The 142859-nt window shown below is 34.6% G+C and overlaps 12 protein-coding genes across 21 annotated transcripts; 4 read left to right on the top strand and 8 right to left on the bottom strand.

Annotated features, from left to right (window-relative positions):
- The first annotated feature begins 9294 nt into the window (after positions 1–9294).
- On the top strand, positions 9295–15809 carry LOC132055586 (auxin response factor 2A). The gene is made up of 15 exons (XM_059447488.1): positions 9295–9780; positions 9858–9973; positions 10477–10572; positions 10802–10858; positions 11011–11166; positions 11252–11336; positions 12077–12167; positions 12244–12408; positions 12912–13031; positions 13250–13325; positions 13410–13581; positions 13685–14634; positions 14711–14901; positions 15053–15249; positions 15388–15809. Exons 1-14 carry the CDS (start codon positions 9681–9683, stop codon positions 15228–15230), a joined length of 2553 nt encoding a protein of 850 aa, XP_059303471.1. The 5' UTR covers positions 9295–9680; the 3' UTR covers positions 15231–15249; positions 15388–15809.
- A 910-nt stretch (positions 15810–16719) lies between these two features.
- Positions 16720–20465, bottom strand: LOC132055587 (transcription factor ICE1-like). Its single transcript, XM_059447489.1, has 4 exons — positions 19081–20465; positions 17581–17817; positions 17244–17414; positions 16720–17026 (listed from the first exon to the last, which is right to left on the bottom strand). Exons 1-4 carry the CDS (start codon positions 20125–20127, stop codon positions 16943–16945), a joined length of 1539 nt encoding a protein of 512 aa, XP_059303472.1. The 5' UTR covers positions 20128–20465; the 3' UTR covers positions 16720–16942.
- A 27969-nt stretch (positions 20466–48434) lies between these two features.
- LOC132055585 (uncharacterized) lies at positions 48435–53171 on the top strand. Of its 3 annotated transcripts, none has more exons than XM_059447485.1 (2): positions 48435–50426; positions 52013–53171. In XM_059447485.1, exon 1 carries the CDS (start codon positions 48658–48660, stop codon positions 50374–50376), a length of 1719 nt encoding a protein of 572 aa, XP_059303468.1. In that variant the 5' UTR covers positions 48435–48657; the 3' UTR covers positions 50377–50426; positions 52013–53171. The 3 variants fall into 3 exon arrangements, with proteins under 3 accessions (XP_059303468.1, XP_059303469.1, XP_059303470.1); XM_059447486.1 differs by having other exon boundaries at positions 51998–53171; XM_059447487.1 differs by lacking the exon at positions 52013–53171 and having other exon boundaries at positions 48435–48964; positions 49007–50835.
- A 739-nt stretch (positions 53172–53910) lies between these two features.
- LOC132055584 (ATP-dependent Clp protease ATP-binding subunit ClpA homolog CD4A, chloroplastic) lies at positions 53911–58888 on the bottom strand. Its single transcript, XM_059447484.1, has 9 exons — positions 58288–58888; positions 57966–58081; positions 57717–57839; positions 57452–57637; positions 56492–56707; positions 56093–56310; positions 55720–55795; positions 55542–55631; positions 53911–55343 (listed from the first exon to the last, which is right to left on the bottom strand). The coding sequence occupies exons 1-9, from the start codon at positions 58868–58870 to the stop codon at positions 54162–54164; spliced, it is 2790 nt and encodes a 929-aa protein (XP_059303467.1). The 5' UTR covers positions 58871–58888; the 3' UTR covers positions 53911–54161.
- A 2998-nt stretch (positions 58889–61886) lies between these two features.
- LOC132055582 (dual specificity protein phosphatase PHS1) lies at positions 61887–71127 on the bottom strand. 5 transcript variants are annotated; one of them, XM_059447479.1, is made up of 11 exons: positions 70489–70806; positions 70100–70233; positions 68714–69065; positions 68387–68591; positions 67803–67979; positions 67548–67708; positions 65560–66646; positions 64102–64248; positions 63780–64007; positions 63160–63317; positions 61887–62863 (listed from the first exon to the last, which is right to left on the bottom strand). In XM_059447479.1, exons 4-11 carry the CDS (start codon positions 68462–68464, stop codon positions 62503–62505), a joined length of 2397 nt encoding a protein of 798 aa, XP_059303462.1. In that variant the 5' UTR covers positions 68465–68591; positions 68714–69065; positions 70100–70233; positions 70489–70806; the 3' UTR covers positions 61887–62502. The 5 variants fall into 5 exon arrangements, with proteins under 5 accessions (XP_059303462.1, XP_059303461.1, XP_059303460.1 ...); XM_059447478.1 differs by lacking the exons at positions 68714–69065; positions 70489–70806 and adding an exon at positions 70840–71127; XM_059447477.1 differs by lacking the exon at positions 68714–69065 and having other exon boundaries at positions 70489–70807.
- An 853-nt stretch (positions 71128–71980) lies between these two features.
- Positions 71981–75993, bottom strand: LOC132055583 (serine carboxypeptidase-like 45). The gene is made up of 10 exons (XM_059447482.1): positions 75528–75993; positions 75337–75438; positions 75133–75228; positions 74729–74821; positions 74540–74619; positions 74101–74382; positions 73888–74012; positions 73178–73270; positions 72955–73072; positions 71981–72705 (listed from the first exon to the last, which is right to left on the bottom strand). Exons 1-10 carry the CDS (start codon positions 75778–75780, stop codon positions 72556–72558), a joined length of 1392 nt encoding a protein of 463 aa, XP_059303465.1. The 5' UTR covers positions 75781–75993; the 3' UTR covers positions 71981–72555.
- Positions 75994–83363: 7370 nt separating this feature from the next.
- LOC132055581 (coiled-coil domain-containing protein SCD2-like) lies at positions 83364–94713 on the bottom strand. 2 transcript variants are annotated; one of them, XM_059447475.1, is made up of 17 exons: positions 94103–94713; positions 92783–92976; positions 91875–91950; positions 91668–91709; positions 91507–91569; positions 91129–91178; positions 91024–91051; positions 90718–90792; positions 90458–90568; positions 90287–90347; positions 87561–87674; positions 87320–87438; positions 87172–87238; positions 86600–86641; positions 85874–85914; positions 85376–85502; positions 83364–83719 (listed from the first exon to the last, which is right to left on the bottom strand). In XM_059447475.1, the coding sequence occupies exons 1-17, from the start codon at positions 94460–94462 to the stop codon at positions 83595–83597; spliced, it is 1695 nt and encodes a 564-aa protein (XP_059303458.1). In that variant the 5' UTR covers positions 94463–94713; the 3' UTR covers positions 83364–83594. The 2 variants fall into 2 exon arrangements, with proteins under 2 accessions (XP_059303458.1, XP_059303459.1); XM_059447476.1 differs by having other exon boundaries at positions 92783–92972; positions 94103–94241.
- A 2504-nt stretch (positions 94714–97217) lies between these two features.
- Positions 97218–99215, bottom strand: LOC132055580 (acyl carrier protein 1, chloroplastic-like). Its single transcript, XM_059447473.1, has 4 exons — positions 98996–99215; positions 98448–98537; positions 97628–97753; positions 97218–97485 (listed from the first exon to the last, which is right to left on the bottom strand). The coding sequence occupies exons 1-4, from the start codon at positions 99062–99064 to the stop codon at positions 97363–97365; spliced, it is 408 nt and encodes a 135-aa protein (XP_059303456.1). The 5' UTR covers positions 99065–99215; the 3' UTR covers positions 97218–97362.
- Positions 99216–104810: 5595 nt separating this feature from the next.
- Positions 104811–110976, bottom strand: LOC132055579 (uncharacterized). Of its 2 annotated transcripts, none has more exons than XM_059447471.1 (10): positions 110825–110976; positions 108349–108493; positions 108135–108243; positions 107966–108047; positions 107767–107852; positions 106419–106522; positions 106210–106340; positions 106014–106107; positions 105684–105739; positions 104811–105139 (listed from the first exon to the last, which is right to left on the bottom strand). In XM_059447471.1, exons 2-10 carry the CDS (start codon positions 108391–108393, stop codon positions 105043–105045), a joined length of 804 nt encoding a protein of 267 aa, XP_059303454.1. In that variant the 5' UTR covers positions 108394–108493; positions 110825–110976; the 3' UTR covers positions 104811–105042. The 2 variants fall into 2 exon arrangements, with proteins under 2 accessions (XP_059303454.1, XP_059303455.1); XM_059447472.1 differs by having other exon boundaries at positions 108349–108444.
- Positions 108884–109246, top strand: LOC132055201 (uncharacterized). The gene has a single exon (XM_059446909.1). The coding sequence runs from the start codon at positions 108884–108886 to the stop codon at positions 109244–109246; it is 363 nt and encodes a 120-aa protein (XP_059302892.1).
- Positions 110977–113065: 2089 nt separating the features above from the next.
- LOC132055578 (NF-X1-type zinc finger protein NFXL1) lies at positions 113066–117709 on the top strand. 2 transcript variants are annotated; one of them, XM_059447469.1, is made up of 2 exons: positions 113066–113197; positions 113468–117709. In XM_059447469.1, the coding sequence occupies exon 2, from the start codon at positions 113536–113538 to the stop codon at positions 117289–117291; it is 3756 nt and encodes a 1251-aa protein (XP_059303452.1). In that variant the 5' UTR covers positions 113066–113197; positions 113468–113535; the 3' UTR covers positions 117292–117709. The 2 variants fall into 2 exon arrangements, with proteins under 2 accessions (XP_059303452.1, XP_059303453.1); XM_059447470.1 differs by having other exon boundaries at positions 113069–113197; positions 113502–117709.
- Positions 117710–119627: 1918 nt separating this feature from the next.
- On the bottom strand, positions 119628–136197 carry LOC132055577 (stromal processing peptidase, chloroplastic). Its single transcript, XM_059447468.1, is given in 27 exon segments — positions 119628–120116; positions 120704–120827; positions 121145–121295; positions 121451–121552; positions 121789–121869; positions 121948–122068; positions 122722–122824; positions 123883–124009; positions 124224–124376; positions 124512–124739; positions 125126–125174; positions 125176–125261; positions 125397–125546; positions 125850–126020; positions 126286–126489; positions 126822–127046; positions 127653–127787; positions 129128–129229; positions 129896–130195; positions 130284–130472; positions 130590–130697; positions 130891–130938; positions 131472–131670; positions 132575–132816; positions 133477–133668; positions 135805–136049; positions 136080–136197. Coding segments are annotated over 25 exon segments (3747 nt in total). The 5' UTR covers positions 135994–136049; positions 136080–136197; the 3' UTR covers positions 119628–120116; positions 120704–120735.
- Positions 136198–142859: the final 6662 nt, after the last annotated feature.

Raw genomic sequence — 142859 nt, 5'->3', positions numbered from 1 at the left:
GAATCTAGCAAAAAAAAAATGATAGTTCACATAAGTTTTTGACAATTAACTCTTGAAATAAACAAACTTATATACAAGAAGCTTATATAATCTTTTCTTTTCAAGTAAACAAACTTATACTACAAGAAATTAACCATAGGAATATCAGACACAAGCCATTGTCTCAACATATTGGTGATTGTCATGCCATCTTCCCACATGACTGGTATCTTTCCATTTTCTACACTCGTATAAGGCATAATTCTCAATTTTTGAGCTAGCTTTTACATTGAATTAGATCCAATATCGATTTTTCTAAATAAGAAGGAAATACTACTCCATTATAATGGATCACATGATGTCAGGTACCCTATAAAATAAAGCCCCGTTACGATCTTTTTACCTAAGTGGTCACACGAGCTCCGTGAAAAGACGTAACAATTTTTTATTCCTTAAGGACCATCTTCAACTGCTTGGCGCAATATGATTCGTACACGTGTTCACAAGACGACATCAAGACACGTGGCTCATTCTTATTGCAGCCTATAAAGCAGGGTTCGTTTCTTTGCCGCTGTCATATCATATCTCTACAATTTCCTTTTCTGTCTTTTTCCTAAATAAATAAGCTGTAACGCAATCCCGTTCCAAGTCCGTAACCGTTACTTCGGTAAAAAAAAAAAAAAAACGTATTTTGTAAATGTCCCCTTACAAACGATGCCAATATGAGAGATGATGGGTTGTGCATTTAAATTTTGAGTTATATTATAGGGGAAAGGCGAAAGCATTGTCTTACATTTGGAATATATAATTACTTGAAAATTATAGTTCAAAGCTCTAAAAATAACATGCTAATGGGAATAGAAAACAAAATATTTCCTCAACGTCAAAGCACACTGCATAGTAGAAGACTAACTAGACCGACAATCCATTCAAATTCATTTTTAAGAAAATAACCCTGCTCTTTATTTGTTGTAAATAATAGTTGGGCGAGCTTGTTTGCAACAATTTGTCAAGTTACGAAAATAAATTGCAACCATAAATAAAATATGAAAATAATAATAATTTTATTTGGTCGGCTTTTTTGCAAGTTTGAGTTGAAGTCTATCAGAAACATCTTCTAGACCTCATAAAGGTAGGATAAAGGTCTGCGAACATTCTACCCTATCCAGACCCATTTATACATTTGTGAGATTATACTGATTATGTTGTTGAAAATAAATTACAACAAAAAATAGAACATATAGGAACAAAGATAGATTTTGTTGATGTATGTTTATGAGTATAATTCTGTTTATCTATTTGATCTTCTAGAATGTTATCGCTATTTTGAAACGTCTTTGATCACTTCAGCTTTGAAAAAAGACAATATTCGATATCTTGATCTCTTTGGGAATATTCTACGAGTTATGCCTCCAACAAGATCCGGCCACTATCAAATATATAATTAGAAAGAGGAACCTAATTTACTAGTAAAATCTAAAGAGAAAATGACCTCCTATGCTCAGTTATAATTTGGACGAAATAAAATGATTCACCAAAGATTTACTGTGTTGTTTTAATAAATTTTTTGTGTAATAAGACTTTTCCTAGATTTTCTTATATATGACCCATGGCCATTTAATTCATTTCCCACACTCTCCACAACTCTCGCATGATCAATGTCATGACTCTCTACATGTACGAAATAATATATAATTAAAGTAATATTAATAAGTAAAGAAAAATGACCTTAAAAGATGTGTAACTTCTACGCATACACCGTACGAAATAATATATAATTAAAGTAATATTAATAAGTAAAGAAAAATTAAAAGTGGCCAAATCTCCCAATATCAAACGCCTATTTACGTCTCTTCGGTAATCTTAAATTTTTGGTCATTTTGAGGAATTATTTGTCATCATTATTTTTTATTGTCTTTGTCTCAATTTATGCAACACACTTTTATTTTTGATTTGTCTAAAAAAGAATATCATCTTTTTTGTTTAGAAATATATTAACTTCATAATTCACCTTTTACTTTTAATGAAGTGATTTACAATCATAAAAAAATATTTAAGGTTTGTTTTAGATCACAAGTTTTAAATTTCTTTTTTCTTACTTAAACTTTATGCCTAGTTAAAAAGTGTCACGTCAATTTAGACAAAGAGACTGGTACATATTACTGTACCAAACATTTACATAAATTCCAGAAATGAAAAAGAAGCATAAAAGGATATTTTAAGGTGTAGGAAAAGTGAGGGGAGATTGGAATAAAGAAATAGTATGAAATTGGTCTGCAGGTTAGGGGCCAAAAGCTGGGAAGATTATGAAATTATGCAATTGTCCCAAATGCTTAGCGCAGAGGACACAAAGGGTTTATTTGTGGACCCCGTACAACTTCGATTATTGTTGGCTCCACAGGGGACACACAATGCGAGACCCACACGCTCTCTCTTTTTCCCGCCGGCGTATTTTCAGTCAAGACTGGAAAATCTTTTTCCGATTCGATCTCCTCCACCGACACCTTCATGCCATCACAGCTGTAAAACTGAGGTAACGCATGTATTAGTAATATATACGTAATTAATTATGAAAAAATTTATATACTCCTTTCACTTCAAAATAAGTGTCCATTTATTTTTTGTGTTCACTTACCAAATCAAGAAGGAATCAACTTTATCTTTTGAAATTTGTCCCTATTTACTCAAGACAATAAATAAGCAATTGTATTATTAATCATGGGTAATTTAGTTAAAATACTTATTTTTTTCAGAATAAGTTAATGTTTACTAAAGGGGTGTGGAAATAACTAAGTGAACATTTATTTGGAACAGAAGAGAGTATTATTTTATGCAGAGTTTAGTTATGTATTAATGTTTATCTGATATCTTCAACCAAGAGAGTATAAATTTTGTATCAAACTTAATTTTGAATACGTCATCTTATCCTATCAAACTAGATATTATTTTATCTCACATTTCAGCTGAAATAAATTAATCTAGAATTAATATCTCACAATTCAGATCTTTTTATTTTATTTTATTTTAATTAAAGAGTTAGTATGTCTAGACAGTTAACTTTGTACTCCTACTGTTTTGCTTTTTTATTTATTTAGTGCAAATGTAATGCATGTTTTATAATAAGTTTTATTTATTCTTAAAAAATGTATTTAACAAGTATTTGCTGCACTTATGTGTCGTTCCTTACAGGTGTCATTAATTTGATTATGACAATCAGACTAGTGGTCTCAAATATTTCGCTGACGAATGCCCTATTAATTGTGGCCAAGTTATGTGGATGTTTAGCACTATTTCTTAAGATATTTTCGGCACGATAACACATAAGTTATTTTCGGCACGATAACACAAAAGTTATTGATGAAAGCGAGAGAGGATAGCCTCCGTTCTTTAACTAAATCAAACAAGCCACAAAATTAAATTGATTAAGACTCAACAATCATAGAATCAACTATTTTTATGTGGGTATTTTTGTTGGTGTTCAGTATTCGCTTTAGGATTTGATTAATTCAGTTTTGCGCTGGAAAATCTCACTTAGTGTAAGACGCTTTCTACTAAAGTCCACGCAAATCCAGAACCTCTAGTTAAGAATGATTGTATATTTATTTTCACTGAAGACACTCTTTTTATTACATCATGTTATTTATTCCTTTATACTATAGTATTTAGGTAATTACGACCTATTCCAAAAAATAAGAGAAAAAGACAAAGAAGAAGAAAGAAATATCTGATATAATGATCTTGTCACTTACTTAACAAAACTCGTTGGAAAAAGATAGAAAAAGCGTTATGTTACTTGCTTTTTTTATCATTTCAGAGAGAAAGAAATGCCATACAATTTCCTTAAAAATCCGTATTCTCTCTTTAACAAACTCAAAGCACAAACGCAATGCAATATTTAATTAGTTAATGAAGTTAATCAAGTATAATTGTGTAAAGTCAAGTAAATAACAAAATAACAATAAAAGCAAATGTATTTATTAACGCTTCAATGAAGTGGAAGTACTATTTGGACTGAAAACTGCATAGTATTTGCTTTTCTTCCAGTCGATTAGTTCCATCAAATTCTGTTTTTGAAAATATGGCAAACAGGGAAGTTCAAAAGGATACAAAACCTAATAGTATAATTCCTTAAAAAGATGTACTACTAAAGTGTAAATTTACCTTGTAAATAGGGGCACATTGATTACCCTAATTTATGATTACAACTTTTATATGTTTTCCCCGAAATAGCTTCAATACACCTTGAACATACGACCACTAACATGCACACATTTTTCACCTTTTTTTCGTTTTATAGCAGCCAGATTAAAGATATCAAACTCAGTGGTATATCAATATAAATATAAATGTATGTTAAGCTTGCATATCCTGACAATATTTGACAAGCTTGCATTACTATTTTTATTGAGCTATTAATAACTCTTATCAATCGTATTTGTAATTACTTTTTTAAGTTATTGAGTTAAGTAAAAGTTAGGCTAATTAAACTCCATACATATAGGCATCCAAAAGTGTGGCTAAGTAGATAATGGAGTTGGTTGAGCATTCCTAGGTCTCGACTTCTAATTTTATTAGAGGCAAAAATAAGTGATCTCTTCTCATCTGCTCAAGTGTTATCCGCTACCTATTATGGTGGGAGATAGTAGATACCTCACGAAATTAATCGCAAAGTGGTGACGAGCCAATATATTTCTTAAAAATATAATGAAGTGACAGAGTCAATATTTTCTTAAAGCGTATTCAAAATATAAACGATGAAGTACTAAATGGGAACGAAACATGAATGCAATATTTTTCCGTAAGAAAGAGTAAAGATTTTTTTTTTCTTTTTCATCTACTATATAAGCTACACAAAAAATAAATAGAATAATTTTTTCGTGGAATCGCATTTTACCCTATTTGTATTCCCGTATTTCTGGCACTAAATTTAAGGATTGGGAAATATGCATAACTCACACTCCTTCTCAAAAACCTAAGCCATTTTGGAAGCTAGATTTTAATTTGAAAAGCGAACGATAATAATTAAAGTATTCCATATCAATATTTTGTATTTGAATTTTCAATGTAAACATTATTTGAGTAAAGATTTTTTTTTCTTTTTCTTTCTAGAATTAAAAGCTACCACAAAAAAATAAAAAGTTAGAATAATTTTTTCGTTGGAGGTAATACTTTTGGCGCTATTTGTTTTCCTGTATTTCTGGCACTATGTTAATTTGGTTTGCACAAATCATTTAGGGAAATATGCAAAACTTTCACTTAAAAATAAACTCTCGTGGGCGCAAGCCTACCTGGACCCGTTTGACCAATAGAAATATTCACTTTTTTTTTACGAAAATTTTATTAACTTTATTTGAAAATTCACGTTTGGCCATGAAAGTTCGAAATACAACATGAAGTTATATTTAGAATTTAAAAAACACCTAAAAATCCTGTTTACCCTTTTAGTATATTTAAACAACCAAATAATTTTTTGTAAAAACTATAACCAAATATAACTTCATCAACTCCAACTCCAAAATTTCAAATAAAGTGAAAAAAATTGGTTTCTATAGCCAAACGCTAACAAAAGTTAACCAAGTGAGATGTATTAATTACCCACGACCACCTATTCACTAGCTAGTGTGGATGTGGCAAGGCTATTTGCTTGATTTGTTTCCTAATTAGGATAAGCCCTTCAACCAAACGCCAAAGCATCATGCATTGTTTGGGACAATTTGGCACCCTATAACATCTATATCATTATTATATGGAAAATTAAAGATTCCGAGAATTCTAGGGGCAGTACCTTTTTGATGTGGCAAAGTTTAAAGGACTAAAGATTTAAAAATAAAAAAGTAATGACAAAAAGAAATTTCCATTGAAAAGTGAGGTCAAAGCTGAATGGAAAATTTCCACCAAATTGTGCTTTATTTTGTACTTTGCTTGTGAACGAGCGGAAATTACAGTAACACAAAAGATGATAGAGACATCGCAGTGTTTGGGTTCGGGTCAAGTAAACGAAACAAATATTTATTCACATTTATTATTTATGCTAAATTATTTAAAATTAGTTAAATAACGTGAGTACACATTATTAACATTAAATATATAAATATATTCGTTAATTGCTACTCTATAACACTAAATCGGAATTCTGTTTCTTTTTTTTTTATTTTTTTTTAGGAGACGTTTGGTTAAAATCACCCAAAATAAAGCTATTTCCGGGATAAAGTTGCACCATTTGTAGCTTTTAGACCACACACAGTTACTAATAGACAAAATCAGCTGGGTCCCGTTCTAAAGGATGTTCTTACTGATTTTTTATATATATTCGTAATCGCTGTTATTTGGGTGCAATCTGCTTAAGTTCCGCTCCTAGTGGCAAGCCCACAAATCACACAGGAAATATAAAGCACACTGAGCCACCATTACGGGTATATTATTTAACTAATCACACACCTCTCACGTAAGGAACCACTCGTTGACCAACTCGGCCACCCTTACGGGTATATTATTTAATTGAAAATAAGATATATAATTTTTTTCACTTTCTGATCCAACACGAGCTATATAAGTTTGAGTTTATGCCTCTATATCTTATATTTTAAAATATAATTATTTATAAATATAAAACAATTTTTTTTTTTTTTTTTTTTTGTTAAACTACACTAGAAAATGCGTTATGAGATATAGAAATATAGCAGGCATTTGGCTATAGAAATCAAATACTGATTTCACTTTATTTGAAATTTTTGATGTTGAAGTTGGAGATGGAGTTGTGTTTCATTATACTTTTTGCAAGGGAGATAAGAGAGCATTTCATTTGCCACTACTAAGATATAGTTAGAAAACATGTTATAAGTTGTTTTTTAAATTTCGGAATTCAACTTCAAGTTGAATTTAAAAATTTCATGGCCAGACACTGATTTGCAAATAAAGTGTGAAAAATTATTCTAGAAAAGGATGAATAATGTAATGACGCCTTTTGAATTTCTCCCCAATCCGTGTACGTTTTCCCTTCTTGTTCTTACGTACAATTAATTAACCAAGTTAAATGAACCAACCGTTCGTTATCAGATGTGCAGGTACAATGCATGTATTATCTTAAACATAACCGTTTTGGCATTGAACTTGGCCATAATTTAACAGTTCTATCACATTCTATTTGATAGCGATAAAGAGTTAAAGAGTTATGTTACGTATTTGAATCAAATCTGTCGCTGCTAGAGCAATCGAGCTTATTAATAGTAGTAGTAAAGTTATCAGAGCATATCATGTATTGCAATTTTAACTTGATTGTAATTTTACTGGTACTAGTATTAGATTCAACTCAATAGGTGGCTTCAAATATATTTGACAAACAAATTTTTTAAAAACAAAAGTAAGTATATTTTCTTCCGTGATTTTTTCCCGTGGATTGCCTGAGGTGGGAAAAATGGAAGAATTAGAGTTTGCTTAAGGGGTCGTTTGGTTTAGAAGCAAATTATGTCGGGATTGTAATATGATGGTTAATTAATAACGCAGGATTTTAATGCAGAAATTAGTAAAAATTATAATGTATTGTTTATTACGAATGTTTGATTTGTTTTAATAAGTTTTATTATACAATATGTATTTTTATTTTTCACCGACAATGATTTTTTTGGTTAACAAGGGAATCCGCAACCGCTAACTTTCTGATACGCACGGGGTAAATTCCGCTTAGTGTAATAGCGCAAACCACACAGGGACACTGGCAGAGCCCCTCTTTGCCCAGGGGGGTGTCAACCCCTTCATGACTCTTGTCTTTTTAATATGTTTACTTCTTTATAATTTTACATTATTTGGTAAAAATACTGGCTTCGCATGACACAGAAAATGTAAATCGCACTAGACAAGCCCATGCGATGAGCTTAATCAAAAAATCATGCAGGGAGTTTTGAACTCTGATCCCCGCAAACGTGATTCCCTTGTTTACCAAAAAAATCACTGTCGGTGAAAAATAAAAATATATATTGTAAAAAAAAAAAAAAGCACCACTAAATAAGAGTGGAGCTAAAGTTATACCAATTTAGCAGAATTTAGTAGCCTTATTAAAAAAAAAATTATATTTATATTAAAAAATGTACTTAATATATTCAACATATTTATCTAGAACTCATGTTTTTTCTCATTAAAATTCAAAATCTATAAACTCAAAATTTTAAATTCATTTTAACCTACAGTAATACTCAGTTTTTGTATAGTTATTAATTAATCTTCTAGTTAAAGTTTTTAACTATTCATTTGATAAAAAAAGAAGAAGATGGAAACCACGCTTTCCTTGCTGGCATGGTGTGTTGCAGGTGTCTTGGAGGCACGAGTAATACGCTGAGACGTCTTGTAAATTGTAATCATATCATCCGCGCGCACAAATAGTATACTGACTACTCTACATTTAATTGTAAAGTAACCACGGTTAACGTGCGAATGGATGGTGTGTACTTAACCCCATCCTACTTTGCCCGTTAATAGCACGACAAGGCAGCTTCCCCATAAAAATAATATAATACCCGGCTCAATTAACGTAACACAATTTACCTGCCTTAAAATCTAACAAAACAATGTAATTAAAATAAATTTTAGACGTTTGTAGGATTGTAGGTTATTTTATTAAAGATAAAAGGAGAATTTGAACTTATGTTGCTTTTTTATTATTAAAAAATACTCCGTCTATCTCATTTTAAGTGTCTTAATTTGATTACGCACAGAGTTTAATGAATAGAAAGAGACTTTTAAATATTGTATTCCTTAATTAAAAATGTTTGTAATGTACTAAAATGTCATTTAAATCTTGTGATTTTAAACCTCATTGTATACAGATTTGAATTGTAACTTATTAAATATAGGAAGAACACTCTCTTTGGAATTGACCAAAAATAAGACATTTAAATTGAGACGGAGGGAGTAGCATTCTTTTCGTCGGACTAAACAAGAAATTGAATCACGTAAGTTAGAACGGAACAAATAAAAAATACATAATTTATTAAGTTGTGTATATTTACTAAAAGTAGATTAATTATTCTGTTTAAATACTAGAGTAGTATTCCATAAGAGTGTAATAAAAAATAATTGTCAAATTTAATTTAATTCTCAAAGTAGCAATTAATTTTGAGCTAAACTAACTACATTAAGGGAAGTAGAGCCCAATGAGAATTTATTAAAACAAACGGCAAAAGCAGACGTCGTCAGTCACGAGCCCAATGAGAATGCGACAGAACCAAAGGGCTAACCGTACACGCCGTTAATATCTTCTTTATGAATTGTCCCCCCAGACAGTGTCTTGACCACCGTCTATACCCAGTTGAAAAGACAGAGACCAACTGGCTATAGCAAGTTCCCCTAACTCGGGTTAGAATTTAACCGCGGTTGAAATGATTGCTGCAACCGTTTTGACCCCTTTGCTTATCGAAAGGCTCTCACCTCTTTCCCTCAATATACTTTTTTTTTTTTCCTCCATCCTTTTGCTGATATACAAAATTTTAGCTGATATATATAGAGAGAGAAACTAGAGTGAGAAAGTTGTTGAACATGTATTAAGAGTGTTTGATTTGCTGTTCTTTAGGGCCTGTTTGGTTACCAAGTTTTGCATGGTCAGTGCTTTTGTCTGGTGAATTTTGCGGTTGTGTTTGTTTAGAATTGATTATGTGTGAGAGGTAATTGGAGATGAGAGATCTGTGTTGAGAAAATTAGTGTGTACTGAAATGGCTACTTCGGAGGTATCGATTAAAGGTTACAACGAGCCAAATGATGGCTCAAGGCAAGTTTTAGAGACTGTTAAGAGTAATTCCGGTGCCGGAAAAGGTAATTAAACCGGATTCTTTTTGTAACTGAGTTTTTTTTCTTTTTTCTTATTTGTTTTTTATTTTTGTTTTTTGAAGTTGATGCTGAGACGGCGTTGTATACGGAGCTATGGCGGTCATGTGCGGGTCCATTAGTGACGGTTCCTCGTGAGGATGAGCTGGTGTATTATTTCCCTCAAGGTCATATCGAGCAGGTTTGTTTGTTACTGAAAAACCCTTTAATTCTGTTTTTAACCTCTGCGTTATTGGAATCCCTTGTCTAATTTGAGTTTAAAATATACTGTTGATCATGCATCATCGGGATACTCTGTTTTTTCTGGTATTAGTATGCGTTTGGCCATAGAAAATCAAATATTTCCACTTTTTTTTTTTTTTTTTTTTTTGGGGGGTCGGGGGTGGGGGGAGGTGGAATTTTTGAAGCTGGAATTGGGAGATGGAGTTGTTTGGTTATAGTTTTTGCAAAGAATATTTTATTGTTTGAATGTAAAGTGAAAACAGGGTTTTGGGTGTTTTCCAAAGTTACTATTTGGATTTTTTATGGCTAAACGCTGATTTTCAAATAAAGTTTAAAAAAATCTGGAAAAATGTGAATAATTCTAGTGGCCAAACGGGCGAGGGTAAGGGGTTGAAGGAATTTAGTTCTCGCTATTACTAATGTACATAGAGCTTTCTGTAATCAAATGTGTTTGTATGATAGGTTGAAGCATCAACTAATCAACTGGCTGACCAGCAGATGCCTTTGTATAATCTTCCTTCTAAGATCCTATGCCGTGTCGTTAATGTCCTGTTGAAGGTAATGATTTTGTTAATGCTGTTGGGTTAATGTCTTCCAAAGGGTTTTGGGAATTATGTAATCATTTTTTTAAAAAAAAAAAAAAAAAAAGGGGTTTTGGGAATTTCTTAAAAAAAGATCTTCCAGAGGGTTCTTTGGCTTACAGCCCTTTTTTTTTTTATGGACATTCTTATTTATATAGTTTGTCCTAAGTTGGTGTTTATGTATTGACTTTTGAGTGCGTTTTCAGGCTGAACCAGATACTGATGAGGTGTATGCACAAGTGACTTTGATGCCGGAGCCAAATGTAGGTTTACCATTATGTTTATATTTTAACTTTTTTCGTTTGTTTTTCAATTTTCAGTTTTTGATGTCATGTTGAATAAAGTATGTCCAGCTATTTGAGTCTTGAATTTCTAGTTGAAAATCTCATCTAATATTCTAAAATGACTGTTGTAGCAAGATGAGAATACAGTGAAGAAGGAAACTATGCGCCCTCCTCCACCACGATTTCATGTACACTCATTTTGTAAGACACTAACAGCCTCTGATACAAGCACTCATGGTGGATTTTCAGTCTTGAGAAGGCATGCTGATGAATGCCTTCCCCCACTGGTTAGAAGAATATGTATATTTTTTTTAATGTGTTCATCCCGTATTGGGGAAATGGAGTAGCTAATTTAAATTGCATCTTTAACAGGATATGTCTCGGCAGCCTCCAACGCAGGAGTTGGTGGCCAAAGATTTACATAGGAATGAGTGGCGCTTCAGGCATATATTCCGGGGTATGATGCATAGCATAGTCTTAATCACCTTATGTCTGTAAAGCTTACCACCTCCAACTGTTTGGCCAATTTATGCCCTTTGTGAGCTTAGGTGCAAGGCGAAGAAGGCCTCCTTTGGGGTGGGCTGGGGGGTGGGGGGTGTGGGAGGTGACATAAGATGCACCATCACACAGCACATTCCGCCCTATTAAGTGCTATTGTTGGTGTAGCATACCAGTTGCATTCTTGTAATCACACGGCTAAATGAAGATTGCTATAAAGCTGATTTGGCACTTGTAAAAATATTATTATTTGTGATTTTGCAAAAGGGAAATCTGAACGAAGAGGGATGCAGAGGGAATTTCATTTGAACGATACTTTTGCTGTTCAGGGAGTTCCACTGTCCTTGTGTTTCATATCATGTTGGTTACTTATATAATTAAATCAACTAAAAAATATGATAACATAGGTCACAACTCAAAACAAGAAAATAATGTTGGGAACAGACATTGATTTTCTTTTTCCTTCTTCGGACGGTGCTTTGGTGGGGGGTGGAAGTCGGTTAACAAAATTTTTGCTACTGTAGACACCGAGTTTGTAGGTTTTATCTTCTCCTTTTCTTCGTCTGAGGAATTGTCTTTGGAAGTCTGGTAGCATGCTTCTTTATATCGTGCACTTTATATACCATTATTGGAGGGGTGGGTTTGTTTTTCTGCTATGTAACCTCTTCTTTGTTTCTCACCCAAGCATTTGAATTCCAGGCCAACCAAGGAGGCATCTTCTACAGAGTGGTTGGAGTGTCTTCGTTAGTTCGAAGAGGCTTGTCGCTGGGGATGCATTCATCTTTCTTAGGTTTGAATAGTGAAACCCTCTCTGATTTTATTTGTTCCATAATTAGAGTCTGACCTGTAGCTATGTGCTACTTTAGAGGTGAGAATGGGGAGCTTCGTGTTGGAGTTAGACGTGCCATGAGACAGCAAGGGAATGCCCCATCATCGGTGATATCCAGTCATAGCATGCATCTCGGTGTACTTGCGACAGCTTGGCATGCCATTCAGACAAAAACAATGTTCACTGTGTATTACAAACCAAGGTAACTGGTCTGAAATGACCGAATGAAGCACTGACTTAAAGGGCATAAAGAGATCTTTGATTATAAGTTAAAGAATTAAATGGTACATTTAGACTTTCTCCAGAGGTTGGAATCAATATCTCATGTTGTTATGCATTTGGGAAACATTTTATGGTCTTTCGTCAGAGGTTGGAATTAGTAGTGCAAGTTGTTTCATTGCTTGTCCTCTATGCATTTGGGATACATTTTATTTAAGTCGATTGCCCTCTAGAATAACTGGCTGCTTCATATGTTTGATGGCTCCTAATATCAATAACGTGCAGTATTTTATAAGTCCATTTATTTTTTGATTGGGCATCGGACCCTGCAAATGCTGTTTGCTTTATGCATCAGGCTGCCCTTTTTCTGTCTTTTATGTTCGTTTACGGGGGAAAGCAGGGTGAGAAGTAGGTTCTTGAGTTATTGTTGATTTAACACTGACAAAAGGATTAGCCTCCCTTACCAAGTTACTGTTTGTGTTACAGGACAAGCCCTGCTGAGTTTATAGTTCCCTATGATCAGTATATGGAATCCGTGAAAAACAATTACTCTATTGGAATGAGGTTTAAGATGAGGTTTGAAGGTGAAGAAGCTCCAGAGCAGAGGTATGCTGCAGTTTAGTTTATAAAAGTCATCTTTTTACTATTTAATAAATGTGTGTTGCTGGTTGTAATCTTGACCTGTGTTATGGACCTTTAAATTGACAGGAAAAATGACAGCATTTGGTGACTCGCTGTCAAATTTTTAGACTGTTTGATTTAATTTTCTGTAACAGGGTATGTTCTACTCAATTCTCTAATTTAATTAACTTACAATGTTATAGGTTTACTGGAACTATAGTTGGCATTGAAGATGCTGATCCCAAAAGGTGGCTTGAATCTAAGTGGAGATGTCTGAAGGTAGTTTCTACTTTACTTTTCTTGTTTGACTATTTCTTTTACCTCATATTATATTGAAAAATCATTCATTTATGGTTTTTAAAGGTTCGGTGGGATGAAAATTCTACCATTCCAAGGCCAGACCGAGTTTCACCCTGGAAAATAGAACCAGCTCTTAGCCCTCCTGCACTTAATGCACCTCCAATCGCAAGGCCAAAAAGGCCTAGATCCAGTATTTTGCCCTCATCTCCCGATTCATCTGTCCTGAGTAGGGAAGGTGAATATCTCATCCTGATCTTTTCTATACAGTATCTTGCACTGCTTTTAAATCTTGTGTTCTAGCAAAGTAATTGTCATGTACTTTCTGATTTTCGTTAAAGGTTCATCCAGAGTAACTGCAGACCATTCCCAACCCAGTGGGTTTTCGAGGGTCTTGCAAGGTCAAGAGTTATCGACCTTTAGAGGTGGTTTTGCAGAAAGTAATGAGTCAGACTTGTCTGAGAAATCGATGATATGGCAACCATCAGTGGATGATGAAAAGAATGCTATTCATTCCGCATCTAAGAGATATCTTTCAGATAAATGGTTACCTTTGGGGAGGCCTGAGTCATCTCTCACGGATCTATTATCAGGTTTTGGAGTGCAAAATAACTCCTCCCATGGGTTCTGTTTACCGTCTGCGGACCAAGCAGCATTTGGTGCTGGCTTGGTGAAGCGACAAGCACAAGACCAGGAAAAAGATTTTAGCTTACTGGGAAAACCATGGTCTCTATTGTCTTCGGGTCTCTCTCTTAATCTGATGGATTCAGGCTCAAAAGCTCCTGGCCAAGGGGGTGATACTCCCTATCAAATGCGGGGAGATGCTAGGTACAGTGGTTTTGGCGAGTTCTCAGTCTTTCCTGGTCATAGAGCTGAGAATCAGCAGGGAAGCTGGATTATGCCTCAATCAGTGTCGCCTTACATTCAGCTCTCCTCTCATTCAAGAGATATGATGCATAAACCCACTGTAGCAAAGCAGCCTGAGGCTGTGAAACCCAAGGAGGGGAACTGCAAATTATTTGGCATTCCCCTTACAAGTAACGTTTGCACGGATCCTGTTACGATGCGAAAAAGTTCATTGATCAATTCAGCAAGTGACATGAATATTGGTATACACACCCATCAATCCCCTGCCACTGATTCTGATCAAAGGCCTGAGCAATCAAAGGGATCAAAGGTGGATGATGGAATTGCAGCTAATGATAATGACAAACAATTTCATACCTTTCATCTTGCTGCTAGAGATAGGGATGGCAAAGGTCATAGTAGTTCAACAAGGAGCTGCACAAAGGTTTAAATCTCATCTTTTGTCACAACTTTGGCTGTTGGCTCTAATGAAATTTCTAATGATTTATTTTTGCCTACAGGTTCATAAACAGGGTACAGCACTCGGAAGGTCAGTGGATCTTGCAAAGTTCAACAATTATGACGAATTGATTGCTGAACTGGATCAGCTTTTTGATTTTAATGGTGAACTCAAGGCTGGAAGTAAGAGTTGGCTGGTTGTATACACTGATGATGAGGGTGACATGATGCTTGTTGGAGATGATCCATGGCAGTGAGTACATACCCATATTGCTTTTATAAATCAAAGTGATGATTTTGTTTCTTCCTGTTGCGCTGCTTCTCTGTGTAGTCTTTCTAGATCAGTGCTGTGTGTTTTTGGTGTTCGTTACATTCTTTACCGGCTTAACACTGGTTTGGAACAGGGAATTTTGTGGTATGGTTCGCAAGATTTTTATCTATACAAAAGAGGAGGTGCAGCGTATGAATCCGGGGACTCTTAATTCAAAAGGTGAAGACACGTCTTCTGTCGCAGAGGGCTCAGAAGCTAAAGAAGTGAAGAATCTGCAACTTCCTTCTGAATCTGGTCAAGAAGAGTCTTAGGTTTTCCTCCGAAATTGAGGTACTCAAAAGAAATCTACTTGAAGAGCAATTGATTCCTTTCTTCTTCAGTTTTTGAATTCTCCCTGAAAATTAGGGTGGGAGATGACTCCAGCTGCTTTTTCTAGTTGCTTAACTACCGTTACTTTCTATTTAACAGGTTTATAAGATAGCCGAGGAGACGGCTTGTATCCACCTAGGTGTTGGCTTTTTGGGGATTTTTGAGTATAACCTACAATATCAGCTCCCTTTGACTTCTGGATGGGATGGTCTCTCTCCAGATAGATGCAGCTTTAGTATTTGCAATTTTGGACCCCTTTTTGGAGCCAATATCTGGCCCTTATCTATCTATACATAGTATATGTAAATTATCAGCGTGGTCATTAGCCTTGCTTTTCCCCCACTGTACATACCCCGTTGACCAATTTCTCTAGCTCTAGATGTAAGTAAGATGTCGATTCACTACCTTGCTTTGCTGTTGATTTTTAGGTGGAAGTGGTATCCACCTGCGTCGGTTAGACAAACATATTTTGTATCAGCATTTATGGTTATGCGTTAGAAAAGAAGTTTTTTCTTGGTGAACATCTCTTTGTTCTGCAATTTTGGTCGTAAGAATTGACTACAGGACATAAGTTTTGGTCATTGACCCATCTATTCGTTCCTTGCCCATTGAAGACAACCATATTGCCGTCTCTTTCAGAAAGTGGGGCAACTCAAGTAGTTATATTAATGTTTCAAAACACGGATATTTGGATCATAGGATAGTGGGATTAATCAAGATTTGATAGAGCAGCAGGACATTGTAACTTATTGTTTCAGTTGTTCCCTCTGCCAATTGGTTTTTCTCTACACATGCCTTACGTAAGCAAGGTTAACCAGATCGTGTAAAATGTGAATCATTTCAATTTGACTTGTTGCTTGTTTGGCATTTCTAAACACATTTACTGATGCTCGCGGTGGGTTAAAGTTTTCTTCTTCGTCTTCATTGTAGGATTTAGGGTCCAGACATGATTGAAGATGCATGTCCTGCTGCTTTTTTCTTTTAGGTGATAGGGTTTTGTTAGAAGATGGAATTCTCAAGCTTAACAAAACTCATTTGTATACCACGTGAAAGAACATGAAAATTGAACTTAATAACCTCATGAGTAGCGTGACTTTAGACCATTATTAACCCCCCTTGGATTAGATCCTTGCATTATCATTGTGGAACGAAGTATATTCTTTCAACAAATTTTCATGGTAAGAACTCAAATGGTGCTCAACTACATGTTTTCTATCGTGATTCAATTAAATACAGTTCCTAGTATTTGTCGGACAAAAATTAATGCTGCAAATGTTATTCCATTAATCGGGTTTTGATTAAGCAGAATTTAAATTCAATCGAGGGGTCATTCATTCATATCGAAAGAATTCTCAGCTGAAGTGAAAAGCAGCTGCAACTAAGGGGATCAATCAATTGCTTGGTATGTAAAAAATGTCTGAATAAAGAGGGTTATGATGAGCTAAGAACTTATGACTGGAAAATCATAGCATTCAAGTTTTGGAGCTTCTAAGCATACGCTCAATGTTTCTCCTTAAGAAAACACAAATACAATTGGCTAATAGATTGAAAATATCAGTAAACTACAAAGGAGCATAGAAAGTCTTGAGGTTTGAAAGCTAGAGCCTGAGGTCCAAAATCTTGGATAGAACCTCTCTTTGTAAACCACAAAAGCTTACATCATCCCATGGAAGCCAGCAGAGTCCAGCAACATTGCTTTGATTTGTTCTGGATGGATGTCTTGACCTTCTTTAGATTGCTGCAATTAAACACAATCTAAAATTAATACTACAAGTCAAAGAACTGTATCCACAACTCAATATAGTAATATTTTGAAGGCTTGTTATAGTAATAGGTTGGACATTCCAGAAAGATATTGCACAGAGCTGATGGGACTTCAATTCTCCACCTACAAACCTTTTTGCTCACATGAAGCATTTTCTAAAATAAGATGGAAGTTTAGAGAAAGAAGGTACCTCAGCTCGGAAGATATCCAACGCAAACCCATTGAAGCAGCTGATAACAGCCTGTTGAATATCCAGTCCAAGATTGTCCAGAGCCCTCATTGTTGAGAGTAAAAGGCCTGGTCTGCGGCTGCAAAACATATGGATATTCACCGCTCTTCCTTCTCTTGCCCTTACTTCAACCTACAAGTACAAAAAGAGCTGCATGCATCATCTCAAACCAATAACATACTAACGAATGGAAAAGAAAAAAAGAGCAAAAAGTTCCGAATATCAACATTTATGCACATCTAATGGGAAAGAGATGCCAGTATTAGGTTTCTTTAGGGTAAAAGGAAGAACATTTTACCCTTGCAGGTTGTCCAGTAGGGCTAGACAGTGGGCTTGCAAATGAACTTGGACAAAGTTCTTCCTTGATACGACCAGGTAGAGCTGTTGCAGTTGGCGTTAAAGGATAGAAGCTTGTTGTCGGAGTCAATGAAGAGTTCGGTGGAGTGGACTCCAGCTCATTATGCAGGTCATTGATTTTCTGTAGAAGCTCCTTTAAGTACTCAATCGCATCTCCTAAGATTGAAGCCCTGTCCATCTGCCAACATGCAAACAAAATCACAAACCGATTCAATGCACAGAAATTGCTTAAGGTTCTCCACCAATTCAATTTGAACCAAAGATGAAGCTTCCAGTATTAGGCATTCAAGAAGACGAGATATCTCGTTTCATTCAACAAGCTTAAAACAAGTACCAAGATTCTGTAGGACTGATATCAGATTAAAGTTGAGAAAGATGTCCGAGAAAATCAGGACTAACCAGCAGGAGTTAACTATTTGATTTTAATCACCATAAGTTTCTCCTAGACAAATTTTCCTCTCTACATTTGCATGAACCTTTGAGGCATTTTAATAATTTCCTATACACGGGTTTAGTTTAGGGGCTCTACAACTATTTCGTCATGACTAGTAAATCATCCACAAATGTTGGCATCAACAATAGCTAATCAAACTATATGACTATCTAGGATATTTGAGTGCGGGAACGAATGGTAGGAACTCAGAACAGATCCCAGCCCCTCTCCTGGTGGATAAGGTAGTGAGGGGGCTGCCAAAGAAACTAGTCGTCTCTGTAAACACTAATTCAAGGCCTAGTTGAATTACGGCTATTCTCACTAATCTTTATTTCCCTTCTCATCCAGCTTGAGATCGGTTTATGTCAGTCAGGATTCAGGCTTTAAGACAGCACTACTGGGCCCGCAGCTTCGAGAAGCTGAGAGGCTAAAGAAAAAGTCAAGACCATCAACCTCGTTAAGAGTCATTCCAACCCAGTGGGTGAAGAGGTTGATGTCGGGCGAGCAATCAATATTATCTTGGTTGGACAAGGGCGGTTTCCATTCCCTCGCCAAGGGGTAAAGAGTGATTTCTCGTCCCAATAGCCATTTATTAAAACAAACAATCAAAACAACATGCAAAAAAAAAAAAAAAAAAATCATGTTAAAACAAGTGAGTGAACTAGATAACACTCTTAATGAGTTACTGTAAGGGAGGTACCTTTCAAGAATAGTTCCATTCCCTATGTGGTCCAAAATTAAGATGCTTTTTAAAAAATCAGCTCATAGAGTCCATGTGAGTGAATTAAATGCTATACTATCAATTGTACTTAACTGACAAACCTTTTGAACTATGCAAAACTCAAAACTTGCAAATCATAAACAAACAAAACTAACCTTAATAAAAGCTAAGTAAACAACAAATAAATAAAGATACATAAAACTTACAGTCTTTTTTTTCCCTGATGATTGTAAATGGCTAAAAACATGTTAAATTCATATAATAAAAATTCACGAGAATTATGTTACCTTACTAATCTTTGGAACAACAGATCTCAACATGTAAAGCCTATCATTGAGTTTCTTTCTACGACGTCGTTCAGCCATCAGATTCTTAGCCGGAAGACCTTTTTTCTTGCCTTTCTGATCAACACCAGTAACAGTACTTGTTGCATTTGAACTATTTCCACCATTTTTATTACTAACACCACTATCCTCAACCTTGCTATTAGTATTCTCAACAAAATCATCAGAATCATAATTCAAAGTAGACCCATCAATACTAACATCTTCAAATTCATCTCCATTACTGTATTTCCTCTTCCTTTCATCATTCACTTCTTTATTGCTTGAAGACTGACCAATTTCATTACCCCCATTAGCCAAGTTTTTCCTAAGTGCAGCTCTTTTTTGGAATAAAGTTGGTTGTGCACCAATTGAAGCAAAATTATCAAGGGGTTTTAATAACTTAGACCTATTAGTAAGAAACAAAGAGTTGTTTTCATTCACTGAATTATTGGAATCTCCAAATGTTGGGTTTAAACCAAACCCAACAGTTGTTTGAGGTATTTGAAGCAGATTTGAAGAACATGGAAACTGAGTAAAAGAACTCAAATTATTAGTCCCCATTTGATTTTGAGAATTAAAATCATGAAACCCACCACTTAAATCAAAACTGTTATCCAATGGGTTGTTTGATAAAGAACCAGGCAAAGGTGGAATGGTTGTTTTTTGGGTTAAAAAGAAATGGTTGTTAAAAGCAGATGAAGGTGAACATGAAGATGAAGAATCAACTGGCTGAAGAAGTAAATTGTTTGTCTCATGGGCTACTTCATTGAAATTTGAAGTGAAAGAAATATGGTTTTGCATGTTGTTGTTGTTGTTGTTGTACCAGTCAACATCTTCAACATCAAGCATAGATTTGAAAGTTGAAAGTGCACCCATTTCTATATCATCTTTGTTGTTATGATGGTGATGATTTTGGTTATTTTCATTGTTGTTTTGATGAACCCATGTACCATTTTCTTCATCTTCTTTTTGGTCCATCCAACCCATACCATTCACTCCGGATAACATTTTTTTGTTTGTTAAAGAAAATAAAAAAACAAAGAAGTTTACAGAAAGAACAATAAAAAGGGGGAGTTAAAGAGAAGCAGAAAAAAAGGAAAGACGTAAGCAAAATGGCAGAGAAGAAAGGGAAATGGCTTTATATGTGACAATAGCTAAGAACGTTACAGAGAGAGACTCTTGTTATGTTATGATTATTTATACTAGTAATTATTACTACTACACTTTCTGTTTCTGCAAATCCACAATATTAGTGTTTTCATATTAAGCTTTTGTTTTGTCATGAAAATTTTGCCAACTGTTTTGAGTTTGGAATTATTAGTTTTTTTGGCTGGTTGTTTGATCTTTGAAGGAAACTACAAATGGAAGGGGAGGAGATAAAGTTTGGCATAAATCTAGGCTTTATTATATAATGAGCTATACATAACTAATTATGACTAAACTGCCAAATCTTCGATTAAGATGACATCAATTTGTCTTTTTTCCACTCAACTTTTATTTTATTGTGGTTTCCCATCCTTCGATAGTTGCATTGGGAGCAGATTAAAATTTTAAAAAAAGTGTCAAAAACAGTAATATTTCACTAAGGGGCCGTTTGGTAATTAGTTAGGATTATGTAGGCATTAGTTATGCAGATATTAGTAATGCAGGTATTAGTTATACAAGTATTAGTAATGCGGGTATTAGTTATGTAGGGTTTAGTTATGCATAAATTATTTCTTTAGATGTTAGTTTGTTATATTAGAAGTTAATAATATGTACTTCTTAAAATTAAAATATTATTTATTTAAAAAATATTAAATATTATATTAAAAATTATATAAAAATATGATTTAGAAAAGGAAAGTGTTTAAGTGGGGGTTGATAGGGGTAATATTGTCATTTCAACTTTTTATTCGTGTATTAGTTATTCCATTTTCTACCCGTATAAAATAATACATAGATTCCCTCATAACATATACATGTATTAGTTATGCAGGTTTCTAAATTGCAAACCAAACGTCGTACTAATTTTATACATGAATAACTTACTTCCTAACTAGCTACCAAACACAGTATAAGTATGCAGAATTTAATACATGAATAAGGTATCTCTTTACTAGCTACCAAACATGGTATAAGTTAATGCAAAAATTAATTCATAAATAACATGTCTCTTGTCCAGCTACCAAACGACCCCTAGGAGGATTTTCAACATATAACGAAGTAAATATAGGAAGAAGGGAATCAACATCCATTATATATACACAAAAAGTAAGTTTGAAATTAAAACACAAAAAATCTTTGTAGCCATGTTTTTATTTGAACTAATTTCTTGGCACGTGCGTTGCACGTGAAACCGAGTCATGTAGTATATATTTGTGTAAAATAATACTAATATCATTACAAAAATTAAATAAATAATCATACGTGAAAGAATAATGTAAGTTCCGATCAACATGATCGACGTATAGTAACTTGTTTGTTGTATTAAAATGATTAAATATCGTCTGAACTTACAAAAATGGACAATACAAGTTTAATTAGGTCCATTTTTTTTTCTTCTTATATTTGTTTTATGAGGTACAACCATGTGATTGAACATATCCTACATAATACTCCTGTATAGGTGATATTCCCGGTGTATGTTCATTACGGTCTTTTTAATAGCTAGGTTGGCCTAATGGCTTTATAAATTAAGACTCTAACTTCACAAAAGCCGATTGTTTTTTCATCTTTTTTTAAATCCACCTTTATTTTCAGTTAATCTCCCCATAAAGTAACAATTCTATGATCACATATATGTTTTAAAATCATAAATTGCACGTGTGTTGCACGCACGTATATGCCTATTCACGTCGTATAAGATTTTGTAAAATAGTTCATTAAAGATAACAACAATTTGTCTTCTTCAACTCTACTTTTATTTTAATTTTTCGTGGAGTTTCTGATATACGTATTGGAGCTCGATTAAATGTGAATACGAGTCAAGATCCTCACTAAGAAGATTCAAAATATAACGAACACACTAATTATGAAGAAACTGTCAAATCTTCAATAAAGATGACAACAATTTGTCCTGGTCCACTCTACTTCTTTTATTTTATTGTTGTTTTTCATTCAGTGTTTGATCTATGCATTGGAGGCAGATTAAATTTAAATACGTGTAAAAAATAGTAGTAGAATCAAAATTTTCACTAAGAGGATTTTCAACGTATAACGAAGTAAATACAGGAAGAAGTGGAGTCAACATCCATTATATATACATCAAAAGTAATTTTGACCTTGTATATATACAATAATTTTTTGACGAACCCCCTTGTGTTGTCCTAAGTCTGCCCATGATCGAGAAGCCCCATATTGAGGGTAAAATGCTCAATAAAAATAATTTCATACTCAGAATTCGAGCCCAAAATTTTTAATAAAAATAAACGAGTACTTATCAATCCATCACAACCTTGTTTAATCCACTTCTAATTTTTGCTTACCCCCTCAAAACCTCTTCCATTTTGAATGCCCTTTTCTGTTTTTTTTTTTCTCTTCTTTCTTTATTTCTACTTTTGATGATAATATTATTTCTTGTAAAAAAAAATTTGTTTTGTAACTTTAGTGTTTGATTATGCTTATGCGCACCAAAATACTTCATTAAATATCTACTAACTCTCATCAATTACATGTATCGAATAATTCTACCTATCATATTTAGACAAATAAGAAAGAATCACGTGACATTCATTAAACCTCATACTAACGAGTACTTTAAAAATTTCCTGTATGTTAGAAATTTAGAAAGCAAATACTCTTCGTAAGCACTCTATATAAGAACAACGGAAAAATAGAAGATTGCATAATGAATTTTTTTCCCCTTAGATTATTTATAAGAGAGCTGCAGTAAAATGCATTGACAACCAATGAAATTGCCTCATTATCTTCCAATTACAAAATAACCTTTCCAACGTGGCAGTTTTTGTGCAAATTATACGGGCCCACACAGTAAACACACACAAAATTACTAAATGAAAGACTGGGTTAAATCATACTGGGGAACCAATGAAAAAGCTCAACATGGAGCAGCGTGACTGAAAGTAAACGGTCATTTTATGTATATATACGGGAAGCTCCTGCATTCCCCTTTGTTAATAGTAGTAAAATTTCTACTTTTGAAGAAAATATTATTTCGTGTAAAAAGTATTTTTATTTTGTAACTTTAGTGTTTGATTCTGCTTACGGGCACTAAAATACTCTATCAAATATCTACCAATTTTTATCAGCACATGTATCGAATAATTCTACCTATCATATTTAGACAGATAAGAAAGAATCACGTGACATTCATTAACCTCATACTAATAGGCAGGATTAAATGGTCAGATAATTTTGTAATCTTTTACAAATTATTTTTATATGTCTTTTTCGTAAAAGATCTTTATTGTCATGTATATGAAATTTGAATTTAACACACAACAAAGCTTTGTAAAGTCATTTGTCTATTTGAACTAATTTCTCGGCACGTGCGTTGCACGTGATACCGAGTCATGTAGTATATGTTTGTGTAAAATAACATTAATATCATTAAAAAAAATTATACATGAAAGGATAATGTAAGTTCCTATAGACGTGGATCATCGTATAATTTGAATCTTTCATCAACGTAACAAAAGGTATAAAAGTTACGACCAAATAATGTGATGCAACGGATAGAGCTGTTCTTCCCTTAACCTTCAAGGAGGATCAATTCCTAACTAGTTTTTTACACAACAAAAAACAGTGCTTACTAACACTTTAAATTGAAATTGACTTTTTTGATATATTTTTCATGCAACACCAATCAACAATTGAAAAAAAAAAAAAATCCTTTCAAATTATCGTCAAAATTCAGTCCTTTTTGTTGTAATCCTCGTTATTTCTCTGTGGCACGCTAAGCTCAACTTGGTATTTTCGATCACTTCACGCAATTGCTTTTTCTATATCCGCTTTTTCTTCTTCATTGGTCGTGAATACTTCAACTTGACTTCTTCCATATCTTCATCCAATTGCTTTTTCCACATCTCTTTTTTCCTCTCCACTTGTTGTTCATCAAATTCTTCTTCACCAATCAGCAACAAAATTTTGTTTGCTCTCTCATGCAAAGACTTCGCCTTTTCTATTTCTCCAACCATTTGCTTTTCCCCAGGTCCCTTTTTCTTCTTGCAATAACTAGTCATCTTGCTTGAACAAATATAATAAATAAAAACCTAAAATTTTTGTCTGATAACAAAGTATAATACTAACTAAAAATCTAATGAAAACATGTAAAAGATAAAATTACGGTGAGTACAAAACTAAGGACATTAAGAAAAATATATAGCAAAAATTAAGCCAATTCTCCATCTCCTATATGAAAAGTAAATTATTTTCCTAAACTAAATACATGCAACGTAAAGTTTCCTAAAAACCATTTTAGTTTCCTAAACTATTAAAGTTGTGCAATCAAATATGGAAATTTGCTAGATGAAGAGAACCACGTACATTAATTGTGACGTTGGTTTCTTGATCACAGAGGTAGTAATCAACTAGTTATACGTGTTAATACCATTTGACCATGTTTTAACTAAGCGTCTTAAACAGATGGGTTATCCTGAATTTGAGCCGGTCGAAATGTGCTTAGTTAATAAATGTGCAGGTTAACGACCACCCAAAAGTTACTTGGATTAAAATGATCTAAGTTAAGTCCATAACAAGCATATGATAGTAATATTAAGTTAAGTCCACAACAAGCATGTATCGAATAATTCTACCTATCATATTTAGACATATAAGAAAGAATCACGTGACATTCATTAACCTCATACTAATAGGTAGGATTAAATGGCCAGATAATTTTGTAATCCTTTACAAATTATTTTTAATTTTATGTCTTTTTTGTAAGAGATCTTTATTGTTATGTATATGAAATTTGAATTTAACACACAAAAAATCTTTGTAAAGTCATTTGTCTATTCGAACTAATTTCTCGGCATGTGTATTGCACGTGATATCGAGTCATGTAGTATATGTTTGTGTAAAATAACATTAATATCATTAAAAAAAAATTATACATGAAAGGATAATGTAAGTTCCTATAGACGTGGATCATCGTATAATGACTTGCTTGTTGTATCAAAATGATTGAATATCACCTGAACCTACAAAAATAACGATAAAAAATTGATTAATTAGGTCCATTTTTTTCTTATATTTGTTTTATGAAGTACAAACCAATGTTTTAGAAGGCGGGGCATTTTAAAAAATAAGCCTCGTGGGACTTTAATGTTTAGTATTTCACAAAAGGATATAATTATAATAAATACTTTTAGATAGGTAAAAATAGCGTAAAAATTTGAAGAAAACTATAAATATATGCTCCATCCCCACAAAAAAACTAATCGAACAATCTATTATATGCTACTTACAAGCACAAGTAGTTCCGTTACTTTTTTTGAGATAGTAGAAGACAAGATAAATAATTGGAAAAGAACATATATTAGGCATTCTAGCAATAAAAAAGCTCGTGACTTTTAAATTTAATGTTTCGGTTCCTTTTTAAAATATTTGAGTAATTACTAGTTGACTTTTGAGAATTTGGGCATTATATTGAGGACTTATTTAACAAATTTTGTTTTAATTTGAAGAAGTTTTCTGGGCTTACGCCCCAACAAAAAAAACTCGCCCCAAACGCCCAGACGTACGCCCCGAATTGCTGGGCGTACGCCATTTGAGACTTTCGCCTCGAAGCATCGCCCCGGGGCATTTTTGATATGCCATGCCCCGAGGCTTGCCTCGAAAACGCCTTTTAAAACACTGGTACCATGTGATTGAATGTATCCTACATAATAGTTCCATATAGGCGATATTCCTGGTGTATGTTCATTTCAGTCTTGTTAATTGCTAGGTTGGCATAATGACTTTATAAATTAAGACTCTAAACTCACAAAAGCCGAGGATTGATTCATAATCTTTCAGTTTTTCAAAAAATCCACCTTTATGTTTAGTAAATCTCTATCACTCCCTTGTAGTAACAAAGATTTTAAGGTCAAATTAGTAAAGAACCATGGTATATAACAAGCAAGGGCGTGGCCTAGTGGTCAATGAAGTGGGTTGAGAACATGTTTCAAATTAAGTAGGTGTTTTGCCATAAACCAAATATTTTTTACTTTCTTTGGAATTTTTGAAGTTGTAGTTATGTTTGGTTATAGTTTTTGCAGAAGAATATTTGGTTGGTTGAGTGTACTGAAAGTGAAAAAAGTCAAAATAAGGTTTTAGGTGTTTTCCAAATTCCAAATACAATTTCATTGCCAAATGCCGATTTTCAAACAAAGTGAATAAATTTTTCGGAAAAAAGTGAATAATTCTCATGGCCAAACGGGTCCTTCAATGGAGGCAAAAACACGTGATTTCTTCCTATCTATCAAAGTTAGTAGGCAGAGGTAGCAAATGCCCCGTGAATCTCGTGAAATTAAGTTGAGGTGTGTGCAAGAATAGTTTTCTCAAGTACCACATTTGTTTTTTATAACCACATTCCTATCTGTCAAAGTCTTTGTAGACAGAGGTAGTGAATACCTCATGAAACTCGTGAAATTTAATTGAAATGCGCACAAGGCTAGTTATCCCAAGTACCACATTTATTTTTTGAAACCACCTCCCTATTTTGCTGAAATAAATTCTTCCTAATAATTGTATGATCACATCTATGTTTTAAAATCATAAATTGCACGTGTGTTGCACACAATGTCATTTCACCTAGTATAAGATTTTGTAAAATAGTTCATTAAAAATGACAAGAATTTGTCCTCTTCCACTATACTTTAATTTTGGTTTTCCACGGATTTTCTGATAGCTGTATTAGAGCTTAATTAAATGTGAATACGAGTCAAGAATAGAAGCAAAGTCAAGATTTTCACTAAGAAAATTCAAAATATAATGATGTAGATATAGGAAGAAGGAAGTCAACGTCTATATATATATATATATATATATATATATATATATATATATATATATATATATATATGTTTTCTTGTAAATTTTTGGTCCAATACTCACTCGTAAATGATTGGTGTCAGAGTTTCTCACTAATCAGGTGTGATCAGTCTCATCCGCGTAAGAATTAGGAATTCCTCTTCCAACTTGTGCCAGAATGGGCGTTACGGCAAAGAACAAGAAGAAAACTAAAAGAGAAATTTGTCCAATAGTAACAAAGGGTGCCTCCACAAGTTGACATCCGATCCAACCTAGTAGTAAGCAATCCGCGGAACGCAACCAAAATATTCCTTGGTGAATCGGGTGAAAAGTTGAACTACGTGCATACATACTTTTAAAAAAGGGTAAAGCTAACAGACATATAAAAATTGGTGCTATTGCGGCTACACCTCCCCATTTGTCAGGTATACTACGAAGAATGACCTGGATCGGTAGAAAATACCGTTTTGGCACAATATGAGGCGGGGTGGAAATCGAATTAGTAGGGGTGTGTGTGTGTGTATTCCATATTGAGGGTAAAACACTCTCTGATCTAGAATTTTAAGATTATTGATGCTCTATCACTATTAAATTAAATGCAAAAGTAATACAACAAAAAATTATCCGCACACAATATTTCATATCAAATGGATGTACTTTCTTCTGATCAAGTACTTAATTAAGGTTAAAATACAATTAACGGAAAAGGGTCAAAAATACCCTCAACGTATAGGAAAAAAGATCACAAATACCCTACATCTACCAATTTGTCTAAATATACCCCTGTCCTATTTTTTTGGCTCAAGAATACCCCTCAAACTAAGACCTTAAACTTGATGGGTTATTTCCAATTTAAAAAAAGCCACATGACTTGTTATGATAGACCGCATATATTATTTAGTTTAAAAAGTTAACCCGCTCCTTTTAAATCTAAACCCCTGACTCGTTTAATCTTATCCCGTTTCTTTTAATGTAAACCCACATTATATGCATCACATGAATTAATGAATCTGCAGAAGAACATTGTGTACGTTAAACTACTAATATCAAATTAAAGCAATGCCCATTTGATTGAACAATAATACACTAAGAACAACAAATAATAGGAGCCATGCATCTCATATAAAATTCATTAGTTCTGAAGCATAAAGTGCAACACAACTCATCGTTCCTAACTCATTGAGAATCAAAGAAAAAAGAACTAGTTGAGAATGGCACTTAACCAGCTAGTTCCTTTTGCCTATTTCCCCTGTTAATTCTAGCATGAGTGACCCTTAAGGATGCTGGAGGAATTGCAATTTATTGGGGTCAAAATGAAAATGGAGGCACCTTAGCATAAACTTGTGCCACTGGGAAATTACTAAATTGTTAGTTTCATGATCAATCGTGTTAAGATCTGACAAAATCAATTGGGTTTAAAAGTGGGTGGATTTAATTCTTAAATTAAATAATATAATATATATGTGGTCAATCATAATAAGCCATGTGGTTTTTAAAATTGGAAATAACCCATCAAGTTTAAGGTGTTAGTTTGAGAGGTATTCTTGAGCCAAAAAAATAGGTTGGGGTGCAATTTTTAGACCAATAGGTGGATGAAGGGTATTTGTGAGCCATTTCCCATACGTTAGGGGTATTCTTGGCCCTTTTTCGTACAAATAATAATTGGTGTTCAAGCACACCACAAGTTACTACGTGGGTTCGTATCTGACTAGACCCTCACCAATAACGTGAACATACATGTAGGCAATCAACTGAATTATTAAGATTTATCATTACTTTCCTCAATTTCGAAAAGTGATTTTAATAAATTTCCTCCACATTCTGTTTTCTTTTTTCGTTTTGCGAACTTGAAAATAGTGATCTTGCATATATTCCATATTGAGTGTGAAACACTCCTTGATAAAGGCAGTATTTATCTAAGATTTGAATTTGACATCTCTAATTAAAAATGAAGGAATATTTATGACTCCACTACAATGATAAGTATACTTCTAATACTTGTTTTTACCTCGCTCAAAACCTCTTCCATTTTGAATGCCTTTTTATGTTTTCTTTTCTTCCTCTCTCCTAATTTATGTCTTTGAAGAATATACTTATTTATTGTAAAAATATTTTAATGTAATTGTAGTGTTTGTTTTAGTTTGCACACATCTAGAACTAACTCTCATCATCATAGATATCAAATGGAGTGAATTCCCTAAATGGCCACTCATGTTTTAGGAATTACCTCCTAAAATTATTTTGTTTTTTTAAGAATTGTATCCTCCTAAATTTTTTACAAAATCCTCCTTCTCTTAATTTATGTTTTGAAGAATATACTTATTTATTGTAAAAATATTTTAATGTAATTGTCACACATCTAGAACTAACTCTCATCATCATAGATATCAAATGGAGTGAATTAGAATATTTTTGTTTTTTTTTTTGACTAAAGTATCTAAATACTAAATACAAAATCCTCCTTCTCTCCTAAGTGCCATGTCATGTCACATTAAAATTCTAATTTTTTAACAATAAACTTATTTAACTCATAGAAACCCATTTAACCCAACCCAACTCATGTCACCAATTTAGATCCGATTAAAAAAAATTCAAAGAGACGATTTTATATCCGATAAAAAGACAATACTTTTCTGAAATATTAATACCTATCAATAACGATAAAGCATAAACAAAAAGCCTAAACTTTCTGTATAAATTTGAGTAAAAGTATGTTTATCCATTTTCTGGTCTAAAAGTGTGAGTTCTTGGACCTAATGCTACGAACCAATGAATCGTATATATGTTTAGCATAATATATTTTGGTGTAAAACGCATAAGTATTAGATATACTTTTCCAAAAAATATATAAAGAAAAAGAGCTAAAGTTTGGAATCAACATCAAATAAAGGTAAGTGAGAGTTCAAACTTTAGTAGATAAAATTATTTAATTTGTATTGGTAATGACTGAACACAAAGTTCAATAGTGTTGAACGATTACAACTGTTATTAGACCCGGTTATTAAAATATTATGCCTTCATATTTTGGAGTGTTGAAATATGGTGGACAAATTTTTTATTTTTATTTTTATTCAATATTAAGATGTTTAAGATTTTTGTATGTTACGAGTTGTCCTACCAATTTTTTTTTCGGGAAGTTGGACAAATATTAATTATAATTTGTTGATTTTGTGCTAGCTAGTTTGGTTGTTCAAGTTTGCAAGAATTTTTAGAGAAGTCGCGGATACTTCTGTTCGTTGTCTAAAATCCCCCAGCTACCGCAAAATAACGGGTATAAAATCAGGTATCAAACCTTTGTGTCTTCCCATTGTTTCATCCGATATAAAATCAGGTATAACATCGCTTCTTTGGATATATTTTTGTCTAAATCGGATATAAGACATGGGTTGGGTTGGGTTAAATGGGTAAACCTATGAGTTAAATGAGTTTATTGTTAAAAAAATAGAATTTTAATGTGACATGGCATGCCACTTAGGAGAGAAGGAAGGTTTTGTGGTGTTTAGTATATTCTAATGTAACATGGCATAGGAGATAGTTGGGTGATATATTCTAAGGAAAATAGGGATAGAAAAACAAAAGTGATTTTAGGAGGCAATTCCTGAAACATGGGAAACTTAATTCTTGAATAATTCTACCTACCAAACTTAGACATATAAGAAAGAATCATGTGAAATTCATTAACCTCATACCAGGTAGAATTTAACAGTCAGATAATTTTGTAATTTTTTACAAATTATTATTGATTTCATGTCTTTTTTTATAAGAGATCTTTATTTCTATGTATAAGAAATTTGAATTTAACACACAAAAAATCCTTGTAAAGTCCTTTTTGTATTCAAATTATACGAAGTTATGCTTGCTTATTTCCTCTATTTTTAACCCATCTTTTCTTGTAAATCATTTCAAAGTAAATGGGGATGGGCGTACATTTCAGAAAATGTCATTTAATCTTGTGGTCTTAGACATGTGGAAATGTTGAAATTAAAAGTTGCCGAATTAAGAAAGAGACAATTTTTTTGACATAGACTAAAAAAAGAGTAAGGGAAAAAATTGAAACAGGGGGAATAGTACTCTATATTTTATTCTTATTTCACTATAGTTAAGTCAAAGATGGAACACCAGTATAGCAATTGATGACCAAATATAAAACCTTGGAAACATAGTTTCCCAAATTTTGGATAGATTTTTTAGAGCATTTATTATGCGTCTGCGCTATTATAGTAATAATATCATTATATATCTTGTCCTGGATATCTTATGTTTTCATTTCTTTACATTTAAATTCAAAAGTTTTAGCACCTTAACTCTGAAAATTGTAGTGCATATCTCATGACCTACTGATATTGTTGATTAAATGAATTATACGTGTGTGTACGTGTCTGTGTATATTAAACTGACTTTAAATTATATAGTATAACGTAAAGAATTTTATATCATTGATACGATTTAACTATTAATATCAAGTGATTTTCTTATTCTTCGTATTATTATATCATGTTTGATATGAACAGTCACTTGTTATTATAAATAAAATTTATCCAAATGATATAAATACATAAAACTTAAACTCTTAAATATGCATTGGATTATCCAGATGTTTGCTATGCGCGAGGTCCAGAAACTTTTGAGTTGTTTGCTCAACAATAATAATAATATACCTAATAAAATCTCACTAAATGGGGTCTGAAGAGGTGAGTGAGTAAGGTCATCTTTAGTAAAGAGTGTTATACCTTCGTAATGAAACTTTTCGATGTGAATCAAAATTGATAGAGTTCCAAATTGAACATTTGGTGAAAAATTAAAAAAGAATGACGTTACATTTTATTGAAACTTTGAAATGTGATGTGACTAGCTCCCTCGATTTGAAGTTTTATGGGAACTTCATCTTACTGCATAAAATTAAATGCACCAAATACTTTTGAACTCACTTTGCGCAGTTAACTCTAAACAACGCAATAGAAGCCTTTTTTTACTATATAAATTGCCTCTTATCCATGCAAGCCCACCTTCATTACTTGTTTCATTTCTCTTTGAATTTCCTCAAGCCTACTTAGGAGTTATCTTGTTCTCATTTTGTTATTTTAGTTTCATCACCTATTTAATTTTAAAAATAAAAGAAAAGAGAATCTAGATTTCCTTCTCATCCTATTTTTACAATTTCTTTCAAAATTCTTTTTATTATACATCGGAAAAGGGATGAGAAAAAGATGAGAGAATAATAAGCGGGATTCAAATCTAGGGGAGGATCTAGAATTTTAAGGTTATTGATGCTCTACTACTATTAAATAAATGCAAAGGTACTACAACAAAAACGTTATCCGCACTCAATATTTCATATCAAATTAATGTACTTTATCCTGATCAAGTACTTAATTAAGGTTAAAATACAATTAATAATGGGTGTTCAAGCACCCACAAGTTACTACATGGATCCCTCCCTGACAAGATCCTCACCAACAACGTGAACAAACATATAATCAACTGAATCATTAAGATTTATCATTACTTTTCTCAATTTCGCAAAGTAATTTGGATCAAAATAACAGGGAGCAAGTGTATTCACCCCCTACCCCCACCCCAAGAATGGAAGCTATACTCCTTGAATAAATGTTTTCGAATTAACTTAGAATGAATTAGCATATGTATAAGCTTTTAGCTCTTTTTATAATACTAAAATATTTGCATCGATTTAATTAGTTTGAATTGTTATAGCATTACACTTCAAGCTTATCGTTCTTTAGATGTTTGGTTTTTATGCTGAGACTCGCTGAGCATTGATCGAACCTCTTAATTTCTCTACAATTTTTTTTTTTTTGTACCGTATAGTATCTCTTCCTATCATTATCAAAATATTAAGGAATGCACTTTTAGAAATAACAAAAAACAACAACAATTACAATAAACTAATTATTACCATCATTCCTATTATTAGTAAGTTCTTGGAGTTTTTTCTTTTCTTTTCCATATCTTCTCACAAAGTTTGAGTACATCCCATTTAGACTAATATGTTGCGTCTTGCTTATTTCAAAAACAAATTTACTATCCATTTTTCTTCCTATTATCAAACATATTATATTCAATAGTCTAATGGTAAAAACTTATTTGTATCGAGTATTTATCTCGTATCAATAAACGCAAGATATGTGACTTCTGTAAACATATTCAACAATTAATCATGTATAAGATATATATTTTAATTTTTAATTTTTAATAAATATTTTTTAACATGATTTTTTTTCAGTAGGAAGAGGGGAAAGAACAATGAAAAAACTAGTCAAAAAAATGAGGAGGCGTTGGGGAAAATAATTAAAGGGGCAGAGCCAAGAAACCCGTGAGGCCTTAAATTTTACCGCACCAAATTCCCAATTATAGACGTTAAATTCTGAGGGGCCCCCAATAAAAGAGCCCAATTTATATCCAGCAATGCTTTGCTCACTCCTCATCTTTTTCATTGTCAGGATTTGGTTGCTCAACCCTAAATGTCCACTTGTCCATTTTCACCTCCACACCCTTCCTTTCATTGTTTCTTTTTTCCACTTTTGTTTTCTATTTTCTTGCTATTATTGTTATTTGCTTTGCGCGGGTTTAGTAACGCAGAGATTAGTATTGTAAAATTATACATACAGTCGGATCTCTTTATAACATGCATTCTTTATAATAATATTTTACTATAATTGTTAAGTTATCTTTGGAATCTGTTTTTAATGTTATGTTATACTTATATATTCTCTATAACAAGAAAGTATTCGGACAAATGATGCGTTATAGAGAAGTTTGATTGTATAATGCGGGAGTAATTTCTTGTTGGATCTTCAATTTGACTGTTAATATATTCGGACAAATGACACCTTAGGGAGAAGTTTGACCGTATAATGAAAATCTCTTGCACCACTTAAAATAAAATAAGAATCTGCTTCCCGTTATGAGATTAATTCTCCATTTTAATATTATTAATTCATATACATTATTATTAACACCCTCATTCTTATTCCACATTTTATTTCGCATAAAATAATAGATATATTTTTGTATAAGCTATGCATATATTAATTATGAGAAAAGTAAAGTAACAAGTATGTAGAAATTACACTTCCATAATACCAACCAACCGACCCCTAATAAGGGTATAATAAGCATTTAGTGTTCTTTAATGAACTAGTATGTTTTGAGATGATGGACATATGATATGAGGAGGGGTACATCATACATGATTCGATACAATAACTCAACTAGACAACGATATCTTGAGTTACATTATTGGAGACTTTTACTCTTTAAAAAGGCAAAATATTCATTAATTGGTAGATCTAATGATCTTGTAATTTTCTCTTGAAGTCATGATTGTTTGACGTTCCCTATGGACCCTATCAAAAGAGCAATAACAATACAATATTAGAATCACATAATCAGAATTGTTGTTTATGAATTCTGGTGATCTTCACTTGACACTGAACTCCTAACTCATTTATGCTATTGGGTTTGTAACTTATTATAATATATATTTATTAAATTTTTCAATATATACAAAGGATTTGAACTAAAGCTATTAAATATTGCCGAACTCGACAATGAACTATTGCATCCGCCCCTTAATAGAGAGTCTATTTACAAAGACAAGAGGTCTTCTTTACGTATATGGTTATGCATAATCATAGTTAATACACATACATATTTCAAAAATGAAAATGTTAGAAACATTTTTTTTTGACATTAGTGACACACAATAAATAGTGACAGCAACAAGTTGACAACATACTACAATTGAGTGGGGTTGTGGGTTGGGTGAGAGCGACAATTGGGAACAATTAATGAGAGCTACAATTCAGATGCTAAGTTTGTCTGTGTTTGATGAGATATCAGCAGCTTTTACAATTTCTTCCTTTTCCTCGTGAATTGGGACATTGTATTACTGCTTCTATTGCCACTATCCGTTTTTTTTTTTTTTTTTAAATAATTATTATTTTAGTTTTTTGCTATTGTCCTCAATTTGTTCAATTTCCCAAACAAATGGAGGAAACTATCATCAAAGAGGAAAAATTCAAGAAAAAAAAAAACATGCAAGGTTTGCTTATTCCGTATGATTTGTAGACAATATAATAAGATAGGTAAAATAAAAATTGTGCTAAAAAAATTTCCAATTCAATAAAATTTGTGAACAATTAGCACAAGGTTTATCAATATGTCAAGACTTCTAAACAATTTAATAACATAAGTAGAATGAAAATTATACTAAAATTATGTCTGCCCTACATAACTTGTGAACAAGACAAAATTGGCTAACCCGACATGACTTCTGAACAATTTAACAAGATAGACAGAATGAAGATTGTCTTGGAGTTATGTCCTATGAACAATATAATATTTGCTAATCCGATAAAAATTTACGAACAATTTAATAAAATAGGGAGAATAAAAATTGTACCAAAATTATAGCTCGTTCTACATGACTTGTGAAAACTTAATTTCCCATTTTACACACCTAAAGCGTTAGAGTAAATTCAGAAATAGAAGGGTGGTTAGCACAATGAGTGGACATCTTCCAACACTAAGCGGGTGTGTGGTTAAATTTTTCTTATTTTACTTAAGACAACTACAATTTTAATAGTATAGATGGTTAGGTTACTCCATGGATTCTAAGGTGGATTCTTAATTTTGCTACATTTTGTTTTGTCTAAGACAATAGTTACAGCTCAAGTGTGGCATTTACATTTTGGTTTCTTATAAGTGTATCTGCATGTTTAACTTGGAAAAAAGAAGTTTTTTTTCATGACTGGCAAAGCAAAAGCTGGACTGAGAGAAAAATTACCAACAAAGTTTATTTTTGGTCAAGTAAATGCATAATATGCTTTGCATCGTACCACAAAAGAAACAAAAAAATCCGAAAAATCCGAGAAAAATCGAGATTGAAAAATTCAACTTTTGTTGATTTAATATGGTTTATAGATTTAAATATCCGACACAACTGATTTGATTTGGTAAAATCGGAAAATTTAAATCAATCCGGTCTATGTACATCCCTAAGAGCAGTACAATCATTTGAATTTGAATCTTTCATCAACGCAACAAAGGGTGTAAACGTTACCACCAAAGGATATGGTGCAGCGAATGGGGCTGCTCCTCCCTTAAACAGAGGTCTCGGGGTCGAGCCCTAGTATGGAAAATCCTTCTTAGGGAAAGCTTCCCCCGAATAGGCCCTACGCGACGCGAATCCGAATATAGTCGTAATCTAATGTGGGTACCAAATATCGAATGGAAAAAAAAAAAAGAGTATAAAAGTTGTTTTTTGTTGTTTCGCAATAGAATCACCATCTTGATTACAAGTTGTCTATGTGCTCCTACCAGGGGCGAATCCATTCATGAAAAATGGGTCACGTGAACATATGGTCACCCGATTAAATTCGATATATTATGTATATAATCCTTAAAATATATCTAATATTAACTAAAGGAACACATGGTCAAACTTGACTGAATGGAGCATTGGTTAAGTGTTGCCTTTAATGCCTCAAGGTTGTGGGATCTAACCCTACAAAATTCACTTTTGTATCCATTTAAAAAAAAAAAAAATCTAAGATGAACTTATCCTCTTGAAATCCTGGATTCGCCACTGATTCCTACTAATTAAACCTTTAAGGAGGATCAAGCCTTAACTAGTTTTTTTCCACAACCAAAAACAGTGCTTACTGATACTTTAAATTGAAATTGACTTTTTTGATATATTTTTCATGCAACACCAACCAACAATTGAAAAGAAAAATCCTTTCAAATTATCGTCAAAATTCCGTACTTTTGTCATTTCTATAGCAATCCTCACTACTTCTCCCTACTTCTCCTTGGCACACTAAGTTCAACTTGGTGTTTTCAATCTCTTCTTGCTTTTTCTATATTTGATTTTTTCTTCTTCATTTGTTGTGAATACTTCAACTTGGCTTCTTCCATCCTTCACCCAATTGCGTTTTTCACATTTCTTTTTTCTTCTTCATTTGTTGTTCATCAAATTCTTGTTCACCAATCAGTAATAAAATTTTGTTTGCTCTCGTGCAAATACTTCACCTTTTCGATTTCTTCAAGCAATTATTTGCCTCTTTTCCATTTTCTTCTTGCAACAATTACTCATCTTGCTTGAACAAATATAATAAGTAAAAACCTAATTTTTTGACTGATAGCAAAGTATTATACTAACTAAAAATCTAATGAAAACATGTAAAAGATAAAATTACGGTGAGTACAAAATTAGGGGCATTAGGAAGAATAATTAGGAAATATTATTCTACACCTCCAATATGAAAAATGAATTCCTTTCCTACATTAAATACATATAAAGTAAAGTTTCCTAAACTATTGAAGTTGTGCAATCAAATATGGAAATTTGCTAGACGAGGAGAATCACGTACGTTAATTGTGACGTTCGTTTCTTGATCACAAAGGTAGTAGTCATATATGTGTTAATACGGTTTGACCACGTTTTAACTATGTGTGTTAAACAGACGGATGGCGCTGAATTTGAGCGGGTCGAAATGTGCTTAGTTAATAAATGTGCAGGTTAATGAACCGCCCAAAAGTTACTTGGACTAAAATGAGCTAATTTCACAACAAGCATATGATAGTAATATTATTATTTAAATTAATAAGATTCAATTTCAAGTTAATAAGATGTTTGCCATGTGTTTGCAATGTATTCCATTAGATCTTGTTGTAGAAAATTTTATTTTCTAACATGAAAATTTGAGTAGTTTAGTTTAAAGTCTTAAAATATTTCTACGGTTAAAAAGTAGGTTGCTTTCTTTAATGCAAATTTAGTTATTTTTTTATACACTTCAACATTTTCTTACCAAAAACCGACAACATACCCAGTGTAATAACACAAATGAGATCTAAATTTCACTATGAAATATTTTTGGGGCCCGAAAATTCTGGAGGCTATAGCAAAGGCATTACTGGCTTTTCCTTTGAGCCGCCTAAACTTGTGACCCAGATGCGGAGCTATGATTTTTAGTCTATGAGTTCTCGATTATAAAAATAAAATTACTGGGTTCTTGATTGATTATCTATACATATTAAGTGCATATCTTAACATAAATACATGGCTTGCACTAAAGTTAATGGGATTTGTCGTACCCCTAATCGACATGCTAGCTCCACCCCTTTTGTGACTGTCTTTTAATATTTTTTTTTTTTTTTTTTTTTTGCATATACCTACTTTGGACAACTTCATATACGATCTCTGAAGTTAGTCTTGATAAAATCTAACTTCGGACACATTCTTCGAAATTTTGTATGGCTGAAGTTTAGGCACATCTATCTGAAGATTTTTTGCCTCACTTCAACTATTCCTGCTTGAACTTCAGTCATATATGACTAAAGTTCAGTAATTTTACCTTACCTCAGGTACATATATCTGAAATTTAGTTATTTTTGCCTGAACTTCAGTCGTGTTCGATCATATTTGCCTGACTTTAATTATTTTTTGCTGGAATTTCAGCTATATGTGGCTGAATATGGCTGAAAGGATAAAGGTGCAAATATACTCCTCGTTTAAAAAAGTGGTGCATATATACTCTTTCCATTACACAAATGGTGCATATATACTCCTGTTGTTACACAAATGGTGCAAATATGCCTTTTGGCTGCCAATTTTTTTTTTTTCAAATTCATTTGGCTTATCCTTTAATTAAGAAAAACGCCACGTGGCTTTAAAATAAGTCTAAATGGTTTTTTTTAATAAAAAATTTGTCAGCAAAAAGGGTATATTTGCACTACTTTTTTAACGAGGGGTATATCTGCTCTAAATCGTAAAGTTGAGGGATATATTTGCACATTTTTTGTGGCTGAAATTCAGTCATTTTTTCTTGATTTCAACCAGTTATATTCGAAGTTCATGCATATTTAGATGAAGTTCAAGTAAAAATGATCAAAGTCAGGCAAAAATGAATGAGCTCTATTCAGGCAAAAATCTGAAGTCCAACCTTTTCTGCCTGAATAGTATCAAATTCATTTTTTTGCGCAAATTGTCCTTCTTTTGGGGTGGTCTTTAATTTTTACCCCTCAAATTGGTGGTCTTTAATATTTGCCCTTCGCTTAACACCCAGAGGTCCTGGGTTCGAACCCAGGCTCAGTTAAAAAAAAAAAAAATCGCAAGCCATAAGTTGGGATTCGCAAGGCATAAGTTCGACCCAACTTATGCTCTAAGGTAAACTTTTACCCAAAATTAGGCCTTAAGGCAAACCTTTGCCTTGAGGCCTAACTTTTGCCCAAAGTTAGGACTTAAGGCAGAGTTTGAAACCCAACTTATGCCCTGTGAATCCCAACTTATGCCTTGCGACGGTTCGAACTTGGAACCAAGAGACTTGTTGCGAAGGATAAAAATTAAAGACCACTGATTTGAAGGCCAAAATTAAAGACCACCCCAGCGAAGGACAATCCTGCAAATTGCCCAATCAAATTCGGGTTGCAAAAGCGGTTATCTGGGCTTCAGCCCAAGTTATCCAAGTACTATAGTTGGTCCTTTCACTCAAACAGAACGACATAAATAGAGGCCCAACAACATTTTTTTTTTCCTGGAGTTAGGTTCACAGTGATAGATTCTTTTATTTATTAAGTTGATGTGTTAGCGTAGAATGCTAGGCAGTTCTAGATGAGTGAACATCTATTTTTTTTGGGTTACATTAAACATCTAGTTTGTAGGAATTCAGAAGATCGATAGGTTCTTCCAACCAGGGATTACTAGTTTATATAGGTTTATTTTTGTGTATATCATTTTGATTTTTTCCACTTGCCCTATAGGAATGTGAAATTCATTATTTAACGTATTTCCTAATGTCTCTTCAGATTCAAAATAAATAGTCAGAAGTTATTAGTTGATATGATTCTTCGTCTGTCTGGATCTCAAAATTGCATATGGTCATTTTCTTATCCATTTTGTGTTTGGACATGAAAGGGGTATCCTTAAAAATGGAAAAATATTTAAGTACAAACAAGTCATACTTGTAGAACAATCTCCCGTAAAAGTTACTCCTACCAAAATAGCCTCACAATCAAATTACTCAACCTAAAACAGTACACAACCTAGTCATTATGCGATAATAATTACAAAGACCTGTTTGTTGTCATGATATTATTATAGTGTAATCATGACGTATTGTTTAGTTTCACAAGTATAATACATATTTAGATACTTTAACCTACAAATAAAAATTACTTTAACCTAAAAATAAAAATTAATTGTCAACAACTAATCGTTAATGTTTAACAACTATGTCTCTTAATAAGAAATATTGTTAAATTTTGTCTATCAAAAGGTATTTAAGATACATATTATTTCTTTTAAAATATAATTTTAAAAATTATAAATTTGTAACTAATACCATGAGAAATAATTAATATATGATTTTTAAATTAAATTAATTAATTAAAATCCTAAATAATCACAAATTTTATAAGTGCATCATAGATTGCGTGTTTGACAAAAAATCAATAATTACAATCATAACTCAAAACATTGTTCAAATGTTCGATAAAACTAAAGTAATTTAGCAATTCTGACATCACTTAGTACACGACGATTCGTCTATAACCTCACTCAATAACGAAATTAACTTCAGTGTCATTGTCATTATAAGTCAAGTTTGTATATTACTCATTAATTTTAAGATTAGGAGGTATAGTATTTTAAAAGACAGAATAATAACACAGGGGTGTCGTATTTTCATATTCAAATCTGCTACTACTCAGAGAGAAATGACGTGTTTCATCAGTGACCCAAGGAACACGGTGTCATCTTTCTCTAATTAACCGCTATATAATTTTTGCATAGTGTTTATATATATACATTTAATAAAATTTACCGAGGAGCCGGGGTCATCCATTGAGGAAATCACGTGAAACTTTCATTTGTTTATTAGTTTTGACTTAATAGAAAGATGAAACTTATTAATTTTGAGAAAAAATACAGATATTTTTTTCACAATAATACTTTAAGAATTTAGCTTAAGTTATACGGTATAATCAAAGAATGCTTTTGGCCAAACTCAATCAATATTTATGTAAAAGATGTGTACAATCAATATTTATGTAAAAGATGTGTATCTGAAACTTTTGTATCTGAAATTTTGTTGCTCGTATATAAATTTACCCATGTCATTGTTTGATACATCGGATTTACGTTTTTGAATACACCCGAATATATTCAAATACAATCAAAATAAAAGGATAGATCAATATATAAATCACTGAAATACACAACTCCGTGTCGTGTATTTAAATTCACTGGAATACAATAATTTTGAATACACGTGTATTCAAATAATTTAAGGCTGCATGTATTCAAATACATTCAAATACATGCGACATCAAATAAGGATGGATACAACTGAACAATGTATTCAAATACACTAGCCAATTGCCCTAAAACTAGCTACGAAATGTAAATATATAAAAGGGAAAAGGGTCAAAAATACCCCTCTACTCTGGGAAAATGGCTAAAAATATCCTCCGAACTTATTTTTGATAAAAAATACCTCTCCCGTCCTTAAAGTTTTCAAATATACCCCTGTCTTGATGGAAATTATCCCCCAAAATAACCCGAAATCATTTTTTAAACCCGCTCCATCATTTAAACCCGATCCAACTAAATAATAACCCATAAGATCCCCTTATTCCCTCAATAAATATGTTTGAAATTTGAGGGAATTGGGGAATAAGGGATCTTATGGGTTATTATTTAGTTAGGGTCGGGTTTAAATGATGGAGCGGTTTAAAAAAATGATTTGCTATTTTGGGGATAATTTTCACAAGACATGGATATATTTGAAAACTTTAAGAATGAGAGAGGTATTTTTAACCCAAAATAAGTTTGGAGGACATTTTTAGCCTTTTTTCCAAAGTAGAGGGGTATTTTTGACCCTTTTCTCTTTATGTAGCTACGAATTTATGTAGCTACGAATTGTTAAAAATCTTAAAACGCAGTGGTTTCCGTAAGTTGCGCTTGAAGCTATGTGTTTGCCACTTGAGATAGATAAACAAAACTGTGCAAGTCTTTCCTCTTTCCTTATTAAACAAGTATTTCCATTTCCTAATGCTCCAAGTAGTCCTTTTTTTGTCATTTTGTATAATCTACTCTAATTAATTATCTTGTTGTGTGTTGAATAAGGTAGTATATTGTTTTTCTAATATCAACTTTAGCTTATTTTCTATTTGAGAATTATTAAGAGCATCTCTAAATAAAGATTGAGAGCTGTACCTTGATTTGCTATGTTATAACTAGGTCATAGGTCTAATGGGTGAGCGTACTTCGTGTATTTGGATATTTCGAATTCATTTACTTTAACTCGATCTAATAGAGAAAGAGTTCATACGCATATATGTCTTCGAGCTTAATGAGTAATGATTAAATTCCTTCTTAATTAAGCTCGCATCAACTTATATCAAAACATCTTTGTTATTTTTCCTCTTCTTTTCCTTCTACTATTATTATTTGGAAAAAAGTTCAAATTTATTCTGTACTATCTGAAATTATTTAATTTTGCTCTCTGTTAGACTTTTGTTCCATTTATATTCTTGTTGTTAGCTTTCATTTACTATTAGTGAAACTCCAACATAATATAGATGAATTTCACGTGTCTAAATTTTTCGAAGAAAAAGTTTCAAATTTAATTCGACTGTTTACTGTGATTTAAATTTTTCTCAAGTTGAAATTTAGCAATAATAAGATTTTTATAGGTCAATATTAGATCAAAAGTTTAACCACCAAAAACGTTAGACAATTTTGAGTAGTACATGGTAAAATGGACTCAATTTCGGATGATACAGGGACAAATACAGTTTGCTTGTCAATCTCGATTAGTGAAATCGTTTATACATTTATCATCAACAAACTAGCAATATATGCCCATGCACCGTACATGTTTATTCACTTTAATTAGCCGCCTTTTTAAGGTTTGTATTTTGAAAATAACTTTTAAAAATATTCTAATTGTTATTATATATAGCAACATATATAAAATGTATTTTATGTACCATCACTTTAGTTATAAGTAGAAAATGGAGTTTAAAAATTAAAAACATATGATGGAATTAAGTTTTTGAGATGGAAAGAGTCGGATTTTTTTCTCATTGTCATGACAATGAAAGTTGTTCATCGATGTGAAAAATAAAATTAGTAAGAATATGAGGAAAAAATAATATTTTGATTCTAGATTTTTTCTTTTTAAATTCTTTAATATATTATATGTATACCAACAGATTGATATCCATCTCAATTAACTAATTGTTCAGATCTAAACATAAAAACCATTGTTGTATATATTGAATTTTTTAAAAGCAAAGAATAAAATATTTTTACTAAATTAATTAAAAAATATATTATAATTTTTTATATTAACAATTATAGATAAAAAGAATTGTTACAAAGAAGTCAAAATTAGAAAGATATATGTTATATCGTAAATCACCAAATTTTAATTCCGAAATGAAAATATAAAGTAATACATTTTATAAATGTAAAGAAACAATAATGAGATATTGCAAAGGAGAGTAAAATAAGTAAAGTATTGACAAAGAAGAAAAATCGGGATAAAAGTCACTCCCTCCCTTTATTTTTACTTGTCCACACTGACATATCAGGAGAAAGAATTTTTTCTTCTTATTATTTTACCCTTCACATTGATTACTCATTTTCAAATCATTTTCTATGGTTATTGAGACTATACACCAATAAATATGGATATTATGATAAAATATATACTTCATTTATTAATTCTTAGAGAACGTAAAAAGTCAAAAGTGGACAAGTAAAAGTGCACGGAGAGAATAAATATGTGTAGGAGAATTAAAATTGAAGTGCATATGTGTATACATGAGAAGAGAATAAATACTCTGTACTATGACATATGTCCAAGTGAGATTAAAAAGTAGGTGATTAAAGTGTACAATGTATATAACTTTTGGTACAATTTTCATTGCTATTGTTCGTCCTCTCCTCACGTTTAAAGTATTGACAAAGAAGAAAAACGGGGATAAAAGTCACTCATTCCATTCACTTTTACTTGTTCATGTTAACATATCGAGAGAAAGAAATTTTTGTTCTTATTATTAATTTTACTCTTCACATTAATTACTCATTTTCAAATCATTTTCCAAGGCTATCGAGATTTACACCAATAAATATGAATATTATGGTAAAATATATACTCCCTCCGTCCCATATTACTTGTCCCTTTCCCTTTTGGACGCCCCTTAAGAAATCATAAATAAAAGATATATTTTACTATCTTACTCCTATCTCTCTCTAATAAATACATTCTAATCAAAATTGACTATTTTCAAGAACATTTATTACTAAGGGTAAAATTGAAAAGAATTAATTAATGTTATCTTGATTTTGTAAATGAACAAGTAATTTGGACATATATTTTTAATAATGTGGCCAAGTAATATGGGACGGAGAGGATAAGATGGGAAAGATTTAATTAATTTTATCTTGATTTGAAAAATGAACAAGTAATTTGGATAGATATTTTTAGTAATGTAGCCAAGTAATATGGGACGGACGGAGTACTTCATTTATTAATTCTTAAAGAATGTGAAAAGTCAAAACTCAAAAGTGAACATGTAAAAGCGCCCGGAGGAAATAAATATGTATCGAAGAATTAAAATTGAAGTGCATACGTGTATACATGAGAAGAGAATAAATATTCAGTACTATGACATATGTTCACGTGGAATAAAAAAATATTTTAGTAATGTGGCCAAGTAATATGGGACGGAGGGAGTACTTCATTTATATATTCTTAAAGAACTTGAAAAGTCAAAGGTGAACAAGTAGAAGTGCACGAAGGAAATAAATATGTCGAAAAATTAAAATTGAAGTGCATATGTGTATGCATGAGAAGAAATAAATATTCAGTATTATGACATATATCCACGTGAGATAAAAAAAATAGTTGATTTAAGTGTACAATTTATATAGCTTTTGGTATAAGCATTCATTGCTGTGTTCGTCCCTCTTGGACAGTTATATACTCCTATAATAGAAGAAAAGAAAACCTAATAACAAAGCAAAGAAGGAGCAATGGAAAAATGAAGTGAAGCAAATAGGCCATCCACAAGGGAACACGTGTACCGAAAAGGCAATGATGAATTGGAAAGTATGCTTCAAACAGCAAATTGTACAATTTTGTATGCATTGTTCGTCCCTCCACAGAGGAAATAAATATGTGTCGGAGAATTAAAATTGAAGTGCATGCGTGTATACATGAAAAGAGAATAAATATTCAGTATTATGACATATGTCCACGTGGAATAAAAAAATATTTTAGAAGTGTGACCAAGTAATATAGGACGGAGGGAGTACTTCATTTATATATTCTTAAAGAACTTGAAAAGTAAAAGGTGAACAAGTAAAAGTGTATGAAGAAAATAAATATGTCGGAAAATTAAAATTGAAGTGCATACGTGTATACATGGGAAAGAATAAATATTTAGTAATATGACATATATCCATGCGAGATAAAAAAATAGTTGATTAAAATATATAATTTATATAACTTTTGATATAAGCATTTATTGCTGTGTTCGTCCCTCTTGGACAGTTAAAAAAAAGAAAACCTAGTAACAAAGCAAAGAAGGAGCAATGGAAAAATGAAGTGAAGCAAATAGGCCATCCACAAGGGAACACGTGTACCAAAAAGGCAATGATGAATTGGAAAGTATGCTTAAGAGTTAAGACAGCAAATTGTACAATTTTGTATGCAGTGTTCGTCCCTCCGTCGCACTTATATATCTATATATAATATAAAGCTAGATATAGACAAGGTGATGTGACACCTTTCTATGGCCTAGAATCATATTTATCTTTTTTCTCCTTTTTTTGAATTTTTCCCTCATTTTAAATTAATATGTTTTACGTTTAAAAAATAATAAAAGTTACTCTATTAATTCTCTTAATTACACCTCTTAATTACATCTTTTTCTCCTCTTCCATAACCGTTCAAGGAGAAATCCTTATAGATCTAAATAACTCAGAATTGAGAGCATTGACATGTGATAATCTTATGCCAATTCCCTTACTAACTCTTGTGCTTGTATAGAGATTTGTTTCAGAAGTTCCGCAAGTGCTGTTATTATAAGGTGACACTTTGAACATTTTGATTTACCGGAATGCAAAAGTATATCTTTTTCTTATAATTTAGATACTTATACCGCTTGAGAATTTCTTTTTCTTTATTTTTTTTGGATGGTCATGAGGATGATAAATTGTCCACAACTAGAAATGTTAAAGAGAAAATTCTATCATCATGTAAATATTTGTTGATGCATTAATTAAGGTTATGTTCATATTTGCAAATTCCTATCTAGATATACTTTTTGTAATATGTTTAGATTTAATCTGTAATAAATTATTACAGGTTGTATTGAAATTGGGTCAAAAATTATAACAAGAAGCATGTAATTATTCCAAGCATCTACTCTTGGTGGTTAATGTTAGGGAATTGAAAAGCTCCTTGCTAAAGTATTTCTTAATATGCGGTGTTTTTTCTTTCCCTTATTTTTTTTTTTGGTCCAACGGTGTTTTTTTTAAATATTGATCCGGTTTCATTGCTTAAGAAGACTTTTTCTTGTTAATTTTTATATAAAACTTATCTTCTCAATGTAGAATTAATAATATTTCTTATTATTTATGTTGCAGTTAAGAGTTTCAATTTTTACAAATATTGACCCGGTTTCATTGCTTAAGAAGACTTTTTATTGTCAACCAAATTCTTTTATATAAAATTTTATCTTCACAATGTACAACTAATAATTTTTTTTATTTATATAGCAAATTAAGAGTTTCAAGATGAAATTTTTATACAATTTCAAATTTAATTTTAGTTTTACTTTTTATTCTTTAGTATTTATTCAACCATCGTTAACTACCTAAAATTTGAATACGTTTCCTTGGTAATATATACAGGGCATACTACGTAAATTTCAACCATATAATCTATATGTATCTCTATATAAGCTAGACATTAGAAATCTATCTCATTTTCTTTTTTCGCATTTTTTTTTCATTTTTCTATTAAATATATGTTTAATTATTTCTTCCTTTTAAAATGAATAATATAACAGCTTCAACAATCATAATAGTGCAATTACAGTTTAATAAATAGTCTCCTTAAATTTTAGGTTCACCCAATTAATGAAATAAATGATCTCTTTAAATTGTAGCTAATGAACCGGTTGGTAAGGAATTATTCATATTCCTTTTTGTCCATAGTTTTTAGACTTGATCTAACTATACCTATTCACCTTTTCTACACGAGTATATATAAACTTGTAATTTATTTTTTATGTAATTACTTATTTCCAAGCTCCTCTTTCCTAGGTTCTTCCATAAAGGTCTCAAAATTCATTTCTGGCCTATATTACGACACTTATGTTGTCATGTAATTGCTTTTTAAAAAAATAAATAAAAAATTATGGACTAAAAGACACACACACACACACACACACATATATATATATATATATATATATATATATATATATATTAAATGTGATCAAGTAATATAGGACGGAGGGAGTACTTCATTTATATTCTTAAAGAACTTGAAAAGTCAAAGGTGAACAAATAAAAATATATGGAGAAAATAAATATATCGGAGAATTAAAATTAAAGTGCATACGTGTATATATGAGAAAGAATAAATATTTAGTAATATGACATATATCCATGCGAGATAAAAAAATAATTGATTAAAATGTACAATTTATATAGCTTTTGATATAAGCATTCATTGCGAGAAAACGCCATAAATAGTCCCTGAACTATGGGAGTAGGTCTAAAATGGTCCCTGAACTATACACTTACCGGATTTAGTCCTTTAACTATTCAAAAACTTATCAAATTTGGTCTCCGTCTATTTTTTTATACAAACAACGTACAAACTCATAAACCATCATGAGATTAATCGTTAAACCATTTCTCAGACCTATATTTCTCTCTCCCTGCTTCTTTTCCTCAAGTTCGTTATCTAATCTCAACTTTTTCCTCAAGATCTCTCTCGCGTTTCGTAGCAGAGCGATTGCGTCGGTTAAAATCGACGAAAACCGATAGATCGGTTTTGTTAAAAAAAAAAATTTAAAAACCGATGGTGTCATTTTAAAAAACGACGGTCTCATAAACTCATGAAGGTTTATGAGTTTGTCTGTTGTTGTATAAAAAAATAGACGGAGACCAAATTTGATAAGTTTTTAAATAGTTAAAGGACTAAATCCGGTAAGTGTATAGTTCAGGGACCATTTTAGACCTACTCCCATGGTTCAGGGACTAGTTCGTCCCTGTTGGACAGTTAAAGAAAAGAAAACCTAATAACAAAGCAAAGAATGAGCAATGAAAAAATGAAGTGAAGCAAATAGGCCATCCACAAGGGGACACGTGTAGCACAAAGGCAATGATGAATTGGAAAGTATGCTTATGCTTAAGAGTTAAGAGAGCAAATTGTACAATTTTGTATGCAGTGTTCGTCCCTCCATCCCACTTATATATAATAGAGAAAAAAAGCGCCAAGAGGAAACTGGGAAGCGGGAAAGAGAAGCACCATGGCAGAAGAGCAACTTGTAAGCATGGGCTTTCCGGAAGAAATCGCCGCCGAAGCACTGACGGCTACCGGCGGCGATATCATCAAAGCCACCGAGTGGATTCTCAGTAACAGCCACAACAACAAAGATTCCCAAGATTCTTGCAATTCTAGCCCAATTTCACCATTCCAGCCCAAAATTGATCGATTTTTTACATTTCAATCCAAACCCCTCACACCCACTTCCGTTAAACCCATTGTTACTAATAAGGAGGTGGCAACCCATGAAGAAGATGTGGAATCTCCTTTCCTTCGTTTAACAAAGCGTCCTAAAGTATCTGATTCTGAACAAGGAAGAAACGAACAGCCACAAATAGTATTTGATACTGAACAAGGAAGAAATAAACAGCCAAAGAAACGACCCCCACATGAACCTTTATCTGAACGAATGAGACCTCGTACACTTGACGATGTTGTTGGTCAAGACCATATTTTAGCACCAAAATCACTTCTTCGATCAGCCATTGATTGTGGTCGTTTGCCTTCAATAATTCTGTGGGGACCACCAGGTACTGGTAAAACTTCCATAGCTAGAGCTATAGTTAACACTTGTTCTTGTTCTTCTGAAGGTGGTGTTAATACTTATCGGTTTGTTTCTTTATCGGCTGTTACTTCGGGTGTTAAGGATGTTAGAGATGCTGTTGAAGAAGCAAGAAGAATGAAAAAGAAGGGGAATAAAAGGACTATTTTGTTTATTGATGAAGTTCATAGGTTCAATAAGGCTCAGCAAGATTCCTTTTTGCCTGTAATTGAAGATGGTAGTGTTATTTTCATGGGAGCAACTACTGAAAACCCATCATTTCATTTGATTACTCCTTTATTGTCTAGGTGTAGAGTTTTGACTTTAAACCCCTTAAAACCTCACCATATTGCTGTGTTACTTAGGCGAGCCACGAATGATTCTGATAAGGGGTTGTCTTGTTGTATGGGAGAGATGATGAAGATTGAAGTTAATGATGAATGCATAGAGTTTCTTTCAACAAATTGTGATGGAGATGCAAGGGTTGCATTAAATGCCTTGGAAATTTCAGCTACCACTGCTGCTGCACGAACGCGAATGGCAAGAAATGATGATGTGTCTTCTTTCGCTGCCGTTATAACTCTGGATGATGTAAAAGAAGCAATGCAATGTAAGCATTTGGCTTACGATAAAGCAGGAGATGAACATTATAATCTAATCAGTGCGCTTCACAAATCTATGAGAGGAAGTGATGCTAATGCTTCCATTTATTGGCTGGCGAGAATGTTGGAAGGGGGTGAAGAGCCTCTTTACATAGCACGTAGGTTGGTTAGGTTTGCTAGTGAAGATGTGGGGTTAGCTGATCCATCGGCTCTTTGCCAGGCCGTTGCTTGTTACCAAGCTTGCCATTTCATCGGCATGCCCGAGTGCAATGTTATCCTTGCTCAGTGTGTTGCTTATTTGGCCTTGGCTCCGAAGTCTATTGCCGTGTATAGAGCATTAGGGGAAGCTCAAAAAGTGGTAAGGGAATCAGTTGGACAAAATGAAGGAGTGCCCCTTCATCTTAGGAATGCACCAACTAAGCTAATGAAGGATCTTGGTTATGGAAGGGAATATATTTATCCTCCTGACAATCCAAACTCATCCCAGACCTACTTGCCACGGTCTCTTCAAGGTTATAAGTTTCTTGATTGGCCAAATGTTGCAGCAAATGATCGATGATGAGGTTACATGACAATGTTATGGCTTCATGAAAATAGCTTCTTTTTCTGGTTAGCACAGTTTCTTCTCCCTTTTTATCTCGATTTCTCTGGTTTGTGGAATTGTTAGTGATCAGAGAAATCTTTAGTAATTGTGAGCCACATTGTAGTTATTTTGTCGGGCCTTCGATTTAGTTGTGAGCTGAGGAGGTGGGAAAAACTTACTGGTTTGGAGGGATTGAATGATTCCATTTATGGTTGTAGTTTTGTCAGAATCTATGCATTCCCTTTTTTTTTGTTTTTTTGTTTTTGGGCTACATCTGGAAACAATACATATTTGCTTGATGACATCTTGTGAGGACATTTGAGGTTTACTTTTGCCACTTCTATCTCCAATTTTACAGGGATTGTTCACTTGTTATCTCAAAAACTTAATTTGAAATTTGGCCTAGATGGAGATGAATAATTTCTTCATATTGGATCTATATGTCCAATGGTTGAGCTTTGCTTCCACGCTAAACGAATGGAATAATAGTTACGATGTGATTGTTTTGGGTGATGCTCAAATTCAGAGTTCCTCTTTTTTGATGTCATATGATTTAGGATGTTTTCGAAGACTGATTACTTGGTAACCTATATCTTTCTTAACTGCTGTCTTAACCATCAATCTATACGGCTTAAATATCACGTCGTTCTGAGCAAGTAATGTGGAGTAGCAGTTGCTGATTGAAGACATAAGCCAATTGATAACTAACGACTCAATCAAGCTTTTCTCTGAGCGGTCTTGTAGAGACTGCTTAGTAGTGTGTTCCTGTTACTTTAGAAACCTGTCTCTGATATTCCCTGTAAACCTACTCCATGTTAATTCTCTCTTGTGGTGTTTCTGCTGAACATGCTAGCCCAAGTTGGAAACTAGAAACCAAGCACTTGATCTGTTCACTACTTATATTCTTGTTTGCATCCCTCCTGCCATTTCTCCACAAAGAGAGGAACCTTCAATAGTATCCATCATTTGATCTGGTAATGCCATCTTGACAAAAAAAGTGGACATTCACATTGTATTCAAATAGTTTGTCTGTGGACCTTTTTCTAGTGAAAATCTCCAGCAATAGGATCCCATAACTATACAAATCTCCTGTTATGGCGACCTCAGCACCCATGCTGTACTCTGCAGTATTGATCCATATTAGTCAATCATATCTCTGTCTAAAATGTACATATTGAACCTGATAAAAATTGTGCATATTAAAATTAACCAAGTTTAATTAGAGGATTAGAAAACGAGAGGATATTTACCTGGTGGGCGTAACCAATAGTTCCCTGTATTCCGAGTGAGCTGAATTGGTTAAGGTTGTCTTCCCCAGAAAAACTAGGTATGAGCCTCGCCAATCCAAAATCACTTACATGTGCTATCATGTTATCGTCGAGAGGAATGTTACTTGGCTTGAGATCACAGTGGACCACAGGGATTTCACATTGATGATGAAGTTAATATAATGCAGAAGCCACGTCTATTGCCATATTTATTCTATGAAAAATGTTTAAGCTATTTCATTGTATTTGTCTTTCTGATTCTTGATGTAACCACTCCTCCAATATACTATATACTATTTTCCATAAACTGATGCACTATGGTTTTAAAGTTATTTCCTTTGAAGTCAATGCTGGAGCATGCAGTTATGACTTTCACCAGGTCTCTATGCCGAATATTTCTCAAGGCTTGGTATTCATCCACGGATACCTCTTGGACGGGAACCTCATCCTCTAAATTGTTGCCTGAAAGATTCAGAGTCCAAGGTGGAATTTCTCCTCATAACTTATTTGTTGAAAGGTCTAGCTCCCGTAGGTTTGTCAATCAGCTAAATTCAGGATGTACTCTTCAAATGAATTGTCTTGCATGTAAAGTGTTTCCAAGGGCCAAACATTTTCCTATGGTGCTTTGAATCCTGAGAAATTGTTGTAGGAAAGGTCAAAACCAGCAAGGTTTGTTAAATCTCCAATCTCCATTGGCAGGGAGGGAGCCCATAAAAGAGTTGTAAGAGATATTAACATGTGCCAGGAATTGTGCCACTGAGATCGTCTTCACCTATATAAAGCCTCAACAGCTGTTTGCAATTTCCAAGGGATGGAGGAATGGTTCTGTTTAAAGTATTTCCAGACAAATAAAGATAGAGCAGTCTCGTGATGTTGCCTATTGAAGATGAATCTCGCCTGTCAATCTGATTGAATCCAAGTCGAGAGTTCCCGAGTTTGAAAGGATACCTATAGATGCTGTATGCTATCAGTTAGATGATTTTCTTGCAAGTAAAGTATATTTAGGTTCACCGGCTTTGTAATTTCTCCTTGAGAGTTGTCCGAAAGATCCAAGAGAGTTCAGAAGGAAAGAATTCCAATATGAGGCGAGATGCTTCCTGCTTAACCTCTTGCCTTTCAGATTCAAGTGAGATGACCCTTTGGTGTTTGAGGCTACATGTAACTCCAGGCCAGTGGCATAAACGTGAAGAACCATCCCCAGAATCCAAGACTGCTAAAGAGTCTTCAGTTATATAGGATTTGACCTCTAGCAACGCTCACATGTCCGTCTAATTTCTTCGAGTGGCTGCTGAAATGCATCTTGAGTTGCACCAACATTTGAAATTGATAGTAGAAAGAGTGAGCATGAAGAGTAGATTTACACTTATACTATGAACCTTCATCGCTTTCTCAGTTTTATTTGATAGACTTGCGGTTATATTACAAAGTCTTGGTTTAGCACTCATTTCAAACATGAAATTTGGTTGTTCCTTCTTTATGCTAAACCATGGGGTTGAAATTTTGTTTTATTGGTCATTATAATTTATTTAAAGTTTTCATTCTAAAAGTTTGCAATTTATTCCTAATGGCTTAATTGGCAAGGCATTTGTAATCAACGAGGTCCCTTAATTAAATTCATTTGTCTACTAAATCATGGAAATGAAAACAACAATTTGGGAAAAGGAAATGATTTTGGTCAAAGTCTGTACAGAGAAGAATATAGTACTGCATTTAAGAGTTGATTAACTGCCATATTATATAGTATTAAGCTAGGCTAAGAACAGGAAATTTTCTATACTACACCTTCAATTTCAAAAGATAAAAACTAGTGTTGATTCATTCAAGCTCACAAATGCTGTCGACTCATGCTAAAGTCAGTGAGGTAGCTCTATTAAATCAGTTAGTCCACTACATGTGTAAATAAAAAATAAAACCAATCTGACTTGTGACTGGTGTAAACATGTCAGTTTTGTGTTTTTTCCACTTAATAATCATCCGACCTGTTACTCGGATTCAATGGCTTCAACGTTTTCAAATCTGGAAATAACTTAGTGATGCAGTGCGCAATATTGTTATAAGGGGTCGTTTGGTTACAAGGATTAGGGGGTTATCCCAGCATAAAATTTGGAATTAAATTTGTCGAATGCTTATCGTGGACATTAGCTAAAACCAGTAGGTAGATAAACACATGTTTATAACCTAATCCTTAGCTGTGATTTGAGCCAAACAATGTAACAAGACAGCATGAAAAAAGTGCTGGAAATGATGACAAATTCAACTATCACCTACCATAAATTAGAAGAAATGCTTCTACATAATCTGTCACTACAATTTCAATGAAATCCAGTAAGTATAGTGTGCAATCCTGGATGCTGCTTTCCCAAATTGGCAGAATATCATCACCCGTCACCCCAAAAAATTACTCACAAGTTGCTTCATAAGCGCAGGAGGCCAAGACAAACGAAAGCAACATTACACAAACAACAAATTTGCAGAGCTAAATGTAGAATTAATCTACACAGGGATAGGCTCAGGAGCTGGATCTGAGGGAGCACCACTACTGCCATTTAGGACGGTCACATTTCCATCTGAATCCACGTCCACAATTACTGAATCACCCTCTTTGATCTCACCTGCAAGCATCTTCTCAGCCATGCTATCCTCCAGCAGTCTCATAATAGCTCTCCTCAACGGCCTTGCTCCATAGCTTGGGTTGTATCCTTCCTCAACCACCCTGTCTCTAAACCTCTCTGTCACTTGAAGTTCTATCTCCTTATTTTTCAATCTCTCAAAAACCTCCTTAAGCATGATATCAGCTATTTCCTTCACCTCTAACTTAGTGAGCTGACGGAACACAATCATCTCATCCAATCTGTTCAAGAACTCCGGCCTGAAGTACTGTTTCAACTCTTCAGTCACCAAGCTCTTGATGCGATTGTAACTACTATCCTTCTCATCATAATCTAGATCAAAACCTATACGACGTCCTCCTTTCTCTATCACACTGCTTCCAACATTAGATGTCATGATGAGGAGTGTATTCTTGAAGTCGACAGTTCTGCCCTTGCTGTCCGTCAATCTTCCATCTTCAAGAATTTGAAGCATCATGTTGAAGACATCAGGATGAGCCTTCTCAATCTCATCAAAGAGCACAACAGTGTAAGGTCGACGCCTGACAGCTTCAGTTAATTGACCACCTTCAGTGTAACCAACATACCCAGGGGGTGAACCAATGAGTTTAGAGACTGTGTGTCTCTCCATAAACTCACTCATATCAAGCCGAATCATTGCTTCTTCAGAACCAAAGTAGTAAGTTGCTAAAGTCTTGGCCAGCTCTGATTTCCCAACACCAGTTGGACCAGAAAAGATGAAACTGGCAATAGGTCGGTTGGGATTCTTCAGTCCAACACGAGCACGTCTGATAGCACGACTAATGGATTTTACAGCTTCATCCTGGCCAATGACTCGGTTATGAAGAGTTTCTTCCATTTTTAGGAGGCGATCGGATTCATCAGTTGAGACCTTCTCTACAGGGATGCCAGTCCAGGAAGAGACAATGTGCTGAATATCTGCCTCTGTCACTACGGGACCTGCATCTCCAGCCTCAGATTCAGCCTTGCTCATCTCTTTGTTTTTGTCTATCAAGGCTGAGATCTGTGCCTTAAGATCCATTTCTCTATCACGCAACTCCCCGGCCTGTCCAATGCATAGAGAGGTAAGAGATTAATTTTCCTCATATGTGTAGTGTGCTAGTTGAATTGGCTGACAAATTACAATTCAAAATCATATAGGAGGACTAAAAAATTGCATATCTTGAACATCTCAATGCTTTCAATAAGAAATTAACCAGTTCGGTAGAATTTTATGCACAGGATTGAGAGCAAAACGAGGTACCTTTTCAAAATCTTGACCGCGGACAGCTTCATTTTTCTCCTTCGTAATCTGGCGAAGATCTTTCTCCAGCTCTCTTGCTTCCTCGGGGAGCTAGATGGGTATCAGGAAAACGGGTCATGACTCCATTAGCAAAAAAAAAAAAGACAGGACAGGGTAAGATAAAGAGAGTACTCTATACCTGTGCATGCTGAAGTCGAACACGGGAACCAGCTTCATCAATCAAGTCAATTGCTTTATCAGGCAGAAAGCGGTCACTGGCCAAAAAAGGTTCAACTTAAAACATATTCATGCTTTAATTGAGATAAATTATGGAATTCAGAGAATTCTTTTTGGAGTGTAGATAAATTTGCAAATTTTCAGGAGATAAAATATGCATAGGCGTATTCAGACACCGATACAAAAAAAAATCAGCTTCTACTAGTTTTTTCTTTGGAAAGGATATATCAATCATCCGAGAAAAATAAATTAGTTGGTTATGAAATCCCAAAGTCAAAATGTACCAACTACTCAAGGCTGGAAGAGAATTTGGAAAAGGAGAATATGATTAATACCTGATGTACTGGTGAGAAAGTTGGGCAGCAGCGACTACTGCCTCATCAGTGTAACGGAGCTTGTGATGAATCTCATACCTCTCCCGAAGCCCTCTCAAGATCTGTATGGTTTCGTCCACAGAAGGTTCAGGGACTTTAACTGGCTGGAACCTCCTCTCCAGTGCAGGATCTTTCTCAATGTGCTTTCTGTACTCATCCAGGGTTGTCGCTCCAATACACTGTCAAGCAAAACCAATATTTTGTCATGTTAACAGATATACTTTTGAAATTCCTTTGTACTTTTACCAGGATGAGCTCAGATCAAGATAATGATCAAACACCAAATTTAAAAGTAGTTTTCATAGTTCATGATGAAATTCCCAAGGAAGGACATACTACAGGTCAAGGAGGATAACTAACCTGTAGCTCGCCTCTAGCCAGGGCAGGTTTCAAGATGTTTGCTGCATCAATTGCTCCCTCTGCAGCTCCAGCTCCAATCAATGTATGCACTTCATCAATAAACAGTATTATTTCATCACTTTGTTTAATTTCCTCCATTAGTTTCTTCAGTCTTTCCTCAAACTCTCCACGGTATTTTGTTCCAGCAACAAGCAATCCCATATCAAGTGTTATGACCTGATCATCACCCATAGCACGTCACAGACCCACATAATGACAAGGATCTATATCTTTCTTCTTCTTCTTTTTTTTTTTTTTTTTGACAAAAAAGAAGCAAATACCACATCGAAATAAATACAGATCAAAAAATTCACAAAAATAGGTTCATCTACCCTATGACTTTAGTTAGACTAAGAAAAATTCACAAAAATAGGTTCATCTACCCTATGACTTTAGTTAGACTAAGAAATGGAGTAGGAGGGTAACTAAAACCTGTTTTTCTTTAGTGCTTTATAGCTGGGTCCATAAAGCAGTGTTAAGGAAAGATGTAAAGCGCGCTTAAGGAGGTTGAAATTTGAAAGTACATGTTAGCGGGACATTCACATGTTTCTGTAAATTTTTGGCACACCTACAAAAAATATTGATCGGACAGATAATTGGATACTTTAGAATCATGTATTTTTTGGCCAGGAGAGAGAGGGGTGGGGGTGGGGTTGTTAAATGGGGAAGAGCAATATGGCATTTCCTACTTTACATACTTCTTGTGTATCTGTCTGCGGGATTTTTACTTCCAATTTAATAAATTACCCACTTTATAGAAACCAATTCTAAGACACTATACAAATGCTGTTTGAAGCCTTTCTATCTAAGAATGTAGTGCAGCTTCTGGATCTGCCATACAGCAGACATAAAATTGAAAAAGAAAGAAAATAAAGCACAAGAATACATCATGTTCTGCAAAGTTATCATAAACATCTTTACCTTCTTTCCCTCTATTGTTTCAGGGACATCACCATTAGCGATTCTTTGAGCTAGACCTTCAGCAATAGCAGTTTTTCCAACACCTGGTTCTCCAATAAGACAAGGGTTGTTTTTTGTACGCCGACCCAAGATTTGAGTGACACGCTCGATTTGAGCCTGTCTTCCAACTACAGGATCTAGTTTTCCCTGAAAATACAATATGACCGGATCAAATAAATGGAGACCCAATCAATCACCACATTATGACAAATATCTGTCTAATTACCTCTTCAGCTAACTTTGTCAAATTGGTTCCATACTCCTCCAACGTAGGCATCTTTTGGCCAGAAGTTCCACCTCCAACACTAGCACCAACAGCCTCATTACTCTCACCAACCATCCGTATGACCTATTTTTTTTTTTAAAATAAAAAGAGAAACCGATTACAATGAAGTCAAGCAATTTAAATACCCTCAGCCCCATCAAAAGTACCAAACAAAAACGAAGGTACCCAAAGGAAGCACAAGTTACTTGCCTGTGTGCGAATGTTACTGGGGTCAGCACCCAAGTTTTCAAGAACACGGGCAGCCACACCTTCACCTTCGCGCAGCAATCCAAGTAGCAAGTGTTCCGAGCCAATGTAGTTATGCCCTGAATCAAGAAACCAATCAACACAGAAAACATCCAAATGATTTTCAGAATCCAATGAAGTTTGTGCACGGAGAGGACTAGAGAGAAAAAAGTAACCATTGAAAATCATGCCTATAACAACTACATTAAAATAGACCTCAAAGAGAACATCTTTTTTATGCCATACGACAATCCCACAAAAGACTGAAATGATTAGATAGGGGTACCTAGTTGGCGGGCTTCCTCCAGAGAGAGTTCTAGAACACGCTTTGCACGAGGAGTAAAAGGAATCTCAACAGCAACAAATCCACTACCCCTTCCAATTATCTTCTCTACCTCCACACGAGCATCTTTCAAATTAATTCCCATGGATTTAAGAACCTTAGCAGCAATACCAGTTCCCTCACCAATAAGACCCAACAAAATCTGCTCTGTGCCAACAAAGTTGTGACCTAGTCGTCTGGCCTCTTCTTGTGCAAGCATAATAACTTTTATTGCTTTCTCGGTAAAGCGCTCAAACATTGCTTTTGGCACAAATCGGCACCCTCTTGGCCGTCTGAAAGAAGTAGCAGCTGCCACTTTTGAATGGAGAGTTTGTCCAGATTTTACAAGTATGGTATCTATTGCATTGCACCCTCGCAGTCCTGAAAAACTGTTCAGCCTTAAGGAATGAGATTTTACATCACATAGCATTCTAACAGTTCTTTGTTTTTTCCCGGATCCATTGAATTGTCCAGCCCGGGCAACTGAAGATGGGATGTTTGTTGAGTGAACTAAAGCTCTAGCCATGATGGACCTGCAATGTGACATGATAGCATATCAGAAAAGATCACTAGTGGCATTTGGCAAAATACCAAGGTTCATATTACATAACAGAATAAGGATACAGTAAAAATGAATTCATAATTAGGCGACATCAACAAAACCATCTTTAACCAATAACCATTGAAGGTTACTTTTTTTAAGTGACATAATGTAGAGAAATAGGATCATTATGGGAATGCCAAACTTCAAAAACTCTGCAAATGCATGTTGCCAATTTCACAAGATACTCGAGTAACATACAACTAGGGCACAAGCTTAAAACTAAATTCAAATGTCATCATAAATTACTCCATAAGTAAATAAATAATAAAGTCTCAAGACCTGGAAAACTATGCAGCCACTGAGTGGCAACTGTTTTTCCATGATTATGCAGCTGAGCTGCAAGGACTTTAATTTCTAAACTAGCATAATCGCGAAACATCAAAAGCTGTATGTCAATTTTGTATAGGTTAACTTGGTTCCAATCAGATTATATAAGCTAAAACTCTAGGATATAACACAAATTAGTAAAACAACCCATGCCCTTAAAAAATTCCAGTTTCATTCTACATCCCAAAAGACCAAGTGGCTTTAAACACTTATGAGTAAATTCTAAGACCACAAGAAGTCAACCAAAACCACATCAAGTGCTTAATTAAAAATCTAAACATGGTGAGCTACATCATACCCCTTTCAAAGTAGCAACCTGAGAGACGAGCTCAGAATCCACAACAACACCAAACGATAAAATAGTAACCACATTAAGCTCCTAAGCTTTCAAAGAAAATATTACAAACAAGTACAAGCCAAAGACTCATCTTTACGAATTGGTAAGGTAAAATCATCAAAATAAGCCAAAATAGCAGAACAAACAGCTCAGAACAACTCAAAATTAAAAAATGAGCTCCAAAGTTTCAATTTTTATCGCTTTGTTGAGCAACTAATGCTTGAATTTCAACACAAGAAATAAAGGGGTGGAGGTACTAAAATGTATTAAACACCTAACTCAAGCATTCAACACACCCAAAACCAAATCTTGAAAAGAACCCTAATACCAATCTCTCATTCACCAATAAATATGTACATACAATTATTCAGTAGGTCAAGGAAAAGCTCACCTCAATAATAAAAAAGACCCAAAAGCTTCTGAAAGTTTGAAAAATAGATAAAGAGAAGAAGAAAGGGAAAAGAAATATAGAGACCAAAAGGTCGGCCGTGTATAGCTAATACAGATTGAGATATAATTGTGGATGTATATATAAAAGAGCTCTCTCTCTCTCTCTCTCTGTACCTACTCTCTAGAGCCTCTTTGGATTGGCTGGCTTATTTTAGGCGTTATAAAATACTCCCTCCGTCACAAAAAGATTATCTATTTTTGACTTGACACAAAATTTAAAAAGTAAAAAAAAACTTTTAAAATATGTAATTCAAAATAACTCTTAGATATTTATGTGGCTGTAAATCATTTCATAAAGTTAAATTATTTTTAAATATAGAAAGGAGATAATCTTTTTAAAATAAACTTAAAAAAAAAGAAGGGCAATCTTTTTAGGACGGAGGAGTAGCAGTTAAGTATTTTGTAGTGTTTGTGTAAGATCATGAAGATACTTTTAAGTATTTATTTTTTAGTCAAAATAATACTCCCTCCGTTTCAATTGATTTGTCTTATTTTTTTTTTTTTGGCCGGTTCCAATAAAAATGTCTCTTTCTATATTTAAAAAATTGAATATTTAAATATCCTACATGGAAAGTTTATAACTGAATATATTTTAATATATTACCTACATCTTTAATTTAGAACTATAAAATTCAAAAGTCTATTTTTATTTTTTAAACTTTGTATTAAGTCAAAACACTTAAAATGAGACAGAGAGGCTAAGAGGGTGTTTGGATTAGCTTATTCTAGTGCTTATTGGCTTTTAAGCTCTTTTCTAGTTTTTATCGTGTTTGATAAAGATAAAAAGTGCTTAAAAACACTTATTTTTAGGCAAGAAAAATACAAAAATAAGTCAAAAATTGAGTATTCACAACTTATGACTTTTAGCTAATAAGCTACTTTTAAAAAGCCAATCCAACACTCTCTAAACATAAGTAAAGTCTTAAGTTATAATTACATCCAAATTGGCTGGTAGTCTCTAGGATTGTGTTTTTGCATACGCTACTCCATTGACCACTTGTGCACCGTCGTTACACAACAAAAAAATCTCTCTTCTTCGTATCGTCACCTTTCTTCTTCTTCGTTGAAATCGCCTATGCAAATCTCAGCCGTTAGTTTTGATTACTTAATCTTACTGGCCAAGTCGCCCGTCAAAGGAAAAGAATATATGGCCCCCACTCTTGTTGTTGTTGACGTGTCTGCTGGCTGATCTCAATTTTTGTTTTCCTCTTTATTTCAATTTGTTATAATTCCAACATCTCATGTATCATATTTATGATTACAAATTTTAAAAACGTTTTAGTACACATTATATTTAAGATTACACGATCTGAAAGTCTTATTTTTCTTCTCAAACTTCATTCATGGTCAAATTTATCCACATATATAGTAACTCGAACTATTGTAATTGTTTAATCATTGGTATTCACAATCAATGTGTTAAGGAGCAAAATCAGTATAAAAAAATCATTCAAAAAATCCTATTCATCGCATTGTAATGGACTTGGAAGATTTTTTTCTTTCTTTTTTTTTTTTTGGGGACAATTTCCTGATTTATTGAAAAAGACTTTTAGATTGGGAAACTTGGAACAAGTAGGTCCTCTCATTTTAAGCAATATTTGGCAAAAAAAAAAATCGTGCTTATTTGGACGGACATTAACCTTTGTTTTGTTTTTTAGTTTGTGATTCAAGCCCTTGTTGTTCACGTCACCCACGCTTTCCTCCTTTCTTTTTCTTTCTTTTGTCTAGAAAAGAAGAATAAAAACAAATATAGTAAACACATGGTTGAATGGCTTTTGCATTTTAATAGTCAGACACAAATAAATTAGTTGCGTGGAAGTTAGAAATACAAATGAAAACGGGAAAAGTAAAAGAAGTACAAGATCTTCATTTGCTTTACGTAACGGGAAGCCAACAAGAAGTTTAAAATGTAAGAATTGGCGACTACAAATGCTAAAAACAATCCATGCTTCTACATTGTCCAAGACCAAAACTAGTACCAACAACAAATGTGTCAAAATAAGAAATCAACCTCAAGCCAAAACACTATATGACGCCCATAATAAAGTCGCATGGCTAAACAAACATTTTTTCTATATATATTGGCGGTGTTGAGACCAACTTACACGCACCTCGACTATTCCACCAGTATAGATACCTCATAATTCTGTCTACCATGGCTTAGACAAGCTAACAGACATTTCTTTTACCCTTTCTTTGGCTGGAAAGGTTAAAGATTTCTAACTTCCTAAAATTACTGCGAGAATACAACTACAGAGGGAGGATCCTTAAAACTCTTACGCCTCTGCTTGTGCATGTTTACAAATTAAGCCAGCACGCGAAACTTACATGTTTTATTTTGTTTGCCTGATTTTGTTAGTACATAATCATGGGAAAGACTTTGAGCTTCATGCTCCACATCTACAATGACCAATTCCCGTGTGAGGTTGGTCAGGCCAGCAGCACACTATTAAAGTCAGGATTATAATTCTTCAATCATGGAAGATTGTCTCTGCGTAGGGCTGACACTTCCACCTCGACTAATTTTGAGTGCATCTAAGGCCTTCTGTATTTCCATGTTCATAGCACTGTCGACACTACCAGATGATAGTTTCTTGTGTGCTTTCTGCAAATGAAGCTTCAGTGAACTGCTGCTCAAGCCAGCGTTCTTTCCACAGATGGGGCAAACCTTCATGATTGGCTTCCGCTGTTGCCATTCCATAGATACCTTACCATGCAACTTGCGATCTAAGTCCAAAAGAATCTTTGCAAAGCCATCATTAGGTTGGGCTCGGCGATGAACTCGTCTCAGTGTATTCCATGCCTTCAACAAAGTAAACTTCCTGCAGCATATAATCTTTCCATTATGAAATTTCTTGCATGATTCCCGGAAAACAAATAGCATCACTAATCTACTCGCCCGGTTCTAATAGGCAACGTGTCTAATTGCTTCTAAAAATTATAACAAGTCTACTAGAGAACTTTCTATGCAGAATACTACTAAGTTTTGAGACTGGGACTGGCCTATCTTCTTGAATAATAAGCAAGTCAGCTAATAGGAGTATCAATTTGTTTGAAATTCAGCTTCACATTATGTAAGTTAATTGATAAGCCATTCATGATATCATTCTGAACTTACTTCCTGAGCATTAAATAAGCAAGAACAACTGTAGCACTCCTGCTTCTCCCTTCAAAGCAATGAACCAGAACCTTCCCACCGTTTTCTTCAACATGGTCGATAAAATCATGTGCTTCTTCAAAGAGAGCACTGATGTTAGAATCTTCATCGTCACATATCTGCCCATACATGAAAAGTCAACAGACATGCAACCCATTGTTACTATATAACATATATAAGAGTAGGAGAGCATCCAAGGACGGTTAAGAATTTCTGAGAAAATAAAATAAATGCCACAAACAACCAATTACTTCAGTTGCTAAAACAAAAACATCAGTAAGAAACTTTTTTCGATTTGTAGCTTGCACAGTCGACTCATTTTAAGAAAAAACTACTTCCTCCTGCGTCTAAATTCGAAGATTTTAGGATAATTATTTTATAGTATAGCCACACGATGAAGACTCAGAAAAATTGGGAGAATTCTAGCACTTTCACGCTAAGGAGACTGAAAGATTGAAGTTTTCAGAGCTGTATCAAACACAAAGGCTTATCATAAAATTTAAAGCCAGCATAAAAAATAGGCCTAAAAAATATTAATCCAGCAAAAGCAAGAAGGCTTAGAGGGAGATTCGAGCACTTACAGAAAAGTTTTTATATTCGAACAAATCAGGAAACTGGGAATCTGACTGCCCAGTTTCATTTGCACACAGACATAAAATATGTGTGATTCCTAAATGTTGCAGTGTGTACACAGATCTAGCAGCAAGTGCGCCACCGATAAACAGGCTGCCTGAGATTGCAGATGGTTTTTCTGTATTTGCAGCATCAGAAATCAATGATATCCTCTCCAGAATGTGCTCAAGCCTGACCTATAAGTTGCAGAATTTGGAAAAGGATTACAACAAAGATAAATTACTCGGGTACCAAGTGTCTTAAGAGACATGCTGAGTATAAGTCTAGTACCTTCAGCTCATAAGCATCGACCACATAATTACTATCACTTCCTTCAAAGAAACCTGTATTGAAATTGTTTTCCTGGCACAATTTAATTGCATCACTTTTAAGCATCTCATTCCATTGCTCCAATTCTTTGTTTAGTTCTGCATCTACCTGAAAAAGAGACGCAAAATGCCAGTAATTGAGAGGAGCTTGCTCAAGACTTAGGGTTTGTTAAATTAGGCCTTGGGCCTAACTCTCACCCCAAAAGCTAGAGGGAGGAGGATTGCCCAAGCCATATAAGGAGCCCAGGGTTCTCATCCGTCGATGTGGTATTCCATTCATCACCCCCCTCACGCCCAGATCCGGAAATTCTTTATCCGAGGTTCCACGGTCCGGTCTGGAGCACGCACATTCATGAACCGGGGTATTTCCACCCCCCTCTCGGTCCAGGACCGGTCAATTAGTCCGGGAGGCATTCCACCTCCCCTCATAGGGGATGTTAAAGAAATGGACCTTGGGCCTAACTCAACCCTTAAAGCTAGATTATGAGGGGAGGATTACCCAAGGCCATATAAGGAGACCAAGGACCCTTAAACCCACAAAGGTGGTACTCCAACAGGGTTTTCTTTTATTAGAAAGAAATCTCCAGAACAGTATAAAAAAGTCATGCCACAACCAATGGCAGTAAAGAAACATTAACCAGGATATGAAAAAATTTTGTGCCAAGAGACAAATAAAATTCTTAAGTCATAACTGAAAAGATGTAGTGATACCTAGCATATTTCATATGCAAATACACATCTTAATATTTATGGAAAGCAACTGTAGTAATTAAAAAGTTTAGTCACAGAAAATCATGTACTATCAAGAGAAGCTAATCAAACTACCCTTTCATGAATCACCCAACTTAGAACAAAAACCGTCCTTTTCCTCTGTTGATAGGGAACTTGCCACACATCCTCTGGCACCAAAGTAAGTCTCTTTGGACTAATCAGACAATACGTATAATAAATACTTAAATACTACTCCCTTTGTCCCAATTTATGTGACATCTGTGTCAATTTATGTGACACCCTTTCCTTTTTAGTCTGTCCCACAAAAAGAATATTACTTTTCTATAATTAGAAACACCTTAACTTTAAAATTCTTGTTTACCCTTAATGAAATGATTTGTAGCAACACAAATATGTATGGCTTACTTTAGACCACAAGTTTCAAAAGTCTTCCTTTCATTCTTAAACTCCGTTCCCTACAAATGGTGCCACATAAATTGGGACAGGAGGGAGTAATACTCTAGATTTAGTACCCAAAGGAATATTATAAACCATCACATAATTGAATACCGGGAAACGGGGAAAAAGAATTTCTTGTCTAAATTTGGAAAACCACTGAATAAGCTTATCAACATCTTTTAGCTTTCTTGCTGGAGTAAAGTCGTAATTAGTGCTTTGTCAAGAGAAATTTTTAATGTACATCACAAACCTTAGCAAATTTGTGAAAGTCACGGAGTTTTGATGTGAAACGGATACTACTAAGTGGTTCACCACTGCCCTTATAGCACTTTCCTTGGCTATCGCGTGAATTTGGAGAAATCATAGAATCCAAACTATCTCTGCATCCAGAAGATGAAGGTCTAGGAGCTGTTCTCTGACAGTCTGATTCATTTGAATCCAAATATATATCACTTGGTGCGCGTTCTTTGCTTGGTGTTGAAGGGCAATGCCCGACAAAACCAGCAGATAGTGAAGGCGACTCAGGAATTACCATGTCTTCTTTCTCAAGATCGCCAGCAGAAGCTCTGTTAATAACACCAAGAAATACTCGAAAGACACTATCCAGTTTCTGATGAAGGGTGAGAAGGAATATATGAAATCCCTGCAAGTCACGCAGAGCTGCTCGAAATCCAATCCGAAATTCATGCCCGATTGAAGCAAAGTCAGCTGCCTGATTGTTGTTCGTTGCATCAGAAGGCTCTGGAGGAGATCCTAATTTTCCTCCTGTAATCTCGTATAATAATTTCGATGCATACTCAGGACTGTTAATAAGGAGCTCAACAAGCTTAGGATAATTTTCTTGATCATTTGCACGCTTTCCAGCAGGCGGTTTTCGCGGAACCCCAGAGTCTATTGCTACAATGTGAAAATCTGGACACGTTGACTCATTTGAAGTTTGACTTGCATTCAGATTGCAGGATTTTGGAGATTCTGTGATGTCAGAAAGGTCAGAACTCTGTGATATTAATCCGGGGTTAGGAGTGCTTATTCTGCTATCTACAGAATTAGCTCTTCTTTCTTTCTGAAGTGCCCGAATCACTCTCGGCCTATATCGATCAATTGCAGAATCAAATGCTGCCGCTAGTGCATCCAAGTTTGCAGAATTCACTTTATCAGCCAACAATAAGTTTGCAGGGTTTCCACGCCATCTCAGATGGCGACATGGAAGTCGATCTTCATTTCTTATGACAAGATCCAACATCAAAACCCTACCTAGAGCTGCTGCAGTCCTTTCTCCTGCTTCTCGTGAATCAAATGCATTTGAGCTCTCCAATAGAGGGGACCCGTGGATGTAGCTGAAATAGCAAGTCATAAAGCCAATGAAAGTATCAACATATAAATCTAGCATCATATAACATTTCCTTAGACCAAAAACAATTTCTTTAATGATAGTAAAGGGAAAAGGTAACACAAGGACTTCCCAAAGTGGTTACTGTCCTAGTTCCCCAAAAATTTGTCATATTATATGTGGTACTAACGAAGCGCCAAAACTGTAGGTTATCTAACTTGGTCTTTCACTCCACTTTCCTACTTTTGGCTCCCTCATCTTTAACTATTTCCTTTTATAGTTTGTTTTCATAATCATCAAATTAAATATTCGACATTATTTTTTTTAGTAATATATCAAGCCAAACAGTTAAAAAACACATATGCGCATGCATCACATGAACATGATTTATGCATCACCATACATTGGTAGACTTCCTTTGAGCCGAGGGTCTATTGGAAACAGCCTCTCTACCCCACAAAGGTAGGGGTAAGATCTGCGTACATCTTACCCTCCCCAGACCCCACTTGTGGTATTACATTGGGCATGTTGTTGTCATACACTGGTAGACCATACATACAAATACAAGAATGAAGAAAAGAGTTGGTTCTCATTCCACAAGAAGGCAGTAGCTGAGAGAAAAGATTGCCTGATCCAGCAACAGCTCCTCGTTTTGGCTTATGCTTTCTAAGCGAAGCCTAATTTGATAAGATTTACAACCTAAAAAGAGCAAAAATTATCGATCAAATAAATTTGCTTCCCATAGTAAGTAACAGCCTCTTGATTATATTCTCATATTTTCAAATTGCGTTCATCTAAATTACAATCCTTCTCAGGCACCAATCCACCAGCAAAGAGATTTTAAGAAACAGGGTAATTAATGCAAATGTGCTATAACGCTCCACAAAAAGATCAAGTTGCATACACACTTCATTAACGTAAGGCACCGGCTTAGCTCAAGAGCTTCCAGAAGTTCTGAACACGTCATTTCCACAATCTCGTCACCTTCTGAAATTGCTGTCTCTTTTGCTTTTTCTGCAGCTTCCTTGATCTGTAGCCACTCTGGACTACAGTTATGAATAACCCTGGCCTGCAATATTTGGATACATTAGTTAATGATATGACATACAAAATCTCACTAATAAAACATATAAACAATTATAATGAAAGTGAGAAGGAACGACTTGTGGAGTTTGGACACCTAGCCACTTTGCAAATTCATAGCCCAGACGTTCTGATTGTGTTGCCATCCTTGAAGAGGATATCTTTATAACAGCTGCAGCTTCTTTTGGAGAAGCATCATCATTTTCAGGTTCATTAAATAGCGCAAAAAACACAACACCTCCAGAATTTACAGTCACCTGTGTTCAGTGGACATGAGCAAAAAAATGTTAAGAACACAGCAATAATGGAAAATGCTCAAAGTGTGCGCAGAATGTGTAGTTGACTTTCCCTTCGCCACTTTGTTGTTTACAATAAATATAAAAGGTGATTTTATAACATAAGTTCATTACTTTCTTACATTCCCTCTCATACCAGAAAGTATGTTCAGTTGAAAATGATGCATATGATTATCAAAATCATGAACTTCCTTGGTAAGATAAAAGTTAAAAAAACTTGAAAAGAAAAAAAGAGTTAAATAACTAAGGATAATGCTACTAATTTTTATTTTGGATAAGTAAGGGTCATACTGTACTTGTTTCAGTCAATTCTAAATCTTTTTCAGACAATCAGGTACTGAGGAAACATAATATCAAAACTGAAATACCTCTAATGCTTTATTAGGGTCTTCCTCAGACTGTTCGGTACTACTACTGTGCTCCGTGTGGTGAAGAGAGGACAGCATGTTCCATGAAAAGGTGCTTGATTCAATGTCCAAAACCGCCGCTTTGCCAAGTCTCTCCCATAAACTTACTTCTGTTGTTTTCTCAGATGGTAGAGGATCAACCTGATCAAGACTCGACTCCTCTGCACTGAACGGGAATTATACTGGAGCTACATTATGGTGTATTTGTACTTTATATGTTTATAAAACCCAACGAGTCCATGCAATTATTTACACAATAGACAGAAAGAAGAATAGAAAAGTAATTACTATTATTCTTTTAAGAATATGGGCCCACAACAGCAGCTAAGACTTTGCTCTCATCAGAAAGTTTGAAATTTTTCTTGAAACAAAGGTGTGTTAGAAGTTAGAACATGTGTCACTCATTTAATCTCAATAGTGAAAGGGAAACCACAGTTCCCATTCTTCCATTTTTTAAGGAAGTGTCAACATGACTCCAGACTTGCATGCAAAAGACACTTCATCCCTCAACTTGAAGCATTTTAGCCGCTAACACTGGAGAAAATAGCTTCTACCGAACATAGGTACTTATTTTCACTTGATTTCCTTGTGAAGAAGAAGATGAAAGACAGATAGGAGATCTTTTCTTCTGCTCCAAGTCCTATGTATAGAAATTAGAAACAGAACATGAGAATGCCAACTTACAACTTCCTTCATTTCATTAGGCACTCTTTCCTTTTTGCCAATTCCAAAAAGAATAACACATTTCTATATTTTGAAAATTCTTTAACATTCTAATTTAGTCCTTACGACATGGCTCTTCAGGAATTGAAGTGGCATCTGTAGACAACACAATACTATGGGGACTTTGATTTGGGCATGTTATATATCTTTGCATTATATATCAAAAGACTTTTTTTCTTTCTTTCTTAAACTCCGTGACAAGTTAAACACCACCATATAGAATGAAACAGATGTAGTAATAACTTTCGCCTTGCCACCACGGACCGAAGATAAAAATCTAAAAGCCCAACTGGCAAATTGTGGTCTATAAATTAGTCATAGCTCTTGGCAGAATAAACTCGAGTACAGTATAACAGTGAATTTCAAGACAACTCAAATCAGGTTAAAAGAACCAAAGTCACTAATCTCAAATCCCATTTAATGCTTTTTCTTTTGCAGAGGACTGTGGGGAATATGTGTGCGTCGATACCATCCAAACCCAACTCTCAAAGTTGTGTTTCTTAGTGGCGAAACTAGGATTTTATCAAGAAGTGTCAAAATATGAAAAAGTAAACATACTGTTAAAGAAATGGACCTTGGGCCTAACTCAACCCCAAAAGCGCTAGCTCATCAAGGGAGGATTATCCAACTCCATATAAGGAGATCACCCATCCCTTGAATGGCTGATAAGTGACTCTTTCACACATACATAGAAATCAAGGGGATTCAACACATTGTATATGGACACAAAAATGTCTTTGTACCTATCTTCACAGTGTAATTTTGCAGCGAAGGGGTGTCAGTTTTCTTTGACACCCCTTGGATACATGTGGCCCCGCCACTAGTGCTGCCCAATACACAATAGTTGGACTAATAGCTTGAGTAAGCATCAATCTAAAGGAGCATTGGTAACCACTAATGAGGTTATATCACGTTATGATTAATAAGGCATGGTATAAACAAGGGAGGTACCTTAATGGCATGCTATCAGCTCGTCTAGGGAAACCTGAAGAGCGGTACTTGCTGCTGCGCTTACGGACCAGCTCAAGCCATTGGGCGAACCGATACGCCGGTCCCGCCGTGATATCCCCCAACATATACAGCACCTGCAAATATCAATTGTCCACCCTTCAATTATCCAATCCCATTACTCAATAGAACTTCAAAAATGATAACAACAATATACCCAGTGTAATACCAAACATAGACCTTACCCCTACCTTTGTGGGGGTAAAGAGGTTGTTTCCACCCTCGGTTCAAAAGAAGTGCAATCAAAGACGGCAAGACAGCAAGATACTAAACAAATGTAGCAACAGATACTAATACACATTGAGGAATAAGACTTCAAGAATGAAACTGACCCGAGAAGTGACAGTGAGGGGCAACGGGGCCTCAGGCTCGTCAGATCCCAGATCAAAGTCTTTCTGTTCTTCTCTCTGCATATACATAAGTTCTTTCCCACTTATAATAAGATCCCTATAATAAGCAATAGAAATCAAGAACCTAGATCTATATAATTCACTACACACACATACAGCAAGTACAGTACTAAAACTAAAACCTCATAATGATTATTCATGTGCTATGCCTATATCCTATACGGGCAGTATTATTTCTTTTCTTTTTTTATTATGAAAAAGGAAAAAAAGGGACATGGGGTGTTATTGATTTGAATAGAAAAAGTAACAATGTGAAGGAAAGAGAGAGCGTGCCTGAAGGGAGTACATATCTGTTTGATTCTCATTGGCCATTGCTTTACTTCTGTTTGAAAAAGCAAATAGAAATTTGCCGCTTTTTTTGGGGTCGTTGAGAGAAAGAGAATACGGTACGTTTAGCAGAGAGCGCTTTTCATGGAGATTTGAGATCGAAACTCAGTTTGGGTCGGTTTTTGGGCGCTTCCTTTTTTATAGGCGACAGTGATGATGACACACTCACGCGACTGTTTTATGTTAATGCGAATTTTGGACAGACTCCCTGTACTTGTTTTGTATGTAAGGTTCAGCCATGTATTTCTTTTCTCCCGCCAATTGTAACTAACTTATTTGATTAAATTTCTAACATCTGCTTATTTTGAGAAATACATTTTGTTAAGCAAAATTGAACAAAAGCATTTCATTAGTATTACAGAAGTTGTTTGTGTTTGATCTATATATTCGAGAGTCTTTTTAGTATCAAATTACGATAAAAAACGTGTAAATGTGAGCTTCACATTTTCTTTAAACTTAGAGATACATAAGTAAACTTTGAAGCTCAACTAATAGAATTCAAAAAGTTGTTCGTTAACATTAATATACATGGTAGAGTGGATGGATTCAATTAATCAAGATTTCGAGTTTGAGTTTTGAGAATGAAAAATTCCTAGCAGGAGTGTCTTTCCTTAATACGTTGTGACCTCGCATTAGTCGAGCTAGTAATACCAAAAAATGGACGGCTAAACCAGATAAAAGAAGGTCCTCTTTTTTATTATTCTTGATTTCACCATTTAAGTTTCACAATTGTTTTCGAGAAAATTGCCTCAAAGATTGCTTCTCTTTTTTCCCAAAGTATCAACTCCTTTTAAGGATTAGTGTTTGTCATAAGATTAAGCCCTTGAATAGATTCCTGGGTTTTAGAATATCAAAATTTACTCACATAACAAGAGTGAACTTAGAAAAATCAACAATTATCTAACATAAATTTGTAAGTTCATTTCAAAGTTCAATGTTCATTAATAAACCATTTTGAAGTTTAAAGAACTCAAACTAATTATAATTCATTGTTTCAAAATATTGAAACAATCTTTCCAATAATGACTTGTTAAGTAGCATCAATATTCATAACTTGTATTAAGTTGGTATACAAATTAGAATAATGGGAAGAAAATGGAAGTTGGAATATGGCTTTTAATACAAAGACTTTTTAAACTTCACTTGCTAAGTCTGTCAAATGTAAACTAAAGAAATAATAGTTAATGAATTTCTTCATCAAGTTTTCAAGTAAAACAACAATCTAACACCAAATCTTTTGATGCCTAGGCCCTACACATCAATATAAACTACTTCCCAAAAGATCAAATGTTTAGTCATGGAATCTTTTGTTTCCAATAAAAGTTTCAAATACTCTACATTTGCACTCATCTAGATGTATCTAAACTATGAAGAAGAAAAAAACTCATCTTTTAGTATTTTCTTCATCTTTAATCTTCCATGCATGAACTCCCATTGAGAGACACATTTTCGTTTTGTGTTCTTCCAGTCTCCAGCAATCACTTCTCATTCTTCTTTTCACTGTCTGAGGATTAACACTTGATTCTTATCTTCTTCATTCTTTTCATCTTTCGAACAAAGAAAAAAGGAAAGAGCAAAATCCAAAAAAAAAAAAGAAAAAAAAAAGATCCTTTGACATTTAATAGTGAGTGGTGACAGAGCTATTTACAATTTGGCATGTGATCAGAAAACTTCAGGGAGTGGCCTGCCTTGAAGAAATGACTTGAACAGCACAAGTGATCTCTCTGGCTGTGAGAAAGGAGCCTCATGTGAAGCACCTCTAATGGTTGCAAAGGAGAGCATATTGTCATAAACATGTGTCCATCCACCAACCTAACACAGCCAAAAAAAACAAAAAGGAAATGACCTTTTGCCTCAAAAGTAGTCTTAAAATAATCTGTCTTTTTTCGCAAATTGGACCCGATTAAAGAGTTTTTTTTTTTTTTTAGTTGCATGATATTATCCATAACAAGTTCTATACATTTTTTCTTTTTTGTAGTTGCATGATATTATCCATAACAAGTAGAATTAGTAACCTGAAAAATAATACGAGTAACCTTCTAATGCACGTTAAATTGTTACCTGCTGTCCTGCAAACCAAACTCTATAGGGGACAGTTGTGTTCAGCCGCATCTGGCTTGCTAGTTGATGAACAGTTTCTCGGCTTCCAATCAGTGGAACAACAGAATCTTGATCACCACTGTTTGTAAAGATTTTTAAGAGTGTTAGATGTCGAACGAAATGCAAGCTGATCAGATGAGGAATTAAGTGCATGAAGGCACATCAAATGTGGCTGCATATGTACCTGTATATTAAGACTGGAATTCTTTCTTTGACAAGCATTCCTATTATGGAGATGGTTGGTATCTCTATGTCAAGCAGTTGATAGTCCAGAACGCTGTGGAAGCAATGATAGGATGTTTATTGATTGATCATAACATAATAAGTTAATCCCTTGAAGAAGCAACTACAGAAATTAAAGCATTGGCATGAACTTCCTAAAAGAGTACATTATTTTGCATGAAATATATTGATTTTTTGGGGAAGTCACACATTTGGCCGCTCGCCAAAATAATTACAACCGCTAGCCAAATATACAAAAATACATTAGTTATGTATAAAATATGTATATATACATTAACATACAAAAGATATACATTTTCGGCTATTATTATGGGGAGCGGCTATACACTGTAAAGATCCCCTGATTTTCTGGCGTTCATGTGCTGAGAAAGAAACATAGTCATTTGTCTGGTTTCTGAAGGTGCAATTAGAAATATCTGTTACTTAGCGAGTTGTAAACTTGCAAACTGTTAATATCCCAGATAAGTTGGAGCCAGTGGAATGATACACTTCATATTCTGCTACCAATTTACGTTCTATACACTAATATGGTAGCGATTTAGTTACCATTTTTCCAGGTTACTGCTTAACTTATGACCTGACTGTGTAAATATTTCTTTTGTCACTACGCCATTCGGGTATTGACCGTTTTAGCAAAGCAAGAATGCTTACCTGCTGCAAACAGCCCATCTGCGCACTCCAACAAGCTCGGCATGAAGGGCCCTTCTCACATCTTTTCGGTTCAAGTAATTGACAACTTCATCTTCCACACATACATCTAACTTCTCGGCGTTTTCCTGGTAATTAGTATCACTTTAGATAGTCAATTTAATCGGATAAGAACACGAAAGAAGCCTAACAAATAACGGGAGAAAGTAGACTTACTTGGGGACTTATAATCTTGGATTGGGAGAGCACAGAGGAAATACAGACATCAAGGGTAATATCATACTTGTCCACAAACTTACTGGTTTCTCTACTAACTAGTCTCATAACTCTCGAACAAATTGGTGATACAGAGTCCCTGTAGTACTCACTAACATATCGAGAATAATTACAACCAGAACTAAACGTTCTGTATGTAGGTTCTGATATTAGACCATGAGACCAGAAGTATTCTGCCCTCGAATTAAAGTCAGTAGCGAATTCCAGAACCGGATTTCCTAGCTGCAACAAAACAGAAAAAGAAAATAACAAATGGGATTAAACAGAACTTTTCTTTTTAAATTTCTTGATGACATGTAATTGCAAACACAATGCATAAAAGCAATAAAGAAATAATTAAGATCTGCAACATATTTTGAAACTTTTGGATAAAACTTACTGCAACTCCTTTTAGATTGAACAGCTTCTGTTTCTTGTTAAATGCCATCATGAGCTTTGCTAGTTGAGGTATATAATGTCCTATAATAAAAAAATAAAAAAACAAGCCAATTTGTGATTAACCAAGAACAAAAGAAATAAAAATGACAAATAATTTTCCATCTATGGCTCTTTTGAGGAATAATCCTACCTGCATAACTTTCACCAGTTAAAAACAAATTGCTTTTGCTATACTGTGGGAATTTATGGAACCAGCGTAGCAAGAATACAACATTATCCCTGGCTTAAGAATACAAAAAAAGATAACAGCTTTAGAATGCAACAGAGGCATATATTAAAATTCACACAGGCAAAGTTCAATTAGGACAAAATACAAGAATTAAAAAATCAGAAAGATTCAAGAATCACATTAAAGCTAAATGAAAAGGTGCTTTTAATTTCCATTAAGAAATACTTATCATATTACTCAAGATCAGCAATCACATGCTCATCATAAAAGGAAAAAAGAAAAGATAAAAAGGAACAAGCTTTTGGAAATGAACCAATCAACGTGAAATGCATGTTGAATTAATACTTCTGGAGTGGCAAAAATACCTGTTACTTCATCATTTACTGTCTCATATGAAGAAGTATTAGCAGAATAAGAGAATCCAACTCCAATTGGACTCTCCAAATACAACATGTTTGCCTCTGCAAATATTTCAAGAAAAAAAAAAATCATTTTTTACTTCTGATCAGAACTATGTATTTACCAGAGGGAAAAAAGAGGAATTTTTTCTTGAATAAAATAAAATCCACCTTTGTTCCAGCTGTGTTCATTCTTAACAAGAACTTGTCCTCGTGGTCTAAACGGCCCGTGTTCAGAAAATGCACCAACCCCAAGTGAAGAACATCCAGGTCCTACAAAAAAAAAATGCAAATACTCAAAAAAGTTAGCCCATAAACAAGAATGCCTTGAAATCAAACATTTTTGTTTCCAAATTGTGTACCTCCATTCAACCACAAAACTAAAGGCTTTGAAGCTGGATCTGTTTCAGCTTCAACAAAGTAGTAAAAGAGAGATCTTTGCTTCTTATCATCTACAGTAACATATCCTGAAAACTGTTGAAACCCCACTTGAGGTTGTCCAGGCAATTTAATGATCTTGTCTGGATGAGGCAATGCAGACACAATTCCTACAAAAGCATAAAGAAGAGAGAGAAAAATAGCCATAGCCATTGCTTTTGAAATCTGCAAATCCATAAGGAAGAAAAGAAGAAGAAGAGATTGAGACTCAAGGTACTGAAAGAGAAGAGCTATATAGATATAGTGTATCCAGACAAGGCGAGATTTGAAACTTATATTTAGTGATTTTAATTTTTTTAAGTTATTAAGTTCTAAATCAGTAATTGTACGTATTTCATGAATATTTTCAGTTAAGTATAAGGTTTGAATCAAAATTACGGGTTCTGCCAAACACGTAAACTCTATTCTAGCTCCACCACCACTTCAAATTTTGATAGAAATCAATAATTTTAACTCAAATTTTATAGTTGTATTTAAAATTTCACTTAATATGTATAAATAATTTATCAAAATTTTTAATAAATTGTAAATTTTAATAATTTAAAACTCATAAAGTTAAAATTCTAGCTTCGGCTTCACTGCTGGACAGAAAGTCATGGGCTGGTAAGTGAGGGGAATTAAAGAAATAGCATGCCTAATCCAACATATCAATATCATAATAAAAGTTTTATCATTTCTTGTCTATAAGTAATGTGAGCATGGAAATATATGATCAGAGAGAGACATGTACAAGAGACCAAAATGACCAGAGGAGGAATTCTTTTAATTAGGTGGTGGCCCCACATTGCCTACATGGGCCTTGTCTTGTGTCAGCACTCAGCAAAGAGGGAGAAATTGGTTTCTATGTGCTTGCCACTCCCACCTCACTGAAAACTCCGAATTACTATTACTCAGAATTTACAGTCTTGTTAATATTCCTTCCTATCATTTTATATGACATTATATTTGTCCATTCTAAGAAAATGAGACTTTTTTTTCTTTTAATTTTAAACTTCTTATTTCACTTTTAATGACATACTATTATGATTATATAATCAAGGTCCTTTTAAAAAAAAAAAATGGTTCAAAATGGAAGGAAATGTTGGAGTTATTATATTGTATTTTCACCAACAGGAAGTACTCCTTATTTCGTTTTAGTTAGTCCGTCTAATAAAAAATGATTCCTTTTTAAAATTTAGAAATAATTTCATTTAAACTTCTCATTCTATCCTTAATAAGAAATTTTTTATAATTAAAAAAAATGTTATAATAATATTAAGATGATAAATTTTAAAAATCTTTGTTCTTTTTTAAACTTTGTATTCAGTCAGACAAATTATATCAATTGAAACGGAGAGAGATATAGATTTTAGGTTTCCAAGACAATGAGTACAAAGTTAAAAACCAGCACATAGTAGGTCACGTTGTTGGGCAGGTAGCTAAAACAGAGGAAAGGCATGTTTCTTTCTTGAAAGTAGCTTTACGAGAATACTTACCATGTCTCACTAAATGTGTAAAAAATGACTAAGAATTATGGTGTCTTCAGAGGTGTAAAAAATGTATTTAGCTTCATCTTCAAGTAAAGAGCATGACAGAATCATCACTTTCTTGCAAGAACTTGAGTCTTTTCATTTATGTACTTGGATATTAAAAACTAGCACCACTTTTGTTGTTAACTCAGATATCTTTCCAAACTAAAAAATCATAACAAAATTTGAGGGGTAGTAGAAACACATTTTATCTACGACGCGCCTCTAAATAGGTGTTAACAAACACTTTGCCGTCTGTTAAGGCAGGAGATTTTAACCCTTGAAAAATATAGTTCAAAGGGTAACGGTAAGACATAATTTAAGTATGAAACCTACAAAAACGTGATAGGTTAGGGAGGTTTTTAGCTATTAATTTTTAAATAAAACAAGGGAAAATGAGATGTGGTTCACTAAGATTAGAATCTTGTTGAATGAATATAAAAGTGGATAATGGCATGTACTTCAAATCAAATACAGCAGAGTCTAAAAACATTTTCTCTATGTACGTATTAGGTTGAAGGGATTATAGTGTTTTCTTATAATAATGAAGTATCAAAAAGTACAATGATTTTTCAATTCACTTTTCACACACATTCACAAGAACCCCATTATAGCTTCTAAACCAGGGTCCCCCCATGCCCATTTTTCTGAGAATTACAGAAGGAACCTTTACAAAAGTTGCATTTACTTAAATCATTCCCTTTTCCCACTAGCATAACTCCCAAAAGCAGAGACAGATAGACATCTAAGCTTCGACCGTTTATCTATGGCAAGCAGAGACAGATAGACATCTAAGCTTGGACCGTTTATCTATGGCAGCCTCAGACAGTGGCGAAGTTAGAAATTTTATCAAAGTATTCTATGTACATAATATAATTTTTCAACAAAATTATTCAACTATCTATCTTTCGGTCAATGTGGCTCCGTCATTATACTCAAGGCCCCTCATGGTCCAATCTAGAATTTTTAAGAAAGAATTCAAAAGGTGTGAGTGTGCTACAGGCCCACAACTAAGATAAAACTTAGTAGGCGTTTGGCCATATTAATTTTCGAATCATAATTTCAAATCGCAGTATTTGGCCATCAATTTTTAATACGTGGTTTTAATTTGATTTGAAATCATTTTGAACCCAAATCATCAAAAAAGCATGATCTGGGGTTTGAAACCATGGTTTTAACTTTTTTAAATACAAAATTTAACCCATAAGTTGATATTTTGTAAAAAATAAAGACCCATAAGTTGGTAAATAATTTTAACAAATACGCCCATCAATCATTTACCAATCTCATTAATTTCCACCAACTTTTATTTATGTCTATCAACCTTTAAGTTATGTGAGAAGATTATATTAAATAGTAGTTACATTACTATTCATGTTAAATTTTCGATTTTATTGAAGTAAAGTTTAATTAATTGATATTTGCATTTTTAGAAAAGCCTTCTAGTAGTGTCTAATTTTGTTATAAAGCTATGATTTGCTCATTTGGTATGATTGTATAAGAATTGAGAATGTTTTGATAATTTTCATAATTTGTAGGATTTTTATATCTATAAAAGAAAATACAACTTAAAATATTCAAATTGTATTGAAACCAGGTTTCAAACCATGTCCAAATGGGCCTTACAAGAAGCAGCAATTGTGGAGCCATTTTTACCGCTGAACTGCATTATCATGTTTTAAGTTAAGAAGATTCAATAATTTTATATTAAAAAACTACTTCTACATATACATACAAGATAATTTTTCAACGAAAATAATTCAATTGAATCTCATTCAGACCATACAGCTCTACCCCTCTCTCTTTAAGAACAACGCCATCACCCCCACTCTCCCAGAAATAAAAAAAGAACAATTTGAAAGATTTGAGACCTTGTGATAAATCCACTCGGAAATTAGCTGTTAAGTATTAACCCTTTACACCTGAACATAAGTCAAAGACATTTGAACATAAGTCAAAGACACTTTTTGGCCCTTTTTTGGCCATTTTCAAACTCTAACCTTCCTCAACTAACTTAAGAAATATAGTGCACCTAATCTTGTTGACTTATTAAGGTCAATGCATCAGTGTTGGGCGGGTAACCAAATTATGGATTATCATTCCGCTTTAACTTAATACACTCAGATATATAAAAAATTATTGACACTGTTAGATCAACTTAAAAAATTATATGTAATAAATAAAATTAATAACGTGAAAGACGAAATAGGTAATCAGATGTTAAATTACAATAGTAGGGCCAAAAATACTAGTACACTATCGGTGTGTATAATTTAAATTCTTAAATCATATTCATTAACCTACGTTCAGTGCAATGAGAAGCGAAAAGTTGGTAAGCTTAGAAACTCCGTCTAGATGGTATGACTGAGAAAAGGACATAAATGGTCCCTTAACTATGAGAGTAGGTTCAAAATAGTCCCTTAACTATGCACTTAATAATTTTGATCCTTTAAGTTTACCGTAAGTTAACAAAAATGGTCCCTTAACTATGAGGGTTGGTTAAAAATAATGCCTTAAGTATGAACTTAACAGCTTTGGTCCTATAAGTTCGCCAAAAGTTAACACTTTTAGCCTCCGACAAAATATTTATCGAACTCTGTTTGTTAGATTTGACGAGAACTATGGAAAAAAAGGAAAAAATTAGCGAGAACTCACATTTAGAGGTACACATTACTAAAGAAAAGGCCAAATACCTCGAGACAAAACCGACGTAAGTAAATTATAAATAGCAGAAACTACCAAAATTGTCACTGCTACAAATAAGCGAAAAAACGATGGACGGAAAAAATGTGCGATGGATAAAATCGATTTTCGAACACTATTTTTTTTAATTTTTTATTGTTTTTTTTTGAAAACATTATCAAGTTTGTAGGTTTTTGCAACGGACGTCGATTTTTTTCCAAGATATTTCGAGGTAAAAATGTGCAAATTTTTTTTTTTTTCAAAAGAATCACTACGATGGAAGTATTTATTTTTATACGACTTATTAATTTTTCGGTAAAAGTGAGTACTTAAGGACTATTTTTAACCAACCCTCATAGTGCATTTTGTTAACTTATGACAAACTTAAAGCACCAAAATAGCTGATAGTGGACTCCCTCGGTTTTAATCGGCCTACCCTTTTAAATATTACCATTTTGTAGCTATATTTTGACAAAATAGTGTCTTTTGTTGCTTTGAGAACAAAGTAAAAAAACACTATTTTAGCCTTTACATTATTAAATTAGTTTGATATATTTTTTTTGCTATAATCGATTGACGTATGTCGATTTTTTTCCAAGATATTTGGCTTTTTTTTTTTATTAATTTTTTTTTTTTTATGTATTTCTTTTTTTGTTTTTTTGTGTTTTTGAAAAGTGAATGTATTTCAAATAATTTTTTCCCTTTTTTTTTCATAATTTAATCAAATCTATACAAACAAATACATTAAAAAATAGTGTATTAATATTTTATTGGATCCGACTAAAAAAAACCCTATTAACTTTTACACCACCACCACCAAAAACCCAAATGAGACAACTTAAAGACCAACAAAACTGTTAAGTGCATACTTAAGGGACTATTTTTAAGAGAGAGAGAGGGAGCACACAGAGGGAGAGGGAAGAGAGAGAGGGCCTCATAGTTAAGAGACCAATTTTGTTAACTTATGACAAATTTAAAGCACCAAAACAGTTAAGTGCATAGTTAGGAGACTATTTTGAACCTATAGTTAAGCTGCCATTTATGTTCTTTTCTCTGATATGACCATTTGACATTTGCCCAATAAAATATGCATATAAGTATCTCCTAATAGTAATGTTTTAAGAAAAGATCAACTGTAACACCAGGTTTTAGCGCCTATAACCACGCTAGAAGATTGATTATTATATGATTTCACTTGCATTCATATGTAGCGTGAAAGACACATAAAATTGCCATTTCCCAAGAAGATATAGCACATCTTTTGCACGCTCAAAGATATGATGCTCTTTTTTTTCTTTTTTTTTTCTTTTTATTAATTTCATGCCAGCAATTATAATGTTTCACAGATAATGTTTAGTCCGCTGGACACGTCAGCTGTATTTGACTCACTGATGAATTTTCCCTCTTCCACTTGCTTTTTTAGCTTGCACTCTTCATTCTGCTGGAAAACTGAGCTTTTAGCAATTTCTTCAAGCAACCCATAGATGCGAAGTTACAATTTATATGGGTCCTATTTCCTGTCTAACATTTCATTGGAGATATAGCATGCCCCAGACGGACAACAGGCAGAGAAATGATAGGGACGTGACGAACAAGTGTTTACGTCCTATTTGGATCATTTGGGAAAAAATAAATAGACATTTATTACAGATGATGCAAGGGGTACTGGCCTATAGACGAATATGGTTAAATCTCACCTAATTGTCAGATATTGTCGCGTCTCAAAATACGCTGAGACGATTGGCACGTAACAAACATCTTGTCTGCGCGAACATATATCATCTTTCTTATCGTTTACGAAACCACTAAAAGAAAATAAGTTCAGGTCCAACAACGTTATTAAGGATAAAAATGCGAAATAGTCGCCAACCAAATCCATAATCAATTTATGAAAATCAACCAACGTTAAGATAAAAAGAATCTCTAGCTCATATCCCACGCTAAGACCATGGAGCATCTAACAGAGTTACATGAGTTTGGAGTGCCGGCATGTAAACCCAAAATAAAAGAATAACTTAAATAAACTGCATAAATAAAATGGCGCTCCGCGAACACGCGTGGCTCACCTCAACAACAAAATCCATTCACGAAGTCTTCAATTACCACGCCTGCTCCTCAACGACAAGGTTTGCATGGATACGCAGTAAGGAGTGAGTTATACATAAATATAACCCAGTAAGATCCTCAACCTGCCACTCTAAATACCCCTGGAATAAGTGTTAGAAAATACAAACACACAACAAGCACTTTATATTATGCACAAGAATTATATCGTAATGTAATATCCGACAAGGTCCAAATAATCGTTTATCAAGAATAGTATATATCTCAACACAATTTACACTACTTGACCATTATACAGCCAGCTAAAGAATTTATCAACACCCCGCATCCACAACAACATACACAATGTGTCAAATATATCATGAAGCATACACAATGCTCGAGAACCATACACAATGCCTCAATAAAATCAAGAAGCATACACAATGCTAAGGAGAGCATACACAATGCCCAGTAAAATTAAGAAGCATACACAATGTCAAAGGGAATCATACACAATGCCCCAATCTCATGGGGCAATTTGAATCACACGACGTGTCAAAAACATATCTGTCACGTCCCAAAATACCCGCTAGACGTGATTGGCACCCAGCAGACACCAATCTCATGTATGCTCCCTTTGGCATGTGTATTGGCTTGTATGCCCTTAGCATCAGTGTATGCTTTCGATTTTATCGAGGCATCGTGTATGCTTTTTGATATATTTGACACATCAGGTTGTCATTGATTCAGAGTGTTGATAAATTCTTTAACTCATGTCATATGACAGTCTTTAGTGTAAATTGTGTTGAGATATATACTATTCTTGATAAACGATTATTTGGACCTTGTCGGATATTATATTACGATATAATTCTTGTGCATAATATAAAGTGTTTGGTGTGTGTTTGTATTTTCTAACACTTATTCCAGGGATATTTAGAGTGGCAGGTCGAGAATCTTACCGGATTATATTTATGTATAACTCACTCCTTACCTGCATGTCCATGCAGATACTGTCGTTGAGAACGAGGCTGGTAATTGAAGACTTCGTGAGTGGATTCTGTTGCTGAGGTGAGCTACCGCATTGTTCGTCGAGGCAGCCATTTCAACTTTATCTAATTTATTTCTAGTTATTTCTTTTATTTTGGGTTTACATTCCCGGCACTCAAACTCATGTAAATTCTATTAGATGCTCCATGGTCTTAGCGTGGGATGTGGACTAGAGATTCTTTTTATCTTAACATTGGTTGATTTTCATAAATTGATTATGGATTTGATTGGCGCTATTTCGCGTTTTTATCCTTAATAACATTGTTGGACCTGCACTTATTTTCTTTTAGTGCTTTCGTAAATGATTAAGAGTATCATATATGGTTCGCCTGGCGAGTGGTGTTTGTTGGGTGCCAATCACGTCTAGCAGGTATTTTGGAACGTGACAGATATGTTTTTGACACGTCTTGTGTTATTAATGGAAATTATTGGATTTAACAAAAAGTAACATTGCAGCTCAATTCACAGATGATATCAGTTTTTGCATCACTCAATTGATTATACAAACTAATTACAATTTTCTGTTCTCAGATCCCAAAGCTCTACCATTTCAAAATTCCAGGAAAACAAACCAGAAGAATAAATCGGAAGATGACGAAGAAATAATATCTATCAGAACTGTGAACCCAAAAAGGAAAAAGAAAGAAAGGGGGTTCAATCCCTAAAAGAATAGAGATATCAAACAACTACATTTATGCGCGTCCATCACGGAGATGTCTCTGACTCCGCGGTCATTTTGCCATTATCTGGTCGGTCAATTTCTTTACGAGAAGCTTCCCACAGTTGCTGTTCTATCCCCAGCTTCCTCAATTCTATTAAACCTCTTTCAACTGTGAAAATGAGCAACGGATTACATTCGGCCAATAAACTCTAATACACAATTCAAAGACACTTTCTAAAGACCTCCGATTTTCAAATTTCAAGTCCTCAGAAGGTAATTCATTTATTGCATAATGAAAGATTAAAAAGGATAAACAGACTAATAACGTTGTCCACAAAGGTATATCTAGTCATCATTCTTTCCTCTGAAAGAATACCCCCCCCCCCCCCCCCCCCCCTTTTTTTCTAACCTGAATCCCTCATCATGCCAAGCATCATCTATAAACTTTGAAAAGAATGATGGAAGGAATTACAAATAGGTGGTAATGCCATCACACTCGGTAACAACATCCAGTGAGCACAATAAACTCAATCTGGAATAGGTTACGTCAAGCCCTATCAGTGGGAATGGTAATAGTTTCAATTCTTTTAGCTGTCCTCCATAAATATGTAAGATAATAGAGAAACGAAATAGCACGCATGGATGGAAGACACAATTATAGAAGCTCTATTCTATCGCACCATTGGAAACATGAAATCTAGTGTAACACTAGCTTTGCAGGTCCAATGCTAACCAATGCATGTGATGATCAATTACAGCTTTACATAAGAAAAGCTCTTCCACCAGGGCCTATAAAAGAATGTTCTACGGCACCACCGACAATATGATGTCTAGGTAAAAACTAGCTTTTGGGTCCAATCTAACCAATGCCAATCATAATTAGGAGACAAAGTAATGCCAATTATAGTTTTACACAATATAGATTTTCCACCAAGCCTACAAAGTACGGACTTCGCAACCATGATAAGTGGAAGCTCCTAACGTGCTTTTAGGGGCATCTTAATAACTATCCAGGTAGAGCAAATAGTAACTCCTTTATAAGTTATGGGGCAAAATAGTTTTCAACTATTTCTGTATTTGTTTTACAACTTCAACCCTATTACATGTGTACCTTCACGTAGTATTTGTTCAGAATTTTTTCTTTTACTTTCCTTGGAACTGTTTAAATTGAAAATTTCAGATCATAATTGTTGCTCGAACTTGTGAGACACTATTTGGTTGTAACTTTTCCCAGGATGGTATATTAATAAAAGTTACATATTGCCAATAACACAAGAATTTGTGATTTTTCAAAAGATTTCAATTTCCATGTTAAATATTATTTCCCAAAAGTTAAAATGAGAAGTTCCTTCGAAAGAGTTGAGAAAAATAAAAGAAAATTATAATAGGAGACAAAGCATGTAGGAAAGTGGAGTGTAGTAGAAAGACTAATTTAGCCCCTATCCTACTCAAGCTAGCATCATAAAATGGAGGCATCCAGATGGTTAAACTATAATGGTTCAAGAGACTTGGCTATTTATTGCAGGAGTTTGGGCTTTCATTAGTAGTATAAAATAATTAAGTTTTTTATGCTCAAAACTTGATTAAACATAATAGGATTCTAGGTACATGGACTTTCTAGGAAGAAACTTTTTTTTTTTTTTTTTTTTTTGAAAATGAGAACGATTTACGTGGCAACAATGGAATGTGAAAGCTAAGACCGAAGATTTACGTGGCAACAATGGAATGTGAAAGCTAAGACCGAAGACCATTATTTGAACTTTTATTAGTAGTATGTATGGGTCGTATTCCTTTATTCAAGAAAAATGTTGAGGAAGTGAATTACCATCAACTGCATCATGAGTGGTTGGTGTCTGTCCACTACGGCCAATCCAGACCTGAAGCCTCTCTTCTGCAATATCTTCTTCTACACAATGCACTTTGGCTCTCCTCCAAAAGTATGTAAGCCAAGCCTGCAATTTTAAACAATGGTTCATCATGTGGTGGAACTAATGCAACTGACATTGGGTCGAGTGCAAAGATCAAATACTCCTCAAGACTGGTATCTTCTACTAGTTTCGACGATCGACTAAACCATCGCCTCTATTCAGAACTTTATAGATCTAACAAACTTTCCATCCAGTAAGATTGGTCTCACCAGGAGAAAAAAAAAAATTCTTTGATGGGTATAGGAGTATGATACGTATAACTTCATTATGCTATGAGTAAAACAATCAAAAAGCTCAACCATCCCAGCATGCCAACTGATACAGGGGCTAACACAACAGAAGAAGAGGAAATGGCTCCATAACAAAATAAATAAATCACAAAAAGGACAGCAGACCTCCTTGAAAAGAACATCTTCCGACTCCTCTTGGCTTAACTCTGCAACCAAAACACACAGGTCTAGATCAACCCTCGTAAAGAAACCCAAGAAAGAAGGTACATCTTATACCGTAACAAATCAACATGTCTATCATTTTCCAGTGTTAGCAAGCCATGACCTATACCAAACAGCGTAAAAAAAGAACAAAAACTGAAGTCCAAAGGGGGAAATGAAATTGATTTATAAAAAGAGTTGCATCTATAACATCTGCATATAGGATCAAGAAGGGATTATTCCAGCTGCTGTCAAATAAACAAAAAGGACAGCCCGGTGCACAAAGCATCCGGCGTTAGCAGGGTGCGGGGAAGGGCCGCACCCAAGGGATGTGATGTAGACAGCCTACCCTAATGAAAGCATTAGTGTCTGCTTCCACGGCTCGAACCCGTGACCTATCACACAGATACAACTAACCTGTTGCTCTGAGGGGAAAAAGGAAGGGGGGGGGGGGGGTTGTTCTTAAAGACCCCCCAGCCCTGCAGGCGAATTGAGTCCAGAAAAGGGGAATGACATTAAGGCACTTCATTAAACAACTTTTTTAACAAATTCTAGATATAGAAATGTAGATAATTGATCTACCAATCCTAGTTAAGGAGGATATTCAAAAACCAGAAACTCGAGGTATTCCAGGTATTCCAAATCAAACATGTTCAAATTTGTATCAAGTGGATTGAGCATGTTCCTTACCATATGCTTCCATCAACTTGGGGTCAGCAGATGATTTAGGATCTGCCAAGCAACAAAAGCATTAAAAACAGAGTAAGTGTTATTCTTTTATTTTTATTTTTTAGACTATTCTATTTTCAAACTAACAAAAGATGGAACAGCAAGAAGACTAGCAATTTAATCATCAAGGAGAAGTACATGCGCCACTGGATGTTCAGTGAGCAGTCAAGCTAATAATAGTCATTAGGATGGGAAACAACCCAGAGATGGCCAATGGCCAACGTAATCCATCCTTAAAGTTTCGTGCTCAACGGAGCACTTCTCATATGCAGGTTTACATGGCCAGAAGACGATAGCCACCCTTTGGTAAGGGCAACAGGCATTTGCTCTAAGCTGATCACTGTGCCCTACTGCAATTATGGACTGTCAGATATGGTGTCAACATAAATGTGTAAACTCTAGGAGATCGAAACTTAGATGTGTAAAAGCATACAGCAGATAAACGTGAGATGAGAGGAGTACAAACTAGAAAAAATCAGTTTCATCCATTGAAACAACAAAACTGCAAATTCAAACAAAATTTTAAGTCATACCAGAGGACTGCCGGACTACATTTGAGCGCCGATGCTGTGCCAATGCAAGAATAACAGCATCCTCAACCTAAAAGCAGAAAAAAATGTTGTTTACAGAATATACTGCACAGCTTTTACGACATATAATAGGAAGGAAGCAAACAGAAACCTTGAGGGAAGCTAATTCTCTTAGAGCCATCTCAACTGACAGCATACTCTCAATATTTCCCTCTCCAGATAAGTCACTAATGTCACGAGCACGTTTGCTCCGATCAGAATCATCACCACCTGCTCAACACAAGAGAGAATAAAATCCAACTTAGATGCAAAGAGAGAAACATAGACATAGAAAGAAAGGAATATTTTGAAGTTAATGCAGGATGGAAAATTGCAAGGGAAGAGCTAAGCACCACTCCAGGATTCCTCCCTGGCCTTCTGCCCAGCAGAAATCACAACTTCAAATGGAAGAGGTGCAAAAGATGACCAGTGTTCATGCTTCGTCCCTGCTATATCTGCACAGATACCTAAAACCACAAAAGTTAGCCCACCTAACTATTAGCCCCCTTAAAGAAACCACATGACTAAACAGCCTCAAATAACCCAGGAAGAACACACTTATAAAATAGAGCAGTTAGCCAATTTATTTGGTTTCCGGAGTAAGATTGAACATGAAAGAGAATAGGCTACTATTTAATTCATTATGAGACTCCCACCACATTCATTTTGTTGAGTAAAATCCATAATTGGTCCTCAACTTATCACCAACTATATCCCAATTTCATCCCTAACTTATCTTGAATGTTAATTTCATTCTAAACATCAGACATGATCTAAAAAGGTTCCTAGGATGGTCAGCCGAACAATTTCAACTAGAAGTGGCTTCGTTTCTTTTGTGAAAAATGTTATGAGCCAGGTGGCTTATCTTGGTGATTATAGCAATTGAGTGAGTCAAAAGTTTCTGCAAGGCTCTCGCGGACCATGAAAAAATAAGATAGTCAAGCACCCATTTGTAAATGGCCAATGGGTTCAAAACCAAGTAGAGACAAACTAAAGAAAGCAATGGTTGATTTCAACTCATCCATCTACATCTTGGTGGAAGCTAGCAAGTAACCAGTAGATTAATCGAGGTGGGGGCTAGTTGTCCGGAATACCTACATTAAGGAAATTTAAAATTAAGAAAAGTCACATGTAAAGCTAAATTGCCCACAGATTCGAAACTCTAGGGAACATGAGCCCAGCTCCTCCACTCTCCTCTTAATTTCTTCACGGCGGGGTAACCCGCATATCGCATGTTTTTGAGATATGTTGCGAAAGATTCCTACCTCGCCATGGAAACCTCATAATAGAACAATGCACCTGCATATTCCTGGTAATAAAAAGGAAGGAATAAAGGGAATACAGTTTGAGATCCTTTCTGGATTTGCTTCATTTTGGATAACTATGCCTCAATTCCAAGCAAGTTGGGGCCAGTCATATGAATCCTCAGTGTCCGTTTCACTCCATCACAGTTCGTTTTAGTCCACTATTACAAAAATTAGAAATTTTCTACATTTTCTAAGGGCTCTAAATCTCTGGAAAGAATAAAAGACTCCTAGCACATTGGACCTAAAGTTAATGTACTACTATAACTAAACTGAATCCCAACCAATTGGTGTTGCCTTATATATATATCTTATTATTCTATTATGCCCTTTTATTAGCTAGGTCTGCATGGATTCCAATTTAAAAGAGATTGTAAGTCATTCAAGGCAACTTCTTCCATGTGATTTTACATATTCTCGGTCGCCCTTTTAACGCGTTCAATCACAACGGTGTCACACTTAGGGACCCGTGCATCTTGAGGTTCAATGTAGGACAAATTTGATATTCCTTGAACCTTCTCTACCTAAAACTTCATCTATTTCTTAAGGGCAGAATGGCCTAGGACCCCCCAGACTTGTTATCTCTTATTTAGTGCACACCTAAACTATGCGTTGACTTAATTACCCCCTGAACTTAGTAATATGATAGCCTCGACCCCCCTAGATGCTGATGTGGCAAAGAGCGCGGATACACTCTCTTTTAGACGCGTGGAAGGGTGAAAAATCAAAAAATCAGCTTCCAAATGGGGTATGTTTCAACTAATAATTGCCTCATAATCAATAAAATGATTTATTTGATCCAATTGTATTTCTTTTTGGTTTTTCTTAATATACATTGCATATTTTATCCCAATTGTGTTTTTTTCTTTTTTGATATGATGATTGTTTATTTCAGCTATGTATTTTTTTATTTTTTTTGGTTTTTTGGATCCAAATCTAAATAACTTAGTTGAAAGTTTCAACTTGAAACTCTATTATTTTAGCCAAATAAAAATAAGGTTTAGCAAAAGTAATGAAGTTTAGACAGTGTATTTTCTACAAAAATATTGCGTATTTTTCTTTTCATGCAATTACTATTTAATTCAACTGTGCATTATTTTTTTGGGGTCAAATTCGTAAAATATTTGGTTAATATTTTATTTGATTTTCTTTTTAGATGCAATGATTATTTGTTCTAACTGTGTATTTCTTCTTTTCCTGACCAAATATATAAAAATAAATTGATTAGAATATCCTTATCTTCTTGATTAGAATATCCTTATCTTTAGGCAAATAAAAAAATTATAGTCAAAATATTTTCAAGTTCTTTTACAGATTTGACCCGAAAAAGATGATTTAAATAATTGTTGTACTTAAAAAGGTAAAAATATTTTATCCTTTAAAAAATGCCACATGGACAAAAAAATCCATGTGGTAGCGCGTGTGTCACACTTCCATGGGTTGTCATCGTCTAAGGGGGTCGTGCCTATCATATTTTCAAGTTGAGGGGGGTAATTAGGCCAACGTAAACTTTAGGTGTACATTGCATAAAAATCGACAAGTTCAGGGGGGGTCTTGATCTATTCTGCCATTTCTTAAGTCAACTGACTGGGAGGGCTTTCTCAACTTCATAGTTGCTACATTATGGACACTTTCAGTGATCATGGTATTTTTTTACTTGTTAAGCCAAGAAATACGTTTTCTCCTAAATAAGCAATGAAAGATGTCAGAGCAGTAACTATACATAATACAACCCCTAATTAATCCACAAGAAAGATGCTGATTAAGCAAATTACCATATTGTACAGCTAGGCCCCAGTATCGAGAAAGCCAACATCTCTTTAGAACCACCTCCTCCTAGAATATGTCAAAAGGACAACAGAGATCAAAGTGAGGAAGACTGAGTAGTGAGTAGCACGCTTTGAAGCAAAGCCAAAAAGTTATCTCATCAGAATTCAAACAACAACCATCTCTTCATGGGTCAAAATCATCCTCTGTGTCATCGTTCGAAGAGCTTTTGCTTCAGATTCAGCTTCCTGAAGCTGTTCCATTGCATTTGCAGTGTCGTCCTTCAAGTTCTGGATAAAGCAAAATTTGCATAAAAATTTAAAAGAAAGATCAATGACAACAAAAACACAAAGCACCCAGAGAGTAGCATGACTTTTTTTTTTTTCCGCCCGGGTGGGGGGGGGGGGGTGGATAGGTTCTAAGAGTAGCAGGAACTAACTTCAATTTCTGTACGAAGTATCGTAATTTCATCATCTCTTCCATCCTTAGTTTGCTGTGCAGCTTTAAGAGCAGCCTGCAATAACATTGCAGGAGAAGAACATTATCGTCAAACCAAAAGCAATAGAAGCACAAACATTAAGCAAGCAAGACTGGTTATTATCATAATTCCCGATAGACTTGTCTAGACACGTAAATTAATATTAAAAGACTAAAAAGTTTGACAAGCAACAATCTTTGACGCATCAGTGACACAGTTAAGCAACAATGTTTCTTTACTAGTTGTATTCACAGTTCTTCAAGCTACCTCTCTCTGGCGAAGTGCTTCTTGCTTCCTGTAGTCATTTGCATACCATCAGACAATGTTTGTTAAGCAGAAATATGGAAGGGGAGAAAACATTACAAATAGTACCTGCTTAATAATTTGGCTTCAAGTGATACTCCTTCTCCAAGAGCAGCAACCTGTAAATAAGGAATTGCAATAGCTTCAAACAACTGTTAAATCTAGAAAACTAGAAAGACCAAACATGACCTCAACAACTAGAATCCCGTTCTATTAAGCCATAAGTAATATATGTTCTCCTTGGGTAAAGACCAGTTAGAGTTATTATCATTAGTTGACTGAAACTGCTTTCGTACAATAATGAGCTGCACCCCTTTTGTTGGTGTTTATAATTAACCATACATTTTAAAAATGTCCCAGGAATAGATTTAATTATAGTAGGTCAAATTGAGATCACCCTCAAGAAATCACCATCAACAGTGTAGACCATTACTATTGGTAAATCACCTGTTGCTCCAACAAACGAACCCTAGCTTCAGATTCTTCACGTTGTTCTTCTGTACGACGTAGCTGTAAAATACATCACCCATTGTGATCCAAAAAGTTACAAAGTCACACAAACTATTTTTTCATCTATCCTTTTCATGTAGAAAGGTTAAAAAACTAACCTTATCTAAAATAACATCGTTTTCTTCTTGAAGCATATCAAGCTGCAAAGAAATTACAAAAGTCTCATTTGAATGTTAACAGAATTGTCATTATCCAATCGTCTGAATTATGCGAGCCTCAAGAGATGATGAAGACATGCACCGGAATGGACAAGTCTAGCCTATTTTAGAAGCCATCCAGGTACCATATTCACTTAGATGACATACCTCATCACGAAGCGCAGAAGCTTCGTGCTCATTTCCTGAATCCTTCAAATCAATGCGTCCTAATTCTGGTGTGAACCTAAAATTATTATTCTCTAATACAGTTAAAAATCATTGTCTCTTGCCGTGATAAACAACGAATACACATTGCATCAAGATATTACACGGATTAAGGGGACATCAATTACAATACAATTTTCAAATATGTCATATGGTTTTGCGCCAGCCCTCCTGTATGTCAAATGAAGTCAGGAAGAAGGCTTATTAAGTAGTCTGACATATGGGATTAAGGGGCAGTCGACTAATAGTTGATTGATTGCTCTTGAAAATCACAGGAATAGTCCTTAATTCTATGTAGTCCGTCATGAATTCACTAGATAAATTATGTTAACTTCCAAACTTTTATAAACAAATAGTCTTTTTCTGGTCCACCACCAAGTCCCAAGTCTTTCTTATTTATTACATTAGGAAGCACAGTTGGTGGGCTTCTTCGACTCAAAGACATTGGGTGGGTCATTAAACAGCATAAGCAATACCATCAAGAAAAAGATGGTTTAAAATGCCAAAAGTTAAAAAAGATGAGTACTAGACAGTGTCACAGTAGCTCAACATCAGCGTCAGATCACAAGTTCACAATTTCAATTTCAATCCAACTGTAATCGGTTTATAATTCAAGTTTCAAAATGGACAAGACAGAAGTAGCAATCCATAGTTTCAATGCAAGTATTAATAAGCACTCGAAAGTTGAAGTTACATGGCATACTAGTTTCGTCAAAATACTTTTCTGATGATGTAGTTTAGTCAAATTAGTCAAATATTAAGTCAAAATATAAGTAATAGTTATTATCAGTAGAAGATAAAGAAAATGACAATTGTTACCTTTTTACCTATCCAAAAAACACGATTGTTACCTTTTCTCTCTCAAGCGATTACTAGGAGGTTCTACTGGCGGTATGGAAACTGGAGTTCTCAACGTTGACCTACTTGGTGGCGCTATTGCTCCAGTTGTTGTTGTTGCAGCTGATGTACGAACAGACATCGAGGAGGATCTTCCAGTAGACGATGAACGAACTGAAGGAGTGTGATCCATAAAGTTCCGACCTAACTAAACATGATAGCATCTAATTACCATCAGAAAAGGAGCCTTCAGCAAAGTATTTGCATGATTAGTTATAAAGCATTTGTCTTTTACAAAAGAAAAAGTTACTAGTGGAAATGTCTTCCATGAAGTGATTAACAGATCACAAGAGTTGCCAGACTTGATACTTATGCAACACAGAAAGCTCTTTAGACAGAAGCCAATTTTTCATCCCCTTTTGTTGAATAAAGAAGCCAATTTTTTATTATAGCCCGCACCCAATAGCATGTGGCTTCATGACTTCTTCTTACTCCCCCCCCCCCCCCCCCCCGGGGCCTGTGTAAATGCCTGCTCGCAAGACGAGAAATAAACTTCTGATAACAGCCTTTGGCCTTTAGATTTTAGAACGAGATATATCGAAAACAAAATTATCTCATTGACTCTTGAGCCAGTGGAAGAAAAGTCAAATCAAAAACCACAAGTGCACTTTCCCTCATAGTCAAGCAATGTTAGCACATGTTTCCAGTCAGAAAGAGTGTTGCATAAGAAAAGGGTTGACCTGCAAATAATTTTTTTTCCCTCATCTAATTCACTCTTCTTTTTTCCCAATCAAGAATCTGATTAACCAACTGATTCCAATTCAAACAACTTCCACTAAATTAAGCAACAACGAATCATTCATAATCTCTCACCAAATCATGCAATAGTTAATACTCGCTCTATCCCAAATTATGTGATACTTTTCACTCCCAAGATTCAAACTGCATGAACTTTGAGTTAATCTAATCCAATCCATAGCTTCAAAGTTTAGCCAAATTGACCTCGAAAAGCGAAAAGTATCACATAAATTGAAACATAACATACAGAGGGAGTAACTACCAGAATATTTAGCATAGGAAACACAATTCAATAAGAAAAAAAAAGTGTATTGCCTAAGAAAAGGGTTGACCTGCAAATATATTTTTTTCATCCCCTAATTCACTCTTTTCTTTTTTATCTGATTAAGCAACTGGTTCCAATCCAAACAAATTCCACTAAATTAGGCAACAATCTCACATCAAATCATACAAAAAATCAATAACTAACAGCAAATCCAGTATAACAAACACAATTCAATTCAATTTAAAAAAAAAAAAGGTAAATAAGAAATTACCGAGGGAGAAGGAGATCTATTAGGCTTAGCTAATGAAATAGCAGACAAACCACTACTCTTGTTATTGCTATTACTATTACTACTCCGATGGTTCCGAAACCCTAGATCATCATCATCATCATCGTCATCATCATCATCAAGTCTATTATTCGAAGAAGCCATAACTTGTGCTAAACGCTGAGCAGCAGCTTTAGCGGCGACGTTTTGAGTTCTCTTTATAGTAGACATGCCTGTAGCAGTAGGTGGTAATCGAGCACGTGGATGAGCTGGTGATCCTACTGGTGAAGATGAACCTGTACTGCTTGATCCTCCACTCCATTGACGCGCGTACACCGGACTTCCCGTACGCCGCCGATCCATCTGATTGTCTAGAAGGTTCTAGATTTTCTCCGAGAAGAAAGAGATTTGACGGATAAAAAGAAACGCGTATCGCGGGAGAGACGATAAAAACGGAAGAGATGACCGTTTAGAAAGACAGCTATGAGTAGCTTTGATTTCAGAGCGACTTCAGTTACCGTCAAATGGCCCTTGAGCTAAATTTTTTTTTTTGTTTATTTTCATCTCGGTGGCGAAGACCCCAAACTTCTTATTTGCTCCTCTTAACTCCCTTTTAAGAAGCCTTTTCTTCTCTTATACTCCTAATACATACAAAGAATATTTCAAACTCTAAATTCAACATGAGATAACATTTTAGTTATAATTTTTTTTAAAAAAAAAATCATTAGGAAGGATGATTATTTTTACCAAATTACAAATTAATACTTTTATAGAGATTTCATAATATAGTGTATATGCGGAAATGAGGTTGTTGCGGTGGATGTGTGGGCATATTAGGAGAGATGAATTAGAAATGAAGATACCCTGGACAAAGTGGGAGTGGCCTCAATGGAGGACAAGATGAGGGAAGTAAGGCTAAGATTGTTCGGGCATGTAAAGAAGAGATGCGTGGATGCCCCGTGTGGAGGTGTGAGAAACTGGCTATGGATAGCTTCAAGAGAGGCAGAGATGGGCCGAAAAAGTACTGAAGAGAGATGATTAGACAGGATACGACAATTATAGCTTATCGAGGACATGACCTTAGATAGGAGGTTGTGGAGGACATGAATTAGAGTAGAAGGTTAGTAGGTAGTTGAGCGTTATTTCGCTTATCTTACTTACTAGTAGTCGTAGTATTTCTCCTATAGTTTACTGTCTTTCGATTTATGTTATAATTTATTATATTGTCTCTTGTTCTTAAGCTTAACATACTGATTTGTTGTTACTGTTCCTTTTTTCTATTTGACCTGCTTTATTATTGTTTTATTCTGAGCCGAGAGTCCATCGAAGACAATCTCTCAACCTCCCAAAATAGGGATAAGGTCTGCGTACACTTTACTCTCCTCAAACCCCACTTATGGAATTACACTAAGTACGTTGTAGTCATTGTTGTGCATTGATAGTAAAGAAATTATTACATTATCGGGTCATCTAATTAGTTAAGTTTTTGTTGTTAAGAATTTAAGACATTAGAAATCTAGTCAAAAAGAAAATAAGAAGCAGATATTGGAAATCAAGAAGGAAACAAGTAATGATTTTTAGGTACCATGAGATAATGTAAGAGCAAAACAACAATAATAGAAAATGAAAACTAGAAATCTAAATGAATATTAAAGAAAAGGTTAAGGTGATTACTAAGGAAAAAAATAATATTGAACTTAGAGTTAAATAATTACAACTTTTTTACATTATTTAAGTTCAGAGTTTTAATGGTGATATTATTTTCTTACTTTTGAAGTCTTTACGGTACATCGGCTCAGCTCATCAATGATATTAAAAAATTTAAAACATGCAAGAAACCGATTGATATTTTAATTTTGTTGAAATATAACTTTGTGCCTTTAGATCGCTTTAGTCAAAATCCTTATTTTGGCTTTTCATTTTTGGATGAAAAATGACATTAATTTTGTGATTTGAAGACTTTGTTTACCTAAATTCAGAGCTCCAAATGAATTGTTCATATTTGATGCAGCTTTTTTGAAATCCTTTTTGCATAAATGCCACAAAATATCAAAAGTTCTCGAAGAAGAAACTCAATGATTTTTTACTTTTCTTTTTTATTAAAAATTTCCTTCGTCAAAGTTTGTTTATGTACAGAAATCACCCAAATTATAGTTAGACGGATTTATAAACCCATACCGGCCAAGAGAAATACGTTAACCAAACTTACCAAATTTTGGTTGAATAGGTTTAACCCAACCAATAAAATACCCGTTTAATGTCTGCTATTTATTTTATTCATATTTTTAATAATAAATAAATCTCGTTTGAAGTGGTAATATTATCAGCTATGGATGTTATAGTACATTAATCAAGGTTTTGCTTTTGAAGAAGTTTTAGGCGTTACTCTTTCATTCATATACACATAACACAATATCCAACACTTTTTCCCTTTTGCACAAACTACTTTTCTTTTAAAAAAAATTACAACAAAAACTTCTTTCATTTGAATGAAAGAGGCAGCCCGTAAAAGATAGTGGCGATTATAGGATGCTAAGATAGGACTAACATTCCGATAGGAGAGTTAGATCCTATATTTTACTCATTGATTTGTTATTCTTGTTCATTTCAAGAAAATCAGCGCGTGTTTTATGTATTGAATTGTCTGTCAACAATTCTTCGATTTTTATTTTTTTATTTTCCTGAAATATGAATATAACCTATAATATATTGTTCAATACTTGTAAATTTGGTGATTTTGTAAGAATTCATCATGTGTTGTTATAACTAGATTAAAAGTTTCGTACCTTTTTTTTTTTTTGGTATGATATACTATTTTTAGTAATATATTTTCTTAGTTTAAATACTTTTCATTGTTGTCACAGTTGGCAATACAACTAGGAAAAAAAAATTAGTAGAGGTTATCAACATTGTCTACATAAAGGGATATACATGTAAATAACAGATCTCTAACTACATAATTGCTTTAGATGGCAATAATACAAATTGGAAGGAAAGGATTATTGGAGGTTATTAGCTGCATTGTCGGAAGGATCAGACTAGTAACAATAATTTAACTAATAAAATACAATTGTAAATCTAATTAGCAATGTTGGAATAATTATAATAAGAAAAAAGGTACGAAAGAAAAGTCATCATTCAGATACCCAAAAAGAATGCTAATAGCAAGGATGTAATCCAAGAATAAGAATTACATTACAATAGTAATTAGTCCATAAAAATTGAGCTAAACTCACTCTCATTTTTCCATCCTATTAATTTGTCTACTTTTTTTCAACAAGTTTTTCAATCAAGTCAGCAGCATCTTGTACTGTTGCAATATTCTCAGAATTCTCTTCTTCTACTGCAATCCCAAACTCCTCCTCCAAGGCCATCACAATCTCCACCTGCTCGTCACAAACACTTATAGGGTCATTGGTCATTCTATCCCGAAAATCATACTGTATATATAAGTTTTTTTTTTTTTAATATACATATAATAGATATTGAACTGATTCAGAAAATTAAGTGAAGATAGAAAGTACTCACAGTGTCAAGAGAGTCAGCACCAAGGTCCTTACTAAACGTACTTTCAGGGCCGACTTTAGTCTCTGCAGGTAAAGCCAGTTGCTTCCTCACTATGCTTATCACCTTATCCACTGTCTCTGCCTTTGCCTGCTCATACATTTAGTGGGTTGAGACAGATTAAATCAATAAATAAATATGTCATGAGTATTTCTTATATCATGAGTATTTCTTATACAATAAGTGTGAATTCGATTCTCATTACCTTTTTCCTCTCCCCGATATCACCATGTAGTGAAATTTTTTAAAATGAAGTGTCATGATTTGACCCGTTTAAAGTTTGTTTGAGTCAAGATGAATCGATCAATAATGAGTCATAATCCAATCAGCCTAACATGCTCAACCTCCCCTTTCCTTTTCTTGGAAAAAAGAAGTGAAAGGTAATGCATTTTTGTAGACGAATTTAAGTTTTTCCAAATTTATGTAATCCCAAATCTCCAAAATTTGATTCTAGGCGTTTGGGTTACACTATTTTTTTCCATTTGAGCCAAACCGTCTAAACTTGGAAGGGAAGAACGAGTCACTCCCTTTGTCCCCATTAAGTGACTTAGTTTGACTGAAAGACAAAGTTTAAGGAATAAAAAGAGACTTTTGAATTTTGTGGTCCTAAAAATTAAAGATGTGTGTAATGTACTGCCATCTGTAGATTTTGTCAAGGCCAATGAATGTGGTATGGAATAAGTATAGATTTTAGCTCATTTTATTCTTTAAGGACTCATCTATAGTTGTTTAATACAAATGTTAACTATGTACAATATAAAAAGAAATGGAGAAGAAGATTTACAGCTGCAACATGGAAACGGGATGTTCTGAGAGAAGGGAAACCAGCAGTCCTTCCCCAACCCACAGAGACCAACTTCACACCTCTGCTTATCTGCACAGTTATGTAATTTTGCCCAAAATTAGGAGTTGAATGAAGTAGTTCATGGACTAATCACAATAATGAACTGTTATTGACTCCATACATGCTATATATACAGTCAAATCTCTATATAACAATGTTGTTTGTGCAAATATCTTTGACTGCTACAGCAAAATGTTGTACATTCCATATAATATAACATAACATGAAAAATCAGTTCCAGCGAAAACTTGACCGTTATAGTAAAATGTCGTTATTTACATTTCAAACTTCTCTATAACAATGCCGTTTGTGCAAATACTTTTTTGACTGCTATAGCAAAATGTTGTTGTATAGAATATATAATATAACATAACATAATATGAAAATCGGTTCCAACAAAAACTTAGCCATTATAGTGAAATGTGGTTACATAGGACGAGTGTTGTAAGGTTGATAGTGCAAAAAAAAATTGAATTACTAGTTATGACCTGAGATGTGTTGAACGACTGATTGGCTGAACACCCAAATCTGAGACAAGTAGCTGAAGCACTAGCCATTTATGAAAAATGAGAAATTCAGAGGAGAAATGGAGGGGCTAGTTACTGATAAGGGTATGTATGAGTTTGTGTCAAGATTCAAAGATGACTGACTATATGAACGTTATCCAGAAAAGAAGAAAAAGGCATAGCAATTGCACAGTGATATTAGTAGTATTATATTATATTACATAGAAGTTGACAACACAAAGGACATAGCCTTAATTTGTGTGGTGGAAAAAGGAAAAAAGAGGTAGGATCCAGTGAGTGAGTGGTGAATAATTACCTGCAAATCCTATCCAAATTACAGTATGTAATGTTGCTTTCTTATGTGACATAGCGGGGATGCTTGCTAGCTAATAGTATTTTGTTTCCATTCTCCCTTTCTCAAGTTGACCACGTGCAATTTGGGGGCGGAACTAGTGTGTTGTTGGTGAGAGGTTCCGCCGAACTCAATAGTTGTTCAAACTTTATATCAGTCTTAAGAAACTTATTGAATGTGCACAAGTAATTAGTACACGGTAACTTAAAAAGCTAAAATTTTAAACGATAAATTTCAAATTCTGAATACACCTCCGAATACAACTACTTAACTCATTCTCCTCCTAATTTTGCACAACATTAATTTTTGCTTCAAATCAGATAAAGACTACGTTTGATATGAAATAAATTCTTCCATCTAATTGATTATTATTGTGTATGGTTAGTACTAATACTAGTTGCATGAGGTCAGTGTAAAGTCGAGGCTCAAATTCATGATACAAATATAGTAAATTTAATTTAAAAATACTCTAATGTATGTCATATTTTTTTATTGCATAATTAATTTAATCTAGCAACACGTTAATCATGTCTTGTTGATAAGTCGTCATAATTATTAAAGGTTTTTAGTCACATAATTGAATAATTTTTTAAAAATAAATTATTTATGAGGAAGGGAATTTGGAAAGACAAATAGCAAATACAAAGAGACACAAGATTCGAATTCACTAAAAAACAAAATTTTGAGGGTTTAAAACAAATACAGGGTGTGTTCGGTATGAAGGGAAATACTTTTTAAAAATGTTTTTCAATTTTTTGTGTTTGGTTGGTCAAAATTTTTGAAAAATATTTTCTCTAAAAAATAAGTTACTTAAAATGAGGAAAATGACTTCCCTAGTAGAAGTAGGAAAATCAAATTCCCTTTCACATTCATTGAATCAACCCCACCTTCCAATACACCTCATCTTCACCGACCATTGTAGCTCCCAACCCCACCAACCACCACCCCACACCCCCACTTGCATCCCCTCCTTCCATAGTACTTGTCTAGGTTATAAACTAATGATTTTAGCACAATAGTTTTGCTTACGTACTGAAGATAAGAAATTAAGTAAGCAACACAATTATTTTCCTGAAAAATATTTTTGAAATAATAATTTTCGTGAAAAATATTTTCTTCGTACCAAACAGACCCAAAGAGAAGAATATGGGGTACTAATTAGTAAGACTTAATAAATGTTTAAATTGGAAATAAAATTGTGACTCCAAAGTTACATGAATTTTATCAAAATGTATAATAACAAGATATAATGGTCAAAAACACACTTGAGCTATCAGGTGCGAGTTTCCTACCTGAACTAGTACCAAATATATATTAAAAGACAAGTCAACTATTAGTTGTTCAATTTTCCTACCTCAACTATTTAGATAAGTTGAGGTAAGTTTGACTATTACTCCCTCCGTCTCAAATTATATGTTGCTTTATTTTACAAGCCGCTTAAGAAATTATAATTAATATGAGTATTTGACTACTTTACCCTTAGTCATGTCTAAGTTATAATTTCTCTTTATTAAATGTTTATCTATTTATGTGTCATCTTCATTAATGATAAAATTCTACGAAGGGTCAAATGATAAAAAATAATTAATTGTACCACGAACTTCTAAAACGACAAATAATTTATAACTATTTTTAGTAACCACGATAAATAATTTGAGACCGAGGAAATAATGCTTATGTAGTTACTTAATGATAAGAGTAGTATATGAAGAAATTTATAAATCTTTCGTGATTTGCTAAAATAGACAAATAAAAAAAATTAGTACAAGGAACAAGTAAAAATAAGCGGAAGGAGTAATATAATTAGGGACAAGAACATACCCACAAAAAGTTACGATATATGGCGTCAATCTAGTCCAATTACAAAGTTCCAAGTGAGAATGGTCATAAGAAAAAATGAATGAGAAAAATAAAAATACGTAAGGAAAAAGCAACAACCACATGTAGCAACCTCATCGCTCAAGAATGATGTGAAGACTACAAAAACTTGGAATCTTTCCTTATATATAAAAACAATTGAAAAAAGTTACTATTATGCTTTTTATTTCAAGAAACCCACAAATATGGATTGGCTAGTCATACTCTCCCAAAGTTTTTATTAAAATAACTCGAGTGCTAGATCAAAAGTCCTCAACCAAAGGGTGTTTTCGGTATCGAAGAATAATGTTCTCCTAAAAAAATAAGCGATTCTTTTACCTATTTTTAGTGCTTGATAGGTAAATAAAAGATATTGTTCCAAACATATTTATATATAATTTTGCCAAAATCTATGAGTATGGAGGTGGGGGCAGGAGGGGGTAGAGGCTAGGGTGAAGGGTGAGTAGAGATAATCAACATGGAATACCACTTATCGAACTTGTTTTCCCTACTTTCACTAGAAAAAAATCATTTTCCTGATTTTTAAGACACTTATTATTATATTTTTTGATAAAATATTTTGACCATATCAAACGCCCCGGACAGGATTCTCTTTGCAAGTAATTATCGAGAAAATAGAGGAGAAATGATTATAGAGATAACTACGCCTAAATACACCTCGGCAATCTAATTTACCATATTTTGCCCATCTACCTACTTTTTACCCATATGTACCTTAATTTCTTCTCCAAATCTACTTGACATATTCCTCACACACATTGCTCGATCCATCATCTTCTCCTTTTCCTGGAAAATCATTTTCGAAAATTACAGTTACTCGATCATTTAAATCTTAGTTTATTTAAAATCTTATCCATTTCCTTTTATTCCACAGAAAATTGTTCTGGGTCTTATCTCAATTTTCCCCTGAAAACATAGATTGAAAATCTCGATTTTGCAGCACTTAACCTACAAGAATTTTGTGTATATAGAGAGACAGACCTTAGGCTAAGTCCTAACAACCTTTGTCCAATGCTATATTCCAAAGGTCTATCTCTCTATATACACAAAATTCTTATAGGTAAAGTGCTGCAAAATCGAGATTTTCAATTTATGCTTCCAGGGAAAAATTGAGATAAACCTAGAAGGATTTTTACGTGAAATAAAAAGAAATGGATATGATTTTAAATAAACTAAGATTTAAATGATCGAGTAACTGTAATTTTCGCGAATGATTTTTCGGGAAAAGGAGAAGAGAATGATTTTCTGGGAAAAGGAGAAGATGGTGGATCGAGCAATGTGTGTGAGGAATATGACAAGCAGATTTGGAGAAGAAATTACGGTACATATGGGTAAAAAGTTGGTAGTTGGGCTAAAAATGATAAATTAGATTGTCGAGGTGTATTTGGGCGTAATTATCTCTTTCTGATTTACGCAAAAAAGAAAGAAATGGTGGGAGGTGGAAACAGGAAGGATGAACACGTTTTTGCTGCTCTTAGAACACTAAGGAAAAAGAAAAGTGACCTCAAGGATTTTTTGGCGGCGGATTTGAATTTTTGAGTCCCCAAGGGAATACATTGTTCATATATTTTTATATAAAGTATATATATTATTTATACATTATATATAGTGTATAAGAATGTATATGTGTCACGCTTTGAACCTAGGCCTGGACGTAACACGGCACCCGGTGCCTGACTATATGTGACCGAGCGAACCAACTGGCTGACTGAATCAACATGTGGTATCATAACATACTGAAAATGGAAAATAAACTAACACATGCTGATAGACTGAAAGTCTGAGTGATACATAATCGAAGTGCGGAAACACTAATATAAGTTTGAAGCATAACTGTAGCCAACATAGCTTAACATGAAAAGCCTGCGACTCTGTCTAACTGTTACTCTAGTCTATGAAGTCTCTAATGAAGTACTAAAAACACTGACCGTCTGTAAATACTGAAAGACTATAAGGTAATAATAATGCCCCGAAAGAACTGGGGCTCACATAGAGTTAACTTCCTGCTTTTAAGCGTAGTAAAACGTTCGTCAACCCTTTCAACTTTAATCTATAGCAATACAAGTCAAAGGGATTCCATATTAACAATAATATATATATATTCATGCTTTGGTCATCTAAGCATTTTATCAAATACTTGGTGGGCATAAAACTTCATAGCCCTTACTAATAGCGTTTTCTTCACCCAATTCCGATTCTCTTGCTTCGAGGTGACAATATGTAAACAACACCCTTAACTAGCAATCAACAGCTAACAACCCAATCATATAATTGCTCATGCTTTTGTATCAAACCCATCAACTCATATCTCATGAACTTAGAGTCTAATCATCAATACGAAGTTATAATCAATTGAATAATCAATTGAAGTAGGAAAGTCTTACCTTTTCGACGTCCAAGTCTCTTGAATTCAGATTCTAGGATTCTTTTGTCCAAGACGAAGATTCAATCGATAATCTATGGAATAGATGAGGAGTCTAGCGTTAATCTTTATTAGATTGATGTAATATAACTTTGGGGTTTGAGGAAGAACTCACCTTAGGAGGTTTGGGGAAGCCCTAGGGTCTTTTCTCCTCAAAAAGTCGGCCAATAATGAAGTAGAATGAAATATTTAAGAAAATTTCACGTTCTGGGGTTATTATAGGCGAAAGCGTTCTGCTCTAGCAAACGGTGGAGCGTTTCGCCAAACGTTGGAGCATTTCGAAAGGCATTTCAAAACAGAATACCTGACAACTTTTAGGTCAAAATGCGTCGCAAATGCGCCCGCATAATGCCATCTGCAAGGCATTTCGGTCCAGCGGACAGCTCTGCGTCTTTTCAATAAAGCGGTCATAACTTTTTGCTTACAGGTCCGTTTGAGCTCCACTTTATATCGTTGGAAATGTATTTTGGCGTACTACAACTTTTATTAAGAGACCTTTTCCAAATTCCCAACTAATCAAGGGGTTGGCCTGTCAACCATTTTCGTAAAATGTTCAAACCTTCAGATTTGCCACTAACACTCTACCAATACGAGTCTAACCTTAGTTCTAAGATACAGGGTGCAACAATATGTAATGTATAAGTGTACAAGGATTTATATGAAAAATTATAAAAGAAATTGAGCAACTTCTACGTAGCTATACATTTCATATACATTATCTGTACACTGCAATTTGAGTTGGTTTCATGTGTTTATACATGATTATAGCAATATACATTATATATACAGAGTATATGTAATGTTTAATATATAGATATACAAGACATATACATTATCTATACACCGATGATACAAACTCGAGATGTGTGTGTGTGTTGTACATATGAGTTATTTCCCCATGATTATATTCGTGAATATTCACCCTGTACAAAGGGACGTGGGAAGAAATGAGAATCTACATTAAACCTAGACCTTCAAGGTCTTACTTTTGGTCCTATATAATTCTTAGGATTCAAACTACTTCAGATTTTAACATTCTCTGTCACTCTATAAAACTGCTTTCATTTAGGGGCATACCAGTCTCCAGGTAAAAAAAAAAAAGTGTAACCACGAATTCTTCATGAGAAGCTGGCATAAACGTCATATCCAACAAGCTGTGATTTGTACCAGGACTAAGAAGTCTTGTTACCTCAAAAATGTTTTGGGGGATAATTATAATGCAAAAGCAACTTAATCAGCAGATGATGTAATTTCACGAGGTAAAAGCTCAAAAAAGGTAAGTCTCACAATAGACACTTGTTAATACACTTTCACCACCCACCACAGCATTGCCTCCCTAGAGCTTGTTGATGTTAACGAGTCAAGAAATATTAACTTTTAATCGTCCTCCTCTTCGTCAAAATCTTTAACCTTTACGTCAGCATCCTCTCCATACTGAATGCAGTTGTCAATCTGAGATAAGATGTACTGTATGCTGCAAAATGGTAAAGAACATTGGTCTTTGTAATTGAAGCGGAAAACAACATTTATTTAATAATAAGACTACATAGCACAAAAGGTGCCTTTCTACAGGCTATATGCACAAAACGTACTCACAAAAAAGTGCCTTTCTATGGGCTATGTACACAACAGATACGCACAAATGAGTTACCATTCAACTAGTGGTTCAACCATATAATGTATCCCTTATTTCAGAAAGTTCTTTGTACTCTAAGTCTACCAAGCAAGCAATCTATAAGAAAAGGCTAATATCTGGAAACTAAAAGCACATATAACACACTGTCATCAACTTCACATTTTTCTTTGAGAACAGTTACTACGAAAACCCAAAGCATGAAGCAGGAAGCAGGGAGTGAAAACATGAGCACCGGATGCATATTGACGGAATCGAGATACTAAAAACATCAATACATGCACATTTTCCATCAGTAAATCAAGCTTTAAAATTCAATCTACGGGCCGAACAAACCCTTCTGCTTCCTTGTCGAATACTCAAATTTACCACCAGCGTATATTACCTGCTCTCTTTTCTCAGGTCAAGAGGGAGAAAGCTCACCATGCTGTACTGGTCCACCTGTACACAAGAAAACATCAATTATGGATCACTTTCTTCTTATATCTTTTCATTCGAAAGCCATGAGTCAACTGCAGCAGAATCAGTGGCAGACAAGGCATATCCTACAAGCCTGTACAATCTTGTATCTAACTTGGGAGAAAGAACCTCTTCAAGTAAAGGTGTCATGAAGTACTAATGTCAAAGAGAATAATAGAGGTACACAAAACATATGATTGTCAATTGAATATCTAATACATAATTTCTTGGAAACATTATAAATGTTAGAGCTTACCACTTCAATCAATGATTTGTTAAGCTTTTGAAATTGTGGAGCCATTCGCTGATTCAACTCTGCCAGTAATAGCTGAGGCTCTGGATTCAAGTAACTAAAGGGAAAATAAATTTTAACTCTCTAAAACCACAGAAATTTTTAGTAGGAGTGATGAAAGTGTCAAAGAGATAAAGAAAATAGTTATAGTAGGACTAACTTCTCAATTTCCTTTTTGTTTGTCACAAGATCCATCTTCGACAGAATGTTAACATGGGGTAGTTCAAGTTGAACCATAGCAGAGAGTGAAGCCATACAACCACTTATGAATTTGGTCACATCTGTAATAAACTGAGTACAAAAAGAACATAAACATCCACGAACTATCAAGGGAAAAAAGTAGAAATTTAACTTGTAAAGACCACACACCTGGGAATCAAGTAAATATACGACACAAACATTAAAATTTTTACGCCTTAAGTGCTCCACGAAGTTCTTCAGCACAGGAACATGTGAGAAAAGTTCAATCTGGCCTATATAATGATGAGAAGTCAGAGCAATCTTTATGTATAGGTGTCTGTGATGCATCTGTGCATATCTTTCTATAAATACATGAATGAATATATTTGTTAAGAGACAACACTACTGGTCAGTGTAGAAATTTAGATTATGAGTATTCATAATCAGGAGACAGATGTCCAAAGAGCAATGTAGAAATAAAGTTTAGGAAACTTAAAGAGTGCTTTTCCAAAGTTGAATAGGATCACACGAGTGCAATGGACTAATGTGAAATTGCTGTATCATATTTATTCTTCACTGACTTGAAGAGAGAAGAAGAGAAAACACCATAACTATGGCCTTAGGATGGAGAGATGGAGCCCAAGAAGTGAAAAGGCAGGAGGTTCTCAGCTTGACATAAGCCTTAAGTAATGCATGTAAAAATAACAGGATCTCAAGTTGTCATCTCATATCTAAGATTGCTTCATCACTATCCAATGTAGTAGAAGCGTCTTAATCACGTAAGTTGCATAACAGATAACAGAATATCAAAATCTCTGTCATCTCACCAACTTTTCTTTTACTAAACAATTGTCTACTATCCAGCAACAATATATGCAATCAGTTCCAAGAGTAGTCAATAGATGAACTCAATCCTTGACTAATCATCAAGAGTAAATATATCTGAGCATACAATATTCGTTCCCTGATAATGTACTCATGAGAACAAGGGGGATGTCATTGACAAGAATAAAGACAGTTAGAATTAGACAACAACAACAACAACAACATACCCAGTTGAATCCCACAGTATGGGGTCTGGGGAGGGTTAAATGTACGCAGACCTTACCCCCACCTTGGTAGGGAGGCTGTTTCCGAAAGACCCTCGACAAGAATAAAGACAGTTAGAATTAGACAGGTATCTCAAAATTAATCCAGATGCTTTGATACAAATGTGTGCATCTGAAGTTATTTAACAAGAAAGAAACAGCCAACCCTTGATTTTAATCCATGAACCATCTAAACAGCAAGCATCTTTAAAGACAATTTTAAGTAAAATCACAACTGCTAGTCAAGCTTTCGGAGAGGTTCACCACCCTGTGTCCCCAGAGTACTTACTTACATGGAGTTATGCAATATCTTAGCGTGCTAACAAAATTCTGTAGTCTACACACAAAATTTAGCAGTAAATGTGTAAAGGAAAAATATTAACATACCTATACAATGACTGTACTACTGCTAATAAAAACAACAAGTATGAGGGGGAAAGTACAAGTACCTGGGCAGTCAAACACTAGGTAATCATCATCCAAGTAGTTCTCCAACTCTTCTGTTAGCCAGTCATCCAGATTTTCTTCAAGATGTCTGAGATCACCATCAAGGGCTTACAAACTTGACAGGGACAAAAACAGAATGTTGAAGTTTTCGTACAAAAGGACTGGGACTCTGAAAATGATAATCTTCCAAGGAAAGGATACTCCATGCAATACATAAGGCCACCATTTGGTCCGAGACCAAGTTCTTCCATAACATCATCCAGCGAGATAAGATTTCTGATGTCTGCAACCAATATCACTAAGTTAATTCTAGAATTAAGAAACATATAAATAGCAAACTAATTACTTAAAATACTCTATCTCCACTCACCCATAGCCACTGGATAGTCAAAGTTCTCTGCAGCAGGATCTAGGTTCACAATATGGATTGTGCGTCGTGTGGTCTCACAGTGTTGATACAAACTAGAGCAGTAAGTGGACTGTAAAACAAAGTAGTATAGCTGAAACTAGCGATACCGGGACATCCAAATATAAAGCAATACAGAACATTATAGTAACGTGAAGCAATATGATTCAGCTATCACCTTTCCACTGCCTGCAGGGCCAATAACTAACTGTGCGTAACCCATGATCACTCCCTTTTCTGTTCCTTTTACACGCGGCAAGAATCAAGAGATCAACTGAAGATAGAAGTTCTAAGAAAACTGAAAATCTGAAAGAAGCCAAGAACTGCAACCAACATGTATGTTGCAAACCACACACCAGCCGCCAACAAGAAGCTTAGTACATCAGCGTGTCCAGTAAGCATTATCACGAGAAAATAAACATCATAATATCACCTGAATTACTCATTAATAGAGTCAAAAAGAAAAAAAAAAAAAGTATTTTTGAAAACGGCTAAAAAAGAATTTCTATGAAATAGCCTCCGGATCAAGAAAGGTATTGGTTTCCTCCAACCATAGGTGACTAGAATGTGGGATAACAATAATGTTTGTAAGTCTTCTTTTCTAGAGTATATACCCCTTTTAATGGTTATTCTCTACTCTTTCTGGGATGGTTTGAGGATTCATTGCTAGAAAAAATGGAAGGGTTGGGGTTGGTGGGCCCGCTCCGGGTATGATGCAACCTCAGTTAACCCGGCCTCCAATGCCTCAAGTTTCTACTCCGCCTATTAGTTACCCGCCTCCAGTTATGAGGCCCCGGCGTGGTGGGCCACCAATGCCGCCACCTCAGGGTATGCAGATGAGGCCTGGGGACCCACCGATGGCGCCGCCACCACAGTTTAGTGGTCAGAGGCCTATGGGGGTTCCACCGCCTCCAATGATGAGCGGTCCACCTCCAACTGGAATGTATGGTGGTCAACCGCCTCGACCGGGTATGCCACCACCGCCACCAGGCAGGAAGGATCCTGTTTATGGACCGCCTCGTCCTGGTATGCCTCCACCGCCTAATGCTCCTCCACAGCAGAATCAGCAGCAGTAGTAGAACTGGTGGGTACTGCTTCAGTTTATATTGAGTTTTTTTTTTTTTTTTTTTTTTTTTTTTAACTAGGTTTCGAGTTTGATATGTTTATTTGAGTTATATTATATTGGTGATAATGGAATAAAATTTGGAAATTTAGAGCCTGTTTGGATTGGCTTATTTTAGGTGCTTTTAAGCCAAAACAGCTTTTAAGCACTTTTGTAGTGTTAGAGTAAAGATAAAAAAGTACTTTTAAGCACTTGTTTAAACCAAAATAACAAAAAATGAGTCAAAAACCGTAAGTTAGGATTCCTAACTTATTCTAATGCTTATAAGCCATCAGTAGTAACGCCATCCTAACAGGCTCTTAGTTGATATGGAACTAGATTTAACTTTTAAGTTAAATTGCTGAACGGATCAGACTTCATGGGAATTAGAAAGACTATATATATATATATAATGTCAAACTTACAGAAGGTAATGTCATGTAAAATTGTAGTGGAGGGAATATCTTTTTTTTCTTGATGAACTAATGCTTTCGACAATAGAAAAAAGAATGTGTTCTAGTGGTGGAGGGAGTATACTATGATAGTGGACATGTTCAAGTAGTACCAGTTTGATCTACTGCAATCTAACTTGAAACTTCAAATGTAGTTCTACTGAACAAGTGGTCTTTAGAGTAGCCAATATTAGTAACGTATAAAGAGGGCTAACAAACCAAGCTATTTGGGTGTCGGAACACCCGCCATTACAACCCATTTTCAGAGCTTTCATCGCCCAAAATCCAATAAACCACCCCAAACCCAACAAACCACCCCAAACTTAAATTTTTGCATATTCATGAGGCTAATCAAACATTCTAGCATCCTACGACTAATGTTCCCTCAAGACGATCGTCATCCATCCGTTGTTGAGACCATTATGCCCCAGGGCCAGCCAGAGGGCCAAGCCACTAAAGCGGGGGCTTTAGGCCCCAAATTTTTTGGGGCCCCAGTTTTTTTCATCCAGTGTTCGATACCTGTATTGAATTTTTCGATTAATTCGATTTCGAGACACGCAACTCGCAAGGCCGGTTAAAGAGGGAAGCACTTCCTAGCAAGATTTTTTTGTTTTGAGGCTCTTATCCAAGACCTCTAGTTAAGGGAGGATGAGACCTAATTTTTACCTATAATAGATATATAGGTTAATTTTTCTTTTAAAAAATATTGAGCAGAAAAAATAAGGCCTCCCGTTAAAGTTGGCTTTAGGCCCCGATCTTATTGAGCCGCCCCTGTTATGCCCATGACTATACTTTGAGGCATTTCATCGAAGACTTGGAGTGCATAGTTTTGTGTTAAAAGCTTTTACTGGGTTAAGGGTGCCTAAACAACCCAATTTTTGGCATGGAAATCAAGCTCAAGCAACGACCAATCCAACAACTATGACAGGTTTATCGGGGTAATGGGTCTCACATTCCAACATTCACCATTAACAAAACTCAAAAGCTTCAGCTTTCACCATTAAATTCACACATGCAATTTCATAATTTAGCACAGTGGGGGAATGGGACTGTCACGTGTGCCAGCAAGAGAGAGAGATACGAGAACAAAGAAAACTTACAGGGGAACAATGACAGTGGTGGAGCAGTTGCAGTCTCACGGTGGTGAAGTTGCTTTGACAGGAAAAATAGTTTGGTCTTTGAGGGGAGTGGAATTGTTTTTGAAACGTGAAGACCAAGTGGGACGGGTCGGGTTGACCCGCTTCACTAACAAAAAAAAGGGTAATATGTATCATAAACTCATAAAATAATTTCAATTTTTTTTTTTTTGGTTAACTTCTTAAGGATGAGCAATTAATTTTTTATTTAATGCTTCGTCGTCAGTCCATAAAAAAATAAAATTTAAAAATTTAAAAAAAAAGTGTTCACAAAAAAAAAAAAAAAAAAAAGTGGATCCCATATTAACAAAATCAAACAATATAAAAAAAAAATGAATTCCATATTAAAAAACAAACAATGTCAAAAAAAAAAATGCATTCCATATTAAAAAATCAAACAATATTCATGTAATTTCCAAAGTATCTCATTAAATCAATAATGATGATTCATTGCACATTATCAACCCATTAGTGGGAGCAAATGAAATATTGTAAAAAAAAAACCCTATATTATTGTTTTTCTTCAAAAGGTTAAGTAGCTAAACCATACAATTTTCTTTTCTTTTTTATATTAGCCTGAGATGTAATCTAGATATTGAATTGTTGTATTTGCTATTCCGCCATATTATTTATTTGTTATGTTTACTAAAATAAATATACTTAAAATACTTATATTTTAAAATAAGATGGTCCCATATTAAAAAAACAAACAATGTCAAAAAAAAAAAAGTGCATCCCATATTAAAAAATCAAACAATATTCATGTAATTTCCAAATCAATCAATAATGATGGATTCATGCCATATGCGTATCAACCCATTAGTGAAAGCAAATGAAAGCGTATTGTAAAGAAAAAACATGGACCCCATTAGACAAGAAATATGGACCCCATTGTTTTTCTTCAAAAGGTTAAGTAGTCAAACCATACAATTTTTTTTTTTTTTATATTAGCCGAGATGTAATATAGATATTAGAATGTTTATTTGCTTATTCCGCCATGTTATTTATTTGTTATGTTTACTAAAATAAATATACTTAAAATACTTATATTTTAAAATAAGATAGAATTTAATTACTTTTTCAATTTTTTCCTTACTCTAATAAATGTGAAAAGAGATTAATGTCATAAAATAAAAAATATTATTAAATGGAGATCAAATCATTAATAAGTTAAATTAGTGAAATTATAATTCTAATTGACGTTTTCTTAAAAAACGATGTAAAAGACAACATGACAAGTAAAATGAGCTAAACCAAAAATATTTACCAAAAATTAAAAAATAGTAGTTCTTCATTTAAATAGAAAATCAAATTTCTACTTTGTTTCGACATGTAAAATTAATATAATAATTAGAATTAGAATTATCCAAATCAAAATTTGATAAAAAATAATAAGTATACTTAAAATAACTTATATTTTAAAATAAGAAAATTGAATTTAATATACTTTTTCAATTTTTTTTAACTAAGTCTTACTCTTAATAAATTTTTGAACTTTGTATTCGTAGATTATATATATATTACTTTATAATAAAGAAAAAATAATATTAAATGGAGATCAATTTAATAAAAAATTATTTTATACTTTATATTACCAATTTCTCTAAAAAGTGAAATTATATATTTCTAATTAGAAATCGACATTTTCTTAAAAAAAAAAAAAAATTAAGGTGGATCCCATACTAAAAACACCAAGCAATATTAAAAAAAAAAAAAGGTAAAAAAGATCAACATGAGTGAACCCCACCCCTATAATATATATATATTATTACTATAATTTATATTAATCGTATTTTGAACATATATATATATATATATATATAAAACAAAGACAAACTTTTTATATTTATTATCAATATAAAAATATATATATATACTATTTAAACACAACTATATACATATAAATACACTATAATCTAAAGTGTTAGGCCCGTGCGCAGCGCGGACATAGGCCATCTAGTTTGGTTAGAAATCTAAAGAATAATTCACAAAAATAAAAAATAAAGTGGACCTTTGCACACAATTGGGTTTGTCAAGAAAGGAACCGACCTAGTCAATAGTCAAGCATGTTGCCCAAGCAAATATAAATATGTCACGTGGGTACAGGGTCAGCGGTCCCATCGCTTGTTCACCAAGGCGAACCTTTCCCAACCTTTAGCCCTATTTAACCCTTTTCCTCTCTTACCCCTCTATCATCCCTTCTCTCTTCTCGAGAGCCAAAAAAAAAAAAAATCCTCAATAACAGCCGAGTAACCGACTCCGGAGAATCACAAGAACTAATCTAAAGAAAGAATTTTTGTTTTTCCTTTCAGTTTCCTCCCTGTTTTCTCGAATCAGGTATTAAACAAACATTTTCTTTAATATTTAGGGTTTGAAATTGAACCATTTTTTTATTATAGTTTTTCCGAAATTCCTTATTACTTTTTGGATTGAAATTTGTTCCAAGTACGATTCATATTCATTCTTCTCTTCAATACTTAGGGCTTGAAAATTGAACCTTTTATAGTTTTGGAAGTTCCTTATTAAGTTGTAGTTTTCTTGATTGAAATTGGTCTAAGTACAATTCTTATTCATTTTTCTGAGTGTTTCTTGTTTTCTATCTTTCAGTTGAATCGATTTGTGTCAATCTGTCGTTGGATAGGGATATTGGGTGTTTACAAGATTTGCATCAGAATATGAGCTTTCCTGCACAAAACAACAACAACAATAGAAGGAATAATAACAATAATCGGATTACTAGAAATAATAATCCTGATCAAAGTGCTGCTCGGTGGGTAGCTCGGGGATCCACTGCCACCAACACTGTTTCAGCTGCCCCTGCCCCTCTCACCACGGTTACAACCACACTTGTGACTCCTGGGTTCGGTGTAAATGGTTCAAGTTCAACTGGTAATGGAAGGGATCATGTGCCGGTTAATCGAAACCAAAATCAGACCTATGTGGAACCCAAATACAATAGGGTGAATCAAAGGAGAGAGACTGTAAATGGTTCAAGTTCAGCTGGTAATGGAGGAGGCCAGGATAATGAGTCACCAGTTCATCGGAATCACAAATATGCGGAACCTAAACACAATAGGGCGACGTATACGAGTCAAAGGAGAGAAAGCGTAAATGGTTCAAGTTCAGCTGTTAATGGAAGAGAAGACAAGGATAACGTGTCAGTTGCACCAGCTAATCGGAATCAGACGTATGCGGAACCCAAATACAATAGGGTGACGTATAAGAATCAAAGGAGAGAGGGTGTAAATGGTTCAAGTTCAGCTGGTAATGGAAGAGAAGACAAGGATAACGTGTCAGTTGCACCAGTTAATCGGAATCACACCTATGCGGAACCCAAATACAATAGGGCGACATATCCTAATCAAAGGAGAGAGAGGGGAAGGGGCAGGGAGAACCATAATCAGAGACATGGTTATCAGGAGAATAGGGTGGAGAGGCCGGTTAATGGGAGGATTAATCAAGGAGAACACAAACAGTTGAAGGACCCTAATTTGCCTCAACTTGTGCAAGAAATTCAGGAGAAGCTGTCGAAGGGGAACATTGAGTGCATGATATGCTATGATATGGTGGGGAGGTCTGCACCCGTTTGGTCATGTTCGAGCTGTTACTCGATTTTCCATCTTAATTGTATCAAGAAATGGGCAGGAGCTCCCACTTCTGTTGATACATCCGCGGAGAAGAATCAAGGGTTTAATTGGCGTTGTCCAGGCTGTCAATCCGTCCAGCTCACTTCATCCAGGGACATCCGGTATCTTTGCTTTTGTGGGAAGAGGCAAGAACCCCCTTCAGATTTGTACTTGACCCCACATTCATGTGGAGAGCCTTGTGGCAAAAAACTTGAGAAGGAGCTTCCAGGGCATGATGGTCTGAGTGAAGAGGATCTTTGCCCTCATGTTTGTGTCCTACAATGCCATCCTGGTCCTTGTCCACCTTGTAAGGCATTTGCTCCGGCTAGAAGTTGCCCCTGCGGGAAGGAAGTAATTACCACTCGCTGCTCTGATCGCAAGTCCCTTCTTACCTGTGGACAGCAGTGTGGTAAGCTTCTTGACTGTGGGCGTCATCGGTGTGAACAAACTTGCCATGTTGGTCCTTGTGGCCACTGTCAAATTGTTGTGAATGCCTATTGCTTTTGTAAGAAGAAAACAGAGGCTGTTCTTTGTGGAGACATGGGTGTGAAAGGAGATATCAAGATGGAGGACGGCGTCTTTTCGTGCAATTCAGCTTGTGGAAAGAAGCTTAGTTGCGGAAACCACGTCTGTCATGAGCTCTGCCATCCAGGGCCATGTGGAGACTGTGCCTTGTTGCCAAGCAAGGTCAGGACGTGCTATTGCGGTAAAACAAGCTTGGAAGTAGAAAGACACAGTTGTTTAGATCCAATTCCAACCTGTTCCAAGGTCTGTGGTAAAAGCCTCCGGTGTGGGGTCCATCGCTGTGAAGCGGTGTGTCATTCTGGTGATTGTACACCATGTCTTGTTCCTGTCACTCAACGATGCCGCTGTGGTTCAACTTCTCGAACAGTGGAATGTTACAGAACTCAGTCAGAAGATGAGAAGTTCACTTGTGATAGACCTTGTGGGCAAAAGAAGAACTGTGGAAGACATCGTTGCAGTGAGCGATGTTGCCCACTTTCTAATCCAAAAAAATCCGTCTCTGGTGATTGGAATCCTCATTTTTGTTCAATGCCATGTGAGAAGAAGCTTAGATGTGGGCAGCATTCTTGCGAGTCACTTTGTCACAGTGGTCACTGCCCTCCCTGTCTTGAGACAATATTCACCGATTTGAGTTGTGCTTGTGGGAGAACGTCGATCCCTCCTCCGCTGCCTTGTGGCACACCTACTCCTTCGTGTCAGTTACCATGCTCGGTTCCTCAGCCTTGTGGCCATCCAGCTACTCACAGCTGCCATTTTGGAGACTGCTTGCCATGTGCTGTTCCTGTAGCAAAGGAATGCGTTGGTGGGCATGTAATTTTGAGAAATATACCTTGCGGATCGAAGGACATCAGATGTAACAAGCTTTGTGGGAAGACCAGGCAATGTGGCTTGCATGCATGTGCTAGAACTTGTCATCCTTCGCCGTGTGATGTTTCTGCGGGACCCAGCAATGGCTCCAGGGCCTCTTGTGGGCAGACGTGTGGTGCTCCTAGAAGAGATTGCAGGCACACATGTACTGCTCTTTGTCACCCCTCTTCGTCATGTCCAGATGTTAGATGTGAGTTTCCTGTTACTATTACTTGTTCTTGTGGCCGGATCGCAGCAAATGTTCCTTGTGATGCTGGAGGTCAGAGCATTGACTCTCTTTTCGAAGCTTCTATAATCCAAAAGTTGCCTTCACCTCTTCAACCCATTGAAACAAATGGGAAGAAGGTTCCTCTTGGTCAGAGGAAGCTCATTTGTGATGGTGAGTGTGCAAAGATGGAGAAGAAAAAGGTTCTTTCTGATGCTTTTGGTATAAGTCCCCCAAATTTGGAGGCCCTCCATTTTGGTGAGAATGCAGCTGTCTCGGAAGTGCTGGGGGATCTTCTTAGGCGTGACCCCAAGTGGGTTTTGTCTATAGAGGAAAGGTGCAAGTTTTTGGTTCTAGGCAGGAGCAGAGGCGGGGTTAGCGCGCTCAACGTTCATGTTTTTTGCCCAATGTTGAAAGAAAAGCGGGATGCAATTAGACTGATAGCTGCAAGGTGGAAGCTTTCAGTAAATGCAGCTGGTTGGGAACCCAAGAGATTCATCGTTATACATGTTACACCCAAGTCAAAAGCTCCAACGCGTATTCTTGGTGCCAAAGGTTGTACCGTCAATAACATTGCTCAGCCTGCTGCTTTTGATTCTCTGGTGGATATGGATCCAAGGCTTGTTGTGGCTTTGTTTGACTTGCCAAGAGATGCAGACATTAGTGCTTTAGTTCTCAGGTTTGGTGGTGAATGTGAGCTTGTCTGGTTGAATGACAAGAATGCTTTGGCCGTGTTCAGTGATCCTGCCCGAGCAGCAACAGCTATGAGAAGGCTAGACCAGGGGTCGGCTTATTGTGGTGCTGCTCTAGTTCCTCATAGCGGTGTTGCATCAGCAGTGACATCATCCACTGCTAATGCTTGGGGAGTTTCCGGAGGAGCCAAGGATCTTAAGGGTAATCCATGGAAGAAGGCTGTAGTCCAGGAGCCTCATTTGAGGGAGAGTCCATGGGATGCCGAAGAATGGTCCAAGAATCCCACTGATTCAGCAACTCCTTCGGCCTGGAGGGCGAATGAAGCTCCACCTACTGCCTCTTCGAATAGGTGGAGTGTCTTAGAGCCTGAAGTTACTTCCAGTTTGCCCAGGGCGTCTATCACGATCAAGGAACCTGTTACTGAGCCAGAAGTGGGGGGTTCAGTTTTGCTCCCCAAACCTGGAGTCGACGATATGGAAGATGTAGTGGACGATTGGGACAAGGCTTACGATTGAGGGCGTGGAAATGCATATGTTTTTGTTGTCTAATATTTCTTCTATTTTTCTTGAAGTGCTCAGACAGGAGTTGATTTATTGATGTTTAGTAGCTCCTGTTTTAAAGGGAGAGTGCTGTTTTCTTTTTGGTTAAAAAACACAACTCCTTTAGCCTTGGTGCCAGTTTCCTCTTGTTTCCTCGATGAAGGAAAAGAATGGAGGGAAATTTTTTTGGTTGCATGGTTCAGAATGGGCAGTTGTTATAGGCTCTTGTTGGTGTAATGTACCAATTGGTCAGTTCTAAGATGCTGCTTGTACAAGTATATTGTTGTTGCCTTTGAAGCTCTTGATAGTTGGTAGTAATAATAACTAATGGGTGGTTACTAGTAAAACCCAGACTTATTGATCTTCCCTTAATATGACTTGGGTGTTGATATGATGAGCTTTTTCCTTCAACCTGATATAATGTCGATGGGTCAAGTTCAATAGTATCATTTTGGTTAAGTTTTACTTCAATGAAATGACTGCTTCGATTAGTTAAACAGACGGGTATGGTCATATTAGTAGTTATTAACTGTCAATTTCTCTACACTTCTGCGCTCTATAAAGTAATGGAGAAAAAAAAGACAAAAGATTTATGTCTCTGTCATGGTGTTACGTGTATCCTATATTTGGCGTACGTGAAAAAGAGAAAAGGAGGGATAAACACCTTCAGTATATGGCTCACTTTCGATTATTTCATAACTACGCTTCCTTTGAGAGCTTTTCTATGACCCGTTTTTCCAATGAAAGAACGAAACTAGACAACAGAAATGACACTAATGTCTAATTCAAGAGTATGACTTTGCCATAGTAGCCGTTACGAGTACTTGTCCCATTGGGAAAAACAAAGGGAAATATGAACCCAAGTTTCTTTTGAATAAAAGTTGTAGATAGATGACTTCGAAATCGTATTAATATATTTAGCGAGTAAAACTTTTATTTCCAATTGGGTTAAAAAGGGAATATATGGGTATAATATAAACATGTGTTAGTTTATTTAAGGCCTAATGCATGTACAGGCTCTTGAAGTTGACACAAATTTTCATTTCAACACTTCAAGTCATCGTTTTTCCTATTAGACACTTCAACTAATGTTAAAGTGTGTGTATTGAACGCAAAAAGTTGAGTTCCAAAAAGAAATGAGTGCATGAGTGTCAAACGCAGCACACGTGGCAATATAAAGAATGAAGGAAGTCTTGTCAGTAAGAAATTACTCTTGCTCTTCAATTAAGACCCACTACCCCTCCTTATCTCCACACTATCTCCGCCATAGCCACAAAACCAAGAGTAACCGGAAAACCTACCACCCACATTCCATAATCTAGCTGCTAAAACACCACCGTTAATCACCGAAGTCAAAGAAACTTCAACTTACTTCGAGGAAGAGCATATGCTCCAAGGAGATTAGGAATCGACCGGAATTGAGTTATTTGTTAAGTTCCTTTTAGCCTAGAGCAATTTGTCACGCTTTTCATAGATATTTGAACCATCCCATATAAATGTCGTCTCTGGGTAGTTCGGGGTTGTCAATGGGTTTATCTCAGAAAAATTAATTTGTAATTTTTTTAACCAAAGTATTCAGATTATTTTTAGCGTTCCAAATAGGATTCTTCTAGCTTGAAGTATTTAGGTCGGAGTTGGTTTCTGTGATGCAGAAATGGGCGAAAAGTGAGGATTTTGATGAGCGGAAAGAAACTGCATTTCAGATTTTTGATGAATTTGCCGGAAGAAGAAGAGCGAGAACAATGTTTTTCTTTTAAATTGAATTTTTATTTCGCAGTTGGTAATTTCAAAGCAAGCTATAGTTTGGTGTTTTTTTAACCATCAACGGTGGAATGGTGGTCTTCAGAGGTGGTGATGGTTTCAAGGAGGAGGAAAAAAGTTGCTTACTTGAATGATGATCAAGATGTAGCGAGAGAGCTGATCACGCGCTTGAATATAAGTGAGAGTTACTCTTGTTCCACGTAAGTATTTTGGGTCTAATTGACGCTCTTTGGTGGGTGTTGGACTATCTAATAGGAACAAAGATGAGTTGAAGTGTTAAAATGAAAATTTGTGTCAACTTCAAGAGCCTGTACATGCATTATTAGGCCTTTATTTAAACCTGAATAAACTTTTGTTTCCAATTTTAACCTTAATTTTATTTCAAATGTTCACCTCACTTTCTTAAAGGACTTTGTGAGAAGGATTTTGGAGAAGTGTGTCGGTTCATTTTGGTGTTCACTCCCACTAATCCCGGGATTTTTATCGCACATCTAAGTAGGCTATTATGGAAATGGAAATAAGTGCTTTGCAAAAATAATATAACAGAGGTGTAGAAAAGAATGCAAGTATATTCTGCATCTGCACTAATGTATGTACACAATACATGAACTGTTGTAATCTGTCAGTTCCTCCCTTTCCTCAACAAATACAGGGGATAAAGAAAAATCCCCAACTATAGAATCTATACATCAAATATGGGAGCAATACAACAGCTACTCGATCTGTGGTGTAACCAAAAAAAAAAAAAAAAACTATGTGGACTTTATCATTAAACAGTCGATACATTGCGAAAGGATCAATGGATGACCAGAGTAAAATGCCGTCACTTCTGCAAATAATCTTGCTTTGGCCTCAAGGATAGTAGTTATTTGCACAAGCCATCAAAGAAGTAGCTCCAATTGCTTATTTTTTTGGGGACTTCTGAAGGTTTCAGACCTTCAAAGATCTTACTAAACCTCCTCTTAGCCACAAGTCAATAATCATGTGAGATGCACTAGCTTGTCGTGTAAACCTTTGACACGTATATGCTAACCTACCACCTAAGAGAAGCAACAAATGTGGTTTCAATGTGAGCTCCAAACCGTTGCTAAAACTACTATTAATTTGATAATGTAAAGCCAAATCTATAAGGCTAAAAAACTAGTGGGCATGACATAAACTAAAACTCCACCATCTAATGCATTTTGTGGAACTCAAACCGTTACACATTTTTCCTTCGTAGAAGAGACAATAAGGATTAAAAAGATCATCACATATTCCATATTTCGATGTCTTACAGAGAAGCACAAGTAGAAACAACATAAAGCTACACCTCTGTGAACAAACCTTTCTCTAGTTTCAAACCCTTCTGATGACAATATAGTAGAAAAGTGAAAAACATCTAAAATTCTGAATCCCACAACTACGTATTGCTTGAACCTCATGTTTCTGAAACACATTCTTTCTCTAACTCTCATTATTACCTTTTTCTGTACTTTTTTAAACAACTACTCATCACACAGTGCCAGATCATTAATTCCCTTTCAGAAGCTTAGCTTCACAACTGAGGTTTCCTTTCACAAAAGTTCCAGAAATTGAATGATAGAAAAGCCTATATTCGGTGAGATGAAACAGTCAAGACATGTACCTTATCTGATCAACAATTTTTTTGCCAATGAATCATGTAGTTGGACGTGTCACTGTAGATGACCCACGTCCCATGGGCACAATACCTTGAAGGCCATCATCTATTTCTTCCACTTCTAATGAGGCTGCACAAACAGTTCAATTTGTTAATGGCAAAATGTGGATAACGAGATGACAAGAGTTGCCTAGAACACAATAATTACCCATGAGTTGAGAACTTCCTACAGAGTAGAAGGAAAATGAATAACAGGAACAACTATTACTCATTGGCCACAAAGCTTTAAAAACCGAGTGAAGAGAAACAAAAATTAGGCAATATAGCCTTTATTCCAGCTCGAAGTGGAAAATGTTATGATCAAGATAAGTGAAGGCAGCCAAAAAGAGGGCAGTAATGAAAGACACCTAAAGCAATTCAAACCCGTTCAGGAATCCATTATTTTACCAGAAACATCTTCTCCAGCCTGAGCCCCGGCGACACCAATGCAAGAGTACAAAGAGTTCTCATCTATCTTCAACTGCTCATAGGCAACATATACGTCTTCAATGGTAGCATTTTCATACAACAAAGTGAGATCTTTGATGCAAGAGATGTCCTGATAACAAACAAAAGAAAGATAGAAGCAGTTGAAGATAAAAGAATAGCGTAGCTAAACAATAAAACTACAAAGCCTTTGGGCTTCCACGTGACGTCTCTTTGATCATGGATAGATTAGTGCATTGAGAACAATAAGCCAGAATAAAGCAATACCTTCCTAGGTACAGAAGGTGCTTGCAAATGAGATAACAATCCAAGCCAATAGGCATTTGACTTAATTTCGGCTTCATGTCGCATAAGCAGTGTTCGTCTTGCCTATACAGAAAAGAAGTGTAAACCATATAATTTTAGTTTAGAGAACATGACTGGAAGAAAAGAGGCAAATTAGATAAGACTCGAAAACACTAGTCACATCAATTTTACTAACTAGTCAATCACATGCCAGAATATCAAAATTCCAGTATAAAACCTAGGGAAATGACTTGTGTAGTGGCTGAGACGTGAAACAGAATGATCTTTTGTTACAATTATTCATGAGGAGAGAAACAAACCCGGTCCAATTCCCTCGGTGCAACCCTGTTGCTATGCAGACCTCTTAGGACATTCTTGCAAGCATCAACAGCTTTGTGCACCTGTAAGCACATTTATCAGTCTTGAGAAAACAAAACTGGACCATTATATCGGCTAGTTCAAGTAGAAAAAGATTGTACCTTTCCAGGGGTTGAAGTCACTGAGATGACATACCACCCAAGCTTCAACCGGTCAAAAAGGTTAAGTTCAAATGAAACATCATATGTCAGTCCGAGAGAGTCCCTAACAGTTGTGAAAAGCCTGTACAGATCAACGTGTTATAATGTAATAAATAACATTGCAACAGAGGTAGTAAGTTACAGCAACCCTCAATATCCACAAACCAGAAATATATTAGCATTAAAGCATGAAATGTAACAGGCACTTTTTTGTGTCATCAGAATATAGTAATCCTATTAGTTTATTTGACAGCTCGGTACCACCATAATGGCAGTAAAAGTAAAGTTGCCATCAAGACATGATAATAACTATGCCTCAATCCAAAGTAGTTTGGTTATAAGAATCCCCTATATCTATTTTGCTCTACTTGGGCACAATCAGTTCGAATAATAAAAAAATTATCTCTTAAGATACATAAGGAGCTCTCCAAATCTCATACTTGCTTCTCAAAAAGAAAAAAAAGTCTCACAATTATCGTACAGACATACAACCTTTTAAACATACTAAAAGACCCCTAGTCAACACCAATCACAAAACACCACTAACGTGTAATCCCAACTAGTTGGTATCACCATATAGACCTTTTGCTTCAGCTATGTTCTGTTCTTCACTAGGTTAGCATCAATTCCAAGATATTGCACGTCTTCTCATATAATTCAAAATCAAGAGCAGGCAAAAAAATTAGCATTGTTAAAAATTAAAATGAGTAAACAAAGTATTATTTCATAATCTACCTGGAGTTTATGATCTCAGCCAATAGACCCATCGCAATGGCAAAAAACAGAGGATGGTTACGGATTCGTCCTTGTAGGTTCGTGTCGCTTTGTTCCAACTCATCTGGAAAGAAATTCACTGGTTTGCATTATGTTGATGGCTAACACTCTATACCATTCATGCAGCAATCTTTTATTTATTAACTTCTTCATCTTTAGGAAGTTTTGCATACTAAGACTGATGTATGAGAATTCGGTCTGAATTATGTCAATGCAGAACCTTGTATATCATGCATGTTGTACCATGCATTAACTAGTTCATCTATAAGGACACGTTAGTAAACTAAGATTTGCAAGAACAGCAATACTACAGCGGACTTTGAACCAATGTAGTCAAAAGAATGGCATGTAAGGATAAAAAGACAATTAGTCAAAAGTCAAGCAATAACAAGTCAAGGAAAGAGTCACTCACTAGTTCCGCAAATGGTTATTACATGCACATTAGCAGAGTAAATAAGCTTTTCAGAGTGGAGGGCAACTAGGAAATCACAACTGCCGTAGACAATAATATTTTATTTTTACCAAATAACACCTTGAGTTTCATCTCTATTTCTTCCACACTTCAGACAGCGGTGTTCTTAACTCATCTTTCTTTACTACCCACTTTTTTAATATTAAACATATGAAAAGTTCAAACTTATCCTCTTATTACAATTTTGTTCAAACTTATCCTCTTACTACAATTTTGAGACACAAGCTTTGATAGTAACATAGGCACTTATACTTTGAAAACTACAGAAACCTTGATCAAAATTCATAGTGAAGATCATAGCGTTCATATATCATGCTTTGATAAATTTTTGAGTTTCTTTCACAAACAGCAAGCGACTGAATGAGACAAACACACAAAACGGAATGCGGAATTCTAGTGTGCTTATGAATCCACAGAAGAAAGAAATGCAGTTAGAATGTCCATCGCGACCATCTATCATGATGCTTTTATGAAACGTCGTTTTTTTCAACCCTAGACGTGCTACAAAATCAGATTAAAGAAAATCTTCCGCAACCCTGGGGATTTTATCAGATTACATTTATTTTTCATCAGATTATTTTGTTGGGATAAGTTCAACAATTTGACACTTGTTGCAAAAATGAATCCAAGTATATGGTGAAAACACTCACGGTCATTTGCAGATGGATTGACAACAGACTCAAAAAGATCGTTCCCCTCAAAAGTAAATCCCCAGCGGTTAGGTGCTGGGCCAGCAATATAAGCACATGCTCTCTCATCTGTATCCTTTAAATATACCTGGCAATAACCAACGAACTTCAGTACCAACGAACTTCAGTTTAAAAGGAAAATGAAGGAATGAATTGGAATTATAGAAGTATGAGACATCTTAGGCCCACAATAGAATTGAGATTTAAAACATAGGATTTTAACATATATAACGAGAAGCCATCTACAGCCAAGATGATCATCCAAAGAAAGACAGAAAAAAAGAGAAACAATCTTTTCTTACTTGCTGATGCTGCAAACTAAAGGGAGCAGCACTAAACAAGATTGGGCTGTATTGCTGTGCTTTCTCAAAACCTTTTGTTGGTCTGACAGTTCCCAAGTAGTCAAGAATGCATGACTCAATATCTTCCTCTGAGAAGTCTCCAACCATACTCACCTAACAAAAGACAATTACAATCAAATGAAGAGGAAACACAATCAACAGACATGGAGGTACTATGTTCAAATGAGCAGAACAACAAATTGACCAAAAAGATTATCGAAATTCTTTTGTACAGAAGACAAAGCTCACCTCCATGTTGTCACTGACGAATTGATCCATTACAGCCGCTCTTACGCTTTCCAGATTTAAGTTTTGTAATGAATGTGGAGTTGGCTCAACAAAGCGTTCATCTCCATTTAGCATAGCTAGCATGAGCTTATGGGCAGTTGAGCGTTCTAAACTCTTAGGGATAGAACGGTAATATGACATGTACAACTGTTTAGCTCGGTCAAATGCATCATCCAGCCAAACGCTATGCTGCATGTCATGCACATTTAACTTAAGTGAGAATATTGTTTAACAACACAATAGCAAGTTAGTGTTCTCATTTGTACAGATGACTAGCACACTGGCCACACACAACTTGACCAGCAAATCATAACTTTGAACATCTCATCGCAAAGTTTCAAGTTAGAAAACAAAGCAGTCCTGATATAATAACCCAATAATTGCAATAAAACCTTGGCAACATTCCATGGTAAACCATAAATTGATTTATCATTTTTCATCTAGGTAATGTCAAAAGGTTTGGGGGAAAACAAGTGGGGGATGATAAGCAACATTGACAACAACTGCAGAAACTGTATTTTAGTTTTAATAATGGTAGTATGAACTACTTAATATGTTCCCTTTGTTGAAATTACCTCAAGCACCATATGAAGTAACTGGAAAGCAGCACGCATTGCATTGTCCCATGGTAAAACGGAACTCCATGCAGATAAATTCTTCTGTTGACTCCAGTGAGCAATTTATTAGGTGATTCACACAGAAAAGCTCTACCTGGAGACACATCGCAAAACACCAAAAGAGTTGACAGATGTCATTCCAGACAATGTGTATGCACATTCAGCAAAGAAGTTAACTCCATGGCACCCAACAATACTTCCATGGCAGATTCAAATATGTGATCCTAACCTGTTCTCTTGAAAAGTTTCCAACACGGCCTCCTTCACTCAGAGTACGAACACCCACAATCACGGATCCCTTTTCATGAGAACTTTCAGCTGCCCGTCCACCTCCAACAATAAGTCTCATCACCCCACAATTGGCTTCATCTTTTGTAATCTATCAAATTACAACTAAAAAATAAGAAACTAGAGCAACTAGCAAGCAAGAAAAACCAAGAAAACAGGAATCTCTCTCATTTATTTATTTTATTTTTCATCTGGTTGCAAGATCTCAGATGTTACTCAACCGTATATCAATTCCTCTTTATTTGGGTACACCAAAAAATGACCTTATGAACTTGATTGGAGGAATTAAAATAACCATAAACATTGGGTAATGTTAAAATTTCAAACTTTTGAAGGCGATAACAGGACAAACCCTAGTGTCAAAATATAACTTGAACATGGTACAGGGCCATACCTTATAATTTATAGGAATACCATTTGAAAGACGTCTTTGAACGATCCCAGTTTCATCGTCATAGGATTTAGTGACATTTGAATCTGTCTCCACTGGGAGAAAGGATGGACACCTCTTACACCTCAGTTCTTCAAGTTGTTCTGATGTGATCAACTCTGTAGGCACCTCAAGCTGAAAACATCAAAGAAGAAACAGTTAATAGTCATCCACGAGTTGTCAACAAAAAAGCCTCTACCTTGCCTTTACAGATAGAAAAGAGTTTTAGGTCAGAAAAAGAAAATAAAAATTCATACTACTTAAGACTTTGTTAAGAGAATAAATTTGAAGTAAATTGCAGCAGTTCGGCCCTGAACTATCAGCTAAGAAAGCAAAGTGCTCCGTAAACAAAATAAGTGACTGAAAGCAGTTAAAAGATGAGAGAACTTAGAAAATCCACCTCCGGCTCTGGCTCAATTGGTTCCTTCAGACCTGATTTGATAGCACTTGTAATCTCCTCTGGAGATATTCTGAATTCATCTTCTCCTCCTCCTTCAACATGCACCTTTGTTGGAACACATGCAACAATTGCTGCAGGAAGTGGTGCTGATGGTTTTCCAAAATCAGAAATATATTCCAACACTTCAGCACCAGTGGCATTTACCTGAAATGTAGTTAGGTAATAGAAAATATTGTTAAGAACTTCAATCACCAAGAAGCAACAGTTTTGAACACTCAAGACATATCAAAATATGGTTGGCGCCATGGACTGAGTAGCATATTGATCAGAGATTAAGAGATCATCTACGTACCAAAGGAGCAAATATATGCAGGTTCAGCAAGTAATAATAATTAACGTATATTCATCATATAAACCTCAAATAACTGATGAATGCAACATGTTGGACTGATATGGAATCTCCAAGATAATCTCTAAAAAGACAATGTGGAGAGTAGAAGTCCACTGCAAGTATAGAAGCACCAATTGAAGATTACCTCCTCCAAAGTGATTGTTCCGGCAACAGCAAGCAAGCTTTCATGCCCTTGGCTTTGATCCATAACAGTATGGCCAAGTGCATCACTCTCCATAACAAAATCCAGATTATCCACTGATGAAACATTGTCGATCATAGCAGCTAACTGTTCACTATCTTTCAGCAAGGCATCTGTATAACGAGCTAACTCACCCTTTGTGACACCGAATTCTTTCAGCCTTCGGACCTTCATCATATATAGGAAAACATCATCAAAAATGAAGAAAAATGATAGGCAAGAAGACGAGAAGAGTAGGATATGATCAGCATAAATAAAAACGAATATCCCCATCAGAACAAATGAAAAGAGAAGAGGCATCAAGGAATTGCAAAGAGCAGCCTTGATCCATTTTTGAAGAAAAGCACAGAAGAAGATGCAAAGGAAAGATATAATTGTTGAAGTGTGTGACCATCTCATCTAAAATATTAAGTTGTTGAAGTAGCAAACTTTTGTTTACTTAATTATATCTCCGAGACAACCCTTCATGTGCGGGCTTAATTCTTTTTCATGAACCAAGCACGTATAAATTATTTTTAATAATGGGTAGTGGTGAGACTCAAACTCAAGACCTCTACCACCTCTGAGACCATGTTGAAGTGTGTAACCATCTCATCTAAAAGCCTAAGCTTTAGAGAGAGCATACTTTTATTTACTTAATTATATCTCCAACAAAAACGAACATCAGCAACATCATAATCAAGAAGAGTACAATGGCAACAAGGAGGATAAAAACAAATTATCAAGAGAAAAACTGAAAGCAACTGCTGCACTGAAGCAAATAGCAGAACAAACCTCCTGCACAGCAACTTTGATTGCATTCTGCCAATTTTTAGGTTCCGCAGCCACTGTGAGAGTGGTCACAGTACACCCTTCCCTTCCAGAGTCACTATGATCCAGTTCAACTGAGGTGAATGGAGGATTTGAACTCTGAAAAGTTCTTCAAATTAGCAAACAATAAAATTGCCGAAATTGAATTTCAACTGTTAGATTGTACAGAAGAATCACCCGGCCCCCACCAAAAAAAAAAAAAAAAATTAACTAGCACAGTTCTCAGTTTGTAGATAGGAAAGTCTTCCTTGCAACTCTAGTGTACTGGACATACAAACTTCTCGGGAATAGAAAAAACTTTTAATTCAACAAGATAGTACCATGCAGGAAACCAAAAATCGAAAAGCACAAGTAGTACTGGGAAGGTATATGCCTTTTTTCTGTTTGGCCGTTTAGGTTTCTTTTTAAGGACATATTGTCCTTAGCCATGTCGTCCTCTTCTTTGCTCTTCAATAAATCTTTTAAATTTAAGCATAAATAAATAAAAACTTGTACCAAAAATGAATCTGCTCAACTATGGACCATTGGCAAAAAAAAATTATGGAGTAAGTTGTTACATTGCTGGCATCAAGAAGATGCAACGGTTGCAAAAGAAGTACTGTTAGCTCCAGTAGATTTGTCTATGCTAGAACAGGGAGCTAACAAAATCCATAAGGGACGGTGGCTGAACAAAAATATACAGTGGCTGAACAAAAATATGTGAGCCTATGCTAACACAGTGAAACTGTCAGCTCCAAATAGAAGTAAACAGTTCTATGTGCAAGGAGCTCACAAAATCCAGAAACTGTTCTGGGATATTTACAGGGGAAAGTTTGGCCATTCGCTAACTTTGAAAAATACATAAATAAAACAAGGATGAGGCAATGGTTGCATTATCAGTCACCTTTCTTCATGTTTAATCAATGATTCTCTTGTGGTGAACCCATTTTGAAATATCATAGCACCAGTCTCTTAGCTAATTCAGCACAATAAAACTTTTAAGAATCATGTTTTAACCCATTCCACTCCAACAAATCAGCTCATTGTGTTAGGACCTTCTCCTTCTAGATGATGAAAGTGAAAGAAAAAAGTAAATCCCCTTGTTTCCCATCAGAAGTAAATGCAGACAAATAAACTATTTTTCCATGTTGAATAAAGCATGAAAGAATTTAAAGAATCATATTATAAATCATCACGTTACCTTATAAAGAATATTTACATTAAAATCTTTTCAATTAAATTGTGAAATCTATATTCTTCTCTCTTTTTTTCTATTTGGACAAGTTACATTGAATTTTACATTTTTCTAGACAGAGTAAACCATAAGAATAAGTATACAAGCTAATAAATATTTGAGGCGTGACTGAAAGCATATTTTTAACATCATATGGTAAAATGTAACTGAGGGTAAGAGGAAAAAGAGAAAAGGATAAAAGGGAGACAAAAGTACATAGATGCACCTTGTAACGAGTGTTGATGCGGAAATGTAAAGCAGAAAGAAATATCCTCTTCATTAGCACATTCCTCAAATCACCATATGTTCGGACCTTTTTCACGGGAATCTAGGTAAAGAATAATAATAAGAGAAAAAGCAAATCAGAAAATGCAGATACAAGAACGAAGCTCATATAGGAAATTGAGAAAAGACCATGCCGGGAAGAACGAACATGATATAAACCCCAGGCACCACCATAAATGAAATGCATATTGCATAATTTGATAAAACGATTTGAGATGGATAGAAAAATATCAGTTTCACATGCCATATCAGAGTGAGATATGAGATCTTATCATTCCTACATCAAAGAGGAGAATGAATATTGCTGGGATGGCTGGTGAATCCACCCTAAGGGTGAGAAGGTAACATGACTACGACTTGTAGACAAATAACAACAAAATCTGAGTCAAAAACCAAAAAACTTATTGCTACAGCTGGCACCACCCTTAACCCACCAGCTCACCGGCCAAAAAAAAACTGAAAGATAAAGAGGACAGGGTGTTAGACTGTCTGATCGTTGCATAAAATCACAATAGAGAACACCTGCAGAGCTTTACAGGTTGAAGTTACACCAGGGGAAGATGAAACAATAATTTCCACACAAAAGTGACTTTCTTTCATTTACCATTCAATATATGGTCATGTCCAGTGTGATCAGTTAGGAAGCTACAAATGGTTAATGGAGAAATATAGTAGACACGAGTTTAACACAGTATTAGGTCCAGTATACCTTGCAAAACATATTAATTGAGAAATTTTGTAGTAACTCATGCTGAAATATCTGTGGTGTTTTAGCATCATCGCTGTGTCCAGGAAGAGACCAATTATGCTGAACCGGAGGCCGCACTGCATGCCTCTCCTTCCGCAACGCTTTGGACTGATCCAACGAAACAGATGACCTATCATGCGTGGAATTGCTTGAGAGTCCAACTGTCAGCTTGGGAACCAGAAAACTAGCCATTGCACCAAAAGCACTTGGATTAGGTGCTGAATTAGACTCATTATCCATTTCGGTTTGCCCAAAAACATCCTGCAGAGAGACTCTTCTGTAAGTACTAGATACAGTTGCAGGAAACCTCTATAAAATGACAAACATTCCCGTGTGCTAAGGAACATACTTCAATATGGTAAATGGTCTGTGAAATGTTATCTATATCTCCCACAATGTATAAGGTGGCATTTCCTGGAAAGTACCAACGTTCATGAAATTTTCTGATTTTATCGGCATCCCATTTCTTGATCTGCTCTTCCAGCCCAATTGGGAATCTTTTGCTCAGCTTGTTCTCGGAATGCAAGTGTTGTAACAACTAAGATCACAAAGCATGGGAAGATATTTTTATTTTTTTAAATTAGTATGAGAAGTTCAAACTAATGAATTACATAAAAACAAGCAAAAAGATGATTATGATCAGCTTGCTAATTACCTGGCAATCAACACGGTATTCTATAGTATTCATCATTTGTAGCTCTGACAGTATTGCACGTCTTTCTTTCTCAACTCGCGAAGAAAGAAACTTGGGATGGAAAGCGATCTATATTTTTCAAAAAAAAAAAAAAAAAAGTCAAAACGATCAGCCATAAGCTTTCTTACTAAGTAAGCCCAAAGGGGAAGCACACGTGAGGCATGGGATTTTTCATACGGTCAGTTTAACTGACACAAGATTCTAGGAGAAGCGAAGATTGCTGCAATCAAAGAAGCAAATGAAAAGTAATTACTAGTAATACCTCATTCAGAGCATCTAGGACCACTGGAAGACAATCGCCTTCTGAGCCCTGGAGAAAGAAATTTTGATCAATCAAACTCATGTGGTGCAAACTAACTAAAAGCAACAAAAATAATAGGTGGATCACATAGACATTACTTGAGATCACACTGTGAGTTGTTACAGGTGAAAAAGCATTAAATGGAACAACTTTGTCTTCATACACTTTGCAAGTCTACCGAAATCAGCATTGACTAGGTCAATCTAGTTGGTTATGTTACATATGCATGTGATATAATGCCTCATCACAAGAAGGCATTAACATTCTTGAATTCTGTTTCTTTCTATGACCTCTGTTTTCTTTCCTACTATTATCTTCTCTTTGGAACTTTAGATAGGATGAAGTTAGTTACGGGGCGTTAAACAAAAAAATACGCCGATCGGGCATACTATGTGTAATGATTCCCCCATTCACGATAAATAAAAAGATAAAAAGGAAGAAACTGGTTACAGGTGTGAGTACTGTATTTATGAGATCATCTACTGTTCATGAAATAAACAAGCACAAATTCAAAGGCATAATGACATGATAACTAGGCAAACCTTCGTGCTAGTGGGTGAATGGATGTGGAACACTGTATGATGAAAATCTGTGTAGGCATTTGATCGTGCCCCAGTTCCCAAAAGTTTCTCGCGCTTCTTACTTCCGAGAAAAGCAACATGTTCAATCATGTGGGCAATTCCTTGCTCATCATCTTCCTCATCAATTGATCCAACATGAACTTCCATGTGTGCTTCAAATCTGTACTTAACATGGACTAGATTAAGCAGCGGATAAGGAGAGACTGAGGGAATCACATGATTGTTTTTATAGCATGACAATAATCAAATTTACTTTCAAGGGGGGGGGGGGGGTGACCAATTTTTTATGCCCTTAAAGCGGATAGTCTAGGGTTGTAGAATGTATGTAACTTCTATTTTTGACATGGTAATCTGCTCTGATGGTGCTCAAACCCACATCTTGAGCCGAGGGTCCTACGGAAATAGCCTCTCTACCTCAACCAAGGAAGGGTAAGGCCTGCGTACACCCTACCCTCCCCAAACCCCCTAGTGGGATCATGCTGGGTATGTTGTGGTTGTTGTTTTTGGTGACTCAAACCCACAAACTTAAGGTTGGAGGTGGGAGGTGCTTTCAATTTGAGCTATCCACTCTTGTCTAGGGTTGTAGAATATTTTAATTTGGTTAAATTGGTTTTGGTCAATTTGTTTTTTAGATAATTTGATCTAAGAATGCTCACCTCTCGGTTTTCCTTTCAGCGGCAGTTTCAAAATCATCACTGGATGTATTTAAAGATCAATCCTATTTCATATATTCTTCTGGAGACTGCAGTGTGATTGTACAGTCGGGATAATTCGAAAGATGATGGTGGAAAAGTTAAGGTAAGATTAAAGGAAATATGGTGATAAATGGCCACACAGACTGCTTAATTAGTTTCCAACGCTAACTTGGTGTGCTGTTATAAAATGCCTTAATTTAACCAAAAAATGAAAGGTTAAGAAAATAGATATTGACAATGTGCTTCTCCCAAATTCAAGGAGAAGCAACATCCATAAACAGTGTTGATTCACGGGGGAACACGAGATTTTTGGAATCGTAATAACATAATGGAAATATCTTGATTCTTTCAAACATAATAGGAACATGCCTATTTGGAGGAACTTTATTAGGTAGAATGAGGTAGCGAAGTCCATTTTTGAGCTGCCCTCTGTGCAATTTCGGGTGACATGGAAGTCCAGAACTCAAAAACTGTTCAAACTCTGCTCTCTCTACTTCAGGATCAAGCATATCAAATCCTTGTTTCTCTAAGACACCATCTGGCCATGCTGTACCTGCTGCATGAGGTTCATCTGGGCCAACAGTTGCCCGTGGAACCTCCAATTTTTTGACCTGGAAATGATATTCTATGGCCGATGAAAACTAGGCAAATATAGTCGAATAATTTGAATTTAAGATGCAAAGCTAAGCAAAACTGCACCTTTTAGTTCTTAAACTAATGTTAAGCAGCAAAGAAATAACAAAATAATACTGCAATATACATATAACATATCATAGATTAACAAGCCCAAAACATCTCGGCATGCAACATCCTTATAGGAGCACCAAAAGAGTTTAACCAGAGATAAGACAGTGCTTCGCTCATTCTTCACATGGAAAGCATCAACATCTACTGATCAACATTTGATTGAGCTAGTCAGTGCTGCATGAACTGAACATGTCCCCTATTTGCCGTCATCATCATGATAAGAAGAATTGGGAACATTTTGGGGATTGGGATCTACTATTAACAAACTTTATCCATGATCCTTTACAAATTGACTTCTTCACTGTAAACCATTTCAAATCCAACCAATAATCTCAATGCTAAAAGCGAGGTCAATAAGACAAGCTCAACAAGTATCTTATCTAGAAAAAAAAAAAAGATCCTTAATAAACCCTGAAAAAATTTGATGGGGCACGTCAACAAACACAATTGCAGATTTATCAAGTGTTTAAACCACCATATAACAACTTACAGGCCACCACGAATACTGCTGAAGGCTAACTTACATTGGCACGAGGCTGCTTTGACAGATGAAAGCTAGACTTGTCAAGAAAGACTCCATTTTTCGGTCCTTCGACAAGAATCTGTTTGGTTTGAGGATAAAGAAAGCACGAAACAGGCTGCCTCCGATTTAATATATTGGCTCTGTTTAATTGCTCCACATTCTGATGAAGGCATCTTCCCTGCACATTCTGCAACTTAAGAAAAAGAAATTAACAGAGCTGATAATAGATTAACAGAGGCAATGTCAGAAGGATGCGACTAAAGAATTCAATCAAAAAACAAAAAAAGAGACAAAAATTAACCAGGAATCAATAAAAGAAAAAATATACATTCATTTCCCTCAAGTTTAAAATATTTTGACTTGTCTTCCATGTCCAAAAGTGTTTACAATCATCTTCATTTTCATTTCAGAGTACATGTCATATAGTAAGCCACTTTCACTGAGTAAGTTGGACGAGCAGCCCTCAACCCAATAAATTGACCAACCTACTGCAAGACCAAGAAGAAGCCAAAATGGTCTCAAAAGCCTTAACCTGGCACATATATCTCCAGCTGCTGCAGTTTCTGAACTTTTCTTTTTCTGAGAGGCAAAATAGGCTTTTATGAAAAAGAGCCATGAACTTGTGATGCCTAATAAATAATTAGGCAATCATTATAATTCTCCGGCAATGATAAATTGACGCACTAATCATTATATCCATCTAAACATTTTTTTGTTATTTTGAAAGTTAAGTATCAAAAAAATACAGAGATCACTATACACATGTTGTACAGGGAAATCAGAACTATCAACCTCGTAATGAAACTAAACAACCTTCAATCACATTTCATTGAAGTCAAGATAGGAAATGACTAATATGTTTAAGGTTGTGGCCTAGTGGACAATGAAGTAGCAGGAGGACCATGAGGTTTCATGTTCAATTCTCAGCGGAGACAAGAAAAACTAGGTGATTTCTTCCCATCAACCTAAGTCTTGGTGGGTAGAGCTACTCTACACTTGTGCTAAGTGGAATAGTCGAGGTGCGCCCAAGTTGGCACACACACCCCACACTGTCATAACAGAAGAAAAAAAAAAAAAAGTACACAATACAACATAGAAAACAAGGTCTATCACTTACCAAATGTCCTAATATTCACACTATTATCAAGTTTTGGACCTCAAAACCTAGGAGTGGGCATTCGGGCCATCGGATTGGATATGAAATTTTCGGTTTGGATATTCGGTTTTCGGATTGAAAAAATTACAATCCAAATCCAATCCAAATAAGTTCGGCTTCGATTGGATATTTTAAGTTCGGTTTCGGATTATTCGGTTTGGATATTTCGGATTTTTGGATTTGACTCTTGACTTAAGGCAAACTTATTAGGAACGAAATTCATGTGTTAGTTCCACAGAGGTAAATCTAAATCTTGCTCAGTAAAAAAAGCCTTCCAGTTCAAATTAGTATTAACAAATCCAAGTCATGTCCAACATAGTAAATTCATACCAAATAAAAGCATTCTGGAAAAGTGAAAATGAACAAAATAAAATCTAAGTAGTCATCTGAAAAAATAACAAAGAACTCTGCCGTGGGTGACGCTAACATGAGACTTTTAAGACTTGAGAAATAAGAAAACCCTGTATTATATTTGATAGTAGAGAATTGTATATTGGATTAATATTTTAATAGGTACGGCCTTAGGTACTAATCTATTGGACCATTAGAAACTAGACTTATTAGTACTGGGCACATATGATATAGTTAGAGCTAGATAAAAGGTATAAAAATTTCGAATTTTCGGATATCCAAAAATCCATGGTACTAAATCCATATCCAACCCGAAATCCATAAATTTTAAAAATAAAATCCGAAGTCCAATCCATAATCCAAATATCCAAACCAAATATTTTAAAAGATCGGATTTCGGTTTGGTTTACAGGTTGGCCCAAACTGTGCCCACCCCTATCAAAACCCCACCAAATGCACATGTATTGTGTTCCAAACAATCAAACTTTACAATTCAACCGGCTATTGCTGTGTAAATTCTCTATCTTTTGCTATATCCCTTGTATACGGCCAGAATTTTGGTCATATTTATGAATGAAAATACACTTACTTGATCAAAACAAAAAAATCAACGCCCCCAACCCTACGAAAATAGTGGACTTAGTTTGCTTGGAGCAACTCTAAAACTTGTTCCTCAATCTTTATAACCCTTGGATGCAATTTATCTATACTACAAACCAGCTATTGCTTGCAACCAGCTATTGCTTGCCCATTAATATTGAAGCAAAACAAGTCAATTGACAAATACAAAAGTACCACAAAGAACAAGAAAGACTGTGATACCTTATGTTGGATAAGATAAGCTCGATTTTGAGATTGCCTACGAGAACGCAACTTAATGCTCTTTTTCCTATTAACCCAATTAGATTGAGATGCTACCAACGAAGATGAGGATGGGTCACTATATAAACTCTTGACATGAATTGGAGCAAGAACAGGCTTAGTATTGAATACAACGGATGTTGCTTGCATATTTTCTTCCCAAAATATTCAATTTCTTGAGAAATTAGGGTTTATGGGAAGATGAGAGATGAAAAATGAAAGTCGCTTGTAGAGAGGAGAGTGTCAACACTGTGAAAGAGAAGAAAGTTAAAGATGAGCCTTTCGTTTTAACGGTAAGTGTTTGGAGGGTATGGTTGAGGAGAGTAGGCGGTGTGAACTGTTAAGTGGTGACCGTTTGGCCAAGTTGGCTCAGATTTTTATTTTTTTTCTTGTTTTTTCATTTTATTGTGAAAAAACAAAAAGAATCAACATTTGGTTTGATGGATTGAGTACGGCTATTGAGCGAAAATTATGGTATAAAATTTGATATTGTTTATTTTGTCTTTTGAATTAGGTATAATTATGTATGGTCATTTGAACCTATGACACTAGAAATAATTTGAATATTACTAAGCGAAACATTGCGTTTTGCGTTTGTTTAAGGTATTCGGCAATGATTAATATATATCGTAAACGCGAAAATCTATCTCATATATACAATATAATTTTTTAACGAGGGTGTACGAGTGAACACCCTCCCCGCCCTCTAAATCCGCTCCTGATTATGTATATAACTTGTTGTATTTTATACAAAATCAATGCAACAAGAATACATATAATATAATAATTTCACGAGTCACGGGAAGGGTTATGCACGCGTATCTTATCCCACCCTGGGGATAAAGGGGTTGTTTTTTGATAGATCATCGGCTTATTGAATATTCATAGCCCAACGTTGATTTTGAAATAAATTTCCAATAGACCGTCGAACACAGAAATTTTCGTTTGTCGAACAACGATTCTCAAATAAAGTGAAAAAAAATGAAAACTAACGTGGCCAAACGGGTCCTAAGCACGTGCGAACCTACTAGCCCTACACATGCAGATGAGAAAACAATCACGGGAGCGGCCTCTCACACGCACACATTTACATAAAAAATAAAAAAAAATAAAAAAGAAGAAGAAGAAGAGTGCAAAAATAAGATTTAATTGAGTCGAGCTTACAAATCGAACATATTTGAAAAGTAATTTTTTCTTCAAAGGTGCTTTCAAAAAGTATTTTTGGTGAAAAACGGTTGTGTTTGTCCAATTTATTTTAAGCGAAACTTTGAACAGGCATTAGTGTTTGATCAAACTTTTAAAAGTGCTTAAATGTATTTTTCTCAAAAGTATTTTTCAAAAGTCTTTTAGGCAAAGCTATTTTTTTAGCTTCTAAAAAGCTGCTCCTGCTTTTACAGAAATGACTTATTTTATAAAGAAAGCAGCCCAAGCACCTCGATTTTTTTTATTTTTATTTTTTTAAAAATAAGCACTTAGTGGAAAAAATAAGTACTTTTGGGGAAATATAAGCTTGGCCAAACAGGCTATGAAACCACAACTATCGTCATCCGGGTTTTTCTAAGGGAAATGCGTATATGACATATAAATCGCATACCATGAATTAGATTATCGTAAATACTGTGATTTTAATATATTTAATTAAGTGAAAAAATGTATAGGAATTAATATCACATTATTACGAATTTCGGGTTATATATCTTTGCTTCTCGAGAGATTTATCGATTATAGAAAAATTTATGTGCTATTACGAGCGAGCCAAGTGGTGATGAACCCCCTTTCACGAAAAAATTACACTATATACGTAAGGTTAAAATCATTATTTATGTATATGTAGTAGATGTTGAATCCACTTGACTTTTTCGTGTGCTTACTTTCTTTTATATATTTTTGAACCCCTGGGTAAAAAATCTTGACTCTGCCATTGATTATTACTATTCAATATGTGTGCAAGATGCATCGATCTACAAGAGTTGTAGTCAGATAAATAGAAATTTCTCATCCTTAATCAGAAGTTTCAGGTTCAAATCCTGCGATTGGAAAAAAAAAATCTAGCCAACACTTTCCTCTTTAGTAAGTCTTATACCATGGCAATTTAAATTAGTACGGTCGATACTTTAAATAAGTAGTGAATACGAATAAGAGACTAGGAGGATAGTGCTTATATTCTTCAGTGTGAAAGAAGAAAGCGAGATACGACCCTCTAAACTAACCACCAAACCTATCACGAAAGCAAAGACAACTATCCTTACCAACTAATCGTTTATATATTCCGACTATACATCTTTCTCACATTTATGATCGTGTTCTCGGTAAGTGAATATGCACCATGTCATCTAATCACCCCCACGACACACGCACAAATGTGACCCTACGTATCTGTCTCACTTGCCAACCTCTCAAACCTACTCGCTAGGGGCATTTTTGTTATCTCATAACTTCACGTATAAACCACCTTAACCTACGGCTTTCCTCATCTTGACCACCACGGGAGCCACTTCCGCGCCTTTTCCGGTATCATTACCTAATCATCACTCTGTATATCTTTCGCGCATCAATCTCGGCGTTCTCATTTTCCCAACTACAATTCTTGAATTCTCACTTGTAGAACTACGGATTACATGACATAATCATTGAGTTTTAGTCATAGAACTACGAACTTCATTACCTTTTCATTGGGTTCTTATTTATAAAACTACGAACTCCAAGACTTTTTCTTTGAGTTCTTAGTTGTAGAATCATAAACTCCATAATAATCACTAATGTGAACTCCAGTAAAATATATTGAAATTCAAAATTTACATACGCGTATAAAATTTAAGACAAAAATTCTGGGTTCTAATGGAGTAGTCCTTGGGAGTTAATAAAATTAGTCCATGTTAAGTTTCGTATATGAATCACAAACTTAGGAGTACCGAATAATGGTTCTAAAATTTTATTAGCGGGGATCAAGATTTTAACGATGACACCAAAAATTTCTATTTGTGCAAATTACCGAATTTCTAATTAACGATGTAAAAAGTGGCTAGTTGTCCATTTAGCCATACTGAGATTCACGTATCGGGCCCTGTGATTTTAAATCTGCAAGCACACAATATCTCCTGTAACCCATTTGTCTGACCATCAATATCCATTGATTACATTTTAGGGCATTTTTGGATAGTACCCGAATAATTGGAATTGGGTATAATTACACAATTTGGCCTGTTTATTTGATCAAATAATTACTTAGTTAGGTGGAAATTGGTATGCAATTGAAGGGTATAATTACACTCTCCAATTCTCAAGGAGGGGTTGAGGTGAGTAATTACACGCTGTAATTACAGGGTTGCTTTTAAGTGTTTTTACTTTTATTTTTTATTTTAATTTATTTTAACTTTTATTATTTTAGCTTCTTTTTTAATTTTAGTTTTTAATTATTTTTATTTTTAGAATATGTTTTTCTTTTTTATATTATTTATCTTTTATTCTCAACCTCTACTTCTTGAGATTCCATGTAATTACTCATTTTTTTTAATTCATTTAACTAACTGTATTATTATTCTGATTTTTGAAGCTACACCTCCCGCATTAGAAAGAATGAGTCGGTAACAAGAATAAACTTTGCATACAATGTTATTAAATGAGCGATGTTATATTTTATATTTTCCTTTCTTTTAAATCATAGTATTTATTTAAGTTACATTGGAACTTCCTTATGTAATGTTGAAATTTGACATGAGAGTATTATGTTAAACTATTTTTTTTGGATTTTGAATTTAGGTTATATTTTCGATTTTAATTTATTTGCTTTAGTATTATTGACTTGTTATTTCACATTGCATGCTGTTTATTTCAACTTATAGTTGATATATTTTTTGTTTTGTCAAACATTTGAATAATATTATGTCATTTTATTTATAAATATCAATATTTTTTTTTCTCAAACATTCAGTCCATGATGTTTTCACAAAAAAGTCTGCTTTTAATTTTATAATTAATTAAAATATTATTAATTTGAAAACAATATATAAATTATTTTTACAATATTAGTTATAAATATATGATTATTAATTAATATATTTTCAAGAAATAGTGTATTGTTAAATACAGAATTTAATATCATCTATAAAGAAATTTAAATTAAATTAACTGTGTAATTACACTAGTGCAATCAAACAGTACACTTGTAATTACACTGTAATTACGTGATGACAAATAAACAGATCATCGTAATTACTTGACTGTGTAATTATTATGCTGTGTTATTACTACCCTAGTAATTACACCAATTCCAATTACCGGGTGGCTTTCCAAACAGACCTTTATTGCCTCTATATTTCAAACTAGCAATATATGGTTGTGTGATGCATAGGTCAAAGATGTTTATTCACTTCAATTAGCAGCATATACAAAAAGTATTTTATGTACCATCACTCTAGTTATAATTAGAAAATGGAGTTTAAAAAATAAAAACATATGATGGAATTAAGTCTTTGAGATGGAAAGAGACGGACTTTTTTGTCATTGTCATGACAATGAAAGTTGTTCATCGATGTGAAAAAGAAAATTAGAAGAATACGAGGAAAAACTAATATTTTGATTCTAGATTTTTTCTTTTTAAATTTCTTATATGTATACCGACAGATTGATATCCATCTCAATTAACTAACTGTTCAGATTCAAACATAAGAGCCATTGTTGTATATATTAGATTTTTTAAAAAGCAAAACTAATAAAATATTTTTATTAAATTAATTAAAAAATATATTATAATTTTTTATATTAACAATTATAGATTAAAAAAATTGTAGAAATCAAAATTAGAAAGATATATGTTATATCGTAAATCACCAAATTTTAATTCTAAAATGAAAATATAAAGTAATACATTTTATAAATGTAAAGAAACAATAATCAGAAAATGCAAAGGAGAGTAAAATAAGTAAAATATTGACAAAGAAGGAAAACGGGGATAAAAGTTACTCCCTGCTTTCACTTTTACTTGTCCACGTTAACATATCATGAGAAAGAAATTTTTCTTCTTATTATTTTATCCTTCACATTAATTACTCATTTTCAAATCATTTTCTAAGGCCATTGAGACTATACACTAATAAATATGGATATTATGATAAAATATATACTTCATTTATTAATTCTTAAAGAACGTGAAAAGTCAAAAGTGGACAAGTAAAAGTGCACTGAGGGAATAAATGTGTGTAGGTTAATTAAAACTGAAGTGCATATTTGTATACATGAGAAGAGAATAAATACTCAGTATTATGACATATGTCCAAATGGGATAAAAAAGTAGTTGGTTAAAAGTGTAAAATGTATATAACTTTTGGTACAAATTTACATTGCTATTGTTCGTCCTGTCCTCTCTTCACGTTTAAAGTATTGACAAAGAAGGAAAATGGGGATAAACGCCACTCCCTCCGTTCACTTTTACTTGTCTATGTTAACATATCGAGAGAAAGAAGTTTTTGTTCTTATTATTAATTTTACTCTCACATTAATTACTCATTTTCAGATCATTTTCCAAGGCTATTGAGACTTACACCAATAAATATGAATATTATGGTAAAATATATGCTCCCTCCGTCACATATTACTTGTCACTTTCCCACCGCACGCCCTTAAGAAATCATAAATAAAAGATGTATTTTATATCTTACCCTATCTCTCTCCAATAAATATATTCTAATCAAAATTGACTATTTTGAAGAACATTTATTACTAAGGGTAAGATGGGAAAGATTTAATTAATTTTATCTTGATTTTATAAATGAACAAGTAATTTGGACATATATTTTTAGTAATGTGACTTACTCGTTATGAAATCATTTTCCAAGGCTATTGAGATTTACACCAATAAATATGAATATTATGGTAAAATATATACTCTCTCCGTCCCATATTAATTGTCACTTTCCCTTTTGCACGCCTCTTAAGAAATCATAAATAAAAGATGCATTTTACTATCTTTTCCCTATCTCTCTCCAATAAATACATTTTAATCAAAATTGATTATTTTCTAGAACATTTATTACTAAGGGTAAGATGGGTAAGATTTAATTAATTTTATCTTGATTTTATAAATGAACAAGTAATTTGGACATATTTCTATTATATATGAGTGTCCAAGAGGGACTAAATAAGTGTCCAAGAGTGATTAACACAACAATGAATGCTTGTACCAAAAGCTATATAAATTGTACACTTTAACCAACTACTTTTTTATCCCACTTGGACATATGTCATAGTACTGAATATTTATTCTCTTCTCTTGTATACACGTAGGTACTTTAATTTTAATTCTCCGACATATTTATTTCCTCCATGCACTTTTACTTGTTCACTATTGACTTTTCATGTTCTTTAAGAATTAATAAATGAAGCTCCCTCCGTCCCATATTACTTGGCCACATTACTAAACTACTTTTTTATCACATGTGGACATATGTCATAAGTCGAATATTTATTCTCTTCCCATTTATACATGTATGCACTTCAATTTTAATTCTCTTACACATATTTATTTTCTCCGTGCACTTTTACTTGTTCACTTTTGACTTTTCACGTTCTTTAAGAATTAATAAATGAAGTACTCCCTCCGTCCTACATTACTTGGTCACATTACTAAAATGTTCAAATTACTTATGCGGGTACTAAAACCAGTTCAAAAGAAACAAAAATTAGTAATACTTGATTTTCTGCTTTAATTTAAATTCGGCAGTTCATTAGCTAAAAATATGTTTGTTAACGGCAAAATGGACGTGGCAAAGTTTGAAGCTAAAGACAAGAGAACTGTTGGGTTGAATTTGGGTCCGTTTGATTGATTTTCATCCATTGCACTGATAGGGATTTGGCATGGAAATGTCCTCCAATTGAAATAGAACTCCATGTATTTCTCAATTTTTCAGTTTGTAGAATATATCACACCACTAACACACATATACATATCATTTTATTGAAGTTAATCTGTCATGACAGATTAAATTATTTGTTAAAAATAGTAACTACATATCATTTTA

The sequence above is a fragment of the Lycium ferocissimum genome, chromosome 5 (genome assembly GCF_029784015.1).
Source record: "Lycium ferocissimum isolate CSIRO_LF1 chromosome 5, AGI_CSIRO_Lferr_CH_V1, whole genome shotgun sequence".
NCBI classification, from domain to species: Eukaryota; Viridiplantae; Streptophyta; class Magnoliopsida; order Solanales; family Solanaceae; genus Lycium; species Lycium ferocissimum.
The sequence above is the reverse complement of the archived record's forward strand: the minus strand, read 5'-3'. Positions and strand labels throughout refer to the sequence as shown.

Excerpts from the sequence above, each read along its gene's own strand:
- LOC132055586 (XM_059447488.1), top strand. The coding sequence starts at position 9,681 with ATGGCTACTTCGGAGGTATCGATTAAAGGTTACAACGAGCCAAATGAT. Across the intron at positions 12,168-12,243 it reads GATGCATTCATCTTTCTTAG|AGGTGAGAATGGGGAGCTTC; the intron begins GTTTGAATAGTG and ends GTGCTACTTTAG. Across the intron at positions 13,326-13,409 it reads CTAAGTGGAGATGTCTGAAG|GTTCGGTGGGATGAAAATTC; the intron begins GTAGTTTCTACT and ends TGGTTTTTAAAG.
- LOC132055587 (XM_059447489.1), bottom strand. The coding sequence starts at position 20,127 with ATGTTATCCGGAGTGAATGGTATGGGTTGGATGGACCAAAAAGAAGAT. Across the intron at positions 17,818-19,080 it reads TTGTTCCAAAGATTAGTAAG|ATGGACAGGGCTTCAATCTT; the intron begins GTAACATAATTC and ends GCATGTTGGCAG. Across the intron at positions 17,415-17,580 it reads CTACTGGACAACCTGCAAGG|GTTGAAGTAAGGGCAAGAGA; the intron begins GTAAAATGTTCT and ends TTGTACTTGTAG.
- LOC132055585 (XM_059447485.1), top strand. The coding sequence starts at position 48,658 with ATGGCAGAAGAGCAACTTGTAAGCATGGGCTTTCCGGAAGAAATCGCC.
- LOC132055584 (XM_059447484.1), bottom strand. The coding sequence starts at position 58,870 with ATGTCACATTGCAGGTCCATCATGGCTAGAGCTTTAGTTCACTCAACA. Across the intron at positions 58,082-58,287 it reads GGAGGAAGCCCGCCAACTAG|GGCATAACTACATTGGCTCG; the intron begins GTACCCCTATCT and ends TTCTTGATTCAG. Across the intron at positions 55,632-55,719 it reads TTCGACTTCAGCATGCACAG|CTCCCCGAGGAAGCAAGAGA; the intron begins GTATAGAGTACT and ends ATACCCATCTAG.
- LOC132055582 (XM_059447477.1), bottom strand. The coding sequence starts at position 70,575 with ATGTATATGCAGAGAGAAGAACAGAAAGACTTTGATCTGGGATCTGAC. Across the intron at positions 67,980-68,386 it reads ACCCTAATAAAGCATTAGAG|GTGACTGTAAATTCTGGAGG; the intron begins GTATTTCAGTTT and ends CACTGAACACAG. Across the intron at positions 63,318-63,779 it reads TCGAATATAAAAACTTTTCT|ATATGTGACGATGAAGATTC; the intron begins GTAAGTGCTCGA and ends ATGTATGGGCAG.
- LOC132055583 (XM_059447482.1), bottom strand. The coding sequence starts at position 75,780 with ATGGATTTGCAGATTTCAAAAGCAATGGCTATGGCTATTTTTCTCTCT. Across the intron at positions 75,439-75,527 it reads AGTTTTGTGGTTGAATGGAG|GACCTGGATGTTCTTCACTT; the intron begins GTACACAATTTG and ends TTTTTTTTGTAG. Across the intron at positions 74,620-74,728 it reads AACTGGTGAAAGTTATGCAG|GACATTATATACCTCAACTA; the intron begins GTAGGATTATTC and ends TTTTTATTATAG.
- LOC132055581 (XM_059447475.1), bottom strand. The coding sequence starts at position 94,462 with ATGGATCGGCGGCGTACGGGAAGTCCGGTGTACGCGCGTCAATGGAGT. Across the intron at positions 91,179-91,506 it reads TTCGTTTGTTGGAGCAACAG|GTTGCTGCTCTTGGAGAAGG; the intron begins GTGATTTACCAA and ends CCTTATTTACAG. Across the intron at positions 87,439-87,560 it reads CAGGGAGGAATCCTGGAGTG|GTGGTGATGATTCTGATCGG; the intron begins GTGCTTAGCTCT and ends TGTGTTGAGCAG.
- LOC132055580 (XM_059447473.1), bottom strand. The coding sequence starts at position 99,064 with ATGGCTAGTGCTTCAGCTACTTGTCTCAGATTTGGGTGTTCAGCCAAT. Across the intron at positions 98,538-98,995 it reads AGTCGTTCAACACATCTCAG|ATAAGCAGAGGTGTGAAGTT; the intron begins GTCATAACTAGT and ends ATAACTGTGCAG. Across the intron at positions 97,754-98,447 it reads CCCGTTTCCATGTTGCAGCT|GCAAAGGCAGAGACAGTGGA; the intron begins GTAAATCTTCTT and ends ATGTATGAGCAG.
- LOC132055579 (XM_059447471.1), bottom strand. The coding sequence starts at position 108,393 with ATGGGTTACGCACAGTTAGTTATTGGCCCTGCAGGCAGTGGAAAG. Across the intron at positions 106,523-107,766 it reads CCTAGTGTTTGACTGCCCAG|GCCAGATTGAACTTTTCTCA; the intron begins GTACTTGTACTT and ends ATCATTATATAG. Across the intron at positions 106,108-106,209 it reads AACAAAAAGGAAATTGAGAA|TTACTTGAATCCAGAGCCTC; the intron begins GTTAGTCCTACT and ends TTTTCCCTTTAG.
- LOC132055201 (XM_059446909.1), top strand. The coding sequence starts at position 108,884 with ATGCAACCTCAGTTAACCCGGCCTCCAATGCCTCAAGTTTCTACTCCG.
- LOC132055578 (XM_059447469.1), top strand. The coding sequence starts at position 113,536 with ATGAGCTTTCCTGCACAAAACAACAACAACAATAGAAGGAATAATAAC.